This window comes from Barbus barbus, assembly GCF_936440315.1.
Source record: "Barbus barbus genome assembly, chromosome: 13".
NCBI lineage: Eukaryota > Metazoa > Chordata > Actinopteri > Cypriniformes > Cyprinidae > Barbus > Barbus barbus.
The window spans coordinates 13,491,337-13,615,011 of NC_136741.1; the positions used below are offsets into that span (position 1 = coordinate 13,491,337).

The 123,675-nt window shown below is 38.8% G+C and overlaps 4 protein-coding genes across 10 annotated transcripts; 1 reads left to right on the plus strand and 3 right to left on the minus strand.

Moving 5' to 3' along the window:
- Positions 1 to 40,025: 40,025 nt before the first annotated feature.
- Positions 40,026 to 55,166, minus strand: LOC306879436 (protein transport protein Sec16B-like). 7 transcript variants are annotated; one of them, XM_079432381.1, is made up of 25 exons: positions 54,980 to 55,037; positions 53,716 to 54,009; positions 52,723 to 52,823; positions 52,534 to 52,639; positions 52,324 to 52,414; positions 52,046 to 52,085; positions 51,664 to 51,809; positions 51,518 to 51,579; positions 51,264 to 51,402; positions 50,917 to 51,156; positions 50,173 to 50,270; positions 49,328 to 49,409; positions 48,140 to 48,257; positions 47,917 to 48,028; positions 47,727 to 47,832; positions 47,166 to 47,303; positions 46,966 to 47,073; positions 45,663 to 45,744; positions 45,125 to 45,466; positions 44,638 to 44,666; positions 44,408 to 44,506; positions 44,209 to 44,301; positions 43,544 to 43,643; positions 41,520 to 41,569; positions 40,755 to 41,443 (listed from the first exon to the last, which is right to left on the minus strand). In XM_079432381.1, exons 2-25 carry the CDS (start codon positions 53,973 to 53,975, stop codon positions 41,435 to 41,437), a joined length of 2,751 nt encoding a protein of 916 aa, XP_079288507.1. In that variant the 5' UTR covers positions 53,976 to 54,009; positions 54,980 to 55,037; the 3' UTR covers positions 40,755 to 41,434. The 7 variants fall into 7 exon arrangements, 5 of the variants coding, with proteins under 5 accessions (XP_079288507.1, XP_079288504.1, XP_079288508.1 ...); XM_079432378.1 differs by having other exon boundaries at positions 51,965 to 52,085; XM_079432382.1 differs by having other exon boundaries at positions 53,716 to 54,014; positions 54,980 to 55,029.
- A 2,252-nt stretch (positions 55,167 to 57,418) lies between these two features.
- Positions 57,419 to 59,743, plus strand: LOC306879075 (growth arrest and DNA damage-inducible protein GADD45 alpha-like). Its single transcript, XM_079431778.1, has 4 exons — positions 57,419 to 57,599; positions 57,939 to 58,040; positions 58,311 to 58,524; positions 58,983 to 59,743. The coding sequence occupies exons 1-4, from the start codon at positions 57,550 to 57,552 to the stop codon at positions 59,094 to 59,096; spliced, it is 480 nt and encodes a 159-aa protein (XP_079287904.1). The 5' UTR covers positions 57,419 to 57,549; the 3' UTR covers positions 59,097 to 59,743.
- A 3,708-nt stretch (positions 59,744 to 63,451) lies between these two features.
- LOC306879437 (guanine nucleotide-binding protein G(I)/G(S)/G(O) subunit gamma-12-like) lies at positions 63,452 to 116,966 on the minus strand. Its single transcript, XM_079432383.1, has 3 exons — positions 116,838 to 116,966; positions 69,190 to 69,302; positions 63,452 to 66,320 (listed from the first exon to the last, which is right to left on the minus strand). The coding sequence occupies exons 2-3, from the start codon at positions 69,280 to 69,282 to the stop codon at positions 66,195 to 66,197; spliced, it is 219 nt and encodes a 72-aa protein (XP_079288509.1). The 5' UTR covers positions 69,283 to 69,302; positions 116,838 to 116,966; the 3' UTR covers positions 63,452 to 66,194.
- A 480-nt stretch (positions 116,967 to 117,446) lies between these two features.
- On the minus strand, positions 117,447 to 120,500 carry LOC306879093 (protein Dr1-like). Its single transcript, XM_079431799.1, has 4 exons — positions 120,252 to 120,500; positions 119,799 to 120,166; positions 118,831 to 118,994; positions 117,447 to 118,679 (listed from the first exon to the last, which is right to left on the minus strand). Exons 2-4 carry the CDS (start codon positions 120,016 to 120,018, stop codon positions 118,533 to 118,535), a joined length of 531 nt encoding a protein of 176 aa, XP_079287925.1. The 5' UTR covers positions 120,019 to 120,166; positions 120,252 to 120,500; the 3' UTR covers positions 117,447 to 118,532.
- Between the last annotated feature and the right edge of the window lie 3,175 nt (positions 120,501 to 123,675).

Consider the following 123,675-nt stretch of genomic DNA (forward strand, 5'->3'; position numbering starts at 1 on the left):
ACGCTCTTTGTTTGCATGTGTCATTGTTTTCTAATAGAATAAATGAAACGGGACAAAGTTAATCTTGACAAACTATATATCATTCTGAGGGTCTAAGCCTCAAGCATCGATGACAGATCGCTGTTTTTCGATGGAAAGCTTATAAGGAATGAGTGGCACAAATTTGCTACATTTGTGTAAGCAGTACACATCCAAACACGCAGAGTAAAAAAGCCGTACGTACCTTTATCATTGTAATAACGAGCCACAAACGCGTCCACTGCTGAAATCCCAGTTTAGTTAGAGAGGTAAGGGTCCACAGAACAACATCCCAGCGAGCACTTTTAGTCCAGCGAAACAATAACGTTGTAATAAGGATGAATATTCCTTTGTTTACGTTTCATTTCTTCAGAGAGTTATTGTTCGCGTCAGTTATGGAATAAATTACGCTCAAAAACAGCGTCTTGGTGGTAAAAAAAACAACACGGTGTTGCAGCATACGGTTTTACAAACATAACGAGACCGTCCACGGAAAAAAAAGTCTCAGAAAAGCGGAATATAGATTATTTGAATTTGGCGCTCCCTCCTGCCGGCAGTGACGCTTCTGTGACGCAACTGTCATCTGAGCGGGGCGTAACTTAGCGATCTGCTTTATCCATAAATAACTGTTTTTTTTTCTTCTACATTTTTTATATGTGTGTGTGTGTATTGTGTGGGGAATGTGGCCGTGTCTGCATGATTATAATATGTATGGACGGACATCAGCGTGTTTATTACCGACTCTATGACAGCTATCATTGTGATTCATTGATCAGCTATTATTGATTATATGGCCCATCTGTTTGATTATCATCTGAATGGAAGCACATCAGCGTGTGTTTACTGACTCTATGACCATGTCTGGCAATATCACTTCATGTCTGGCAATCAGAATACTTCAGTATACATACTATATACAAAGCATTTTTTTTCTATTTTTTTTTTCCTTTTTTATTACTCAAATAATTATTTTTGTATTTTTTAGTGCTCAAATAAATCTGTCTATTATTTTATAATTGAAAAACTATGCAGGAACATGTATAATGACTAAAATAGCTTGTATAATTCTGCAATCCATTTGGTGGTTATTTAAACAGGGGGGTGGGAGGACTATAAATAGTTTCAGAAAAAATATTGCAGGAATCTCATTTTTCATGGTATCTTCTTCAAATTTGAAATATGCACTCATGAGACACATGGCTTTCGATCCATTACTTTTCTGGATTGCTCCAGGACTTATTTCATGTATTTGTATATGAAATAAAAAAACATTCTGTTATGCGTCGGTGGTTGTAGCAATAAAGCTCTCGACGAAGGAATGAAACAAAAAGGAATATTCTTTAATCAATGGCATCAACTCACATAAGACATTATTAACTTAAGATCCGACCAACATAAAGGCAAAACTGAGGACTTATAAAGGGGCTGGAACAAACGAGGAAACAAGGTAATTGAATCAAACACAGGTGATGAATATAACTAATTAACAAAACTAGGTCATGAACTAAAACAGGAAGAACCAAATAAGGAAAAAAGGAAACTAAACAAACAGTTCTGTTACAGATATCGCCCCCCTCCCGGAAGGTGCGTCCCGCACCGTAACAGTAACATCGGGGAGGGGGGGGTGGGCGTCCTGGAGGCTAGAGCAGGACCAGGCTGGGACAGGGAAGCCTCCAGGACGGATCAGGAGCCTTGGGAGACCATGGCAGGACTGGAGATTCGGGAGGCCATGGTGGATCTGGAGCCTTGGGAGGCCATGGCAGGACTGGAGATTCGGGAGGCCATGGTGGATCTGGAGCCTTGGGAGGCCATGGCGGGACTGGAGACTCGGGAGACCATGGCGGGACTGGAGACTCGGGAGACCATGGCGGGACTGGAGACTCGGGAGGCCATGGCGGATCAGGAGATTCGGCATGCCACGGCGGATCGGGGTCCTTGGGCGGCCACGGCGGATCGGGGTCCTTGGGCGGCCTTGGCGGATCGGGGTCCTTGGGCGGCCTTGGCGGATCGGGGTCCTTGGGCGGCCTTGGCGGATCGGGGTCCTTGGGCGGCCTTGGCGGATCGGGGTCCTTGGGCGGCCTTGGCGGATCGGGGTCCTTGGGCGGCCACGGCGGATCGGGGTCCTTGTGCGGCCACGGCGGATCGGGGTCCTCTGTGGCCTTGGCCCTTGGCCTGGCCACACAGACTGAGACTATATGGCCCCCCCCCAAAATTTCTTTGGGGAAGTTCCCCTCAGGCGGCCACATTGGAGGAGCGGGCGCTTGGGGGCGCTCTGGAGGAGCGGGCTTTTGAGGGCGCTCTGGAGGAGCGGGCGCTTGAGGGCGCTCTGGAGGAGCGGGCGCTTGAGGGCGCTCTGGAGGCGCGGAGCTGGACGGAACCAGCGGAGACGAAGGAGAGCTGGACGGGACCAGCGTAGATGCAGGAGGGCGTTCTGGCAGCGCGGACTCGTGAGGGTTCTCTAGCGGCGCAGACACTTGAGGGCGCTCTTGTAGCGCGAACACTTGAGGGCGCACGGGAGGCGCGAAGCTGGATAGAACCAGCGGAGACGAAGGAGTGCTGGATGGGACCAGCGGAGACGCAGGAGGGTGCTCTGGCAGCACGGACATTTGGGGGCGCTCTTGCAGCGCGGATTCAAAGGGGCGCTCTTGTAGCGCGGACCTTAGAGGGCGCTCTTGCAGCGCGGACATTAGAGGGCGCTCTTGCAGCGCGGACATTAGAGGGACCAGCGGGAACTCAGGTGGGCTGGACGGGACCAGCGGGAACTCAGGCGGGCTGGACGGGACCAGCGGGAACTCAGGCGGGCTGGACGGGACCAGCGGGAACTCAGGCGGGCTGGACGGGACCAGCGGGAACTCAGGCGGGCTGGACGGGACCAGCGGGAACTCAGGCGGGCTGGACGGGACCAGCGGGAACTCAGGCGGGCTGGACGGGACCAGCGGGAACTCAGGCGGGCTGGACGGGACCCTCTTACGAGGTGCAGGGATAGGAGGACACAGACGAGGAGCAGGCACTGGATGGCACTGGTGAGGAGCAGGCATCAGAGTGCGCTTGCGAGGAGCAGGCACTGGAGGGCACTGATGAGAATACATTGGCGAAAGAACGGGAGCCGAGAACTCCGGGGGAAGAGCCTCATCCATTAGCCCCCTGTCCTGAATCTGAGGCGTGGGCGGCGGAATTTTTCTCACCGTTGCTGGCGCAACGTTCATCGCCCTTTTCGGCGGTTTCCTCCTCGCCGCGGGCGGAACATTCATCGCCGTGCATGGTGGGATCCTCTTCGTCACGAACGGCGCAACGTACATCGCCCTTTGCGACGGTTTCCTCCTTGCCGCGGGCGGAACATTCATCGCCGTGCATGGCGGGATCCTCTTCGCCGCGGGCGGTGGACCTTTATGGTTGGGCAGGCGGGAGGAGTCGTTGGAGAGGTATGTGGAGGATCCTGGCGTGGGAAAAGCTGGGGAGACGCGGTGCTTTTCTGCTGGAGCGGGATGACGAGTTTGGGGAATTTCCTCGACTTCTTCGTCGATTCCATTAAGACAGAAAATTAGATTAATAAGCTCGATCAGGGGAAAACTACCTTTGGGAAGCTCGCAGCGAATGATCTCGTCATCCAACCCCAGCAGGAAATGTGCACCTAGAGCCGCGTCGCGCCAGCTCACCTGGTTGGCGAGCTCGAGGAAAACCTCCACATATCGCTCCAACCTCAGGCCGCCCTGCCGCAACCCATACAGCGCGACTTCAGCCGGAGTCATTTCGACGATCTGTTTAATCTTCTGTGTTGGTCCGATCTTCTGTTATGCGTCGGTGGTTGTAGCAATAAAGCTCTCGACGAAGGAATGAAACAAAAAGGAATATTCTTTAATCAATGGCATCAACTCACATAAGACATTATTAACTTAAGATCCGACCAACATAAAGGCAAAACTGAGGACTTATAAAGGGGCTGGAACAAACGAGGAAACAAGGTAATTGAATCAAACACAGGTGATGAATATAACTAATTAACAAAACTAGGTCATGAACTAAAACAGGAAGAACCAAATAAGGAAAAAAGGAAACTAAACAAACAGTTCTGTTACACATTCAGTGTGGAAAAATATTTTTCAAGGCACGTCAGTGCCTATAACTTTTTATCTTTTTGAGCATTATCAACTCTGGATGATAGATAGTAAAGCCCAGAGTCTCTTCTTTCCAAAGATACCTAATTTGTTTGTGTAAGCACACTTTGTCACAAACTGTTACCATTTTAATTTAGGTAGGTTATTTTCACCTGCGAGGCCCCAAATGGGGGTGAAGGTTAACAGGTTAAGGAAAGATGCCATCGAGGTGGGTCTTCCTTACGAAGAGAGTCCGGGTACTACAGCCGGTACTTCATAGTTCCAAGGAGGATGGAGGTTTGCGTCCCTTTTTTAGATCTGCATCAATTGAACCGCTCAGTCTGCAAGACTGAAGTTCAAGATGCTCAGGTATGTACTCAGATCAAGTCCGAGGACTGGTCTGATAGCAGGTAAGTATCTCAGATCAAGTCCGAGGACTGGTTTGACACGTAGATCTAAAAGACGCATACTTCCATGTCTCCGTCCTTCCCACTCACAGGAAGTTCCTGAGGTTTGCTTTTGGGGGCAAAAGCTTACCAATATCGGGTACTTCCCTTCGGCCTAGCACTCTCACCCCACACTTTTACGAGTGTGTGGGCGCCGCGTTAGCTACGGGGCGCCCGCATACTCAATTACATCGACCTTTGGTTGATTCTCGCTCTATCAGAGCGGAGGGCGGCTCAACATTGAGGTGTTGTTCTCGCTCACTTAAAAGTGATGGGGTTAAGACTGAACCCCAAGGAAAGTGTGCTTTCTCCATTACAGAGAACCACTTATCTGGGGGTGGTGGGGATTTGACCACGTTGCAGGCACGTATGTCTCCTGCTCGGATCGAGTCAATCCTCACGAAAGTCAGGAGGGTGAAAGAAGGCCAGTCACTCACTGTCAAGCAGTTTCAGATACTGCTGGGTCTGGTGGCAGCTGCGTCCAACGGGATACCTTTTGGCCTGCTGTACATGAGACCCCTACAGTGGTGGCTCAAGACCAAGGGGTTCTCCCCGAGGGGAAACCCGCTTCGTATGATCAAGGTCACGCGGCAGTGCCTACGTGCCTTGGACATGTGGAGACAACCTTGGTTCTTGTCCCAGGGCCTGGTGTTGGGAGCTCCTTGTCGCCGCGTATGCTAGCGACGGACGCATCCCTCACCGGTTGGGGAGCGGTCATGAGTGGCCACCCTGCCCACGGTCGGTGGAGGGGTCATCATCTCGCCTGGTACATCAACAGGCTCGAGATGCTGGCCGTGTTTCAGGCTCTGAAATACTTTCTCCCAGACCTAAGAGGTCGCCATGTGTTAGTTCGCACCGACAACACATCGGTGGTCTCTTATAGCAACCACCAAGGAGGTCTGCGGTTCGCACCCCTGTACAGGCTGGCGCACCAGATCCTTGTGTGGGCTAAAAGGCCGAGCTCTCCTGGTTGGTCGAGCTGGCATTGCTCCCCTCAACTTTGAGGGTCACCTTTGAGCATGCCGCTCCCTTCTGAGCGTCTGAGTTCCCTCTCATGCAGAGAGTTAAGTGCTCCGCTCTCCAGAGCTCTGCCTTGGCAGAGCTAGCATTGCTCCCCTCACTATGAGGTCACCTACGAGCATGCTGCTCCCTCCCGGCTCTCCTGTTGGTCGAGCTGGCACTGTTCCCCTCAACTTAGAGGGTCACCTTGAGCATGCCGCTCCCTTCTGAGCATCTGAGTTAGTATCTCAATGGGGAGCAGACACCCTGTCGAGGCAGGGGCTGTTATCCGGGGAATGAATGCTTCACACCGAGGTGGTGAAGCAGATCTAGAGAGTGTTTGGCCAGGCTCAGGTGGACCTCTTCGCTACTCAGGCAGCGCAATGTCCCCTCTGGTACTCTCTACGTCATCCAGCTCCGAGGGGCTGGATGCCGTGGCAGACGTGGCCGAGGCTTCGTCTTTATGCCTTTCCCCCGATTGCTCTGCTCCCCGGAGTTCTGGAGAGAGTGCGCCGGGACGGACACCGGCTGCTATTGGTAGCCCCGTTCTGGCCGGGCCGAGTATGGTTCTCGGACTTGATTTTCCTCCTCGACGGCTCCCCATGGGAGATTCCAGTCAGGAGGGATCTCCTCTCACAGGCAGAAGGCACCCTTGTGCACCCCTGCCCGGAGTTATGGAAGCTGTGGGTGTGGCCCCTGAGGGGGCACAGCTGATAGCTTCCGGTCTCTCAACCGAGGTTGTTGAGACCATTCTCCAGTCCAGAGCTCCCTCTACGAGGAAACTGTATGCCCTGAAGTGGAGACTCTTCACTTCATGGTGCGGAGATCGCCAGCTCGACCCAGTTAACTGCCCATTAGGTACAGTGCTGGAGTTCCTGCAGGCTCGACTCTCTGCAGGGTTAGCCCACTCCACCTTGAAGGTCTATGTGGCGGCAATTTCTGCTTACCACACCCCTCTTGGTGGATTGACAGTGGGCGCACAACCCCTAGTTACATGTTTCCTCCGTGGTGCACTGAGGCGGTGGATTGTGGATGCCATTCACATGGCTTATGAGTCTTCTGACCTCCCCGCGCCGATGGGAGTCAGGGCTCATTCCACTAGGAGTGTGGCGGCCTCCAAGGCCTTTCTCGCAGGTGTCCCTATTCAGGACATCTGCAACGCTGCGGGTTGGTCCACGCCTCTGACCTTCGTCAGATTCTTGGCCCGGACATGCGAGCCACTCCAGGTTCTTCCGTTCTCTTGCCCTATCTGTGCGCCTCTTTTGGACACACAGGGCAGGGGTGCGGAAGTCTGGAGCCGTTGGTATCTCGTTCCCCATAGCGTCGTTTGACGCAGCTCGAGTTCCTGAAGAGGAGCGTCTTGGGTTACTTATGTAACCCCAGTTCCTCGAGGGAACGAGACGCTGCGTCACAGGGCCACACTTCCGGCATCCCTGCCAGCGCTTGCTTCATTCTAGAAGCTGATGCCGGTTTCACCGCACGTGCTTTTATACCAGCTGGTCATTACGTCACCTCCCCCGTGACATCCCTTCCCATTTCTGGACAGATTTAATTGGTATTCAGAGCCGGTTACGCTGTAGGCGTTCCCCAAAGCGTCGTTTGACGCAGCGTCTCGTTCCCTCGAGGAACTGGGGTTACATAATTAACCCAAGACGTTTTCTTTTTGTGAATTTACAGATAAATATGGTTATATGCAAGTTCATGAAAGGCTTTTATTGTGTTATTTCTCATCAGTTATTTTCATATTATTTGGAAATTCTACAGTTAATATTACTCAACATTTGAAGTCATTTTCATTTTATCGGACCGTTTTTTTAAACATTTGTATTATTTAAAATGTATTTATTTATTCGTTAATTAATTCATTTATTTATTCATTATTGACAGAGAAACTGGCTTAATAAATGAATGCCAGAGATCGCTTTTCCTTTGATCTGAGTTTTTACACCGCAACGCCTAGTATGCTCGCACCACAAAATAACGTGGCGGCTAGAATGACCGTGTTTTTCAAAGTGGAGGCTGGCCTGACCGCAGTCTCTGCCAAAAGGTGGGCTATTTGCACTAAGACACTCCGTTTACATTATCAAATATCATTATCATTGACTTAGCCAGAATTAAAGCACTCTCAAAAACACCCATTAATCACTGAAGTTGCATACATTGTGAAATTAAGTCAAGTCAAGTCAAGTCTGCTTTATTGTCAATTCTTCCACATGTACATACATACATACAGAGAATTGAAATTGCGTTACTCTCAGACCCTTGGTGCATACAGTTAACATTTAAGACACTGACAGTAGACGTTCAAATATGGATAAATACAGTTTAAACATATGTATATACAACTATACAGATATACAAATGAGGACATTTGTAGAAAAATAAAGAAAGAGATAGATAAAGTGGCATAAGGCACATGGCAGATAGAGTGCAAACCAGTTAAATAAAACAAAACTGTGCAGATATATGTGTAGTGCAAGAAGAGCTTATCAGTCTGTTAAAGTGACAAAAGTCTTTTTATCAGACTATCCGAAGAGGTAGTTTGCAGTCAATGCTGGATGAGGTAGTGATCAGTCCAATGCTGCACAAGTGACAGGTACTGGTCACAGTTTTTAAGTGGGTGGGGGTGGTGGGTGAAAGGTCCTGGAGGGGGGGGGGGGGGTCGCAGTATCAGTGTTCAGTGTTGCATGGGGTAAATGCAACAGACTGTCCTTCAGTCTGCTGATCCTCACCTGGAGACTCCGCAGTCTCCTCCCTGATGGCAGCAGACTGAAGAAGCTGTGTGTCGGGTGGGTGGGATCGCCTGCAATGCGGAGAGCTTTGCGGGTGAGACGGGTGCTGTAAATGTCCTGGAAGGAGGGGAGAGAGACACCAACGATCTTCTCAGCTGCTCTCACTATGCGTTGAAGTGACTTGCGGCAGGATGCATTGCAAGCGCCATACCACACAGTGATGCAGCTAGTTAGGATGCTCTCGATGGTGCCTCTGTAGAAGGTGCACATGATGGGGGTCGGTGCTCTGGCTCTTCTCAATTTGCGGAGGAAGTAGAGACGCTGCTGTGCTTTCTTGGCCAGTGCTACAGTGTTGTTAGTCCAGGAGAGGTCCTCTGTGATGTGCACACCCAGGAACTTGGTCGCACAGTTGATAGTCAGAGGGGCATGCTGAGTGTGTACTCTCCTGAAGTCAACAGCAATCTCCTTCGTCTTCTCCACATTCAGAGAGAGATTGTTGTCACTGCACCACCCGGCCAGGTGGCTCACCTCGCTCCTGTAGTTTGTCTCAGCTCTGTTGCTAATGAGACCCACCACAGTCGTGTCATCTGCAAACTTAATGAAGAGGTTGGAGTTGTGTGACGGTGTGCAGTCGTGGGTCAGCAGAGTGAAGAGGAGGGGGCTCAGCACACATCCTTGGGGGGCCCCAGTGTGCAGTGTGATGGGGCTGGATGTGTTAATGCCGACCCGTACTGCCTGAGGTCTCCCGGTCAGGAAGTCCAACAGCCAGTTGCACAGAGAGGTGTTGAGCCCCAGCTGGACCAGTTTGTGAGTGAGCTGTTGAGGGATGATTGTGTTGAATGCTGAACTGAAGTCTATGAACAGCATCCTGACATATGTGTCTTTTTTGTCCAGATGTGTGAGCGCTGGGTGGAGGTTAGTGGCAATAGCATCATCGGTCGAGCGGTTGGACCTATATGCAAACTGGAAGGGGTCCAGGGAGGGGGGGAGGACAGACTTGATGTGGTGCATGACTAGCCGTTCGAAGCACTTCATGAGAATAGGAGTGAGTGCTATTGGACGGTAGTCATTGAAGCAGGATGGAGATGACTTCTTCGGGACTGGAATGATGGTGGTAGCTTTGAAGCATGTGGGGACAACGGCCTGATTTAGCGAGATGTTGAAGATGTCTGTGACGACATCAGTGAGTTCCACTGCAATTAATATCTTGCTTATATCGTACGCACTTCTGCAATTTGTTGTTTCAGATGAGAGAAATCGGCAGAGAGCAGAATTCATTCAGGGAGCGCACGCACTGAACAAAACAGCTGTTTCAGCGATGACTCATCTGAATGCCTCTTATTGGCCATTGTACTCATAAACTCAACAGAATCATGTGTGATTGGTTATAATGCGCAGTGCTGTAGAAAAACGCGGCTGTCTCTGGCTCCGTGCCAGCCAGCGATGTTGAGCAAACGCAGATTTTAATTTAGCAGCTGGCGATGTTCCGCACTGAACTAATCACACCGGTATGATCGTTTATTAAATATAAAAAATGTTATTCTGCTATTTTTTTGTCTTTTGGAAGCTGCATTCAAAATCTACTTGCCTCAAAAATCTGAGGGGGCACGGTTGAAATCGCGTTCTGGGAGTAGCGGTATTTTGGCTGGGCCCCCCTCTGGTCCAGTGCCCAGTAGGCCCGTGCGTTAATCCGTCCCTGACTCAAGATTAACATGAGATTGGGTGAAACAGTGTGTGTTAGGTCCCCTTTAAAGTACATATTGTATACATATATAATATATTAGTACATTTTGAGGGTACCACCCCACTGACAACAACATTTGTATTTTTTATTTTCAAACAGAGTAATGTTTTCATAGTGCTACCAAGCTACCATTTGCAAATTGTATTTTACCTATATTGTCTAACCACATAAAAATAAATATATGCGCACATAATGCTCATACGGGGAAGTCGTGGCCTAATGGTTAGAGAGTTGGACTCGTAATCCAAAGGTTGCGGGTTCGAGTCTCGGGCCGGCAGGGATTGTAGGTGGGGGGAGTGAATGTCCAGTGCTCTCTCCACCCTCAATACCACGACTGAGGTGCCCTTGATCAAGGCACCGAACCCCCAACTGCTCCCCGGGCGCCGCAGCATAAATGGCTGCCCACTGCTCCGGGTGTGTGTTCACGGTGTGTGTGTGTATTCACTGCTGTGTGTGTGCACGTTGGATGGGTTAAATGCAGAGCACGAATTCCGAGTATGGGTCACCATACTTGGCAGTATGTCACTTCACTTATACTTTTTGTCTATCTATCTAGTTAGCTATCTAGCTATCTATCTATCATACTTGTTGTCTATCTATCTATCTATATAATATAATATATATATCATCTAATGGAGTCTTAATTTGTTTTAGTAACTTAGTTAAAAAATAATCCAAACTCCAAAAATCCATTGAATAAACAAACAATATCTAGTAACTAGCTAAAATCCAATTGCAATGAATTGGATTGTATTTGGTATTATATTTAAGCAGATCTCAAAACTGAGACTTCACGAATTCGTGTGCCCATATATTCTTAGCATTAGTGGTAGATGGATTTGGCTTGATGTCTGCAATGGAGGGCTCAGAGAGACTATTCTACTCGAGCTCCGATAACCCCCTATAGACAGAAAGATAAATTAAATAAATATGCATAACGGAGGAGATGGGGAGGTGGAGGGATGCCAAAATAACTAACAACGGAAGTGGTAAGAGGCTGTTTTTATACTCGGATATTAATTTGAAAGATTAGATGGACGTACTCATCCCGAAATTATGTTAATAAATTAACTTATGTTTGAAAGCAAGTGCAATGGACAGTCTTCTGCTGTCACACACACTAACAAAACATGTCTGTGCAAACCTGTAATAATTAGAGTTTCACACAGCTTTTAAAGCCAGTGTGAGTAAAGCACATAAGTAAACAAAAGAAGTTCTATGTTTGAGTTCTTTATGTACCTTGTATAAGAACACAGGTAAGTTGAGCCTGAGGAGAGACCAATTAGACAGCTATGTGTCTACGTGAGAAAATTCAGACTGCGTGATGTGACTGGATTAAACATACAAAGGACAAAGGTCGTAAGAGAATTAACCATCTGTGATTTCAGTTATCATAGCTATTAGCCATTATGTTATACCAGAAGAAAAGTTTTCCAAAATAACAAGTTAACAAGATAAAATATGCAATGTTATTTCAAAATGTTTCCACATGAAATAACCCACTTCACTCAAATTGAAAAAAAAGAATAATAATAATAAAAAAATAATAAATAAATACATAAATAAAATTACTAAAATCTCTATGTTGAAATGTCAAACTGATGAAAATAGATTTTTAACAGTTTTATGCAAGCATAATGATTTTTGGTAACTGACTGATTACCCCCCCCCACACACACACACACACACACACACACCCCACACCCCTCCAAAAAAAAAATTTCCCACACATTCTTTCTCTCTCTCTCTCTCTCTCTCTCTCTCACACACACACACACACACACACACATTGAATCTGCAACTACGCAATTTCAACGTTCAGTACAGAGATTGTTTCCAAAAGGCTGTTACTGTATAAGGCAGAAATATCCAACATTCATCAGTTCTGCACACAGTGTCTGCATGGCTGACATCTTACGTTCACATCTTAATCAATAAAACTCTCAAGTAACCTCTGTCTTATCACAACGCTTGTCAGATCTGAGGCCTCTGCTTAATATAAAATCCAGGAAACGGCTACCAATTCCTAGAACACAAGTATCATAACTTAAGGAACAGAACCATTTTGGCACAAGTCCTGATCTTGCTTAAGAGCTGACATCAGATACAGTAGGTTCAAGATTCATCTCCATATGCCAATACAATGTCATTTTTGTAGAGTATACTCTGGCTTAATGTAATTTGGTTTCATATTCCTAGGTGACTGTAGGTTCCCTAACTGAAGAATCAACCATAAATAAAACATAAACTACAAAATATATACCAAACGTATGAAAGCACTGACTGCTGAGAGGACCAAGCATACACAAACATAAAGCATACAAGCATAAAGTAGCAACAACTAATGGTCAATCAGTATGTAATCTTTTTCCCTTTTTTTTTTTCATCTGGCGAAGCTTGTTACAAAGACAGATGCTAGCTAGTAAACCAACAGGCTCTTGCTGGCTAAGTGGTCTAGCCTAATGCAAACTTCCAGATCAGGGAGTTTGGGTGAGGTCAGATGTCTGTGGTTAGGCAGTTTGATACGGAGAAGTCAACATCTTAAACACAACTGATGGTCAACAATACTGGTCAGTGTCACAGAATTAAACTGTAATGAATATACAGTAAAAAAAAAAAAAAAAAAAAGACTAAGCAGGGATGGCTCGTTATCTCAAAATATCACCCTTATGTCATTTTAAAACTGCATGGCTTTTTGAAGAAATTTAAAACTTTGGAATAGCTTTGGATTCCATGGACTTCATCTCTATAAATGAATGAAGACGGTTTGGAAGAATGTAAGGGTGACTAAACAATGACAGGATTTTCCCTTTTGGAGTGAACTATCCTGTTAATTTCCACCATAAATTATGTTTAGGTTGGGTTGCACTATCTAAGCTAATTCCAAATGGCATAGTCAACTGACAACAAGATAAAACAAAGCGCTTTAGCCTACACATTTTGTCTGCAATGAACAAAAAAATAGCCTTACTAAAATTAAGCAGGCTATCACTGGTTGGGAGCAAAACTAAACTTAATTCTGTTGAGGTTTGTTTTAGCTAATAATAGTGTAAACGGCTGCATCTAACATGAGGTCAGATGTAACATCACAGTTTTACCACTTTGAATAAAGGCTAGGTAGGCTACAAGGATGTTGCTATCATACATAAATCAAATATTTTTCGTGTTTCACGGACCATTTTACATATTAAAATTTTGTAAAATAAATATTTCTGTTAATCTTTGTTTTCTAAACAGTTTGCATGTTTTCTCTGTTGTATAAATAAGATAATAGCGACCTCTGCTGGATACATGTGACATACCAGGTTTTTTACTCCATTGGGTTTGAATGTGAATTTCAAACAAAAGCCAGGACTGGAGTGTGTGGAAAGAGAACAGAATGTCCTCTTTATATGGAACAGGGCCTCCTCCTCCTCAGGACCAGAATATTTAGATGACCTTCAAAAACAAACAAACTTGACCTAAAAAAGCAGATACATGTAATTCTAAAGAATGCTTATTGGAAAAATAAAAGTTATCAGAAATGCAAAAACAAATACAGCACTAATGCTGTGTATATATATATATGTATATATATATATATATATATATATATATATATAATGTATATTTATGTATATTTATGTATGTATGTGTGTGTGTGTGTGTGTGCGTGTGTGTATATATATATATATATATATATATATATATATAGTATATGTGTGTGTGTCCCACACACACAGGGGTCCTGTAGCTAATAATACATAATGATTACAGAATTTGTCTGTTAATAAGGGTTTTTATTTAATGAAACATTAGCCTTATATTAAATTAACTATTTTGCTGGACATTGTAGTTGGCGGAGCAGCGGTGCTGTTTAGACGCTTCAGGACGCGCAGACGGGGGAAGCGAGCCAGCGCACTCTCTAGCGAAAATGGACGAACTCCTTCTGCTTTCCCGATTACACAAGGATTTGTGCGCCATTCCAGACAGCGCGCTTCATCTTCTGAACTTTCAGCTGATCAGAGCAGATCGCGACGCAGAATCAACGGGGAAATCGCATGGTGGTGGGATATGCTTCTACATCAATGAGAGGTGGTGTACAGACGTAACAGTGTTAAAGAAGATGTTCTGATCTGATCTAGAAATGCTCTTCATCAACTGCAAGCCGTTCTACTCGCCGCGGGAGTTCTGTTCGTTCATTCTCGGGAGTGTCTACATTCCTCCGCTAGCAAACGTGAGCTCAGCTTTACAGAAACTCACAGAACAACAACACTCAGACTCTGTTTTAATCATTCTTGGGGACTTTAATAAAGCAAATCTCTCCCGTGGACTGCCAATATACAGACAGCATGTTACATGTCCCACCAGAGACAGTAATATATTGGATCACTTTTACACAACAATAAAGAATGCATATTATTCTGTTCCATGGGCAGCTTTGGGGCTCTCTGATCACTGCCTGGTTCATCTTATACTAACCTACAGGCAGAAACTGAAATCTGCTAAACCTGTGGTAAAGACTGTAAAGAGATGGACCAACGAGACAGAGCGGGTTTTACAAGCCTGTCTCGACCTTACTGATTGAAGTGTTTTTGAGGCTGCTGCAAACTATCTGGACGAACTCACAGAGACAATGACAATGTGTACAACAATGACAAACCATGGTTCACTGCAAAACTCAGACAGCTCCGTCAGGCCAAAGAAGATGTTTACAGGAAGGGGGATAAAGTCTTGTATAAACAGGCCCAATACACACTGGAAAATGAGATCAGAGTAGCAAAGAGGATCTGAAAGAGATAACCAACTACAAGACACCATCCCTCAGCACTGTGGAGAATCAACAACAGGCAGACAATCTGAATGAGTTCTACTGCAGATTTGAAAAAACACCCCACACCCGCTCTGGACACCTCTCCACACTACCATTAACACCTCCAGCAGCCCCCCTTTCCCCCACACCTGCAATTCAGATCAGCGAAGACGAGGTGCGCCAGGTCTTCTGGAAGCAGAAAAGGGAAAAAGCACCAGGCCCAGACAGTGTCACACCGGCTGGCCCCCATCTTCACAAAGATCTTCAACAGATCACTGGAACTGTGCAAAGTCCCTTCATGCTTCAAATGCTCCACCATCATCCCCATCCCAAAGAAATCCATAATTACAGGACTAAATGACTACAGGCCTGTGGCTCTAATGTCTGTGGTCATGAAGTCATTTAAAAAACTGGTGCTGGCCCACCTGAAGGACATCACTGGACCCTCGCTGGATCCTCTTCAGTTTGCCTACAGAGCAAACAGGTCTGTGGACGATGCGGTCAACATGGGACTGCATTATGTTCTGCAACATCTAGACAGACCAGGGGCTTATGTGAGGATCCTGTTTGTGGACTTAAGCTCGGCCTTTAACACTATCATTCCAAACCTCCTCCTGCCCAAACTAACTCAGCTCTCCGTGCCCACCTCCGTCTGTCAGTGGATCAGCAGCTTCCTGACAGACAGGCAGCAGCTAGTAAAGCTGGGAAATACACATCCAACACCCGCACCATCAGCACTGGAGCTCCTCAAGGCTGCGTTCTCTCCCCACTGCTCTTCTCCCTCTACACCAACGACTGCACATCTAAAGACCCCTCGGTCAAGTTCCTAAAGTTTGCAGACGACACCACACTGATCAGCCTCATCCAGGACGGTGATGAGTCTGCTTACAGACAGGAGGTTAAGGAGCTGGCTGTCTGCTGCAGTCTTAATAACCTGGAGCTCAACACGCTCAAAACAGTGGAGATGATTGTGGACTTCAGGAGAAACCCCCCTGCTCTCCCCCCACTCACCATCATGAACAGCACTGTGACTGCAGTGGAGTCATTCAGGTTCCTGGGCACCACCATCACCCAGGATCTGAAGTGGGACAATCACATAGACTCCATTGTAAAAAAGGCCCAGCAGAGGTTGTACTTCCTTCGCCAGCTGAGGAAGTTCAACCTGCCACAGGAGCTGCTGAAACAGTTCTACTCTGCCATCATTGAACCCATCCTCTGCACTTCAATAACTGTCTGGTTCAGCTCAGCTACCAAATCTGACCACAGAAGACTACGGAGATTAGTCCGGACTGCTGAGCGAATCATTGGTACAACCCTCCCCACTCTCCAAGAACTGTACTTATCCAGAGTGAGCAAAAGGGCTGGTAAAATCACTCTGGACCCTTCACATCCAGCACACTCCCTCTTTGAACTGTTGCTGTCTGGTCAACGCTACAGAGCTCTGAGCTCCAGAACGACCAGACACAGAAACAGTTTCTTCCCTCAGGCAATCCATCTCATGAACACTTGACAATAATTATGGTACACACACAATTTATACACTTATTTAACTAACACACATACTTAATCTACATTTCAACTGCACATAATATACCTGTACATACAAAACTGTCTACTGTTATATGCCTGTACATACAATTGTCAATTTGTATATTGTTATTCCTTATTTACTTGTTCTTTTTAATTCTTCTTTTTATTATCTGTGTTTTTTGTTCTGTCACTGTCATTCTGTAGCTTCTGTCATGAAAACAAATTCCTCGTATGTGTAAACATACCTGATTCGGATTTTTCCTTGGGGCCTGAAATGTGGGAATTTTGGTCAGTATTGATAATTAAACAATATTTTGCTGAATGTGTTATTGTGCTGACACCTTGGCTGGTTTAGCCCTGTCATGGATAAATAATGATGATAATAAAATCGCCAATCGCCTTTTTTAACAGCTGATTCAATTAGAAACGAAACAAGTGTCCATCTGAATGGGCTGTTTAATCACTGGCTCACTCGATTAGATAAAACATTTATTCATTCAAGGAACGAAACACCGTGTTGCTATGCACTGTTTTTTAAAATTAATAGCACATTATTTTGTGCTCGCGCACATGTACTGATGTTCAGAAAAATGCATTGCTTGTGCAATGAATATAAGAACATTTCATTGCTTGAATTATAAGGGCATTCTAACTGCATTTTAATAGGCATTATCGCGCAGTGAATGCTTTTGGTTTTGGACTCTCAAGATGTTTTTGTTTGGTTTTTGCAAAGTCTGTGACTTATGTCAGCTCTGCTATCGTCTCACAATCCCTCACAGTCACACTTACAATACATTAACATATGTCAGGGGAATGTTTATAAATTGTAATCAAGGAAAAATCATACCTTTTCTGTTGTCTTCTATTTTAAGAACTTCAAAAGTTGCGCTTGAACCACTTTGCGCCAAAAAATTACGAAAACTTTCTTCCGCTTGAACCAATGGCTCGTCAGCGGCGTTGCACAAGCCTATGGCGGCAAAGCCCGCCAGAGCCTGACAGAAAGGGAGGGGCCATCTGGCTATATAAGCTGCTCCAGCGACCTGTGCAGATGCCAGCCTTGTCCCCTGCAGCCATCCAGTGAGTCTAAAATCAAATTTCTCTGAAAGAGCAAATTTCAAGCAACATTGTTGCAAATGTCGCACTGCGAGTGTGGCTCGCACAGGGAATTCTGCACGATGCAGAAGGGCGGTGAGCGCTTCGCCTGTGTAGGCAACGCCTTCACTGAGACAGAATGCTCACTCGAGTATGAGTCTAGCTCTTCTCCACTCGCTGGCCTTCTATTCACACAGAGACAGCATTTGACCACTGGATTTACAAAAATAATTTCAGGTTTAAGAAGGGTTTCAACATTGCATCAACTACTGATGAACACATTCATTTTTATTTGAATTATTACTCTGTAGGTTTTTTTTAACCATGTGTTATTGATTAATTCAAATGCACATATTCACATTATTTCTTAGTTACATGTAATGCAGGTATTACAGAACTTTTTGTCATCTATACCTTATTCACCGAATATATTTGCTTTAAGGTTTTAAAATAAATATTTCAATAATTATCACATTTGCATCTTCACGGTTTCTTTGATGTTGATTAATGATCACATGGCATGCAGGTAAATAAAAATATTTCATCTTTTTTAGTAATTGTTTTATTTAAAACAAAGACTATAGAAATACAAAGGCGTTCACTCCTATAGGCCTACTTATGAATGGAAGAAACTGCAATGCGCAATATGTAGGAATAGTCCCACCTTCTAAATGAAAGGGCCAAATTTCCCATAGAAACCTGACTAGACCAGCTAATGCACATGCACAGTATAAGCAGGTTATGATTCCGCATGCGCATTGGCTGATCTAGCCTGAAAAATAAGCTTTTTAAATGCTATTTTAGCATAAGAAACAACATTCATTGGGCCATTAATTTCAGATTTTTGTTGCTGATTTGACATATGTAATTTAATAGTGAGTTCAGCAAGCAGTTTTTGAGATTTCAGGATTCCCCCATTCATTAAGATTAAGAAGGCGTTGCAAATATGGCCGCCGAGTGAAGGTACTTTCCTAAAAAGGGAGTTTGTTTTAAAATTATTATTTTTTTTTTATGATTTAATTAATTGTCAGCTTTTCCTTAAACACACAACCCCCCTGCAGTTCCTTTACGAACCCTAGTTTGGGAAACCTTGATGTAATATAATGTTTCGTGCACTTTATGTTGTAAATTATAATGAATGGAACAAGTTTTCTTACTCTTTGCATTTTTTACATCATTATGGTACAAGATAATGCTATTTAAATCAATGTGATTAATGAGTTAAATCAAAAGTAATCTAAAAGTAATCTGATTATATTACCTAAAATGTGTAATGTAACGGATTACGTTACTGACTACAATTTTTGTCATGTAATCTGGAATCAGTAACGGATTTGTTTGATACAATTTGTAAGTAATCTACCCAGCTCTGCTGACGAGACACTGAGGCAAATCAATTTTTTTGCCAAAACAGCTGTATGCACATTTTGATATGTGGGCCAACAGGGCAAATAATGCCCAGTAAAATAATGACCATGGATGAATTTGGCTAAGTTTCCTGTTCAGTACCTAGGTTATTGTTGTGGCAGAAAGAAAAACATTGCCACACTTGCGCAGCGCATAACATGAGAAGGCAAAGCAAGCGAGCTTGCTCTGTCCACCCCACATCTAACTTTCTTTTCACTTTCACTTTTCAGCATATCATGATGGAGCTGATTCTGTGTCAACAGGGTAAATTATTGTCTTTCCGACTGTTAACAGAAATAAAGTAAGTTGAGTGTTTTCCATGTCAAAATGCCTATGCTACGGAGCAAGACAGGCCCAGGAAATTATGTAATGATATAGAGGAACTCAGTTTATAAAACAAAAAGATAAATTAATTAATAAATTGTTGAGAATAAATTTGAAATCATTTGGAAAATAATAAGGATGCAGATAACAGAGTAAAACCAAATTCTTTATTATATCATAGAGAATGGGTATTAGCCCTATACTCATTGTATTGACAGAACTGGATTTGTGAGACCTAAAAAAAAAAAGACAAAAAAAAGGGCCAGGACAGCCCTCAACCCACATGAAGTTTCCACAGGTCACACCAAAAAAAAAAAAACTGGCCAGATGAGCAAATGAACATGCTTGATATCACTAACAAAAACTGTGAAAGTTTCCATTTACAGGTTACAGCGGTTCTATCAGGGCCAAGGAATGGTTTGCACCACCATTAAGAACCAGTGAGTGTGCAGTAATGGTCTTGAGGGTCAAAGTGATACCTGGGTCCACATCTCTCGCCTTAAAATACGCCAACCAGCTTCAACAACCCCACGCAGCATGAAGTAAGGGATAAAGGGCGTGCTAGTAACGACCCTCTCTTGCCGACGAGGGAAAGCCCATTGCAACGACTCGCAAAGAGTCACCCTGGTGAAGATGGAATGATTGATGGGAGATGGCTAATAAGATGAGAAAAAAAACTTTGGAGCAGATGTGGGCACACAAATGGAAAAGGAAGTGGAAAAAAGAAGGAAACAGACATGCAGACAACTCAGGAGAAAGTGACAAGAAGAGACCAGTGACTCAAGATGACGTGCAAACTGATGACAACTCAAAAAGAGATAAGCAAGGAGGAATTTAAATGTTATGAGAAGAAGGGAAATATAGACGTAGGAAGATTTGAAGGGAACTGCAGCAAAATATGGAAAATACCATGATGTAAAAATGATTATTTAGTGATGAAAGAGGGCCCACCACCAATATTTGATTATATTAATATTGCATTGGTTGACATGGTGGATGTGTGAATTAGAATATGGCCTCTTGACAACATTACCAGAAAAATGGTCAGGATTATGTACTAGGGTTATGCTGACACATAAAATGAGTCACATCTCTCTAGAAAAGGAAACAATAACTGAAGAAAATACAACCAAAAGAGCAGATGAAAAAGACCCTGTAGTTTATATAAATTCAACTGGTCAACAAAAAGGCATTCCTAACCAATTTAATGCAAGAGATGAAGTTAAATCAGAGTTTGAATCGATATAAATTTAAACTATGAAAAAATTTAATTACAGAGTGGATTAATTACATAAAGTACAATCAGCAAAGATGTATTAATTACACTGAGGCCTTATCACTTCTAGGAGAGCAATTGGATGCAACAAGCAGAATGACAAGGCAAAGAGGCTGTGGGCCCTGCATCTCTGAGCTCTCAACGGAAATCAATAGATCTCCCCAAGAATGTCCTAAATACCATTTCGCAGGCTAGAGCCCCGTCTACGAGATGCCTCTACGCCTTTAAGTGGTCGGTTTTCTCCGCCTGGTGTGAGCCCCACGGCGAGGAAACAACAACATGTGACATATCAGTGATATTGTCCTAATTATAAGAGCTGCTGGATAAGGGTCACTCCCCTTCCACGCTCAAAGTCTATGTGGCAGCTATAGCAGCTTATCACGCTCCTATAGCCGGACAGTCGGTGGGCCGGAAGAACTTGGTTGTCCATTTCCTGAAGGGTTCTAGGAGGCTCCATCCTCCCCCCGAACCCTAACAGCCCCTACATGGGACCTGCCCACGGTCCTGAGAGCCCTCAAATGCTTCCCCTTTGAGCCACTACAATCTGCAAGCTTAAAAACGCCGTCGCTCAAGACCGCTCTGCTGCTGGTGTTAGCATCGGTGAAGCGAGTAGGTGACTTGCAGGCTCTCTCGATAAGCCCTGCCTGTCTTGAGTTTGGGCCTAACGACTCTAAGGTCGTCCTAAAGCCAAGACATGTTTATGTCCCTAAGGTGCTCTATACTCTGTTTAGGACCAAGGTTATTACTCTCTCTGCGCTTCCTCCTTCTGAGGAGGACCAGGACTTTTAACCTTCTCTGCCCGGTCAGGGCATTGAGAACTTACATCGAGCATTCCGCACCCTTTAGGCAATCGGAACAACTCTTTGTCTGCTTTGGCGGTCGCACCAAGGGGTCCCCAGTCACAAAGCAGAGGATTTCTCGATGGTTAGTTGATGCTATCACACTAGCATAATCCTCCCTGGGCCTCCAGAGCCCCATTGGAGTGAGAGCCCATTCCACGAGAGGCGTGGCCTCTTCCTGGGCGTGGTCTAGTGGTGTGTCCATGGCAGACATTTGTGCGGCGGCCGGCTGGGCCTCGCCGTCCACATTTACCAGGTCCTATAACTTGGATGTTCCGGGCTTGTAGGCTCGGGTTTATCTGCTTAAAATGGCACACGCCTATCTAAGCGGTCTATTCTCAGGCATAGCCTGATTCCTCAGAACGCTCTTGGCCCTATTGCTAGTGCTAAGGCTGTACTTATGACCGTTGGAATGATTATCCAGGCCCGGGCTGACCTCTACGAGTTCAGTTCTCATGCCTCCTACAGGATTCTTCCTGCTCATAATTGGTCCCTTTGAGTCTTTATTGCTTAAGGCCAGTTGTATCAGTCATTCCACTTCATGGAATGGTGGGACTGTATTTGTTCCCCATAGCGTCTAGCGATTACTTACGTAACCTCGGTTCCCTGAGATACGGGAATGAGTACTTCGTACCGTGCCATGCCATTCCGCTGCATGACTCAGGTCGTCGCTTCAGTCAAATTGGCCTGATTTCCTATGGCGAAACGCCCGCTTATATAGTCAGATGGCCCCGCCCTTTCTGGCGGGCTTTACCGCCATAGGCTTGTGCAGCTCCGCTAACGAGCCATTGGTTCGTTTTTATTGACTGCACGACCCAATGGCCATGCAGTCACACTGCGTGACTGAAAAAGTCTTCAGTCCACAGAGAAATAGGAGTTTTTCCCCATAGCATCTAGCGACGCAGTACTCGTTCCCGTATCTCAGGGAACCGAGGTTACGTAAGTAACTGAGTACATTTACTACATTTAAGCTATTTTTTTCAAAATTCATTTTTATATTGAACCAACATCATATCAAGTCAATGCTCTCAGTGATCAATAACACTGTCAGTCAAGCAGATAGACTGGCATAATAGTTCAGTTTAGTTGTTTATTCAACAACTGTTCCAAACCAATTTGTCAACAAAAATCAGTATCATGTACAGGGCCGGATTTAACTCATATCGGTACAGAGACATTAAAGGGTAGCACTTAAAAATAAGGTTCATTAGTTAACTAGTGAAGTTAACATGAACTAAGAATGAACAATACTTTTATTATCTGATCCAGCTCTTATATTTCTGATTTGAGCTTGAGCTTGAGAAATGCTTTGGAAAATGTAACATTCATTGATGCTACCATGCTACTTGATCAGAAAAAAAGAGCTGTAGTAAAATGTAAAACTACATTTTGTATTTAAACTAAAGTAGTTAAACTATTAGCGTCACTACTTGTAGCAACGCTACTGCCCAACACTGGTTCTAATTGGCCAATTGCCTTTATTTAGTTTGTGAATTATCGTAAGTAGAGAATTTTAACATGTTATTTGCATGATAGGTTTTACACAACACACATTATTAATCTAATGGGGAGGCTAAGGGTGGGATGATGGTTTTACTGAGGGGATGCTCTTCGTATATATGTATGTGTATATGTATAATACATATATATATTAGTGCTGTCAAATGATTAATAGCGATTAATTGCATCCAAAATAAAAAGCTTGTTCAGGTGTTTTTGTTTAGGGTTGAAGCAAAACTCTCCAGGACCTACGTTCGTCACCCCTAGTATATACAGTGCAGGGCTTGCAAAATTTCAAAATCCCTGGTAGCCCTTCGGGCAAGTACTCTTCAGATTTTGGTAGCCCGAAAATTAATTTAACTAGCCCAAATAAAATAAAGACCATAAATGTCAATCAAAAACATTTTCAATACACAAATATCAACGAATATCAAGGAAAGAGTTTTATTTTACTATTTACAAGGTATCTTCAGAATTCTTAAATATCTATTTAATGCAATTTGAAAAATTATGTCTTATACCATTTAACGTATTTAAAACTGTCTAAGGCCTTAAAAACTCTTCAATTTAGTTGTATCAAATTTAAGGACCCGTGGGAGCAATGTTCCCTCAATTTTTTTTTTTCTTGCTGAGCAAAACCTTTCTCTATTGGGCAGACATTTCGGGCACCTGAGCAAAAGCATTCTTTATACCAGACCTGTACAGCATGCACACAAATAAAGTGTGTAACTTTTAACTTTAATGTGCTATTTATATTTGATTTGACCCTTGATGTAACTAAATGACGTACATTTTAGGTTACCTGAGAACACATTTTTACTGAACAATACACTGCAGTTCAAAAGTTTGGATCAATAAAGTTTTTTAAAGAAGTTTCTTTTGCTCATCAAGGTTGTATCTATTTGATAAAAAATACTGAATATTATTTCACAAAATAATATTGCGAAATATTATTGCAATTTAAAATAAGTGTTTTCTATTTTAATATACTTTAAAATGTAATTAATTCATGTGAAGCAAAGCAGTATTTCAGTGTCACATGATCCTTTAGAAATTATTCTAATACGCTGATTTTTAATCAATGTTGGAAACAGTTGTACTGCTTTTTTATTTTTTTTTATACTGTATTTTTTGGGACCTCTGATATTTAAAAAAAAATAAAAAGTTAAAAAGAACAGCGTTTAGTCAAAATAGAGATTTTGTGTTACAATATAAACTATTCAAAAGTTTGGGGTCAGAATAGTTTTTCTTTCTTTTTTTAAAGATACTTTAAAAAGTTTAAAGAAAGTTAAATAAACTTTATTCAGCAAGGATGTGTAAAAATGGATAAAAAGATAGACTTCTACTGTTAGAAAATATATCTATTTTGAATAAATGCTGTTCTTTTAAACTTTTTATTAATCAAAGAATCAAAGAAAAAAGTAACACAGGTTCCCAAAAAATATTAAGCAGCACAACAGTTTCAACACTGATAATAAATCAGCGTATTAGAATGATTTCTGAAGGATCATGGGACACTGAAGACTGGAGTAATGATGCTGAAAATTCAGCTTTGATCACAGGAATAAATGCTATTTTAAAGTATAGGTATTAAAATAGGAAACCAATATTAGAAATTACAATAATATTTCACTATATAACTGTTTTTTTCTGTATTTTTTAAATGAATATAGCCTTTATGAGCAAAAGACTCAAAGTCAAAGACTCAAAAACAAGGTCAATTATTTATCAGGTTTATAATATAGAGCAGTATTGCATCCTTCTTATCTCCGAAGAGTCTTTAGTTCTATCATATTTATAAAATAAAGATACAGCTTTACGCTTCTCTCTGAAAACACCCTAGCTCCTGGAGGAATGTCGTGGGCGGAGCTAAAGAGTCATGAGCATTACGCACTGATTGCCATCAAAACACAAACTTTTGCATTCATATTCGAAGTCAGAGGGTGCTCTAATGCAGAAAGTCCAAAACTGACTTGTATAAATAATAACTTATGACGTGCCAGGAAATCCCTAATATGGATAAAGGCATCCAGCCACTGCTGTAGCCAAAGCTTTTTCTACTGTATCTAACATAATATATTATCAAAACAAACTATTTAAACTGATAGAATAGAATAGAAACTGAAGCAAAACTTAAGCTGAGATCTGTAATTTAAATATAAAAAAGCGTCAACATATGAATTCTTCTATAGCTGTCTAAACATCGTTATGAAGTACAGTTTGTACAATACTCTTGTGTGTGACTGTACATGTCTCAGAGTTTCTTTGCCCATTCTCCGCTATTTCCAGCACTTAGTCAAGCCACTCTTCTTTACTACATGAGGACGTTTTATATCACATGTCATTGCGTTTGTGTTTGTCTCTCGTGTTGAGCGCACTGCAACCATTGAAGTATTGAGTTTCTACAGCGACTCATTTGGTGCATATCGTTCTCTTTCTGTGAAACATGTAAACCGCATTCACCGGCTCTAAGCGATTTAAGCTAGCTCTAAACTAGCGATTTTGGGAGCCCTGCAGTGGCATGTTATTTTTTTATTATCCTGAGTAAGATATTTTACATAAAAGATGTTTACATATAGTCCACATGACAAAAAATAGCTGAAATTATTAAAATAACCCCATTCAAAAGTTTGGGAACCCTTGGCTCTTAATAGGTTACTGTGTGTGGTTACCTGGATGATCTACGACTGTTTTTTTTTTTCTTTCTGTTTTTTTCATTTTGAGATGGTTGTTCATGAGTCCCTGGTTTGTTCTGAACAGTTAAACTGAGCCTGTTCTTCAGAAAAATCCTCCAGCTCCTGCAGCTTCTTCAGATTTACAGCATCTTTTGCATATTTGAACCCTTTCCAGCATTGACTGTATGATTTTGAGATCCATCTTTTCACACTGAGGACAACTGAGGCACTCAAACACAACTATTAAAACAGGTTCAAACATTCACTGATGCTCCAGAAGGAAACATGATGCATTAAGAGCCGAGGGGTGAAAACTTTTGAACAGGATGAAGATTTTTTTTAAATATAATTTTTTTCATTTAGTACTGCCCTTTGGAAGCAACAGAAGATACTTGCATGTTTCCTGGAAGACAAATTATGTACAATTTACCTTGATCTTCAAATTCAAAAAGTTTCACTCAGGGAAACAAAACAAAAGTGGCACTCAAGAGGTTTTTGCATCTGAACTCTTCATATATATATGAAATTGTAATCTATTGTTCTCCTGCAAATTTGAATTGTTTTATACTTTCAAGCTTTACTTTAGAAACCCTGTAGATACAATCTCCTGTGATCTTCATGTATCTTGTGTTCTTTTCTATTAGTTTGTGCAGGCTTTTGGGAAAATACTTTAAAATATGTATTTGTTTTCTTTTGATCATACGGGACCTGAAGAATATTCCTGTGTAATTTAGTCCAGTAGATCAATGATGGTAAACACAGTCAAAATAGCTGCATGTATGTTTTAACGTTCAAATGCAAGTTATTACCAGTGACATGTCTCCATAACATCACTGTTGTTCCCTCAACAAAAAACACAAAATATTTTTTTTCTATTGGCTTTTGGATTATTGCAGAAAATAAGCTCTGTGAAAGTTTATGATTCTTACGTTTTGTTCATCGTGATATTTCTTATATACTTACAGTATATACTTTACACACTATAAATAAGTATAAATAATACGACTATAAATAATATAAGACTAAATGAACCACACCACTAAACATCACAAATCTTCTCATAACATAGTTTCTATAATAAATAAATACATACATACATAATTTGAATGAAACCTTCTGTTGAACACAAAATTATATTTTGAAATATTTTGAAGAATATGGGTAACCAAACAGTTGCTGGTCCACTTTGACTTCTAAAGTATAATACTTTGGAAAATTTACTTTGGAAGTCAATAAGGAACAGCAGTTGTTTGCTTCTTTTGTTTTTAACAATTCACACAAGTTTGGAACAACTTGAGGAGATGACATAATTTTTTTATTTTCAGGTGAACTATCCCTTTAAAAAATGTTTTCTTAAAGTCTCAGTTGATACAACACAGTGTTGGGAAGGTTACTTTGGAAATGCAATAGGTTACAGATTACAAGTTATCCTAATGTAATAAGTAGTGTAACTTTTCAATTACTTTATTAAAGTAATGTAACTGATTACTTTTCTAAATTTCAATTTCTGCAAATGCTCACAACACAAACAAATAAAGAAACGCACTGAAAATGCTCACAACACAACCAAATAAATGTTGTATTTGCAGTACGTTTCTTTATTTGGTTGTGTTGTGAGCATTTGCAGCACGTGCGTTGTAAAATTGACGAAGTTGTTTTCTTAATTTGCAGGTATTTTTTTTTTTTCTATTTGCAGCGCGTTGAGCTCTCTCGGCCACCGTACATACTACCTACCTACCAAAAGTTACAGACCTTCATGGCTGTAGTGTTACCTGATAGCAGGATACTTCATCCTGACACACGGCAAAAATCGTTGAAACAGTTTGAGGAATATCATGCATCCTCCAAATTCCTCAGATCTCAATAAAACTGAGCATGTGTAGGATGTACTTGACCAACAAATCCAAGCCATGGAGTCTCCACCAAACAACTTGCAGGACATGCTGTTAATGTCTTGGTGCCAGATACCAGAGGACAGGTTTAGAGGTCTTGTGGAGTACATGCCTCAGTTCATCAGAGCTGTTTTGGCAGCACAAGGGGGATCGACACGATATTAGCCAGGTGGTTTTAATGTTGTTACATTATCAGTGTAAATATGTGTGTGCGTGTGAACCTACTAAACAAAAACACTTGGGAACTTTCACTGGGAACTCTCGTGCTTTGAACTGCAGTTCACCTCATCGACCTTGTTGTTTCCACACTCAGAACCAGTCTAAATGTCTTTCTCAATGTCATTCTATTTATCTAGGTTCCCTTTCTATGCTGAAGTGTCGGAAGTTCAGCCGATCCCTCCCCATCATGTTTTTTTTTTCTTCTTCTTTTCTGCCAGTGACATTTCCACTGCCCTTTGTGCTATCCAGGATTTTAAACCTATGTTTTTAGATATACAATTTTTTTAAATATTAGTATTCATTAATAAACAAATGTTTAGTACTTAGCAGTCATGTGTCCTTAATATAATGATATTTTCAATTAGTATTTAAATAGATTATAAATATAAAACTAAATAATGTTGTCTTATATAATTTATGTAATGGGAATGTGCAAGACTGGCATGTTGCCATTTCTTCACGATGACATTTTAAAGTGGCTTGGTGGGTTAAATGCAATTAGCTGAAATAACTCTTACACTAATTGTTAATTTTCTGGAAAATCTGAATGTTTTTGGTTGGCCAGGCTCTATAATTGATAACAACTATCCCAGCCGTGCATATGCGCTCAGCTCAGCATGGGCGACAACAAATTGCAGCTGTTGTTGGAGCTTCTGGTTTTATATGGGCTGCTGAAAAGGCAAGTAAGCAAGTAGTTCAAGTATTATATTAACACGATGACATGCGTGTGCAACAAGTGCATTTAAAAAGGTTGTGTGTCATCGTAGGAGCTAAGGTTTCTGTCTGGCCACTATTAGCGTGCTAGCTTTTTCATACACTGCTGCAACTTGCTCAAGGATACAAGCTTGTGTAACATTTAATTATGAACCAGAAATGAACCCAATGCTAACCAACCTCATTCACCCATATTTGTGATCCATTATACTTTGCCATACAGTGTTGGGAAGGTTACTTTGGAAATTAATATAGTTTACAGATTGCAAGTTAGCCTATTTAAAATGTAATTAGTTTGACTATTTCAATTACTTTATTAAAGTAATCTAACTGATTACATTTGTTTAATTTTTGATTACTGATCAATTTTTGATTGAGATACTTTTCTAAATTTCTAATGTTTTCAACTGTTTTTAACTGATTTAAACTGGGCGGAGGTTAACCTTACAGTAGATCATAATTTAATTTTAAAGCACAGCAACCACAAAATTTAGAATTTAAGATCATTCTGAGGTAAAATACAGATCATAAAATCAATCAAATCATAAGAAATAGTTTAGCAGCTATGATACTGTTTTTAAAATCAAATTGTTGCATAGCTATGACAGGAAACACTGGCATCTAACAATCCTTTGGAAAAAAAACTACAAAAAACAGTTGATCTTAAAAAATACATGCATACATAAACCCAAATAGGAAATAAAACCGTTATCGAATAATAATGTATCATATTCTGTGTCCTAAACTCGTGAAACATTGTTGTCTCATATTTTTTATCTGGACAGACCAGGGACTTATGTGAGGATCCTGTTTGTGGACTTCAGCTCCGCTTTTAACACCATCATCACGGAAACCCTTCAGAATAAACTAACCCAGCTCTCCGTCCCCACCTCTGTCTATCAGTGGATCAACAGCTTCCTGACAGACAGACAGCAGTTAGTAAAGCTTGTTAAATTCCCATCCAGCACTCATACCATCAGCACTGGAGCTCCTCAGGGCTGTGTTCTCTCCCCGATGCCCTTCTCCCTCTACACCAACGACTGCACCTCTAAAGACCCCTCTGTCAAGCTCCTGAAGTTTGCAGACGACACCACACTGATCGGCCTCATCCAGGATGGTGACGAGTCTGCTTACAGACAGGAGGTTAAGGAGCTGGCTGTCTGGAGCAGTCTTAACAACCTGGAGCTTAACACGCTCAAAACTGTGGAGATGATCATGGACTTCAGGAGAAACCCCCCTGCTCTTCCCCACTAACCATCATGAACAGCACTGTGATTGCAGTGGAGTCATTCAGATTCCTGGGCACCACCATCGCCCAGGATCTGAAGTGGGACATTCACATAGACTCCATTGTCAGAAAGGCCCAGCAGAGGTTGTACTTTCTTCACCAACTGAGGAAGTTCAACCTGCCACAGGAGCTGCTGAAACAGTTCTACTCCGCCATCATTGAATCCGTCCTCTGAATTTCAATAACTGTCTGGTTCAGCTCAGCTACCAAATCTGACCTCAGAAGACTACGGAGGGTAGTCCGGACTGCTGAGCGAACCTGATGTGAATAGAGCCTCATCACCTCCACTGTTTAAATGCCGAGCGCGCCTCTCCTCGGGAGACTGGTCTCTTCCCCGTGCATGCACGCTGGTGTCCTCGTGGGTCCAGGAAGGGAGCGTCGAGAGCAGATGGAAAACCGCACACGAGACGGCTGACGGGCCAGGATGCCGGGCCGTTGAATCCCCCAGAAGTGCCGCGGACAGAAGGTGGACGAAACCGCTGAAAAGAAGCCGCTGCCACTCGCACCCCGGTCCCGAGAGGGGAGCACGTGCGTCCACCGGACTCCGCCCCTTACTTGGACCCTTCCTTTCCGAACACTGCCCTCCTTCACAAACCCCGCAGCACGACGAGGACACCAGACCCCCTGTTTATTTTGGACACTTTTACCCCCTTTTGGACACATTATTTTGTTTAATAAAAGCCTCTCCGAGGCCTGACACCACACCCACTGTGTCTGTCGCTTGCTCCTCCCGCCACCATACATACATACATACTTAAATATATACAGTGCCCTCCAAAAGTACTGGAACAGTAAAGACAAAATTACTCTGTTGGCTGTGGAGTCAAGACATTTACAAATATGATTAAAAGATGAATATGAGACAAAACTACAGAATGTCACATTTTATTATTGGGTGATTCAACACATAGATGTTTTACCAGCTAAGAAGTTCAGCACTTATAGAGTTTCATCCCTCTATCTGATGTGAGCATAAGTATTGGAACAGTTGCCTCACAGGTCTTTGTAAGTGATCAGCTGTGTCCTGTTGCATTAATTCTTCAGATATTAAATGCAGGGAATGTGTCGTATCAGTTATATACATTACTTCTGTATTCTGAATCTTGCATTCGATGATGACACACACAAACCAGGATGAAGATGAGGGAGCTGAGAGAAGAGAGAAAAGCAAGCAATTTGGATGCTAAAAGAAAAGAGGAAGTCAGTTATAGCTCTAGCAAAAACAAAGGGCATGGAGAAATCAAGAGTTTGGAAACCACCAGCAACCAACAACGACCTGATCGGCTGAGAATATAAAGAATATAAAGATGGCGCCGGTGAGATCGGCTGCCGTCACGACTGCTCCGACCAAACTTTGTCTTTTTTTGTTATTTTTTCGTATTGTTAACTATAAACATCGGTTTCTTTTTGTAAGATGGCCATTCTTACATACGACAGGGCCACTCTTATTTCTATTGGTGCACAATGCACTAACCTTTCGCCGATTTTGAACCCGGACCCATCCTGGCCAAGCGAGATCCTGAGGAGGAACAAAGGACCCGACCCGTACCGGCGTCCTCGAGGGAAACGAGCCGGCGTCAGGAACAGGCTGAGGGCTCGCGCACACCGCGCTCCCTTACCAAGTGTCCTGCTCGCCAATGTCCAGTCGCTGGATAACAAACTCGATGACCTCAGGGCAAGAGTCAGGTTCCAGAGGGACATTCGGGACTGCAGCCTTCTCTGCTTCACCGAGACATGGCTGAACCCAGCGGTACCAGACCACGCCATCCAGCCGGCCGAGTTCTTCTCGGTTTACCGCATGGACAGAACGCTGGACTCGGGGAAGACTAGGGGAGGTGGAGTATGTCTGATGGTGAACGAACACTGGTGTGACAGCGCGAGCATTGTTCCCCTCTCACGCTCCTGCACACCGAATCTTGAACTTCTGACCATCAAATGTCGCCCTTTTTATCTCCCTCGGGAATTTAGCTCGGTCATCGTCAGTGCCGTTTATATTCCACCTCAAGCGGACACGGACACTGCGATATGGGATTTACATGAAACACTACACCTTCACCAGACACAGCACCGGGACGCCGCATTCATTGTTTTGGGAGATTTCAATAGTGCCAACCTCAAGCGTGCACTGCCGAACTTCCATCAGCACATCAGCTGCCCCACCAGGGGCGAAAGGACATTAGATCACTGTTACACCCCATACAAGAACAGCTACAAGGCACAGTCACAACCACCGTTTGGGAAATCGGACCACGCCGCCATCTTCCTCATGCCTGTTTACAAACAGAGGCTGAAACAGGAAGCCCCGGTGCAGAGGGAGGTCCAACGCTGGACGGACCAATCGGTGGCCGCTCTGCAGGACGCGCTAGATGACGCAGACTGGGACATGTTCCGGCGCAGCTCTGATGACGTCAGCTTGTTTACGGAAGCGGTTGTGGGATTTATAGAGAAACTAATGGATGATACGGTGCAGAAAACCATCATCAGGACGTTTCCCAACCAGAAGCCGTGGGTGGATAAAACCATCCGCGACGCCCTGAGATCCCGCTCCGCTGCCTACAACACAGGGCTCATCACCGGGAACATGGATGATTACAAGGCTGCATCTTACAGCGTGCGCAGATCGGTGAAGGAGGCGAAGCAGCGCTACGGGAGGAAACTAGAGTCGCAATTCCAACATGGCGACTCTAGGAGCCTGTGGCAGGGACTTAGAACCATCACGGACTATAAAACACCACCCTCCAGATCGGGGAATGCGGACGCCTCTCTGGCTGACGAGCTGAACACTTTTTATGCTCGCTTCGAGGCTGCAGCTAATCACGCTAACGGCGCTAGCAGTGCTAACTGCATGCACGCTGAGGAAGCCGGTGAGGACAACGTATTCACCATCACGGAGCATGACGTGAGGAGGGCATTCAAGAGAGTGAACATCAGGAAGGCAGCAGGACCAGATGGCATCACAGGTCGGGTTCTGAAGGCCTGCGCTGACCAGCTAGCACCGGTGTTCACCGAGATCTTCAACCTCTCCCTGGAACAGTCCATAGTCCCCTCATGCTTTAAGCAGTCCACCATTGTTCCTGTCCCCAAGAAACCGCAGCCCACCTGCCTAAACGACTATCGCCCTGTAGCCCTCACATCAGTGGTGATGAAGTGCTTTGAGAGACTGGTCAGAGACTTCATCATTGCATCACTACCAGACACACTGGATCCACTACAGTTTGCATACAGACATAACCGCTCCACGGAGGATGCCATCTCACACCTCCTCCACACCACAACAAGTCACCTGGACTGCAGAAAAGGGAATTATGTAAAAATGCTGTTTGTGGACTACAGTTCAGCGTTTAACACCATAATTCCCTCCACACTCACCTCCAAGTTGGAGGTCCTTGGTCTCAGCACATCCTTGTGCCAATGGATCTCCAGCTTCCTGAAGGACAGACAGCAAGCCGTACGGATGGGTAAACACACCTCATCCTCCATCACCCTAAGCACCGGAGCCCCTCAAGGTTGTGTTCTGAGCCCCCTGCTGTACTCACTGTACACTTATGACTGTGTGGCCACTTCCAACTCCACCACCATCATTAAGTTTGCTGATGACACTGTTGTGTTGGGCCTGATCTCAGACAACGACGAGACGGCCTACATACAGGAGATTAAGAACCTGGAGAGTTGGTGCCAGGTGAATAGTCTACACCTGAACATCAGCAAAACTAAGGAGCTGATAGTGGACTTCAGTACGAAGCAGGAGCGGTCGTACCAGCCGATCACGATCAGCGGGACTCCAGTGGAGAGAGTGGACAGCTTCAGATACCTGGGTGTTCACATCACGCAGGACTTGACTTGGTCCTGTCATACCAGCACCCTGGTGAAGAAGGCCAGGCAGCGTCTGTACCATCTGAGACGCTTAAAGGACTTTAGACTTCCCTCTCGGGTGCTTAAGACTTTTTACACCTGCACCATCGAGAGCGTCCTGACGGGCAGCATCACTTCCTGGTTCGGGAACTGCACTATGCAGGACAGACGAGCCCTCCAGAGGGTGGTGCGTTCAGCGGAACGTACCATTCACACCGAGCTCCCTAACCTGCAGGACATCTACAGCAAGCGGTGCCTGACCAGGGCCAGGAAGATAGTGAAGGACCTCAGCCATCCCAACAATGGACTCTTTTCTCTGCTGCGTTCAGGGAGACGCTTCCGCTCCATGAAGGCGAACACAGAGAGAATGAGGAGGAGCTTCTTCCCGCAGGCCATTCGGAGTCTAAACCACTCTCCACTCTAATCACATCACCCCACACTTCCACTTTGCACATTTTTCAAGTACAATCTGCACTAATTTGTAGAAGGTTACGAAAGGATAAATGAGTGGGACTTACATACCATTTGTCTTTGTCTTTAGTATCCTTTTACTCACTTATACACTTTACTGCACTGCACAGCACAGCACACGGACACTTTATCACTGACATACACTTTACTTTTTATAGAATCTATATAGAATCATATTCTATTTTTTATTCTCATATCTATTTGTTATTTTATTTCATTGCTAGTTTATTCTGTATATATGTTTACTGTACTTTTTCTATTTGTATTTTTGTAAACTTGAGGTTTTTCTAATTTTGTTGGACAATTTGTTGGACAGTCGTACAATACATTTCACTACATGTCGTACTACGTATGTATATGTATGTGACAAATAAAATTTGAATTTGAATTTGAATTTGAGAAAACAACAGTAGTTGATGACAGACAAATCATAAAAGCTGTGAAAATGAATCCTAAAAGACGTGTCTGTAAAATCACCAACAACTTCCAGAAAGCTGGGGATGCTCTGACAATTTACTGTCCTCTGGAGACTTTGACACAGAATTACAGATGCTACACAGCAAGATGCAAACCTCTGAGCAGCACCAAAAATAGAAAGGCAAGATTAGAGTTTGCAAAAAAGCACAAAGCCAGAAGAGTTTTGGAACTGCGTTTATGGGCCGTTGAGACAAAGATGAACCTTTATCTAAGTGATGGGAAAGCAAAAATGTGGAGAAAAAAGGGAACTGCAATGATCCCAAGCATACAGCCTCATCTGTAAAGCATGGTGGAGGTGGTGTCGTGGCATGGGCATGCATGGCTGCCTCTGGAACAGGCCCTCTTATCTTTACTGATGACTTAATGTATGATGACAGTAGCGGAATGAATTTGGAAGGGTACAAAACCATCTTGCCTACCAATATTCAAGAAAATGCCACCAGATTCATTGGGAAGTGCTTCATATTGCATCAGGACAATGACCCAAAACACCCTGCCAGTTCAGTCAAGGAATTTATAAGGGCAAAGAAATGGAAAGTCTTAGATTGCCCAAGTCAATCTCCAGATTTAAATCCGATTGAACATGAATTGAAGAGCTGAAGAGGAGAGTAAAGGCAGAAACTCTAGCAATTTTGTCTTTACTGTTCCAATACTTATGGAGGGGACTGTATATACAGTCAGGTCCATAAATATTGGGACATCGACACAATTCTAACATTTTTGGCTCTATACACCACCACAATGGATTTCAAATGAAACGAGCAAGATGTGATTTAATTGCAGACTGTCAGCTTTAATTTGAGGGTATTTACATCCAAATCAGGTGAACGGTGTAGGAATTACAACAGTTTGCATATGTGCCTCCCACTTGTTAAGGGACCAAAAGTAATGGGACAATTGGCTTCTCAGCTGTTCCATGGCCAGGTGTGTGTTATTCCCTCATTATCCCAATTACAATGAGCAGATAAAAGGTCCAGAGTTCATTTTAAGTGTGCTATTTGCATTTGGAATCTGTTGCTGTCAACTGTCAAGATGAGATCCAAAGAGCTGTCACTATCAGTGAAGCAAGCCATTATTAGGCTGAAAAAACAAAACAAACCCATCAGAGAGATAGCAAAAACATTAGGCGTGGCCAAAACAACTGTTTGGAACATTCTTAAAAAGAAGGAACGCACCGGTGAGCTCAGCAACACCAAAAGACCCGGAAGACCACGGAAAACAACTGTGGTGGATGACCGAAGAATTCTTTCAAAGTCAACAATCAAGAGAAGACTTCACCAGAGTGAATACAGAGGGTTCACCACAAGATGTAAACCATTGGTGAGCCTCAAAAACAGGAAGGCCAGATTAGAGTTTGCCAAACGACATCTAAAAAAGCCTTCACAGTTCTGGAACAACATCCTATGGACAGATGAGACCAAGATCAACTTGTACCAGAGTGATGGGAAGAGAAGAGTATGGAGAAGGAAAGGAACTGCTCATGATCCTAAGCATACCACCTCATCAGTGAAGCATGGTGGTGGTAGTGTCATGGCGTGGGCATGTATGGCTGCCAGTGGAACTGGTTCTCTTGTATTTATTGATGATGTGACAGCTGACAAAAGCAGCAGGATGAATTCTGAAGTGTTTTGGGCAATCTTATCTGCTCATATTCAGTCAAATGCTTCAGAACTCACTGGACGGCGCTTCGCAGTGCAGATGGACAATGACCCAAAGCATACTGCAAAAGCAACCAAAGAGTTTTTGAAGGGAAAGAAGCGGACTGTTATGCAATGGCCAAGTCAATCACCTGACCTGAATCCGATTGAGCATGCATTTCACTTGCTGAAGACAAAACTAAAGGGCAAATGCCCCAAGAACAAGCAGGAACTGAAGACGGTTGCAGTAGAGGCCTGGCAGAGCATCACCAGGGATGAAACCCAGCGTCTGGTGATGTCTATGCGTTCCAGACTTCAGGCTGTAATTGACTGCAAAGGATTTGCAACCAAGTATTAAAAAGTAAAAGTTTGATTTATGATTATTATTCTGTCCCATTACTTTTGGTCTCTTAACAAGTGGGAGGCACATATGCAAACTGTTGCAATTCCTACACCGTTCACCTGATTTGGATGTAAATACCAAAAATTATATTACCTCAAATTAAAGCTGACAGTCTGCAGTTAAAGCACATCTTTTTCGGTTCATTTGAAATCCATTGTGGTGGTGTATAGAGCCAAAAATGTTAGAATTGTGTCGATGTCCCAATATTTATGGACCTGACTGTATATATACTGTGTATGTGTATATATATATATATATATATATATATATATATATATATAATATAATATATAATATAATATATATATATATATATATATATATATATATATATATATATATATATATTTAGAAAGGCTGCCAAAATGTCTGAGAACTTTTCTTTAAATGCTACCCAAAGCAATCCACCAAGTCCTGTTATTCTGTAGAGTAGGCCTCACTGTCAGGACACCCTGCCATCAGCATTTACACTGAGGGGTAGATTTAACCTTAGGCAGCAAGCAGCTGTCTTGTACTGGCTGATCTACTGTATGTTCTCTTCTTCCTCTCATATTTCCTCTGACACATTTTTATAATCTATATGTACTCCTGCTGGATGTGTATCAGGTTGTCAGTTATGTCTAACATAAGCAGGTTATTCCTGTTCTAAATTCTTTCACTCAATAAGTGAATTAGTAGAAATATTTAGATGCTAATTAAATTAATCAAGAATGTAGAACATTGACACATCTCCTCGGTCAGATAAAAACAACAATCATACATTTAAACTGAGAAAATGTGGTTAAAATATTGCTGAAGTGAAAATTGGTCTGTGAACAACAAACATAGCAACTGTTATTAGAGATACAGTATATAGGCTGGATGAGATGGCTCATTTACTTTTAAAATATAGGCTGTAAAAATATGATTAATAAGTGGAATGACTGCATCATAATTTTGCAACAGCCTACAAAACAAAAACAACAAAAGTAAATATAATGGCTGATCATAATTCTGGTAGGTTGTAATTGCGTCAACCTGCGTTTATGCAGTGCTCCCCAAGAAATATCCCATGTGTCTCACAGCTGGCATGAGTCCCTTTCCCGACAGCAAATGGTTTTGCTAAAGTGCTGACCACTGCCAAAAGATGCTGCACTCCCACATGTGAAGTAAGTCTAACTGCGCTCTGGCTCCTCCTATGGAATCTTAACCGTCTACCATGAAGAGGAAGTGGATTAATTGCACTCTTTGAAATCACCATTGGTGGACTTGGTGCTGCCAAGGTAAGACACTCTTTGCATGTGTGGGATGTTTTAATGATTCTTGAGAGGCCGTACTATGCACTATGACAGCTGAGAATAAAGTCTTTGCTGGCTCAAAGAGTGTGTAACTCTACCAAGAGGATCTACTGGAGGGTTTCCAGTTAGTATAATTTATGCTGGATATCTTAATAGCTTCATTATGCCATCAGTGCTCCCAAATTCAGGAGTTAATTCATTACCTAAAATAAAACAAACAAGGGACTCTAAGAAGTGATTGTATCTGATGTATAATGCAGTTTATGTAAGGATGGTTACCAGCATTGTAGGGAATTCGGTCTTCTTGATATCATTTATCCAAAACTATTGCTCTAAATAGGGTAACCAGAAATGTATTTTTATATGAAAGTAATTTAATTTGGTTATTTTATGTGAAAAGCATTAGTCTATACATTTCACACAATTTCTAAAATGTAGATGGTGTATTTTTCAAGATACTGTATATAAATCTGACAACTAAACTTATGATTTTTCTTTTTCAAGGATTGCAAACATAGATTACACAGACATTTGTTAATAAAGGTTGATGCACTAAATTCCACTCAAGAAATCTTCTACAATGGCCAAAACAAATGACCTGATGATTTCAACAGCTTTTACAGATAATGCCTACATTTCAAAACGAAGTCTTAGAAAGATTCTCATCAGCAAGAGGCATTATCTGCCTGTGAAGAGTAACATTACTGGCACCATGCAAACGAGTTTTCACCTACCCAGTGAAGAGGACATCAGTGCTTCTATTAGTTGCGATGAAAGAACAAACAAGAAAATACAAATCCAAGAGAATTCAAAAACTCAAGCTTCATGCCACCTTCCAAAGAAATGTTCTGAACAATCCTCTGGAAAGGAAAGAGAAGTGGATATAACTGAGGTGAAGGCTGAGCCTGGATCTGACCCCGAGCCTGGATCTGATTCCCGACTGAATCATGAGCACTTGAAAGCGACCAGCATCACCAGCGTGAAAGGGAAACAGGAGGTGAATATCACTGTGCCATGTGAACTGGCAGCGATTCCAAGAGATCAGCAGGGGACTGTGGGGGATGAATGTGAGGTTGAGGGAAACGGAGCGGACAGCCTGAGCTCTTCTCAGAAGCAGGTTTTAAAAAATCATTTTGTCCTTGCGGGCATGAAGAAGCGAGGAGTGGAGGGAGACACGGAAAACCGTCCGTACAAGTGCCCTTACTGCAGCTGGGCTTTCAAAAAGTCCAGCAACCTGTTGAGCCACATCAATACTCACCAAGGTCTTAAACCACATGTTTGTGACCTGTGTGGGAAGGCCTACTCGCACCAAGGTACTCTTCAGCAGCACAAGCGGCTACACACGGGCGAACGACCATACCAATGTCCATTTTGTGAGAAAAGCTACATTTGGTCCTCTGACTTCCGCAAACACATCCGAACACACACCGGAGAGAAGCCGTACATCTGTGAGGAATGTGGCAAGGATTTTGTGCGTTCCTCAGACCTGCGGAAGCACGAGCGCAATATGCACACCAATAACAAGCCGTTCCTCTGCAAACAGTGCGGCAAAACCTTCAACAAACCCCTGTCTCTTCTCCGTCATGAGCGCACGCATTTGAGTGAGAGGCCGTTTGTTTGCCCGGAGTGCGGGAAAGCATTTGCCTTGGCCAGTCGCATGACAGAGCACAGGAAAATCCACAGTGGCGCGCGTCCCTACACCTGCTCCATTTGCTCCAAAGCTTTCACCAAGTCCTCCAACCTCGCTGAACATCTCACAGTTCACAGCGGAGTGCGGCCACACAAGTGCTCAGAATGCGGGGTGGCGTTCGCCATGGCGTCCCGGTTAGTGCGACACCAGCGTATTCACACAGCTGTGCGCTCCTATCACTGCCAAATCTGCGATATGTCATTCGGACACCTTGCGGCACTCAGGAAGCATCAGAAGCAGCATGGTGATGGCACAATCTTTGTATGCGAGCAGTGCAGTAAATCTTTCCCCCAGGATTCCCTGCTTACAGAGCATATGCAAAGCCATGCTGACGCTGCGATTTGCATTACATAAACCTACCTATTTCGCACTGAAGCAACTGGAGGATAGAAAGTAAGCCTGGGTTATTCTATCTTTCTATCTATCTATTAGAATTCAGCCTTAATAACATAGTTATATTAAGACATATTCAACAACATAGTTATACCTACAATTTAAAAAACATTTGACTTGTACTTATTTTTTACTAGTGTTAACTGCAGGGAATTGTGGGGACCACTGAGGAAAGACTTCATGTGATTTCAAATAAATCACTGTGTATATTCCTAGTAAAAGAACACACTGTAAACACACTGGTGACCCATTCGTAAAAATGTTAATGGCAGCTGATGGCATCTTACAAACAAGGCAGATTTTGTGTGAAAAACAGAGGAAGTGATAAAGAATATTGTGAATTCTCTTAGAGGTGTCGGATGCACAGAGCTATTTAAAGTAACAAGATACGTTGATAAAGCTATATGATATTACTATTACCATGTGTTAGTGCTATATTTTGGTACTAAATGTATGCAGGAGGGGAAAATGTGTAATTGTCTTTTGAGGTTGCGGGGATGGGGCTGGTGGTACATGTTATATAATGAATTAAATTAATTATGAACTGTTACCTTTTCTTTTGGACTTAAAATAAATCACATGTTGTATAATTGTGAATATGTCATTACCATCATACATAAAAATGCATTTTTTTTTTCATTTAAAAAATGTCACATAGTCAGACTAAATAAAAGTATTTTTCAGGATTCATGTGTGAAATGTGGTGTTGGAAACATGAGAGGGTGTTGGAATAGTGACTCAATCATATTATTCCCTCTGTATGAATAGTGGACACAAGACCTAATTCCCCAGAGTTCCACACTTCTGCTAACATTTGCCCCTCTGTTGCCAAATCTGCACACTCATGGTAAAAGAAGAAGCATACATCTTGTCAAATTCCACTGTCCTGCTATGCAAGAGATGTTGGCTCATATTTCCATATTTTTAGTTGACTAATTATATTTTTACTTGTTAATCAAATACATTGGCATATACAAATACTATTGATTTTTATTAGATTTTTTTTTTACAACAAAATAATACATTTTGGTAGAGATATTGAATAAAACATCAATATCTCTTCCTCTGGAATAAATCAAGGCTGTGACCCAAAGGAACCACCTGTACAATTACAACATTTCCCACATCTTCACTACTTTCCGTCTCCATATCATAAACATTTGAATTGTCAAAAGTCACTTAAATTATTAAAATAATTTTGCATGTGGGGAGGTGGGATGAGGGATGGAAGTGTTACATGTTATACAATTTACTGACATTGCCAACTGTGGAGACATCTTAAGTTTGTGTTTCCATAGGTCACAGCACCTTTGCTCAGCACCCATTTCCATCAGGTCCCCGTTGCCAAGGGGAATGACACAAATCCCTAGAGTCAGCACAGGGAACTCTGCCTCAGCTGTTCAGTGTCTTCATTCAAAGAAGACTAGACACCAAACCCTTCACAGATTATTTCAAGGCCTCTATGTCCTCAGTGTATTTCTGTAACCACAGATGTTACTGTATATAGAGATACACAGGCCCCTCTGACCTCCTATAGTGGAACTGAAGGGATGTGCCTGAGGAATCCCTTGGTCATGTGAACACTAGTCACGAGGCTCAAAGTCCATCCCTGAGTTCCTCATTTGGTGATTATTCCTCAATTAAGAACCTTCATTAGGGACCCTATGAACAAAACAATTAACCTGAATATTTGCATGACAGTTGTGATAAATATATATGCATATATCAGGATTTCTACCTGTGAGATGGACCCTTGATTCTGACTCATTGTCCCAGACAATTTTTGTCCTGTAACAAAGAAAGAAAATGATGCTTACATTAAACTTGTTAAAAAAAAAAAAACCTCTTGTTTGAAGTTTAAAATATCTAATTTGTGCAAAAATACTGGCTAAAAAAAATACTAACGTCTACACCTACCCCAACCAGTGTTAATTTTGGCAGGCATTTTTGATTTAGTCTTAGTCTTTATCTTGAGACGAAAAAGCTTATAGACTTAGTCACATTTTAGTCATTTGAGTCTTTCATAGTTTTAGTCGACAAAAAGTCATTGCATTTTTGTCAACTTTTAGTCATTACTTTTAGTCAAACTGCAGTTACCAACATTTATTTTGGTAGCTATTTTTGGTAGCAGGGGTGGTGATGGCGCAGTGGATAAGACACATGCCTTTGGTGTGAGAGACCCGGGTTCGAATCCACTGTGAGACACCAGTGTGTCCCTGAGCAAGACACTTAAACCCTAGTTGCTCCAGAGGCGTGCGACCTCTGACATATATAGCAATTGTAAGTCGCTTTGGATAAAAGCGTCAGCTAAATGAATAAATGTAAATGTAAATGTATTTTATATGTAGTATTCAAACAAAATATATGTAGTCATCAATTCTTCTCTCTTTAGACCAAATCAATTAAGCTTAGTTATGAGAAATTTTAATCAAGGATTGAATTTGGAAAAACTGGTATTATTCAGATACAGTAGGTTTACTTAACAAGTATACATTTATTTAACATCTTTTGTTGGTTAACATTTATGACACAGATAATTAGGAATGCTGTCCATTTAAGACGGAAGGTATGCATGTAATAGCCTACTGACATACATTCAGGTTTCACCCACCTGTTTAAGCTCACTTAAACCATAACGGACTGTATTTCCGTGAGATACTCTACATGAGAGACATTTGGACTGCTGTGTGTGTATTTGAGCACTGAGAACTGATCGCGCGCTGTATGAGAACTGAAGAAGTGGAGCGTGCGCGAGAGAGAGCACTTCTATCAGCGCGTTTCCGCCTATCGCACCTTCACCCACTCCCTAACCCTTCGGGTGCTTCAGATCGCTAGTTCGCGTTTTGGTAGCCTATCCGTCCACTGCGGCTGCCATACTGAGACTAGATATGCAAACGCCCCTTATCCAATGACAGAGACGCACATTTTGAAAGGCAAGACAGTTAATTTAGCCTATAGGATGTATTTTGAATGTCCGGTAGTCCTCAAATAACATTTTAGTCCCGTCTCGTCTTGTTAACGAAGATGTGGCATAAATTTCGTCATAGTTTTTATCATCAGATATTAGTTTTAGCTCGTCAACGTCTCGTCTTAGTCACAGAAAAAAGGTTCGTTGACGAATATTTTTCGTCGTCGTCGACGAAATTAACACTGACCCCAACCCTAAACCTGCCCCTTACAATAATGAAAAAATTGTAATTATTGTTGTACAGTGTGACAAAAATTATTCTGTATTGATGTGCGCTTGCCCATACGTATCCCTTCTAGCCTTAACCCCAGAAATCAGAATTGTAAAATTCACTGTTTTCCATATTTCCACTTCAAGAACCCTAAGAAAAATTAATGAACTGTATGTTATATATTAAGTGAATAAACTGGTAAAAGGCTTAATTTTGAATAAATAAAAAATAAAAAATGATTTTTTTTTTAGTAATCCCGCAACTAAGCTATTTCACATAACAGATGTTCACATAGTCCACAAGACAAAATAACTACATTTTAAATTCACTAGTTCTAAAGTATACATACTCTTAATTATTTTGTATTTTCACCATACTAAATAAGAACTAACAAACTGCATTTTATTATCCCTCATTACTAATTCTCCAAGGGACGTATGATCAGGGTTGGAGGTTAAAATTGAAGTGCAGTGATTCAGGAAAAGTGTGATTCTGTCAGCTCACACTCATCCAGTGTAACCATCTCTAAGCTTCAAGTCAGTGATGCCAAAACCAGGCAGACGTACAAAATATCTTTACTCACCAGCGCTCCTAGAAAAAGGATTGATCCCACTGAGTTGAGGCTGTGATGCCTTTGGAATGGGTGGAGGAGGAGAAGGGAAGGGAGAGTTGGCTGTTGATTCCTAACAAGAAACAGACCAAAAAAAATTTCAGTGAAAAAAGGTGCATCATTAATACTTTCAGTATATAGTGCTCCCAAAAAGTATTTGAATACGTTTGCCATCCTTTAATGTCTGTAAAAACAATTTTGGTCGAAAACTTGCTTTGATATTTTTGCTGTATAATGTGGATAAGTAATCCAGTTGCTTTTTAGGACCACTGTATGGATGAACAAAATAAATGTATTTACAACTTGGAAAATTTATCAGGTTTAAGTCACTTTGATGAATGTAATGAGTATAAAAACGGATACTTATTCCATGCAAGATGAAATTAACTTGAATAGCTGACTTCTCCAAATAATTTCAATTATTGAAATACTGACCATAGTATATGGCACTTCAGAGATGCAATGGTTAATTTTAATACATAATTAACAAGAGTTTCAGTTTTTCCTCTTTTCTGTCACATGATTAGTGAATACAGTCATTTTATACAATAAGGAAGAACAACAGTTTATGACAAGTTCTGATTTAGATACAAACTTCCTTAGACTGTTATTTTATGATAGGAAATAAGAATGTATACCCTTGTGGTGGGTTTGGGTTCTGGGATTTGTTCTTTTGGGTCTTCTTTGGGCTTAGACTTGAACCAGCCACTGAACCATCCAGGATTGGAGGTCTGTTTAGAGATGAAATAATACAACAATAAAACAAAAATAAATAAAAACATAAAAATAAGTGTACAGAGGAAATCATGTAAATATTTGATATAATATACTTTATACCTTCGCTGATTGTGTGCTGGACTTTCTCTGGTTGTCCTCATTTGGAATTGTCCCGGACTGATTAACACTACCAACCATAGCGTTATTTTCAGCAGCACCCTGTGTGTTCATAGAGGTGATGGGTGTCATTTTTGGTGTTAAAATACTTCTTCCAACCTCTATTGAACATGCAGACAACTTCACTTCAAAGTTTTTTTCAAACTAAACTGAAATCTCCTCGTTTTTCTCACCATTATTGCATCAGCAGAAAAGTCACCACCTTAGAAAACAAAATTTAAAAGTTTAGTAGTAATAATAATAAATATTAATAATTAGTGTTGCAAATTAGTGTTTTCTGAAATCATTTTGATATGATTATTTGGTTCTCAAGAAACATTTTATATTATTATCACTGTTGAAAACGGCTGTGTTGATTATTTTTTTATTTTTGGGAAGTTTTTTGTGATTCCTTGATGAACAGAAAGTTCAAACAGCATTTTTAACAGAATTAATTGGAACATACTATAAAAAAAAAAAAAAAAACGTTTTTATTGTCACTTTTGATCAACTTAATGCCATTGCTGAATAAAGTAATCATTTAAAAAAAAATCAATCAATATTATTAACTCCAAACCTTGAACAGCAGTGTGCAGTATAAATACATTTATTTCAAGAAATCATTGAAGTGCAATATATAAATTGTATCATACTGATTGTGTCATCCATAGTCATCTTAACCTGTATTATTGTAGCTTCTTGGAAGTGAAGTGGAAGCAGCAGTGTAAAAGTTATAATTTTTACTGCTGCTGTCCAGATTAGAGTGGCTTTGGTTCACTGAAACTTGTGGAGGCCCAGACATTTCCATAGGGAAGACTGGGGGCAGTGTCATTGGCTGCTGGGTCGGGTAGAGTGGCACTGGGGCCACAGTCTTAGGAGCCTGTTCTTCAGAAGAGTAAGAGTGGCTCACTGGAGAGTAAGACTCCTGAAACCCGGCATCAGTGTGTGGTATCATGAATTGAGGTGGGTTTGAGGTTTCATTTTCAGTGCTAGTGTGGTTAACCGCATCTGTCTGGAAGCCTTCTGTACAGAGAAGCCAAGAGAGAAAACACATTTTTTTTTACTGCATACTGACAAACTGTTAACACTGTTCTCCTGCACATTAACAATGTTCTAAAATTACAGACACTGACAGATTTTCTGAGTTTTATTGCTACCTAGTGGCTCAGAGGAAGTTTCATGGGCACATAGTCAAAATGATCTGGCAAATGTTTTAAACCTGAACACGTGTTGCTCTCCTCATGACTCCAAGTAGTCTCCCCAACTGGTGACTGATATGTTTCTCTACAGTAGCTCCGCTCCTAATAAAATAAACATTTTACTAAGAGTGGAACCAGGGGAAAGGTCACAACATTGGTGATTAAGAAAAACAGCCTCTAAAGATGTGTAGGGCCCCATTTATACCTGGTAAAAAATCAGACATCCCACCTCTCCCAGAAGGTCCTATTGATAGCCTGTGATAGCTCCCTGATGCCTGCAAATTATATATAACGCCCTGTTTCTAAAGCATTAAAGTGCATTTTTTGGTGATTCAATTGCGAGTTGTCAGTCCAGATGCATTTACCATTTCCACCTGGTATACAAGTGTTTTAAAAGTGTCTCACTTGACCATTCCTGTTTGGAATTCATCACACTTTACATCTCCTTTGCAAGAGCTCTGAGTGCAGCGCATGAATACTAACCAAACCGGGTAATGCAATTTATGAGTGAGCAAAAGGAGAAGAGAGGACAGCTGTGACTTTGGTGATAATGTCATTTAAATTTAAATTAGCTGACTATCTGTTACGGAGATACTGTATTCATGTACTATGTCAGGGGTCACAAAGTTCGGTCCTGCAGGGCCAGTGTGCTGCAGAGTTTAGCTCCAACCCTAATCAAACACACCTGAAGCAGCTAATCAAGGTCGTACTAGGTATACTTGAAACTTCCAGGCAGGTGTGTTGAGGCAAGTTGGAGCTAAATTCTGCAGGACACCGGCCCTGAAGGATCAAGTTTGATGACCCCTGTACTATGTGATGAGGCATAAAATCTCCTGTTATATTATATGTGAACCTGGACCACAAAACCAGTCTTAAGCAGCATGGATATATTTGTAGCAATAGCCATGAGGCTACCTCCCTGAAATGAGTTTTTGCAGGGTGGGATGTCTGCTACATCCATATAGAATGATCATGTTTTAGTTATTAATCCAGCGATAAATGGGGTCCAAAACATTTTCACAGAAACCACGTATGGAGGAAAACAAACAAATGACACCGTTTTGCATTTGCAATATGGCTTCTAATGTGCCCCATACAATTGTGAAAGACAGCAGATTGTTTCCCTCAAGACCCCAAGATGGATGTCAATACCAGGTATAAAAAGGACCTGAAGGTGAGCAAGCACCGTGGGTAATTAAAAACGATAGTGTGGTCTGTACATTGAGTTCCATATGGATAGTATTAAGTCTTGCTATAAACAGTCCTGCTGATCTTAAAGTGGACTAATGACTATCATATATACTGTACAAACTTTGGGTTTACCAGCATGGCCTGGTGTCTGCAGCGAATCTGTGCCAGCCAGTCGGGATCCAGGAAAGGTTGACCTGTGTCACTGAGCTGTGCTTCAGTGAACTTCATTCTGTCAACCAACTGTGGCAGCAAACAAATCAGACAGATCACAAAACACTTTTCAATGCATGCACAGAAATGACAAAAGCACTGTATGTGCAGGTGTGTGTTACTTTAATAAGCTCTCCCTGCAGCACCACATGAGGTTCCTCGATTTTAAGCAGAGCTTTTGCCACCACCTCACAGTAGTGGAAAGCCTGAGAAACCAGACCACAGTCCAGCAACCAGCATGCATATAGGAACTTATACACCTACACAGAACACAACACAATAATAACTATGCAATAAATAAAACATTCAGTATGAACACACTGAACCATAGTAACATAGCAAAACACTAATTTGAAACAGTCATATAATCTAAATAATTTTAAAATTAAGTAGTGCTTATAACCAGTTAAAATACTGACCTATACAAATCTAACATAAACAGTCATAAATTAGGATATACGGAGAGGTCCAGAATTCTGAGGCCACACTGAACAATTTAAAACAAGGAAAATAAATAAAGAAGAAAATTTATAAATAAAATTCAATTAAATTTTGATCGAATGTGTAATGATGTTTTTTTTTATTATTATTAAATCAGAATATAAGCATTTTTCAATAGTGCCCTCAGACCTTCGGATCCCTGATTAGCTAAGATTCCTGTAGTTAATGTACAGTATGAATACCTGAAAAGCAGGAATGATAAATTCAGCATTTCCAAGCCTCTGGCAGTACTCAAAGAGTTCAGTACATCGAATGGCAGAGTTGTGACAGAACTTGGAAAACAGAACACTGCAATCAAAGAGTTAAAAGAAAGAGCTATATATTCAGGAACTCAGCCATTTAGATATCTTAGTGCTCACGCTGAATCTTCACCTTTGCTTGCTGCCCAGAAGCACAAGTCGTTCTGATCTGTTTGTATACCAGCCAAAGGGACATTGAGCAGTGAGGTAGCAGATCTGGGAGGCATACAGCATATCCCTTGAGGCTGAGAACATAAGATAACACGAGATCTACTTGAAGAATCTTTTGATATTAGCCAACATATGACAGAACATACAAGCAGATGGTTACTTCTAGAATTAGGACTAGACATTACCTAGGGTATCACCCATGGTGATGATGGACCTCTGATGTATAAAGGGGTCTCCTGTCTTATTGGACAGCAAAACAGCCAAGTGTGGTCGCCAGTCTCCCCACTTCTCACTACTCCATGACTGAAAAGTGGAATTAGAGAGCAAAATGACAGAACTTAGAAGAGAAAGCCAGAGGGGACGATTTAGAGGAAAAGAAGGGTTTTCACATGAGCTGTGATTAAAAGGAACAGTTCAAAATTCAAAATTCATTCAAAATTCTGTCATTACTAGCATCTCACTCTCACGTTTTTGCAAATCCTTATGCTGTTATTTTTTTCAATGAAACGTAAAAATGTGAAATTCTGAAGAAGAATTGCACAGCTCTTGGCAGTACATTTATCAGAATAACAAAATTACAATGGAATTACTACATTCCAAATACACTACTGTTCAAACGTTTCAGGTCAGTAAGATTTTTATTGTGTCTAAAAGTCTCTTATGCTCACCAAGGCTGCATTTATATGATCAAAAATACAGTAAAAATAGTAATATTGTAATTGTAAGATATTTTAAAATGTATTTCTGTGATGGCAAAGCTTTCACATGATTCTTCAGAAATCTTTTAATAAGCTGCTTTAGTGCTTAATGAATATTTCTTAATGTTGTGCTGCTTAATATTTTTGTAGATACCAAATTTTCTAATGAAAATAATTAGTTTGAAAAAAAAAATTCCAAAGAAGTCTTTACTTTCACTTTTGATCAGTTTAATGCATTCTTGCAGAAAAATAGTAATAATTTCTTTAAATATCTTACCGTCCCCAAACTTTTGAAACATAGTCTGATTTAAAGCCGTACCATAGCTTAGTGAAAAAGTTAACCTCAACTGAAGCTTGTATCTAGCCAGGGCTAATGCTGTAAACTAAAACTAAAATCATAATAATAATAATAATAAATAAATAAATAATGTGTTAATCAAAAATTATAATACAATTTCTCAATTTCTCACTGCGTCTAGCCAGAGTCCATATCAACAATCGGCATAATGAAATCACTACAAGCTGTTGTGTTTTATGAACTGTGTAAAAGTTCTTTACATTTCTTATTTGACACTCAACAGATAAAATAACAAAGAAAAAAAAAGGTTTAGGACAACATGAGAGCAATAAATTGCCTTTAATTACAGAACGTGAGCACAAAATGTTGTAGAATACCATGGAAACAGCTGGAATCCTCCCAGAGAGCAGCTGGAAGAGGGTTTGCAGAGGGTCACTAGGAGCCAGACTCCCTGTAAACCTGTCAAACACATACATAAAAAATGTAATCTGCTGTAACATAGACACATGTTTAGCTTGGCAAAAGAGTATACTGTGACACTTATGCACATAGCATGCATGCACAAACGGATTAGTCAGCAAGTTCATAACTTGCATATCAACAAACAAAAATGTCACCTCCTTCATTCAAAACGCAACACAAAAGGAGTGACATTTCCAAGAAATGAAACCAGCTAAAACATTACAGCCAAGTGCATGCAATCTTCCAGGCAAGTCCCACTCAGAAATTAAGCCTTATCCTTTTGCTGGTATCCTCATGAGGCATGTACTGTTTTCTGGGCTTACTATTTCACTATTGGGATTGCTACCAATGTAAAGGAGTCTTCTCCATGAGACCTTTTTCAAGGTACACCAGTGCTAATAATGAAACAGATATCAGACTGCCCAGAACTGGCAAGTGTCAGGAAGTATAAATATAACCTTGACCTATTTGTGGCTCTGCAACTGTCTTCACTCACTGTGCATTTGATCTGACCTCATACCAGGGTGTTTACAGAGTATAAAATGTGTAACTGCAATTAAAACGCATGCATAAACCAATCAAAGCACAGATTTTATAGAGACATGGCACTGTGACATGAACAGATGATTCAGGAATTCATGCTATTTGAAAACATGACAGACTGTGGCATTTATTGATGGAGAGTGGTTAAGGCTAAAATGCATGTGTTGATGTCCCTTTGGCAATGGCTGTGTCAGTAATCCTTTACAGTGCTACAAACCTGCTCAGCACTGTGTTGTAGGATCTGCTGTCCATTTTGCTGGCCAAAAATAAAGCATGACCCCAAAGACCACTCTCCATGGCTGACTCTAGCGCCTCCTGCAGGAAGGAAAGAAGTGGGGAGAAAAGATCAGACAATTGAGATCTAAAAAGATTGTTACAAGTGAGGCAAGGGACTGAACATCATTAAAAAGAATAAAAGAAAGAAATCAATAAATAAAAATTGTAATATTTTAAAAAGCTTTTAGCAAATTTAAGTTTAAGAAATAAATAGTTTTTTCAGCAAAGGTGCATTAAATTAATTAAAGTGACAGTACATTTTTAGAAAAATAAATCTCTTTAAAATAACTGCTGTTCTTTCTGGACAAAAAATAAAAAGGTTTCTTGAGCATCAAAACAACATTAGAATTAACGATCATGTGACACTGAGGACTGGAGTAATAATTGAAAAGAACCCTTGCCATCAGAGCAATAAATAAGTATATTGATGATGTTTCTTCACAGAGTTCACAGAATAAAATGCCCTCTATAAATGACGCCATTGGCTTTAAAAGGAGAAAAAAGAAGAGGGGGGAAAATGAAATAAGGAGAAGTCCTTCATTATGTCCTGCCCTAATCTCCATTTTCAGTAGAAATTATGACAACAAAGGAAGAAATGCATTGGTCTTTACTAGTCAAAAAAGCTCAGAAAAAGGTCAGCTTGAGAGACTCAAGGTAGAAAATACATTTCAATAAAAGCATTAACCTTCTTTCTGCCAGATAGCAATAGTTTTGTGTATCTCTTAAGGTTTTGCTCTGCAGCCTCTTTGTCAGTTGGTGGATATCCAGTCAGGAGGTCGGCAAAGTTGAGGGTCCCTTTTTCTGATATGGGTGTTTCACTCAGATCAATGAGAGTTTCTCCATCTCCATCACCAGAGATTGCATGCGCACCCAAAGAACTGGAGTCCCTCATCAGCAATTCTGCAACATCTGAACCCATGATTCTCTATAATATCAACGGTGTAAAAGGGGCACACAAACAAAATAGAAAAGAATGGTCTTAAAATACTTTAATGTAATGAGATGAGGGTAATAATGAGTAATGGAACTTACTCCATTCTGTCTGCACAGCAATATTAGTAGATGCCACAAGAGGGCAGCAGAAGTGGCATCTTCTAATTTCTCATCCTTCAGACATTTCTCTGACATTTGGAGAGCAAAATTAATGGCATCCACCTTATGCAAATCCTCCCTTCATGAAAAAAGAAGAAAAGCAGCAATATATATATATAAAACTTTTCAGACTGGATTAATGTCTTGCAAATATAAGTATTATTGTGAGAGAGGTATATTTTGGAATATTATACCTAGCCAGTGGTCCAGGAAAATCTCTCATATCCTGTTGTTCATGTGTATCACAGAGAATTACCTGAAATCATTAAAAGAGCATATTTGATCCAGCATAATACTTCATATTGTGCTTTAAAATGCATGTTTGTACCATGTCTGTTACCTCCAGACTGTGGAGTTCCACTTGAGCAGGCTCACCCTCAGAGGCAAGGGCTGGACTGACCCATACCAGCTGACCTGCAGGCCCAAAGCTCACTGCCACATGAGGGATGCAGAACTTCAGTGGAGCCACCTCCATGGGTACAGCATCTAAATCAAATGACCAAATAAATCACAGCCATTCTAACAACATCCACTGACCATTCAGATTCGAGGATTGCAAATAACTGCTGTAATAAAAGAAAATGAACAATTAACAAAAACACAAAAAATTTAATTTTAGCATTAAGAACCCTGTGACAAACCTGTGTGAGATATGAGCTCAGGTTCACTCTGTTCAGCTCCATTGATGTACTGGCTGAGCTCATAGCTGCTCGAGGACAGACCTGAAGCTTTAGAGTTGGCAAGAGCTCCACTATCATACACCTAGAGAAGGAATAACAAAACATCCTGAGGGATAATCAAAAAGAGCTGGAATATATATTCTACTGTTCAAAAGTTTAGGGTAATAATAAATAATGTGCCCTTGCTGAATAAAAGTATTAGTTTCTTTCAAAAAATGCTTACTGACCACAAAACTTTGAACAATATATTAAAGTTGACTTCTAAACATAAATGGCAAGATTACAATAAAGTCAATGAAAAGTCATTTCTGGAAACAAACCTCTCCAGCTCCATCTCCATTTTCCATACTTTCTCTGTGCTGTCTCTCTGAGACACCATGGTCATACTGACTGTCTGTTCTATGGCTATAGCTGTTAAATAAATGTGTAAGGTCACTTGATATGAAATGTACAAAATGATTAGATTTTTCTGAAACCATGTTTCAGGCATGACAGAGCATATAATGTATGAGTGTATGCCATTAACAGACCCCTGCTGATCTAAGTACGAAGCTCTTGCTGACTCCTGCTGCAGTCCTCTGCCCTGATACCCCTCTCCTCTGCCCTGATACCCCTCTGTTCTCCAGCCACCACCATCTACAAAACACCAATGGGCTTAAAGTAAGTTTGAATTTTGGTGAGAATTAAAAACTGTAGGCATGTGATTGAATATTTTGTACCTGGGGAGCTGTATTGTGGTCTGTGATAATCATGATAATCATAATACCCGTAGTCTTCTCTGTAGGGCCAGTAGCTGGACGCGGGGTAGTCATATTCCTGCCTTAACAGATATTAGAAGTTAGACCTGGGATTTTAGACTGTGCTTATTCATTGACAAATACTAACAAACAAGGTGCCCGTATATTCCAGTATATTAGTATTAAATACTGTTCAAAAGATTGCAGTCTCTTAAGTCTCTTAAACTCAACTTGACTGCATTTATTTGATCAAAAATACAGCAAAAAGTAATATTGTGAAATATTAAAGTTTAAAATAACACTTTTTATTTTAGTTTCTTTTATTTATTTCTATTTTAATTTAATATTGAAAATAGTTGAAAATATTGGTGCTTAATTTGTTGAAACTAATTCTTTATGGGATTATTTGATGAATAGAAAGCATTTACTTGAAAAAACTTTCTTTCTTTTTTTTGCTTCCTTGCTAATAAAATAAAAGTTAATTTCTTGGATAATCTTACTGAACGTAAACTTTTTAATGGAAGTGTATATTCAAAATAATACTAAATAGCTGTCTTAATCAGCATTTTTTCTTTATTTCGAGTTGGGTAAAAATTCAACATTATTATTTTTTTTTTTTTTCTTGCAACTTCATCTCACAATTTTTTTTCTCATTGCAGACTTTATCTCTCAGTTACCTTAGTATTATTTTTATTCTGTGAAATGACCTTAAAATCAAACAAATTATACTGATGTTATACCAATAACAAAGTGTATTGTGATTTATGCCAATGAACTGATTAGCCAGTTTTAAGGAAATTAAACAAAAAGTAATTAAGATATGTTCTCATAAAAAAAGTCTTAATATTTTATGCTATTTTGCTTCTCAAGTAGATTTATTTTGGATACATTTTAAAGGTTCAAGGACATTTTTGCATGTTTACAGGAAAACAAGGGATAAAATATTGATTAAGAAAACAATTTTTACTGATTTACCTGGAGTGAGGTCTGAAGTGTAATGGTTGGTTTGATGCATAAGCACTACTATATCCAGGAATATACTCTGGTTTAGGAGGAGGACTGGCCATGTAGCTTCCATAGCGAGGATCCACATGGGCCCACTGTCTTTCTCTCCCTCTCGGGTCTGTAGGTGGGTAGTAATACGGTGTTTGGTGGGAGGATCTGTAGTGGTCATCTCTGTTACTAGACTGGTACTGATAGCCTGGCGTATGCCAGCCTTGCCCTCTGGGCTCCATCACGAGACACAGCACCGGATAAACTTAAAGCAAACTGCACTTACACAGACAAAAGTCAGTTGTTAGTGAGAACAGAGGAAGATTTTGCCTGCTGTAAGTCAAATGTTATCAGTGAGAAGATACAGAGACAGTAAATCAAAACAACCTTTGTTTTCAGTCTGTCAGTATTTTTGTAGTAACTTTTGATATACTTAAAGACATCAGTATGATATTTAAAAAATCTGTCCCACTTTATACTAGGTTTTTTAAGTACTCTGTACTTAAGGAAATAAATAGTGGTAATGGTTCCTTTTAAGAGTGGTTAGGTCAGCTGTGTAATTATAGATGTATGTACAGAAATTATTTTTTTTTTTTTTTAAATACAAGTACAATGATAAAAACATGTTTCTACACAATTAGTGCTTGATCAAATTATGCATTGAAATCTTAGCACATAGTGGTTAATATAAAGTGGGTCCTAAAAACGTGGTGTGACTGTGATTCGCGCCAAATAAACTGTAAGTTTAATGTTTTTAACATAGTAAATAAACAGAAAATAGCATTAAAGAAACATTTCCACATAATCAACTTTCAAATAACTCACAGGTGTCTATTTGAGATGTTTTCCATACACACTGTGTCCTGTCATAGTTTCAAAGTGCACATGCCACATCATTTCAGAGCACAACACAAACAAAGCTGAACCATGAACCTGCTTTACTGTAGTATCAAAGTCTCTCCGTATGTTTCTTTGCCTTTCTACCTCTAAAAGGGATTGCAAAACTCAAAGAAGTCAAAATACACCTTATATTTGGTGAACCTCTTCATGGCTGTTCTAAACAGCTGTTGCCAGCCCTATACAACAGCTGGGACTGGACATCGGCTTTTTATATATTTTTTACTCTAAATACATAACTGAAGCCATACATTTATGTAAAAAAACACTTATACGCGTCTAAACATAAAAATTAGTTATTTTACCCATAAATAACGGTAAATATGAAGTAAATCAAAGCAGGACTTACAGTGTGTTTGCATACAGAGGTTTGACAGGCGTCCTGGGCTTTCTGAACTCACTCCCATATTTGGAAAAGTCAAAGTTGCCACGTCGAGCGGAATCTTCGCGCAGAGATGCTGGAGCTGCTCGGACACTCATCGGAGGAACACAGCCTTTACTCATGGGAGCAGATCGCGGCCATGTTATGAAGGGAACTGTGCAAGAAAAAATTAATGTGAACCTTTTCAAGCACTTCTTGGCGATTCTTAAGACATTTGATTTAGGCAAAAAAAAAAAAAAAAAGTGTGCAATTAATCTTTGTAAACTAATGCACATTACTTATCAGGCTTTAATCATTCATTTCAGTCAGCAAAATTATTACAGGCTAACTTACATCTAAAAAAATTAGAATATCGTGAAAAACATTTTTTTGTAACTTATTTTCAAAAAGTGAAACTTTTATACATATTTTACATTTATAACATGTAAAGCAAGACATTTCAAAAGTTTTTTGTTTTAATTTTGATGATTAGAGCTTACAGCTCATGAAAGTCAAAATCCAGTATCTCAAAATATTAGAATATTTATATTTGAGTTTCAATTAATGACCATCCCTACAGTATAAATTCCGGGTATCTCTTGTTCTTTGAAACCACTATAATGGGGAAGACTGCTGACTTGGCAATGGTCCAGAAGATAATCATTGACGGCCTCCAATAAGAGGGTAAGTCACAGAGGGTCATTACTGAAAGATGTGGCTGTTCACAGAGTGCTGTATCAAAGCATATTAAATGCAAAGTTGACTGGAAGGAAGAAATTGGATAGGAAAAGGTGCACAAGCAACAGGGATGACCGCAAGCTTGAGAATACTGTCAAGCAAAGCTGATTCAAACACTTGGGAGAGCTTCTCAAGGAGTGGACTGAAGTTGGAGTCAGTGCATCAAGAGTCACCACGCTCAGACGTCTTCAGGAAAAGGACTAACAAGCAACTTCTGAAACAGAAACAACGTCAGAAGCATCTTACCTGGGCTAAGGAGAAAAAGAACTGGACTGTTGCTCAGTGGTCCAAAGTCCTCTTTTCAGATCAATTTAAATTTTGCATTTCATTTGGAAATCAAGGTCTGGAGTCTGGAGGAAGAGTGGAGAGGCACAGAACCCAAGCTGCTTGAAGACCAGTTTGAAGTTTCCACAGTCAGTGATGATTTGGGGTGCCGTGACGTCTGCTGGTGTTGGTCCATTGTGTTTTATCAAGTCCAGAGTCAATACATCCGGCTAACAGGAGATTTTGGAGCACTTTATGCTTCCATCTGCTGACAAGCTTCATAGAGATGCTGATTTGCTTTTCCAGCAGGACTTTAGCACCTGCCCACAGTGCCAAAACCACTTCCAAGTGGTTTTCTGACCATGATATTACTGTGCTTGATTGGCCAGCCAACATGCCTGACCTGAACCCCATATGGAATCTATGGGATATTTTCAAGAGAAAGATGAGAAACAATACAGCAATCCAACAATACAGACGAGCTGAAGACTCAATGGTGCCTCAGCAGAGCCACTGGCTGATCACTTCCATGTCATTCCTCACTGATGCTGGAGTTTGTGCTAAAGGAGCCCTGACAAAGTGTTGAGTGCATAAATTAACACACTTTAAAGAACTTGAACTTTTCTGTTTACAAATCCTTTTTTTGATTGATCTTGAGATACTGATTTTTGACTTTCATGAGCTGTAAGCGCTAATCATCAAAATTAAAACAAAAAAACTTTTGAAATGTCTTACTTTACATGTAATGATTCTAAAATATATATGAAAGTTTCACTTTTTGAAATAAATTACAAAAAAATGAAGTTTTTCACGATATTCAATTTTTTTAGATGTACCTGTATGTCAGTGCAAAGTCTCTAAGTAATGTACCTTGTACGGTATTCTATTGCCATTCACTCCATTCTTTACGGTTCTCAATATTTGTGAAATTATTGTAAAATAATACCAATGCATTAGCTATAAATTATTTATAGTCAAGAGTTAAAGGTTATGTTACATAATCTAGTTTAGAACTTTATAAAGTGATCCATTGGCTAATGCTTTGAATTTTAAAAATACGAATGTAGTAATTAGCATTATTTAAAACTAGTTATGTACTTTAAAACTATGCAAACTTTCCATATTTATGTTTCAGTTTATTTTTCAATGAAGACTTCACTAATCCGCCACCAGATGTCACTTTCATTACGTTGATCACTCAAATTTAGTCGTTTAGAAAGATTATTGTTGGCCTGAAGCCAATTTTATTTTGTTATATTATGTGCAGTGTGCATTTCCTGTGATTGCCTACAAATTATGGTGCATGCAAAATATATTAAGATATTTTAAAAGTAACTTAACTTACGTGAGCTGTTGCTCTGCTTGTTGAATGCGCGAGCTGACCAATCAGAGACCGTATGTAAATGAGGTTGGAGTGAGTACTCTACTCTGTCTCATGACACGAGCGTCATAATCACTCCACTCAGCGCGAGCAGCATATCTGTGCTCCTGGACTGCACATGATTACATGTTAACGGAGAACAGTGCGCGACACATACTAAGGATATCCGTTTCTAATGTGCAATATGACTTTTGAAGAACCGTGTGGAGACAACGCAACGGAAAAGTATGTTTTCATGTAAAACTACCCGGTGTTACACATTTGTTTGAGCCGAGCATCACGCGTTTGTTATCTGTCCGTTGGAACATCACGAGCTTCACAAATCATTTCTCGAAATTTTAATACAGATTTCCTCTTTTTGACGTGTGCTTATAAGTGACTTTTACTCGAACGTTGCACATAGTCTCCAGTTCCTTGCTTAAAATGACATTGATTAAATGTCCTCTTCAGCTGCAAATCGCGTTCATGCAGAACGTCTCCCTACATTTTGTGCTTTAAGAGAATTGAATTTGGTAATTGTGTTTGTAAATGAAATCGAATGTGTGCTTTGTTTGTTTTTTTTAGAATGGACTCGGTTGAAAAGGCACTAGAAGAGGTCCTGACTGCTGCATTACCTCAGGGTTGCATCACTGTGGGAGTTTATGAGGCAGCGAAGTCACTTAACGTGTAAGTGGGCATTGCAGATCCCTCCTAAACTATAAATGGGTCATTCCACGTTATAAAAATGCGATAAATGCTAACCTTTCTTTTTTATGTTGCCATCATTAGTCTTAAGGTCATGACACTACAAAGTGACAAACACAAGTAGCTACTACTAACAAAACACAAGATAAATATTTGTAGAAGGGCAGATTCACAAACTGGACACTGGTTTTCATTATATCTTTTCATGTTTTTGCATATTTTTAAATGTACTTTCTTTTGTCATTTTTGCAGGGACCCAGACAACGTGGTTTTATGTCTGCTGGCCACAGATGAGGAGGATGTGAAAGATGTCGCCCTCCAGATTCATTTCACCTTGATTCAAGCGTTCTGCTGCGAGAATGACATCAATATCTTACGAGTGAACAACATGAGCCGTCTGGCAGAGATCCTGGAAGGTGTGAAACCGGGAGGAGAGTCGATGGACCTCCACTGCGTATTAGTCACCGTATGTGTCATTTCACTCTCCTAGTATCAGTTTATTGCTTGCACGCGAGCGCACGTATCAATCACAGCTGCACATTTGCAGAATTGTTCATGCATATTCAAGGAAGGTTTAGTAAAACTCTTTGAGGGCAGCACAACTGAAGTAGTTTAAAGTTCAGTGATCCATTAGAGTGTCTGTGATGTGGAATTCCAGCCGGTCTGGGGCTGCAGTAAACTGGCAGCTCTTCAGTGAGATCTAATAGCAGTGCTGAACTTCTGTGGCTGCCTTTAGTATTCGCAGAACTTCCTGTGCAGCGCTGGGACATTTCTGCAAACATGGTTTCCTGGAAGAAAAGCCCTGTGAAGTGACCATCTTTAACAAATTAGAGAGAGGCCCTTTGAAAACAAGTGCTTGTCTGATAACCAGCAGCTGTTAAAACCACTCTGTGCAATTTACAGTTTTTCTCTTTTCTCTCACAGAATCCACAGTCATCCACGTGGAAGTATCCAGCCCTCAGCAAACTGAATCGATTCTGCAGAGACAGTCGGGGATTGGACCAGTGGGTGCCGGTTATCAATTTGCCCAAACGATGAACGGAAGCTTTTACGGGCTCCTGCACTAGATTTGTGTTCTGCTTTGGATGAAGCCTAATGCCACTGAGAATGAGACATGAGGGGGATTAGCGAAATGCAATGGATGATATGTTTTCCAGCAAACCCAATGATCAGTAGTGTGGGTTTTTCATTTGTCCGGTTGGACAGGCAATTCATGCTTTCACCTCAGAACAGGAAGAATGACTCAGCACTGTGTTCGCAGTGCTGCCTGGGAGCGTCAATTTTGCCGGGAACTGTTCAGGAAACTGAATCACACATGCTGGATTAGAGTACTAAGAGTGAGCTGAGAGAATTGAGTGTGTTCAACTGGAATCTACTCAATGAAATGTGATCAGTCTGTTGGAGGTCAGATGGACTATTAAATGATGGGCATGACCCTTTTGCAGAGATACTGCAATTTAAAGAAGTAACTTATGTTAAAACTGTCCTGTATTATAATTATTTAAAAGGGAATATACTACAGTTTTTACTGATGTAGATAGAAATTAGTTCCTTGTTTTAATTAAACCATTCTGGAATATGTTCCGTATTTTAAACTGTTAATTTTAAACTTTTAATTTATTAATTGTATTTATATTGATGCGTTCATTGTCAGAAATGTAAAAATAAAATGTCTGACCCATGTGCATCAGTGTTTCTGTTGTCTGTGAAATGCATGTTTTATGCATATTCATGTATTTATTACATTCATGCATATGTTATAGTGTCTCAAAACACTATATGAAAACACTGCTCGATATATCGGTTATCGGCTGATATTACATCGTTTTTAAATCACGTGCAGTTTTTGGATATTTAATAGTAATCTCTTGTTGCTCGGATTTTTGCATTTAGATTAGCTTTGCAATCATCTAACATTTACTTAGCAAATCTTAAAATAAAAATTAATATTTTTGTACTGTACATTATGATGTTGTGATGCCTAAAACCACTTATAGCATTTGAAAATACTTCATTTATTCTTTTTTTTTTTCAGCTATCAGCTGTAAGTGTGGTAAAGTTCAAATATTATTGGGTTGTAGGAATTAGACAGATTTTTTTTTTGCAACTATTTATTTTGATAATATAACTGCACTGTATGCAAAATGTTTCACAAGGCAGGCACATTCTGAGGGCAGTTTTAAAGTGTCATTGGGCTTTGTTTAGTCAACAGCTTTCTTCATTTGTATTGCAAAAAAAAGCTATTTCCACAAGTAGGCGGGACAGAGAATTCCATTACGTTCACTACGGCAGCTGGGAGACGCATGACGTTGGGTCATCGTACACAAAACACAAGATAATCCGGGCCCTGACCAAGCCAGAAATAGAAACCGCGCTGAGAGAGTGAATCATACCTGACAGCATCAGCAGGGGTGGGGGACATGCTAAACGATGGCTGAGTTAAAACGTGGACAAAAAGGGAAAAAAAAGAGTGAGTCAAGTCCATTCAAAGCTGCAGCAGAAGAGCTGACAACTAAAAATAGCCTTCTGTTCCCTTTGCTCAGTTTACTGAGACAGGACAAAGAGAGAGAGGACTGGAAAGACCCTAATACACATTGAATACCACTGTAAACTGTTGTTTCATTTCAGGCTAAAGCTTTGCTGCTTTCCTCAAGCAGTTGATGCTGGAAAGCAGAATTCAGGCTTTTAGTAGAAACTGGATCATGCATTTCAAGCAGGAGTCCACTTATCCTCAACAGGTCAGGCTCACAAGGAGAGTTGAGAGATGCTCCCCATAAACTATGGATGCACAATATATGCATATAAATGTTTACATTTTTGGGATGTTCATTTGTGCATGCTTTGTCATGATTTAACTTGACAATTGATAATTGTTAATCTTTAAAAACATAAAATACTTTAATAACACTGTTAAATGTAATCTTTATCAAATCTCATAATTAATATACATTTTTTAAATATATTGTACTGCCCAAATCCGCTCTTTTTAAAAACCAAAACCAATTTTGTATATATATATATATACATACACACACACACACACATATATATATATATATATATATATATATATATATATATACACGTATGTATGTGTGTGTGTGTGTAATCAGTTAAACAGAACATTACAGATTTTAATATCTGCCATTTGTTTTGTGAGAAAAAATGTAAAAGTATTTTATTTTATTTTTTTATCTGACATTATTACTGATGACCATTCTTCTTTCTAAAGGTCACACATTTTGACATTTATTGAAAAACAAATTGCCAAATAGCATAATAATTCCAAATATAACAAATATGAAATAAAAACAAACCTACATAAAGTTTTATTCTCACACAGTACACTGTATTTCTTTTTCCAAAGTTGTAAATAAAACAAGGATTATTGGAGTTCTACAAGAAAATACAATTTCAAAAATTTTACATTTAATGGAACGTGTACTTACATTACTTCCTAATTATTTGTGAAATTTACTTGCAATTTAGTGAAAATTTCTATGTTTCAAAGTAAATATTGCACCAAATGTTTTCTCTGTCTATCTTTGGGTTCCCAGCAAGGTGATCATCATTTTTGGGAGTCCTTCCTTTGTTTTAAAATGTTGTATATGGAGGGAGGAGGGGAAAAAATACAATAGCTTTAGTTGAGAAATAAATTTTGAAGCTACACTGGGACCTTTACTAACTCCATACACTAGCTGTGGTTCAAAAGCTCAGTCAGAGAGCCAGACTGGGCCATTTTGGGAGGGGTATTTCTGTACTAAGCTGACTAGAAGTAAACAGAGCTGACATTATGTCCCTGCTGCAATGACCTCTGGAGTTTCTCCCGCCTGGCCTGCTATTAACCTCATCCTGCTAAATACAGGTTTGCAGGTAAGTGGAGTCACAGTGGTACTTTCTCTCCAAATGTGCCTACAGCTGGGAAACTCCAGCTTCACTGGGACCATGATTTTAGGTGGAAGTGAGACATTGGCTGTTCCCACGCATGCGGAATGCAAATGTTTCTGAAAGGACCCCAGCAGCAGCACCCCAGATCCAACCCAGAGAGCATGAAGGACAATTTAAAGGGATAGTTCACCCAAAAATGAAAACTCTTGTCATTAATTTCCTCTCATGTCATTCAAAACCCGTAAGACCTATATTCATCTTCAGAACACAAATTAAGAGCTTTCTGACCCTACATAGACAGCAACGGAACTGACATATTCAAGGCCCATAAAGGTAGTATAAGGACATTGTTAAAATAGTCCATGTTACATCAGTGGTTCAACTGTTATGAATGTTATGAAGCTACGAGAACGCAATTAAACAACAAAAAATGACTTTATTCAACAATTTCTTCTCTTCTGTCACTCTTCGCCACACGTTCAGTAGAGTACCATGACGCATGCGTGTGCATGGACACCTGTGTCCCGCAAAGCTCTGATATATACCTGAATAATAACAAATAAATAACAGGTGACGTCCTCAAAGGCTCCTTGTTTTCCTCATAAAGGATTACGGGGTTTATCCTGGAGCTTTTCCATTGAGCTGACAGGTAACTCTATCACTAAAAATGACACGACCACAAAGCCAGTTCATCAATCATAGACAAGACGCTCCGCTGATTGCATCGATGTAGGGCAGTTAATACAGCCTGACCTGTTTCTGAGTGTAGCAGGTATGAGAGGAGCTCTACTGGGATCATTGCATAACAACAGGGCTTTGACCTGGAGCCACAAATAAAACAATATCAGAGAAATTAGAGCAAGTGGGAATAGTGAGACCATGAACACCTGGCTGTTGAGGGAAAGCATGAGGCAGCCATTAAATACACATTATCCTCTCATGATAATGACACGAAAATAAACATACCATGCCAAAACACTCTCTCTCTCTCTCTCTCTCTATATAAAAAGACTTGTTGAACTAGATTTTTTGCAGTTATTATAATGCATCAACGCTGCATTTTAGTAATATTGCAAATTATTGTTATAATTTCAAATAGCTGTTTTATATTTCAATATATTTTAAAACATCATTTATTCCTGTAAGCGTAAAGCTGAATTTCCAGCATCCACAAGATTCTTTATAAATCATTCGAATATGCTTATTTAGCACACTTAAGAAGCATTCTGTTTACTGTAAACAAAGTTATCTTTATGGAAAGTGTGATGCAATATTTTTCTCAGGATTTTCTGATTAACTAAAAGTTCAAAAGAACAGCATTTATTTGAAATACATTTTTTTTGCTAACACTTTCCATATGGTTTTATAAGTAGTTCACTTCTTTAGCATGGATTAACAATGAACAATACTTCTATGGCATTTCTTAATATTATACTTCCTCTTGTAAATAAATAAATGTAAATGTTAGACTGGACTCACCAGAGAACAAAAAAGACAACAAAACTGAGAATAAATCTATATTTAGTTGGAAAAAGACAACATCTACAACCCAGTACATTGGGACCCAGCTCTGGAATTTCAACACAAAGGAAGGTGGACAATTCACTCAAATACAGTGACACTGAATGCTCTTCATATTAAACATTTTTTTTAAAGGCAAAAACAGATAAGGCGGCAGACTGAAGAGCTTGTGCATGTCATACAGTATTTTCAATACAAAAGCACCTTCAGAAATGACCACAGCATCAAGAAAAACACAACAGCCCAATTAACAACAGGCCACTGAGAGAACCCAACAGTACTGTTGGGAAACATAGGAAACGGTCACTTTAAAAGCATCACACAACAAGAAAGCAAGGTTGAAATTGCCATTCAAAGCATACGATTGTCCAAACGAGATTAAAATTGTGGTTGAGCAAAATCTTAATGCATGTTCAAGTTCAGTAGAATGATGCACAGGCATAGATATATCCAGCCTGAGGCATGAGACAGATGTGTAATGATGAAGACACAGTGAAGATGTCCGTAAGATCGCAGCGCTGCTGGTTCACAGTATTTTAACTCTGGCTGTCGTCTCGGGACAGGAGAGCGGCGGTGAACGAGTCAGAGCAGGAATACTTCATTAAGGCTGGTTCAGCTGGTCTGGTGAAGTTGTTTTCTGCCAGCTGTGTCATGAAGGCATTACACATTCACTTTCACTAAAAGCATGGCAATTCACAAGAGTATTACGAAAAAGGTACAGGAGCTGTAAACATGGAATGATGTCAAAATGCATGATTATAACAGTCAAAAATACTACAATCAGAGAAATCATCATGTGCTCAGTGCAGAAAAATCATATGCGACCCTACGTGAGTTTCTATTGCTGGTTAGATCCCAGAATGAGATGGCACAATGGCATTTAGTCATAAAAAAGAGACAATGATTATGAATCAAAACAATCAAAAGAAACGTGTACATTAACATAAGGCATCTCGTAAATAATCATTAAAGGGTTTACAGAAAACATCTTCTGATGCACGAGCTTGGACACATCAGTGTTGCTGAAGAATGGAGAAATGGGTAAAACAAACACATTTTGGTAACACTTTGCAATAATATAAAATGTAAAGGTTAAAAGTATCATGAACTAATTATGAATAATATTTTTTAAAGTGCAACCTATAATGGCTAGTTTAATGTTCATTTCTACATACACTACAATTCAAAAGTTTGGGTTTGTCAAGATTTACTTAGTATTACTTTATTTGTGTCTGTTTTTAATATGATGTTACTGAAAAGAATTAAAGAAATAATGTTATTTTGAACTTTCTCTTTGTTCGACAAAGTTTCTAAAATTAAGTAGATAATAAGAAATGTTTCTTGAGCACCAAATTAGCATATTCAGCAATGATTTCTGGAGGATCATGTGACATTGAAGCCTGGCATATCGCTACTGAAAAATCTGTTTTGCTGCAGCAAGAATAAATGACATTTTAAAAGATATGAAATTAGAAAAAGTTGTTTTGAATTGTAATAATATTTCAACAATATTGTATTTTATTTATTAAATAAATGCAACCTTGGTATGAAAAATGTTTTACTATCACTTTTGATCAACTTGCTTAACAGAAATATAAATTTTATCTTAATATACAAAAACAATCTTACTGACCCCAAACTTTTGAATGGTAATGTATACTAATACATTTTTAACATTTGTTTTAACAAGTTGCATTAATTAACTTTGAATTATTAGCTATGAATTATTAATTAACAATGAAAAATTGTACAGCACATTTATAAATTCATATTAATTTATATTAATAAATGCTGTTAAAATGATTTTCATTGCTAGTTCATGATTCCTAACATTAATGTTAACAAATTCAACATTATTGTAAAGTGTTTCCCAAATTTTGTTTCACTAATTACAATAATAATAATAAAAAAAATAGTATAGGAAATAAAGAACACTTCCATACAAATGCATGAACGCATCACCTTGTATTACTCTTAAAATGCTGATCTGAACGTTTTGGCAGTGGTTGAACTTTTGAAACACAGTTCACCTGGTTTACTGCGAGAAAATAAAAAGGGCACAGTCTAGCGTGTAGTGATTTGATAGGAGGGATTAGCTTTGTATAACTCCATTGTTCAGACAGTGAGTTAATGAGGGAGGGCCAGAGCAGCATTGCGTCAATGGGACACCTCCAAAAGACACCTGTTTCCTCCTCCACTGTGCACAAGCACCTTTCACACATATGTGATGCTGACATTTCACCCCTCACATCAACCCCCCACACCTCTCTGAGACTGGACGCCTTTAAAAGCATCAGATGGGGTCAAAGCAGCACTGATGAGGCTCTGCTTATCTGCAGGTATATATATAACAGAGCGCAGTCATTAAAAATGATCGTTTCCCGTGCTTCGTGATACTGAGAGCCACCCACTCTGACCTCACCCTTTATTTGCATCAGTGGACACTATCACAAAGCAAACAACTCATCTGCGCTGTGCCCTAAAGCAAAAAAAGAATTCTTGGGTTGGTTTTGTCTATGCACCACAAATGATTTGTTTACTAGGAGCTTTGACTCTCCGTTTCACAGACAACAGGAACATTTCTAGTGTGGAAACAATAAAATAAAATCTTGGGGTTTAGCTCATTTTAAGGCGAACAGTGAATGAATGTTTGAAGATCATATTCTTTCTATTAAAATACAAATAAAAGGAAACATCAAAACATACAGCAAGAGTTCAAGAATCCCACTACAATATAGTGCATAGCTTTTTGTCTTTAAAAGGGTTTTCCGAAGCTGGGATACCCATAAGTAGAGGATCATACTTGGCATGTTCATTGCAGTAATGCATGAGGTCTGCAGAAGCTTTAGACACCTGCACAGAAGACATACAATATGAAAAACAATTGTTAAATTTGTATGATTTATAAATTAACAATTTATTAATCATTTTTTTTTTTTTTACTTTTTTGCTATGGAATGAATGGCAATAGCTCTCCATCCAAAGTTGTGAATTTAACTTTAAAGGAAATTAGAATACTGTATAAAACATTTGTGAATAAAGCACCATTTCCATTTCATCTGTTTCCATCATCACTTTCTGCAATACTGGCAAAGTATCAGTAAATAAAACGAAAGTTTCTGCAACTGGGGAAGCCTGTGGCTCTTTTTTCTTACATAGTACTGTAAATGATTTCCAGCAGATGAAATGCAATCATCATGTGACACACAGCAGCCACAACAACACTTATGTTTTATTTATTTTTTCCTTTTTATTCGAAAAAAACTCATTAACTATATCATGAAATATCTTGATTCTCACCTTTATAGATATATAGATGTTAGTTGATCTAGTGGGCGACAAAGTAACCTAATAATGTATTCTATTAAATATGGGTGTCATGCCGTAACATATCTTAATACGACTGACTTTATATTTAATGTGAATTTAACATTGAAAGTTAATGTGAATAAAAACATTGTAAGTTAGGCTACTAATCATAACACTTTCAGTGTACAGAAAGAGAGCAAAGAACATTTTCACTGACAGTCTAGAGTTCAAGCACTCTCAAAAACTCCCATTAAAATCACTGAAGCTGTTTACACTGTGAAATTAATATCTTACTAACATATTCGTACACACATTTGCACTTTATTGTTTCTGACGAGAGAATTCGCCAGAAAGAGGTATTCAGTCAGCGAGCAAGTGAAGAAAACACCAGCATTTCAGCGATGACTCATCTGAACACCTCTGATTGGTCCATTCATAAGCTCAACAGCATCGTGTGTGATTGCTTATAATGCGCAGTGCTGTAAAAATGCGTCTGTCTCTGGCTCAGCACCAGCCAGCGAATGCAGATTTGAATTTAGCAGCTGATGATATGATGCACTGAACGATCTAATCACGCCGATGTGATTGTATTAAATATAGAAAATATTAATCGGCTGTTTTTTTTGTCTTTTGGAAGCTGCGTTCAAAATCCACTTGGCTCAAAAATCTGAGGGGTCACGTGCCACCCTCACTTTGAATGGACATGAGGCCTCTGGCACCTTATGACAGCTGTACCTTTTATAGTTAGCAGAACAGATAGCAGAACATTGGAACATAACAATCTAAAATTGCTCTAAAATCACTAAATTAAAATGAGAGAATGCGCTTTAGAAACAGTTTAGAGAGGAAAAATCATTCTACATATAAAATATTGGTCACAGATTATTGGTCACTTTCTAAACAATAAAGGTATAGCGCATCCACTAGTAACTATAAATTATAAATATAGTTTTTTTTACCGATGCAAATATGTTAGAAACAATGCATCGTGATACAAATGCCAACTTGTACCCGATGCACACTTTTTTTTAATCGATGTATCGCATTGTTAACTTTTACGCAGATGCACCGAGCGAGTTTTATACTCTGAAGTTTTGAGTTTTATATCATTCAAAGGGATATACCAAAATATGCATAAAAATATGTGGATGGATACAGCTAACAAATAAAAAAATAAAATTATTAAGACTTTTCAAAAGACTTTATTTTGCATTTCGCAGAAGAAGCTCATACAGATTTGTGTAATTAGTGTAAAACTAAATTAACTATTAATTTGTCATCAACGTGGTAGTTCATTAAAAAATGAAAAATCTGTCAATTCTATGATTTACTCTTCTGCAAAACACAAAAGGAGAATATTTCCACTGTTTCTGTCAATGCAGTGAAGTATGAACCTCATCACTGAGCATAAGCCTATCAGCGGTCTACAGCCCAATTTACAAGTTTATCAGTCGGTCTGAGGAACTGTAGACATGGGCTTTTCACCCAAAGCATTCTTGAATCCTACCAGCACATATTTTTAAATAGTTTGTCTGTCTGTTGCTGCTCCATATTTATGATTCTGTTTAAAGATCAAAAGTCTAAGGCATGACGATGTACTAAAGACTAAAAAGTTTTTAGTTAGTATTTTTTAAAAGTCTTGCATACATACGACATTGTCAAAATGATCCCTGTTCACACGGATCTGCGAAAATAACAAAACAGCTCAGGCCAGTAATTGGTGAAGTCACTTTGTAAAGAAACACTGCACACCTGCATAACTGAACAGGTAATAAGCATTTCCCAAATTTGTGACAATAAATGATATTGTTTTCAGTCTTGCACTTTGAAAACCATTTTCAAAAACGTGCGTTTTCAGACCTGTTTCCTGTCTCTAGTTTAAATGGTGTTGTGTAAATCTAGTGCAGCCAGTAGTGGCAGTTGAAGCTGCGCAGACTACAGATTGGCATACAGATGGCACTTCAAGGTGGGTAGGGAGGCTCTTCTCATTCTAGCTTAAAAAAGGCCATATGGGGATTTTCTGGGGATACATTTGCTATGTGTTAAAAAGATAAAATTCTCTAACATATTAAACTGACAGCCCTAGAAATAACACAAACAGAAACACAGGAATTTACATTAAGTAAAAAAATTATAAATATCCTATAATTTAGCTTCTGCAAGCCACCCATTTTCTATATATACTGCTCTGCACACTCATTTTCTCAACTAAATTCATGAAGTGCCACTTTAGTATGCCATTTCAACTGTCTTGACGTGTGCTAGGCATTTATTACCTATTTTTCCTTCTCAATCGACTTTCATTTGGGATCATGAGAAACATACTTTTATAAGTGGCATTTAAACATTGAATCCATGAAGTAGTAGTATTTGACACTAATACCATGGTTAATGAAAAGAACATTACATTTACCTTTATTCTTTCTATGTTAGCTTCTATCCGTAGCTGTTGAACAATCCTTCTGGCCTGGGCTATATTATTAGAGCTTTGCATCTTAGACGACATCTTCGATTATCTTCACAGACCTGAAAACAAATTAAAAGTTGATTTTGACATGCTTTATAAGCAGCTTGCAGAAGATCAAAGTTACACATCATTTAGGTCCCATAATTCATTTACTACATACAACAGAATTATCTTACAAAGCATGCAAAAAAACACATAGTGAGACAGCAAAAGCTCTCTGAGGAGGTACACAGTGCCCCTTTGACTCCTGCAGAGGTTGGGGGTGTTAAATGCGTCAGGCCCCCAATGAGGGGCTTTTCACTGGGTCTGCTTTACGACTGCAGCAGGGGGAACTAAAGCAAGCTATGTGTGTTTGAACAGATGATCACATTCTGCCAGCGGTTCAGTCTCTGTAGCTACTGTCTGTTCCTGCAGAGCATGCTTTCCGCAAACGATCGTCACCGGTTACTCTGCCAACTCATCTTACACAATGAACACATGTGCACAAGAGAGACCGAGTCAGCAGTGCAGTCGCTCAAGCAGAAGGAGTTGTGAAATGTAAACGGTTTAAAAAAAATAAAAAAAAAGGAAATGGGAGTCAAACGGGTGGTCTCTCATCAACCAGGAGATAAAAAGAGGACGGTTAGCCTTCTAACTTCCTAACTTTAGTGCTAATGAAATAAAGCAATGATGACACATGACATTTCATTTCAGTAGTAGATACCAAAACCAGTGAAATAGCACAGCAAAATTAATATGCTAATAAACACATAAGAAATACAGATATAATTTAAATTAAATATATCACTTAATATTATAAATATAAAATATAGAATTAAACATATACAAAGTAATATATATTAAAATAAATAATAATATACATACATTAAAACAATTGTATGTAGACTTGATGTATTTCATTTAGGTAACTTTTTTTATTGTTAATATTCAAGAAAACGGTCAGGTAGACTCGAGTCACATTTATTCATATAGCACTTTATACAATTCAGATTGGTTCACAGAAAAAAAACAGGAAAATATCAGTGTTGTAAACTGTCAATAAATATAAAGTGACTTCAGTTTCAACTAAAACAGCTCTATTGAAGACAATTGCCAATATTGAGGTCATTTCGATGTTGATTCGGTTCAATGGCTATGTTATAAAGTTCATAAATTACAAAACAAATTCTATTCAGGTTTAAAGCAGCCATTATTAAAATCAAATGAATTCAACAATGATTAAATTGTGTTGAATAACTGTCAATGTTGCAAAAGTTCCTTAAAGAACAATGAAACATCTCCAAAGACAGCTCTACTAAAAAAGTAATAATGTCATTATCCAAATCAGTAATAAAGAAAATAAAAGTTTCAGTATATTGTTTTCTCTTTTTATGGTCAATACAATTGTTTCATTTATATTGATTGATAATGAAACAACCCTGCTGAAAAATAGAAACCATCACAGAAATGCCACTACAAATACCATTACAAACATTACAAACCATCAACTTTCAACCATTAAAATCATTAAAAAATGGTTTTCTGTACTGAAGTGTGTTTTGGGACATATTCCATTAGGAATTAGTGGTTTTAATAAGCCACCAATAGAAGGCAACCAATTACCAATAGAGACCAACAGGCACCATTACAGTTTCAATCCCATTATAGTCAGTAAAACCATTACAAATTCTGTGATGGATTCTATTGTTTATTTTTTTTCAGCACGGTTTAGCAACACAACAGATTCTTGATTCTTGTTTCGCTGTTCATGTCTGATGTAGACAAGGTGTAAGTGTCAGCTTTAACAGCATGGTAAATGTTTAACAGGGTGGCTTCCATATTGCTACATGTTCAGCTGCATAATCTGTAGCACAACAAACCCTGATATCCTACTTCCTGAGAAGCCCAGACATAGCTTTATCAAGAACTGAGAGGAAGAGTGTACGGCTGTCTCCTGTTCCAATGGCACAGGGCTGGTATCTCTACACGGAGGTCCGTGTTTGGGGTGACCTTATCTGGCCGCACACCAGACATACTTAGAAGGGGTTAAGAGGTTTGGATAACAACTAGTTGTTAATGCAGAGACATTATTAGTGTGAGACAGAGGCCATAGTTGCTCCCACAAGCTCTGAGGTCGAGGGGCCATTCATACATTACGGTCCAGAGAACAAACTGCTTAGCTGCAGCTTAACAAGCGTAGGCAAAACATGACACCTCTGATGACAGCAGTTTACTAACTATTACATACCGGACAATAAAGCATCCAAGGTTGCTAATTTTATTTTAGTCAAGAATTGATCAAATCAACAGTTTGAATCCATGTCTTTTGCTTAAAGGCAGGAAATGGCAAAACTGAATAACAATACATGTGTTTATATGCAGTTATAATTGAGCATATATTGTGTGCATCTCTATCGAGGTATAAAATACAATTAATTGAAGGAATAAAAATTGAAGAATTAAATACACAATGCTGGTAACTATGATTAGCATTGTGATTTTGTTTTTTTTTAAGTATGTATTGTTTAATTATTTTGTATTAATATTTAATCTGATATTTTCTCTGAAAGTTATATAAAAATAACTTTTTATATAAATATTAAAATTATTTTTTATTTTTCTTTATGCTAGTATGTTAAGAAAAAAGATAAATATTTATTAAAAACCCAACAAGATGAGCAAACCAAGGTCAAGTTCAAGTTGAGCTTTATTGTCATTCTGCTACATGTGTGGGCATATAGTGGAACGAAATGTCGTGTCTCGCACGGTGCTACATACTAGTTAAACAAAAGATAAACATACAACAATGCAAGTATAAGACAAAAAAAAGAGCATCTGACTATTTGTCAGTCTGTGTCTCGTGTTCCCCCGCCTCTCGTGTCCACATTTGGCCTTTCTGTCCCTGTCCTCGTTCCCTGCTCATTAGTTAATTAGTCCCTAGCCCTGTGTGTAATTGCCCCGCACCTATTTCTGTACTTCCTCGTTGATTTCTCCATGTTTATAAGCCCTGTGTTTCCCTGCCCCTGTGTCCGGTATTGTATGTCATGTTCGTCAATCCTCCAAGCTCCATGGTCTGCGTAGTTGGAATTGCAAATAAAACTCTGTTTGGAATTCTCCGTGTCTCCTCGCTCCTATGTCCCGAGAGGGAACGTGACACTATTCATATACTATAAATACTATAACTACTATACCTAGTTGCCTAGACATACACAAACTGAGACTGTACAAGAACGTTACATATATACTGTACATGAAATTGTGCAAAAAGATAGAAATAAAAATAAAAATTGTATATATATTTCGTACATTAAATTGTTGTGGAGATTAAAGAGAGATTTTGTGGGAAGCAGCGCATAGTGCAAAAAGATTTGTAGTGCAATGCTCAAGTAAACATTATTTTGTAATGCAATGCTCAAGTAAACATTTTTTTATTGAGTCTTTGTAGCAGGGAGTGTTTAAAGAAAGTGTCTAGTGTGCATATAGTGGGATGAGTCCGTTACTACAGGTGGTTTGTATAGCCCACTCACCTGTGTGTAGCACACTCAGAATTGCACTTAGGAAAAGTTGTCAACTGTATTAATGAGTTGGGTGAGTGGGGGGTCAGAGGGGGACAGGGAGATTGGAGTTAAGAGCCTTTCAAAACACTCAAGGACACCTTACAAATAATAATATACATATAATAAATGAAAAGAAAATGCATAATAAAACACAAAACTACATCAATCAGAAAAAGCTAATCTGTTTCATTTACTTAGATTAATACAAAAATTCCTACTTTTTTAATGTTATGAAAGAGTCTGATTTAATCTGAAATCGTACGAGTCTCAGTAGAGCAAATGCAAAAGACAATGTCATTTGTCCAAGGACAGATTGTGTTCAGTTGCTCTCAGTAAAGGTTGAGTAAGAATGCAGCTCTGTGAAAGGGCACAGTGTTCCTGTGAGGTAATGGTTCATTCGCTCAGAGTGGCTCTGAGGGACAACGAGTCAATTTTCTGCAGACACAGCATAGAGAGCACAACCGTGACACAGACAGACACGGCTCAAGAGATGTGCCAATCAAACTCCCCTAACTACTCGCTCACTCGTGACCACTGACCCCTCAGGCCGATTGTTGTGCCCATCAACTCACACCAGCCAAGCAGAGGTTCACGTGTAGAGACAGAGTCAAGATGTATTGCCAAAAAGTAGTATACTTCAAGTATATTTTAAGCATACTTTATGTAGTAAGTATACAAATATCAGTGTACTTTCAATACTCCTTGGGACTAAATTGGCCTACTTTCTAGTATATAAAAGTATACTTTTAAGTATACTTTAAGTATAACAGTAGTACAATTTGAGTACACAACTAGTTTACATCAATGTTTTTAGCTTGTTCTGCAATTATAGGGAACTTAAAGGTATACTGATAGTTTACTAATGAAAAACTTGTAGTAGCATTTTTAGTACACTTTGAAGTATAGTCTCAGTAAACTACTAGCTTTTTAAACACTTGAATGTGGGTAAGTTTCTTAATAAAAAATAAAGACATTTTGAACAAAAAGCTGAAAAAATATATGAATTGGATTCAGAATGATAATCAAATAGACGGAGTCAATCAACACCCCAAAGCTTGAGTCATTATTACCTCTTCATTGGTGCCATTTTATTCCATAATGTTTTAACACCGTTTTGATGCTGTTTTATGTCAGATGATGGTGTTAGATTACACGTGGAAACATCTCTTGTTTCAGTTTCTTCTTCACTCGTGTTCTTTTGGAAATTCTGTAAAGAAGATGTGTACTAGAGCCCCCTACCGTATAACAATGAAAATACGGATTCTAGGAGCACATATATTTAGATTTTCTAAGTATAAGTCAAGTAGGCTATACTTAAATGTCATTTTAAGTATATTTCTGAGAAGTACATAAAAAGTAGACAAAGTATACTTTCCTATTTTTAGTTTAAAAGAAGTATACTAATAGCGCACTTGAATAAACTTCTTTTTCGTAAGGTTGACAATGTGATTAACCCTCAAAACCAGCACCCAGCGAGCCTTAGAGCCCACATCCATTTCATTAACCCACTCCCTCCTCTCCTTGCAGTATAAATGATTAAAGATGTGTATGAATGTATAAATAGCAAAGCAACAGGAAGAGGGGGCGTCTGTGAGCCTGGACTCAGAGGAGAAAGGGTTTGCTAATAACTGCATATCCGGACCCACAGGATTTCATTCATCCCTCTCACGTTCGTCCTGATAAAACCATTCATTTGCTCTAGAATTTGTCCTTTCTGTGCGTCACACACTGACACAAGTCAGTGTGTGACGTTTCTGCCACTAAAGTGCTCTTAGCATTTGCCCTCTGCTGTCTACGCAACACTGACTTTGAATCATCCCGCAGGTTAACCGCTGGCTTAAATGCGGAGAGGACACAGGATGCCGGCCTGTACAGCTGGCCACTGAAGAGGACACTCGAGGTGCACTGAACTGTGCCGGACGACTCATCTGGACGTCTCGACTGTAATTACAGCTTTAGAGAGAGAGACCCAACAGTTATGCACACTCTAAAAGCTCAGGCGGACGCCGCAGCATTCAGTCTTTTGTTACATCTCTCTTACCTCTGCCCTCGCTGTGACCCTGCCCCCAAAAACAACTGTGACGCTTCAATAGTGAAGGCCTGTTAATTCACACTAACAAATGTTTGGCATGAAAATTCGGATTTCCGTGTGCAAACAGTATGTTCAAAACAATGCGAAAAAAACGGTAGCTGATAGAGCTGTGCAATTAATCAAAATACAGTTTCGATATCGATTTTGGCTTCCAACAATTATGAAAATACAATAATCGAGATAAAAAGATCCCTATTCACTCCTCCATAAAAGCCCAAACTTCAAGTGCCAATCAGTAAAACCATGTAACATGACTTTCGCAAAATGGGACATGCTTGATTTATTCATGTTTAGATTCATTTGTGTTCTGTGAATGCGCTCCATCACAGAACAGAACAGACACAAAGTGAACTTTTAGCTTAAAAAGTCAAATACATGCAAAAATGTGTCACTTGATGATTATTCATGTAAACTATCCTCAGTTAGGTCTTAAGTGAACATAAACCGTTAAGAATGAAAATATGTGTGTGACAGTAGCCTATATACTGGATCCGTGCAGCTCTTAAAGCAACAATAGGTAATATTCCTTCAGCCATCTGTGTGCCTAATATTAATCAAACATCAAATTACAAAGAGAAAATTACTCACTGCCATTGACTGAATGATTTTTGTAGCTTTAATAAGAGGTTTAACAAGTTTAATTCTTACAGTGAAGACTATGCTTTTTTATTTTACGTTATATTTGTTTATTCAATTTCTGTAGTAGGCTGTTAACTGAATACTTTAGACTAAAAAACTTAAAGCACTGTTTGTTTCATTTGTATCTTTTTTTCTATTGTATTTAACTTTAGGCTTTTGTACGGAGCCCCGCACATGACATGCAGGAAAAAAATAGTAGGCTAAATCGTGTGCACGATTTGTTAATTCGTTCCCTCGATTTATAAATTGTGCACACGATTTATAAATCGAGGGAACAAATTAGTAAATCGTGCGCACGATTTAGCAAATCGAGGGAACGAATTAGCAAATCGAGTGCACGATTTAGCAAATTGATGGAACGAATTAGCAAATCGAGGGTAAGAATTAGTAAATCGTCCGCACAATTAAGCAAATCGAGGGAACAAAATAGTAATCGTGTGCACGTTTTAGTAAATCGTGCGCACAATTTATTATATTTTTCTTGCATGTCATGTGCAGGGCTCCATACTTTTGTTTTTATTGTATTACTGACTATTTATTTTTCAATCATTTTTGAGGGCTTTTTTTTTTACTTACGTTCTGCTGTGGTATCGAGAATTGTGAAATTTTGCTGGTATGTAAAATGTAGATGTCATAGCAACCTTATTTACAGAAAATGTATATTATATATATACATATACATCATATATCTTTAAATTAATCACTCATATAAAGTTTTGGTCATATGACCCACTCATAATAGTGCTAAATAATTAATTAGCTTGGGAAGCAACATCTTCTTGTAGTGAGAAGTGCTTATCAACAAAAAATAAGACTTTATTCATTTTTTTATTATAAAATTATTATTATTATTATTATATAGCCATAGTAATATATAATTACAAAATGTACCCATAATTGTGGAGCTCTACAAAATTCGGCAAACCTGGATTTTTTTAAATCACAATTTTTTTTCAGAATCGATGATATGCATGGTATGCAAATGTTTCTGCCAGTCTAAACAGATGCATTAACAGCCGTTCCAAAAAAAGACTGAACGAAATAAGGTGTTGCATTGGATAGCTGGTGTTCATCTAATGACGGAGGTCAGGAGGGGTTGGCTGGATGTTTGTATGTCTTGCAAACGTGTAGAAAGAGTGTGAGAGAGGGCGAGTGAGATGACAGAAAGAGAAGGGACTGTAACTGGCTTTGAAGTGTGTGACTCGAGCTGAATCACTAACAAACAACAAGAAGGAGAAACTAAGTAAGACCACCAAAAGGCAGAGTACAGACCACCTTGAGGCACAGAGCAATCCTGCTGCTGAGTGAGCTGCCCACTGGGCCACCCACACACCTCTGCAGACGGGCCCGCGCCTCCCTCCTGCTCTGGCACTGCCGTTGCCTGCTGGATCTCAGCCAGGACCAGGCAGCTCCAGTCATCGGCCCAGCCTCTGATGTAGCACTCCAGGAATAACAGAGCACTGGCATTCTGAGACCACCACAGCGGTGACACAGAGAGCGGGAAATGACTTTCAAAACTATTTTACAAATTATAAATTACGTTTTTTACATTTTCTGAAGAACAAGCGTGTCACTGCAATGCATTGGATAGTAAGGGTTGATATGTTGTTAGCATTATGGGAGGTTGCAACGGCCTTGTTAGGTGGTTGCTAACCGGCTTGGGTAAAAAACAACAACAAAAACACCTGAAGTCTCAAAAAAAAATGCTTGGGTCCCTCCCTCAATATAAATGTTTGTTACAATCCAAAAGCATTTAGAAAAGTAATAGTATCTGTTCTCAACAAGCTGCACGATTTAAGGTATGTTGCAGACATACAATGGGACAAATGTACAAGTCTAGCTACTACACTGAAGTAGCTTACTGAATCGACATTAAATGGACAGTTCATCCAAAAATTCAACTCTATCATCATTTACTCACCCTCATGTCTTTTTAAAAAAATAAGACTTTTGTTCATCTCCAGAAAACAAATTAAAACATCTTTAGTATTCTCTATCGTATTTTTCTATCCATTGAAAGTGTACAGCCAAAACTTTCAAGCTTTAAAAAGTTAAAAAGTGAAAGTGACGTGACATACGGCCAAGCGTGATGACCCCTACTCAGAATTCGTGCTCTGCATTTAACCCATCCAACGTGCACACACACAGCAGTGAACACACAAACACCGTGAACACACACCCGGAGCAGTGGGCAGCCATATATGCTGCAGCGCCCGGGGAGCAGTTGGGGGTTCGGTGCCTTGCTCAAGGGCACCTCAGTCGTGGTATTGAGGGTGGAGAGAGCGCTGGATACTCACTCCCCCCACCTACAATCCCCGCCGGCCCGAGACTCAAACCTTTAGATTACGAGTCTGACTCTCTAACCATTAGGCCACGACTTCCCTTATTAAATAAAGACTTCTTTAATAAAGACATCATAAATATAAACTTTATGTCCACATTTTGATGAAAAGATCTAATTTAGGCTTTAATTCACATATATCAACACACATTCAGCATGATGTGCTCTAAAAAATTGTAAATGGACAATTAAACTTGCTTGCTTAATGTGTGAGAACCAATGAGCACGGTTTAGCTTCTGCTTACCATATTGGATTGTCAGTTTTTTTGTCTCCTTTTTGCAAGTTTTGGTAATATAAAAACATTAAAATGTTATTTCTGTATTTTATTAGAAAATGATTATATAATTAATTAAGTGAAGTGACATTCAGCCAAGTATGGTGACCCATACTCGGAATTCGTGCTCTGCATTTAACCCATCCAACGTGCACACACACAGCAGTGAACACACACACACACCGTGAACACACACCCGGAGCAGTGGGCAGCCATTTTATGCTGCAGCGCCCGGGGAGCAGTTGGGGGTTCGGTGCCTTGCTCAAGGGCACCTCAGTCGTGGTATTGAGGGTGGAGAGAGCGCTGGACATTCACTCCCCCCACCTACAATTTCTGCCGGCTGGAGACTCGAACCCGCAACCTTCGGATTACAAGTCCGACTCTCTAACCATTAGGCCACGACTTCCCCCCATATAATGTTCACTATTTACAGTGGGAAAATGTTATTGCACAAAAATATATATATTGATAGACAGAGAGAGATGAGAGAAGGGTGAATAAACACTAGAATGAGCAATAGTAATAACGATACTTGCCTTATTAAATACTGCTAATAACTACCCCCACTGACTTAAGGCATGAAAAAAAAAAAAAAATGCATTTCTCAGTACTACTATGTACTCTATGTACTCTAGAGCATTTGTTGGTATGTACACTACAGTACACCTTTCACATTAACGTTATTCATTTTCACAGACTGCACTAGGAGTTTTTTTTTATATATACAAGGCTTGAGGAGAAATATATTTACAGCTGCATTTCCAATGCTCAGACAGGAATTTGTCAGTTGGTCGTACCTCACATGAGAGCCCTTGACCACAGTGACAGACCAAGTCTGACTGGACCACCATCGCTGGGACAGAATCCAGCAAGTATGCACATTAAGTCTTCAGCATTCTGAACATAATGTCTTAAGATGTACATGAATCGAGCACTGTGTTCCTTAATGACTGGGTGGCGGCCTGGGTTACAAAGTTCTAAGAAGAACAAGCTATTTTTTATTCCCCTGTCCCACAGTGTTCTTTTGCCAGGTCTATTATCTCTCCTTCACACGGCCTGATTGCTAAGCGACGATTGTGGCAAAAATTGTGCCTTGTGCTGCTGTAACACAATAAGGCTTTTGAGTCCTGGATGCACAGTGCACAGAAAGGACAATGAAGACTGTGCTATCAGAGAACCGACGCACTCCAGCTTGTAAAGTGGGAGATAGCTTACGGTTAGACAGCAAAACATGGTAGGACGAGGTAACCAGTTTAACAGCACCCTCATGGGAGCTAATCTCCGAGAGCCTGATATTATCAGACAGACAGACTGAAGCCATGAAGCATGGGGAAGAAGGGAGACAGCCTCTCTCACAGTGACGTAGGGCTTTGGGAAGAGAAAGAGGGGGTGAGGAGTGTTGACAGAGGTGTTTACGTGCATGTGTTTGTTTAAATGGAAAGATGGGAGTCACAAAAAAGATTCCCACCCACATAAAATTGCTGAACACTTCAGCGCTGACTGTGAAGGTAATTCTATAGATTAGAGCACATTAAGATACTTGATCATGACAGACAAAAGATGACAGATTGTGTGAATGCCTCAGAGGTGTTCTGGTATAGGCACTAAGCAGAGGTTGTTTAATTTAAAGTGTGTACTCGGGACATTTAGTCAGTGAGTCACAGCTTGTGAGTTTCTCCCATGTTTCCAGAGTGTCCCGGACTGAGGCAATGAAGAGGTGAAAAGTCAATGCACACCTACATCCCTGACAGAAAGACTCCAACAGCCACCACCATGTCTAATTCAGACAGTATTAATTTTTCTCTTCTTCCTTCTGGCTATGGCTACATTCACACTGTTAGTGTTTAGAAATTCCCTTTACCTTGAAGTGTGTGTTTCGTAATGTCATGTTTACACAGAATAAAAATCTCATAGCATTATTAATGCAACTATAGAGCAAATGCAGCGTAAATGCACTCATGCCACCTCTGAACTGCATTAAACAGTCTGTGACTACAGTACATCTATGTCACTGTTTGTTTGTTTTTCACATTTGCTGGCACAGAAATTTTAGTATCTGATGTGAGCATACCAGACAGTGCTGGAATGAGTAAAAGTGCAGCGGTAAAATGCATTTGATCTCTCAGTCCCCAAATGCACAGACATCAGATCTCTCTCCTCACACATTCTTCAAGCTGGCCCGCACACCGTTTTGCCCAATGCAACGTGGATGGGCCAGGTGAGAGACTTCAGAGACTCTGACTTCACTTTCAAGTATATGAGCATCTCGCCACATCTGCACGACAGGACGAGAGCCAAAGGAGAGACTCACCATCAAATGCATTGGAGAGGAAGGATGTTTGCATTTGGGAAGGGTGGCCCTTCTGAGGTATGGTGGGACAGGAAATGGTTCGGCACAGTAGGGAGAGTTCAGTCAGGAACAACCAGATGCAACATCAATGAACGAACCCACCATCTGCTTCTATTAATATACTAGTATGGCACAAAGAGAGATGGGTGGGGGAGAGAATGTAGACCTGCAGTAGAAGTATGTTTGCTTTTAGACCTTGGCTATTGATTGAGACAATCTGGCATGAAATTCTGGTTAAATGGCTTGAGGGTGTGCGTGCACCTTGAAGTAACCTCAACTGGACTTTTGTAGCATTTTTTCCCCTTAAGTCCACTTGTACTTGTAAGTTTGAGCCAAAAGATTTGAACAGCCACAAAAGGCCGCCCACTCAACCAAACTTTTGAGTGTTCTGAGCATTTTGAGAAAACGCACTTGATTCAAACTTTTCTATGTTGTGCCAAAACACATTATGTTTTGCGAATCATAACGAATCATAACGTTGATCTCATTGATTCGTTATGAGTCTCATTTTCATCTCCTTTCCAATCACTTCCTTTCCCACTTGTAAGCAGCGTAACGGCTTCATTCATTCAGTCTTACTTGTGCACTGAACTCGCTGTTCCACAAAAGTGATGTAGAGTGTGACAAAATAGGATGGGAAGGTCTAGACAAAACCTGAGCATAAGTTGCCATAGGAGACGCCTTTAAAAGGCATGTTAAGACCAGGTGTAAATGCAAAGATGTCACAGCTGACCATTTATGATTAGAGCACTAAAAACATCTTAATACCAAGTGGAAACAGGTCCATTAAGGTATATACACCAAATGGGACAGCAAAAAAACATCCAGGAACACACAACTGCTGAAACTGACTCAAAGTTTATTTGTGCTCTTTTGTGGCATCAGCAGCTTTTATCATTACTGCCACTGTGTTAAGTGCACTGACAAAGAGACAAACATTTTAAATCACTTGACATCTTTAGAGCTGCTGGTGGCCTGTCCCCTTTTCTTCACCCTAATGTCATGTTATGTATAAGTGCATCTTTAAGGAGATGAAAGAGGACGGGTGAGTCATTCAAAGGCCATCTTTTATGACAGTGTGCACGCTCACCTTCGTTGAAAGCCTGTATGAACAGATCACAGCTTTTGTTTGGGTCTTAGGTGTTTTATCGTGGAGTGGAGTTTGATAGGGGCTCTGTGTGTGGTGAGAAAGTAGAAAGGCTTTCTTCTGTCGCTGTACAAACAAAATGTGCACTATGAAGCATTGACTCACCTTTATAAACCTGATAACACATACCAGACATGAAGACGAGCAGTCTGTCTGGACCCTATCTGTTCTTCAACGATGCACAACAGACACTTTCATTTTTTAAAGTCATTTCACAGTTCATGCTATCAAAGCGGATCCTTATATTCTGTGATCTCTGCCTACAGACAATAAGGAAGCTGTGGTTGCATGTGTGCTTCAGTATTAAAAATACGAGAAGGATTGCATCAAGATTACCAGAAATGACAGTAGCGCATATAAGTTTCCAGTTCCTCAAAATTTCAAATACCCATTGACCTGGTGAGAAAATGTTGCATTGGTGAACTCTGATTGTGAGGCCTACATTTATCTTATGGAAGTAGAAGAATCTCTGAATCCCAGCCAAGTACGCCACTGCTGAGTAACAACGCTCAAGCATGTATGCAAGTATGAAAAAAATGCAAAGCTAAAACAAATAAAAATCACTACATAGAAATTGAAAAAAAAAAATTGTGTGGATTCTTATTCAAACTTTACTAGATTTTGACCACGAAAATTTGCAGAATAATGGTAAATGTGACAATACATGTCAAACAAAGCTGTTGTATGACTTAGAATACACATATTGAATGGACTACTTTTGTGTTCATTTCTTAACATAAGAAACATCATGTTACTCTTTATTTAACAAGACTATTGTTTGAGCTCTTTATGAGCTCAGCAGCTCCTGTCCCTGCTAACTTTGATTGTATGGAAAGAGAAAAGTATTTTGTGTTGCATGAAAGAAAGGTCTGGATTGACAAGAGAGTAAGTAAGTGATGACAGTATTTTATATTTTGGTCAACAATACCTTTAATTTGAGCTTCAAAACAAAACCACATCACTACTGTCATTTACTAGATAGTTGCGTGAAGACTGGAAGAGCCATTGAGTATCTGGAGTATTTCCTGTTAAGCTGCTCAACTCTGCTTTTCCTGCTGCGCAACAGTACAGACGCACAACTTGCACCCATCATTCGTGCAATGCTCCAAGTGAGCAGGAGGGGATGTCATCGTTTCTCAGCGGAGTAAATGTGAGGGACAGAGTAACAGAGGCTCCACGCAGGAAAGCTACAACAGGAAAAGCGTGTATCTTACGCTCGAGTGGAGCGGTTTGGCCACAGTACCCTCCCCAGTGTCAACAGAGGAGGGGCTGATGCTGACAAGAGCTCAATCCCATTTTTTCCTTTCACACACCATTTCCTGGAGCCCTGAGCTCTGGTTTAGACTATTTTTGTGCTGCTCGAGCAAACACATTTAGGTCCTGCCAACGAATCCATTCCAAGTCTAGGGTCCAGGCCAGACTGAGCTCATTTCACAAGAATCTAGTTTCAAACTCATGGTTCCTCACATTAACATATACTGTGACCTCAAAAAGTATTTAGACACATAAGCCACATTTAAAACATATAAATGCAATAGTAAATGAGATCAATCAAACTAAATCTGCTAAATAAGTTTTGAGCCGATGACAAATGGTTGTATTTGCATTGGATTAAAAAAAAAAACTTAATTTTCTTGAAAATGGTATGATGACCATAAAATGTCATGTAATGTAAACAGCAAATAAAAATTTAAACTTTTTTCCTTGAACCTTACACATGGAAGAGTATCTTCATCAGTCATAATTCTTACGTTTTTGAAATATACATGGTAATAAGCATTTTTAATAAATATCATTACGATTTTTGATAGGTTGTGTAACACGACATTTTACAACCTGAACTAACCTTGACATAAAAAGCTCAAATTATCTGATATTTGATTGACCTTGTGACAAAGTTCATTAGCGGTCTTCACTGTAATATAATTTCTTGTTTTCTTTTTTCTGTATGTTGGCTGCATCACATATCACAAAATTTGTCAAATATTAAAAGAAACTGCTTAACTCTCTTATTAAAAGACTTTTTCAAGAATTTTATACTTTTAATGTTTTTATGATTTTTGTCTATTTATCATATCAGGACAAATTTGCCACCAATTTATGCATGTCTTTCTATAAAATAAATGCCACTTGCTGTTATCTAATGCAATTAGTGATAGTTTCTATGAATGGGCTTTAAAGTGTCTTAAAACATCAAATGCTCGAAGGCCAGTTAGAAACAAAAGTGCATACGTTTCCGTCCGACTTTGCATGTAAACTTTATTTACTCTCTGTATCTCTATGCAAACACCTAAATCTCTCCACAAACAGTCACAGTAAAAGAGCAAAGCAAGGATTTGTATGAGTGTGCAGGCAATATGTGCATACGTACAAAAGCACAATAGCTCATAACGTAAGCGAAAGCAGCACAGGATAAAGAAATTGCTATAGATGTGAGAACAGTAAAGCTTTGGGTGTGTTCCTGAAACTGACCCATCAAGGATGCACGGCAAGGTTGTTTAGTCACCTTTTACCTTCTTTCCATTTAAAACATCTCTGTTGTGTTAAGAATAGCAGCTTACATTCATGACAAAGACACACAGAGTAACAGATGCGCACAGCCAATTGCTGTGAGATTTAGCTACAACGCAACACATACTTACTAATTTGTGCATGCTGCAAAGAAGTATGAATATTCTGTGCCAAACTGAGTTGAAAAAAGGAAACATGCATCAGTCTGCTTAGTAGCTTCAATCTGTACGTCAGTGACTTGTATGCTAAGACGTCACATTCGTCTCCAGTTTGCTAAGAACATAAAAATGAAAGACATTATGTATTATAGCAAAGTTATATTTAAATCTCCTAAAATCACCCTTACTTACCTCAACTTTGATCTATTTTAATCAATCCATCCATATGCACAAATATATTCCTACAACTATTTGCTGTTTCTTAAGAACTGTTATGACAAGCAAATATTTCAGATATAGATATTTCAGTGGAACTGACAGCAGGCATGAGACATACTGCACAAAAAGGACAGTGATAGCATGAGGCAGGAATGTGAGGTGCAGTTGCACACACACACATACGCTGATTTTTACAGTAGAAGAGTACATTCTTATCTCTTAAACATAGTGTCACATGTACACTGTGAGGTTATATGCTCTTGTTATCTTTTAGATGGCGACAGTCTTTTACACACCCGTAAGGAAAGAAAAAAGAAAAAATCGCAAATGTTTAGTATCTTCAATATCTCAATCGGTACTTCTAGACAACAATGACGTTATATGGGGGACAAATAAGGAATTTTGCAAGTCTCCTATGGTAAACAACTATATTAATCTCACGTGTGTCCTCTAGAGTTTATGAAAATTCAACAGTATAAAAAACTCATATTTGCCAAGATATTCTAACAATTCTCAATGATTTCTTCTAAAACTAGAAGAGTGAACTATGCTATAGAGCATTAATTTTTTCTTTCTTTTACAGCTTTGTAATTGTACTGAGTAATTGTCTTTTTTTCTTCTTTTTTTTCTCTAAAGGACAATGTGATAATTAAATATTATTGAGAATGTCATTATGCATTACTCAACAATAAGTATTTTCTTCCACTGTGATTCTAATATTTCAACTGGCCCCACCACATACAGACATATTTTAATTTAACTGTAAAAACAGTTGGAAAAAGTTCAAACGCAAGCTATAAATTCATACAACAGCACACTTTTGGAAAGCAATGGCATATGGTGATTTGTTTCAGAACTTTCTAAATGATGCTTCCAGGACTATTGTCAATCTTGCCTCATATGTGTGAGATGATGTCCTTTCTGACATTTAAAACAGCAGAATACACAGCAACAATATTCAATATACCACAAATGACTAAATGTTTAAGTTTGCAAGGCACATGACCATTGAATGCAATGACTATGCAAAACTGCCATGATAAAATGAAAATTCTGTTAACTGGTCCAAAACGCTCTCACGCTTGGCCCGGGCCATTCTTATCATTGAGTGCTGCATTATATCTCTTGACTTCTGAGCAATATATTTTCTTCTGGTTATGACTTCCACACTATCTGACACAAGCAAACTTTCCGTGCAGTAATAACCAAAGATCAATCTCCTTAATATGCGCTAACAATTAGGTGTTATCTGCACTGTTTACATATTACTGCATGTGGACACAAGGAAACGAGTGTAAGTACAGAAACACACCTCTACTAGGGCCCTAACAATAGACATTTCAAGGGACAGTTTTCCCCTCTCATTATTTGATATTCTTGATGCAGTTCTGCTGCACTCCATTAAAACTGCTGTCTTGTGTTGCTAGAACGATAAAAAGTTTAAAAGGTCAAATTATTAGGGTGGTCTGCTTCAGCGGTTAAAATATATATAATAAATATATATAATGTTAAAATATTTGAGGTGGCCAATCCAATCAAACAAAGCGAGCTTTACTGTCTTTTTAATGTTTTTAATATATTAATATTCTATAGTAATAAGAGTATGAGACAAGAAGTAGCTAAACATTTAGTATTTGACACACTTTGCAACAAAAATGTTAAACAACTGACAGTAATACTTAGTGATGCAAAGTAGTTTTTTGTCAAATTTTGCATCTGAATTTTGAACTGAAAATAGACTTTTTCATTCATTCATGTTTCATGTAGAGTACTCTGTTTCCTATTTCAGTGTGATGAGACAAGAAACATTAACAGGACATTAAGTAACAACAAATATCTGTGGGAAACTTGCACAACTAAACTAAATCACCATGTACTGCATTTCTGAGACATTTCAATGTGACTCAGTGAGGAAAGTCCCTGATGCAGGTGAAAACTGCCTCTTTTGTTTTTGTGGAGGGAAAGAGAGAGAAAAACATAAGGATGACCTCATCGTGGCATAACTTAACAATGATGTGTGTTCACAAGCATAAAGCTCTTGCCTAAATGACTGCACACTGTCCCTATGGGCCAGAAACTGAGAGAGAGGACAAAGAGTGTGTACAAGGAAGAGATGTGTGTATGTGTGTGTGTGCCAGGTTCAGGCTGACCTCAGTGGGTAGGAAGAGGTAAGACAGGGAAATCAAGCTGGATTCTCGAACACTTCAACGACTGATGAGAAAGCACCTGACCAAAGAACACATTCCTGCATAGTTAGTCACCTCCTCAGTGCAAAGAACACACACACTCACACAAACACTTGCATATGTAAGCTTGCATACTGTATGATAAAATCTAATGCACATGAACTTGCATTGTAGATGTACTTTTACTTTTACTATTTACTGTTATATAAATCATCACATGCACCCTAACAGCAAGGAAGTTATTAAATGTTGCACTCATTTTTGAAAACGTCTTACAAAAATATTTAGTTAATATGTATATGAACTAATAATGTTCATATGTAACAAAATAGAGTGCAAATGAAAGTCTGTACAGTCATTTGAATTTAAACAACATTTGTCTTACATCAAATTTAGGTTTTTAAGTCCTATATGCAATGCATATTTTTATATCAATAACATTAATGGTATCACTAGAAAATTGAGTAGTCCCTTACATTACATACAAATAATGTGATTGCAGTAACATGTTCAAAGGAGGACATGTGTCTGTTCCTGAACATTCTACCCCTTACCAGATAACAATTTGATTTGGTAATTATGGCCACAAACTGTTTTGCTTCACTTTCAAATTGTGAAAAAGTGTTGTTGTTTTTTTTTACTGTATATTTTAATCATTGTGTTTTACACAATGTTGCACACAAAATGTATAGCATATATTATACAGACCTATATTTGCAAACTGTTTACAAACTGTTGCACAATATCGGATTTATATTAGAAATACTAAAGAAATAATAGACAGATTACTCAATTATCAAAATAGCTGTTAGATGCAACTCAGAATGTGCAATTATTAAAACTCTGTCTAATACCGATAACCAGGTAATTATGTTTATATATGTGTTTATGGCTGATAACCGATAACCGATCTTTCCGATATTCATTTTGAGATTTTGCTAGAGATTACATGAAAATGTCCAGTCAGGGTTATAACCGATATACAGTATAGTAATAAAATATTGTGCAACCCTAATTATATTGACTTTTTGCATATAAGGAGATCAATGGGCAAGAGGGAGAATATCTGATTAATTGAGGAATTAATAAAAAGAAGAAGCCCTAAACAATTAAAATCTACTTGGCCAAAATGGCTGTTTGACCAAAAAACTGAAAAACTTTAAATCAAAAAGCAAAACACTAAATCAAAAGCAAATAGGTAACACTTTACAATAAGGTCTCATTTGTTAACATTAGTTAATGCATTATCCAACTATGAACCAACAATGAGCAATATATTTTTACACCACTTATTAATCTTTGTTAATGTGAATTAATAAAACACAATTATTCATTGTCCATGTTAGTTCACAGTGCATTAACTAATGCTAACCGATACAACTGATCCTAGTCAACTAGGAATAATAAATGCTGTAGAAGTATTGTTCATTGTTAGTTAATGTAGTTAGCTAATGTTAACATATGGAATCTTACTATAAAGTGTCACAAATATATAAATATACAGAGATATAGTTATCAAAAATCAGAAGCCTGAAGAATATATATTATTGTTTTTCACACATGCAATGCTCTACACCCTGCGTGAATCTCTGGCCTCTGTGCACAGCTGCAATCTTGAGAAGGGGCCTCAGTGCAGAGAATTCAGAGCCAATGCTTAACTGGAAGCTGGGCATTAGTTCAGTTCAGTTCAGTTCCTCCCTTGATTCTTAAAAGTGCCAGCACTGTTTCTAGCGAAGTGAAATTGAAAGATTTCTCTGAACAGGTGGAAAAGGATAAGCCTACCTAAAAAAAAACAGCGCCTGCAGGGCCAAGGACAAGAGGGGAGCTGCTTGTGGTGTTGTTGAGCAATAACATGTCTGTTAAAAAAAAGGAAAAGCAATGAAGATATTTCAGAGAAACGGTTGTCTATAAAAAGGATGCGATTGTCTTATGGTTAGGCTGAGCAAATGGAAATATAACTGAACTGAAAAACCTGAATCTGTTAAAATGCAGTGCAGCAGGGTCAAATGCTTGAATCAGAGCCCTGTGCATTAAAATCAAATGCAAATTATCAAGTCACACAACAATCTTGTTCTGTACTCACACTCGTCCTTCACTACTCAATCTCTTTCCATGAGATTCATGCACATGGGGTCGTCTGCCTTGCTCTGGTGGGAGGACAGGACAAGGTAGGAGTGCGTGTTTGTAAATGTGTGTGACCGACCACGGGTCGTGCTGTGGTCTGGAGGCCGTTCTCTTGACCTGCAGGTGGAATGTGTACAATCTTAGTGGGGGGCCAGCGGTAAAACGACCCTTAGAGAGACAGAATGGAGTCAGACGGTTCATGGGAAGGTCCCTCCTCTCTCTCTTGCTCATTTTTAATTTTCCAACCTCCCAAGGAGGAAGTGAGGAAGAACTGAAAACCTTGGGAAAAAATCCCCCCATAAACAATGCAAGGAGCCTTTTCAATCAGTCCGCGGTAGTTTAGAAAGCACAAACTGGCACGGTTGATCTCAAGAATTATTTTCTCAGCTCTACAATCTCATGGACACAACCTCTAATATAACAGTAGTGTCCATGCAGCCTTATACATCAATGACTAAAGGTTTTTTTGTCAATAACAAAAGCTACAAGACAATAGAATTCAGCAGCATTTGCGGTGTAATATGTTAATTATCACAAAAAGTAATACTTACAATGATTACAATGACAACCATTCACATCTTCTGGCTAAACTAAGGAAAAATTTTAAAACTTTAAAAGAAATTGGCCCCATTTACCTACAACGCTTCACTGTAATCTACAGCATGTTGCCATGTACATGATGTGCGGCAAATGTTTTTATTTTATTTTTAGATTTAATTTTTTATTTTATTTCATAAGACATGCAAACATACTGTATGTTTTTCCATTACTTTAAATGGATAGTTCACACAGATCCTCATTTACTCATCCTCAACTTGTTCCAAATCTGTATGTTTCTTTATTCTGTTGAGCACAAAAGAAGATATTTTGAATAATGTTGGCAACCAAACAGTTTACAGTAGCCATTGACTACCATAGTATGGAATACTAAAGATACGATAAACACGTCTTCTATCTAGGTAAATACTGACATCTTCCAGAGTGTTTAATATGTTTAAATATGGACTTGCATGACTCCTTGACATGTTACCCACGAATGTCAAGCTAAAAAGGACCCACTAACTTCCATAGTACGGAAACAAATACTATGGAAGTAAATGGGTTCCATCAACTTTATGGTTACCAACATTCTTCAAAATATCTTCTTTTGTGCTCAACAGAAGACAGAAATTCATACAGGTTTTGAACAACATGAGGGTGAGTAAATAATGAGAGAATTTTCCTTTTTGAACCTAATCAAATTAATTTAACCAGTTTAAACTTCAGTTTAAGCTATATACAAGATTTGAATAAATTTTTTTGTCTGATTAATATGAATTGAGTTGAAATGACTTGATTATAATGACTTGATTAATTTGATTATATTTAAAAGTTTAACGCAGCAACAGAACTCTTTCAGAAGTTTTTGATGTAGATGTAGGTGGAATAGAAGTTGAAGTAGGTGTAAATATCGATCATTTAATATGTTGAATTAGTTTTATTTGTGTTTTAGTTAAGGATAATAATCCTGATCACAGCCAAAATACATGGCAATGAATTAATAAATCATGGGAGCAAATTCTTAATTTTATATCTATTTTTTATCTTCATGCATGTGTGGGGTTTCACAGTAACCCAGATTTTTGTGGTTATCAACTGTTTGTCACAAATGCTTTTATTTGCGCTAACTTGTACCCAGAATATTCCTTTAACTGCATTTCGAATGAAGCAGAATAAGTGATGTGCCACTCACCTGCTCTGAGACTGTATATCATGTGCACTCATAAATATTAATAAGGCTGATAAGATAAGGATTTCAATGGCAGATATGATTCATATAAACACTGAGGCAGTTCTAAGAAACGTTGTGTGTATAAAATGAACTCATCCAACCCAAAGGGACACACGTATATATACAGTAAGACAATACATTACAAGTACACAAATAGCACAAGCATCTGAACCATGTCAACTGTAAGTTGCTCTAAGCTGTTGCTCTAAGTTGCTCTGAGTTAGAACAACAGTTACTCTAAGTTGCTCTAAGCTGTTTAATACAGAGAGGTATGAACACACACAGACACACAATACTATTGAGACACTTGAACCAGAGCTAATTCGTTCACAGATCTCCCTCATGGCTGAATCTGTCGGATGTCTTGTGCAGTCATGGTCTCCTAACAGCAGTCAGATTTGTTTAACAGTTATAGCTCTGATAAGATTGTCGGAATCCTGTGTTGTTGTGTAGCCTTCTGCAGCTTTCTCCTACGGGAAAAGGGCCAATCCAGATCTTACAGTCACTAATTGACTAGCAGGAGACAGGAAGTGCTCTTTATGAGTGTATTGTTGTCCACCCTCAGAGTCAAAATCAGGGTTTGGACATGACTTTTTTGTCCATTTCAGAAGCGTGTGGTAAGACTATCTGGGGAGTATCAGAGCGCTGTGTGTGGGTTACCTGGTCCTTGTCACACTGGCCTATTTCACCTCCTTTAACTGGGTCATCTCAGATCACATTCCTGGATCTCAGGCTTTCCTTCTCACATTGACAATGCACGTCATTCGTGGGATCAAGTCCAGACATGCGTGTTATCCATTACTGTGTATTTAATTTGCCTGTTAGTATGATGCAGAATGTTAAACTTTATCTCAGCTGTACCTATACTATGAAACTTTATTGAAATTTTTATGCATTATCTTCCATGGATCAGAAAATCTCCAAACTGGTATGGGGCTGTAGAGACGTTATTATTATGTATTCCAACATGTGTCTCGATGGCAAAATGTGTGCTCATCAGGATTTTAAAAAACTCTAAAAAAGCTGAAGCTGGGGTTAAAGAAATAAACATCGCTCTGTTTGTTTGTGGCAGTTTAGTGTTACATTTTTAGCGTACTTTACTTATCTGAATGATTGCCTATATGATTTTCATCTGAGGGATAAAAAAAAGAATACGCATCAACCAATATAGATTTTTTTGATGGCCAATCCTGATATCTTGGAGAGCTAGCTGATGGCTAATATAAAGACAATATATATGATCTCACACAGATTTCATTTGAAGATACTAAACAAAATATGCTGCTATAAACTGCATATTTATTTTACATAATATTTACTAAATTATGAAGAATTTGAAAATGAATCAACATGTAAAATGATTTGAAAAAGTAAAATCCTATGATTATCCTGTAATCATATTATTCTATTTTTCACAATTAAAGAAATTGTAAAAAAAAAATAAAAAGTAAGTTTAAATTCACTCAATAACCTTGTAATTCTGTATGCACTGTGAATCATATTTTGACAAATAAACACCAGGTAACAATTTACAGTACATACTACAACTAATTTTACATACGGCACACAATGAACCTCAAACTGTATATATAGACCAGCATACTTTGTTACTTACAGCAGAACGAGAATTAACTTATGTTTTTTATTTATTTTACAATCGCACACTTCATAGAATCTAACAGCTGAAAATTTGCAAGGTTTGAGGAATTAAATATTGATTCACATTCATTTGCTGAATGCCAGCAGCATATGAGAAAATATTATAGTGTTTGCCTTTCTTTTACTAATTAGACAGAACTGTTAAACGGGGAAGTCGTGGCCTAATGGTTAGAGAGTCGGACTCGTAATCCAAAGGTTGCGGGTTCGAGTCTCGGGCCGGCAGGGATTGTAGGTGGGGGAGTGAATGTCCAGCGCTCTCTCCACCCTCAATACCACGACTGAGGTGCCCTTGAGCAAGGCACCGAACCCCCAACTGCTCCCCGGGCGCCGCAGCACAAATGGCTGCCCACTGCTCCGGGTGTGTGTTCACGGTGTGTGTGTATTCACTGCTGTGTGTGTGCACGTTGGATGGGTTAAATGCAAAGCACGAATTCTGAGTATGGGTCACCATACTTGGCAGTGTCACTTCATTTCACTAAACAAAGACAGTAAACTAATGAAGACTGTGAGTGTCTGCGTCAGGTGGTTTTGTTCTCAATGCTGTTAAAATAAAAGTCTCGCTTATGGCACTTTTTGGCCAAACAGAAGAAACTTGTCAGTAGATGCCGGTATAATATATATATATGTGTATGTAATCTGGAATCATTTCCAGCAACCTTGCCTTCAGCAGGACATGAACCAATATATTTAGTGATGATCAGAGGGCAGCGGCATGTGACCAAACCCTTTGTGGCCTCACAGGAAAAATGACTGAAATTCTGTTTGCAGTCTGCCTTTCATGGCGTTTTTTTTTGTCCTCTTTTTTTTGTTTTGTTTTTGAGGTTCATTTGAACTCATGTCTCTTGGCAGACAAAGGAAAAGGAAATATTTGCCTGGCCATAAATAAGTAGAGTTTAATTGCAGCGGCAGTGGCTGTCGGTGGCCAGAGATTATTCATGTGTTGGAAAGTAGAGGGAGGCAGCTTTGCCAGTCCTCTCACCCCCACAGTTTAACGAGTATTAATATTCCAGTTTCAGTACAAGATAAACTCTCTTTTTCAGCTTTTATCATTTCTTATATATTTGCACACTTAACATTCCATTGTTATTTTTGTGTTATCAGGGATTAATTAAATCGAACATTAAAATGAAAAATCTAAAACTGAAACAGTAGTATATCTTACCAAATCATGATTATCAAATGAAAGACTATTATTTAACTGAAGAGTTATATAATCTGTTGTGGTACATGTTTCAGAGTACTTATTTATACACATGCAGCTTAAAATATTACATTGCCTGAGCAGCTCGGTTCACAGTAAATGCCGCTTCTCTGCAAGCGCTGCATTTAACGGGCATTTACAATTTTTGCTGTATTGGCTTTATTTATATTGACATTTGCATGGACATAAAGCCAATACAGTATTTTTGCAAATTTTGAGCAATTTTGGAAATATTTGTATTGTGTCACTTTATATAATGCAAATGGTTAGCTTAACTGGACTTGAACCACTTTAAATTAGGGGTCTTTTGAAGTATTTTCCCATCACTGCTGAGAATACATGTGTCTGTGCATGTGGGTGTAATGTGCTGTTGCATGTGCAGTTGTGTATGTTTAGTCTGTGTGCATCACAGGCAGTTTAGACACTGTGTTTCCTGTAGGATAAACCTTGTCTCCCAACATGCACATCAAGAACAGACATTCGGACACAGACATCCGGCAGTTACTGGGTTTCAAACGCAAGGATGTTTCTCTTCATTAAAAAGCAGCTAATAATAGTCTATATGTGCAGGGAACCTAATTAGTGCAACATGGACACAATTTAACTAAAATGAGGGAACAAAATAGTAAATCGTAGCCACAAATGAACTAAAATGGGGAAACACATTAGTGGCCACAAATTAATAAACCATGAGAACCTCTTAATTTATAACCACCCCATTATGTTTTTTTTTTTCTTCTGCATTCCATGTCTTTACATTTATAATTAAACTGAACTTATTTTTTGGTATTGAATGAAATATATATAAACAGCATTCCTCTACCGTCTTGTGAACAATGCATTCTGAAACTGCCTTCTCCACTAAGACTAAATATAACACTGACTTGCAATGTATTTTTAAAATCAACTCATTATTATCTATTTGGACCAGCCTTCACATAAGGAATGCATATGATGCCTTAAAATGCTGCCTAGGCAGCTCACCAGGTTTTAGAACAGAGCTATTATGTGCACAAGCGGATATGACTGTTCCAGGCAGCAGACACACAGGTAAGTCATGTCTTCTATTTTCTGTGATACTCTGTTCCTTTGTTTTTCACTGGCTCTCCTAATAGGGCTTCTCCCTATTTCCCCTAAATGAGGTCATGAGCAGGAACCTGCTCTGCAAGTCACAAGATGCAGCTGGCAAGACTATTCCACGGTGGCATAAACCAACAGACGATTAGACACATTTGTTTCTCTGTCACGGATGACACTGTACATTGCTTCAATTGTTTTTTATACTGAGCTTATGATATTTTCTGTTCCCTTAACCTAATGAAAGTAAATGTTTTGCATTTTTAGATTTTCAGTTCAAGTCAAATCAAACTTTAATGCATATTTTGGTAACACTTTATTTTAAGGTGTCCACAATACAGAGTAATCACCTAGTTAAATACTTAGTAGTAGCCGTTACTTACATGAAAAAACATGTAACTAAGTTATGGAACAGCCTGTACTTACAGTTTGTAATTATGTAGATGTAATAGGCAGCTACTGTTACACATCTACTCATGTAACCAAAAGATTGTAACATGTGTTGCAGACTTTATACAACGTGATTATAAATGTAATTACACAGGCATAAGCTACTTAAAATTAAGTGTATTAAGATTGTATCAAGTGTACTTCATGTGTATCTATACTGTACACCTTATCCAGCTGCACCTTAGTTTGATTTCACCCACCAGTACACAGCTTAAATGCATGTAATACCTTTCTAATTACATTGAAATGACAGAATATTACACAGGCATAAGCTACTTAAAATAAAGTGAATCAAGATTGCACTTAAGTGTACTAGTAGCTGTGTAACAGACTCAGCCTGTTACATAGTGTAATAGTAGCTGCATACTACATCTAGATAATTACAAACTGTAATTACAGGCTATTCCATAACTTAGTTAAACTTAAAATAAAGCATGCCCATATTTTTACTCTGACTGTGAATGCAAAATTGTTTGTCTTGCACTTCCTCTAAAACAATGTTCCTTTTCCGCTGTTTTCAGGGAAGCTGCAAAGGGTGCTATCAATTAAGTTATAAATGTCAAATCTCATTGTCCACCCACCATGTTGCCATCAAATTGTCCAAAACATTTAATATTTGTTTTCAGTAAACACTTTTTTCCTATACCTTCACACACATTTTCATCTATCAAATGTGTGAGATCTATGCAAACAAGTGAGAGAATTCTTAAAAAAAAAAAATTCAATAAAGCTATTGCATGTAAAAATGCAGTGGAGTTTTTGTATTCATTGCTATATATGTATGTTTATATGTATCAAGACATAATTAATTAATGCAAGCCCACCAGCCAATACATTTGTATTTTGTACATTTATTAAACTGTTTTCTATCTGGTACTACTGGCTCATCCTCACAGTGCAGCTGATTTAAGGTTTTGTTATTCTTGTGGTACATTTTGTCTCCACAGTGTAGGCAAAACATGACCCTCACACACACATACAGGAACAAGGAACTTCATATTCTGTTAACAAGCAACTACAAAGTTATCTGTGGTCAGCACCCGCACTAACAGACAGAGAGAACAACAAATCCTAAATGAAGCAATTCCACACCATTTTCCTGTGGGGCACACTACTACACACATGATCAAAAAGACCAGTCCTACAAAGACAAGTAGCATCACTTCCTGCCAGGCCACACCTGTCTGCGCTTTGGGCCGGTTTGCGGGATATCGAGTAAGTGTGTCTGTGTGGAAGATGTGGGAGAGTGTGAGTCTATGTGCTTGTGAAGGGGGAGCTAAAAGAATGGCGGACGGAACTCAACCACGTTCATATAATGCAATGCCCATATATGTGCAGGTGTTTGCGAAACAGGAAGGTAGAGATGCCTTGAATGGGACGGGCCTATAATAAAGAAATCATGAGGTAATATAGGCCAAACGTGTAATTTCTCACTTTGACATAGTGTTATTTCAATTTTATTTATATACTATTGTAGTATCAAATTTTTTTCAGATTTTCAGTTTTTATTTTAATTTGTTTATTTACTTTTTTTTTGCAATTTTCTGTGACTGTGTTATTTTGATTCTTTTTTAATATGTGACCCTGGACCACAAAACCAGTTATAAGGGTAAATTTTTTAAAAATTGGGATTTATACATCATCTGAAAGCTGAACAAACAACCTTTCTATTTATATATGGTTTGTTAGGACAATATTTGGCCGAGATAGGCTACACTTTTTGAAAATCTGGAATCTGAGGGTGCAAAAAAATTAATTAAATTAAATTAAAAGTCCTTAGCAATGCATATTACTAATCAAAAATTAAGTTCTGATATATTTACGGTAGGAAATTTACAAAATATCTTCATGGAACATGATCTTGGCATAAATGAAATATCGATAATTTTGACCTATACAATGTATTTTTGGCTATTGCTACAAATATGCCTGTGCAACTTATGACTGGTTTTATGGTCCAGGGTCACATATATATATGTATAGTTTCATTTTTTTATTTTATATTTAATTTTAGTTAGAGTTTTGTTAATTTTGTAAACTTTAAAGAACTTTTAGGAAAAAAATGAATAAATACATATGTATTATACATTTTTATTTTTTTGCAGATTTATTTAAATTAATAACACTGTTCACATCTCACTTGTGGGTATTTCATACGTTCCTAGAAGACAAAAACATTAACTTGTGCAAACGCATATTGATGCATGTATCTCCTGCAGGAACACAAATGCATTCCTAACCACACATTCTGCTTAAAAACTTCCACAGGATACCAGCGTTGCTTCCACATCTCTTGAACATACAACATTTCCCAAAGACTAACTCGCATTCACATCCGCTGTGCCTATTAGATATAGCATATCATTAATGCAAGCCCACCAGCCAAGAGCGCACACGGTTATGAGCTCTGAGAGAGCAAGCCATCGATCCACACAAAAGAAAGACTGAAACCAAAACCGGCTGCTCTTGTTGTCCTGCAAGAAGAAGGAATTTTTCCCACACTTCCTCCAGCAGGGGTGAAAACAGCCTTTCTCAGCCAAGAAGAGCCTCCCTTCTCTAAAGCAGCTCAATATGACACTCCATCACAGATTGTATTACACTTTATGCATTCCAGCCCGCTCTCTATTTAAACATTTAACAAATACACTTTTATTCACGTGAACTACAAGCAACTATAAGCACACCTGGCCTGCCTTGGGTTTATTATTACAATGCTAGGCTAGTTTTGACAGTGAAACTTCAGATTTTCACAAAGAATTTTGTTTTCTAAGGAGTGGATACCACAACAGGGCCTTCACTCTGAAAACACTTTAGTCCTCTGTGAGAAGTGGAGGAGAAGAGATGAAGGAGCAATTAGCATAATCATTCCAGCTTGCAAATAGTCTAATATAATAGCACACAATGGTAGGATTCAATTAGATAATATACAGAACTATACTATATACACGCTGGACCTGGTGCACAGCAATTAAAGAACCCAGTCGAAACTCGGTGTTCTCTGTTGAAGGAATATATTTAACTCTTTTACAGCTCTGTGACTCCCCCTAGTGGAGAAAGTGGCTTCCATGTATCAGTAAAATAAGATAATATTATCCACCAATCGTAGCTGTGGACTTCCAAAAGTAATCATATGATAAGAAACTGTGTCCCAGGTCTTATCATTAGAATGGTGGACCTTTAAAGTTGTTCATGGGAGGAATTTTTGTTAACACTTTAATTAAGGACCAATTCATACTATAAACTAGTTGCTAAAGAGCATGCATTTTACTAGCATATTATATAAAAATATTATATATTATATAAATATTATATAAAAGAAGTGATTAAAACAATTCTTGTAAATGTTTTGCTTTCTAGTAAGCTGACAGTGCATTTATTCTGTCTGCTTTTAAACTAATATTATGCATAGAACTGAAAAGAAAATTTTAATTCAAAATGTAATTAATTGTATAGTGCTTTTCACAATATATATACTTCTTAAACGAATACAAAATAATAATAATAAAAAAAATTCATAATTTTTGACCAGCCTTTAGAATTTTTTTTGTAAATGTTAACTTATTTTAGACTATGTTCCGATGGACGGACAGACAGACAGATATAGACAAGCAAATACAAAATACAAGCATTTTTCTATATACTTATATCCACATGTGAAGTTACTTAGAAGGAGCTTGATAATATTACTGTATTAGTGTAATTGCATGCATTGCTGTCTTTATCCCGCTAGGAATCAGTGTTCCCCAGCGGGAGATTTTATCACTATCCACATATCAGGAGCAAAAGTCATGCGTGTGTGTAAGTGTATGCAGGGGCGGAGCCAGGGGGTGCCACGGCCACCCCTGATCTAAGCTTGGCCACCCCTTTGGCCACCCTGCTCAAAACTGCAGTTTTTGTCCCCTTTTTCTTGACAAGAAATGCATTTATTAAGACGCGGAACAGGTGTATTTTTTTGCATCCACATCAAACGGGAGACTTTTCAGACGCGCACTTCAGCTTTGCCTCAGCGCCAGACGCGAGTCAAATGAGCGCAGAAAAGGTACACCTGCCAAATGAGCTTCAGTAGAACAATGAGATGCTGTAAGGCTAAATGTCAGTAAAACAAACGTTCCTGTCCTGTCAGCCGTCACTGTGCTCACGGCGCACGCTCTGATCGCGTCATCATAAATAAGCGCACAAGAAACTATGAGCATACAACGTAGTTCTGTCGTCAGTTAAGTCATGAAATTACCAAAAAGGTGATTAAAGCTGCAAACTGTGCATGCATGTATGTATGCATCACATCTCAGAACGTCTCTCAAATGCATACTAAAATATAGGCTATCATGCTCCAGATCACAATAAGGCGCAAGCTGATATGTATTTTACTTTGTAATTTAATGCACAAGTAAATGTGAGCACAGTGCACTTATAATAGAAAATATGTGCTATTTTTTCATTAATTTTAAAAGTACAAACGAAAATGAAACCATTTAAATGCATAAAATAACTCGTTTTACATTCTGGCATTTATGTGCTGTTGTCTTCCGGCCTTTTTCACATTCTTATCACTAACTGCATGTCTCATCCATGAGTAAGCTATGTTAGAGAACAAGTTTTTTGGGGTTTTGAGAACCAGCACCAAACTGACAGAGCAATAAATTACAATTAAGTAGAAATTAATTGTGTTCAGCTGTGTTTTAGGCACTAAAATAGTTTATAGTCAACCACATTTTTATATTGAAATAATGAAGATTTCTATGCCACCCCAGGCTGGTTGCTGGCCCCTCCCTGGCCACCCCTATGAAAACATCCTGGCTCCGCCACTGAGTGTATGAAACATTTAGTTGTTTTTGTTTTCATTAATTTAGCAAGGATGTATTCAATTGATCAAAAGGAACAGTGAAGACATTTATAATGTTACAAAAGATTTTTATTTCAAATAAATGTTGTTCTTTTACACTTCATCAAAGAATCTTGAAAAAAAATTATTGCAGTTTCCACAAAAAATATTCATTATAAAGAAGCATATTAGAATGTAAAAATGTTAATGACCCCAAACCTTTGAACAGTATAGTATATGTATAACCATTAATATTATTATGAACTGTGTGCTCATTGAAAGATTGAAGACGAATGATTCTAAAGGTTTAATAGAATAAACAAACATAGACAAGGAGAAGAGAATTCTTGGGCAACTGTTGGGCAATTTATCAACTGTGCAGGTGATAAAAGCAGATTTTTAGCTACTTTTAACATCCCATTTGGATTGTGAATGTAAATTGAGTTCTAACAAAATAAGTATTCCAGGAGGATATAACACTCAGAAAAAGAAGGAAACACTGATTGGTCAGATTGGTTATCCGAATGGACATTATCAGCATGAGGATCTGACCACATAGTGAAACCAGTTTAGCCCCTAAGGCTTGCCATTCGTCAACCAGCAGATGCTGGTCGACAGAAGCGTGACAAAACCTGAGAAACACATTCTTGGAAAACCCCTATGGTCTTTATTTCCTCCAATGTTTCTACAGAGGCTGATTTTCATATTTGGCATGATTTCAATCGCCATGAAAATCAGCGATGGCTAAAGGCACATGAAATCTCCAGCCTCTCTACACCTTTTCTGGTCATGATGTCTGTGGATATATTTCATCCTCAAAAAGACACAATGTAAAAAAAAAAAATCATCTGTAAAATCATTCATATGTGTATGAGTGCATATGACTACCCAATCACATTAGAGCTTGCCAGAGTGTTTTACAGGTTTTTTTAGCTATGCATCAGAGATGAGAATAAGACTAACAGTATACTAAACTTGATTATTGTGGACATAAAGCAACTGTATCAGTATGAGATGTTAAATTTATTACAGTCTCTTGTAAGCAGCTGAAGGGGTCAATTTAGGCAGTTAAGGCATCAGCTTCCCAGATGTATCCTTATAAGGGCTGTTACAGCGGACAAGCTGATCTCTGACAAATACAGACATTGTTTGTACGGTTCTGAAAAACGTTTTTTAAAGAAAAAAATTGATGTGATATAACCATAAAATAAAAAGTAATAGCATATTTTCCTTGCACACTGAATGATGGCGATTGAACATATCAATCATTATTTTAAATTATAAAGGCTATATATATAATTTTTATTTATTTATTTTACTTTCAAAATTCAAAACATGTTTAACATAAAAATGTTTTCAAATCATTACACATTTTTGAATAATTAATAGATCTGGGCAAAAACAAAAATAATAAAAAAAAAAACGTCACAGAGCCAGTTAAATATGAGATCTTCGCAGAAGACCTCTATAATCCTTTCGCAGCCAAAACGCACACAGTGAGACATAGCAAGCTAGTAATAGCCAAGTCTGAATGCTGGCAGTAGACAGACTAATTGTAGCAAGTACTACAACAACATCATAAAACTGAGAGTGCGGCTCTACAGAGAAACTTTAGACAAGGGCTGCGGCCAAATCTGGGTTTATAGATCACTAGGCAACAAAGCAGGAAGCTCGTCATAGACACAGGAGGTGGGGGGACAGAAAGCACTCCAGATGAAACGGCTTATTAAACAAGAAGTCATAAAGTAGAGGCAAAGTCCAAATACTATGTCTCACTGCTGATTTAATGTGAGTATAAATCACAATCATGCTTTTTTTGTCATCTTAAAATCTTTTCTAATTCATTCGGGGCTCGATTTCCCTTCATGTGTCTACAATTTGAGTAATCTAGTTGTCACAACACAACCCCGAGACAGAAGATAAGGCCTTGTGGACAGTGAGAACTGAGGTCATTAACAGAGTCACGCTTACACAAAACATCAACCCAGATTCTGCAGTTTCGAGGAAAGTCATGGCACGTCAGCACCACCCAATCATTCAAACATAAGTATAGAATTGATTAGGCATAATGGAGTTACTGTCGTATCTCTGTTTCCTTCAAAGCACATCCACAAAACTCTCATTCTACCACACCTCAATCATCTACTTAATCATATTTGGCTCAAAGACAAAACATGCTTGTCTACACCCAAACATCATGGCGTGTGCTGTTTTGGTTTAGGTGCTGAACCTGTTTTGTTTCTTTATTACCTACTGTGTTGTACAGTTTCTAGGCAACCGGTTACTTCCCTAGCCAGTGAGTTTGTACAGGGTTCTCCTTTTTCTTCCTTTTCATGAAGGCAATAACATGACCATGGCATTCATCTGAGGCCACCTAATTAACCAGCTCTTGCCGAGTGACCCTGTGCATCATTATATGAGTGATTTCTGCTGTCCATTTACCTCCCGGTCAATAAGCTTCCCACAAGTCACAAATGACATCTCAGATGACACGAACATCTGGTGAAATAAATACTGTTTAGCCACAATGCATTGTGAAAGATATATGGAGTTAAATCAACTGGGGTTCATTGGGTAATTAGCATTTGTACACATGACTGCTAAATGACCTAAACGGATAATTCACCCAAAAATGAAAATTCTGTCATTAATTACTCACCCTCATGTCGTTCCAAACCTGTAACCTGTAACCTGTTCATCTTCGGAACACAAATGAAGATATTTTCGATGAAATCCAACAGCTTTCTGACCCTCCATAGACAGCAATGTAACTGAAATGTTCCCAGGCCTAGAAAAGCAGTAAGGACATCGTCAAAATAGTCCATGTGACTCAACCATAATTTTATGAAGCTACGAGAATACTTTTTGTGCGCAAAGAAAACAGTAACTTCATAAAATTACAGTTGAACCACTGATGTCACATGGACTATTTACTGATGCCCTTACTGCATTTCTGGACCTGGGAACAAAATATCTTAAATAAAAAGAAAATCTTAAAGCAGTGGCTATTTACACTAAGTGAAAATAGCATATTTTCTTAGCGATATATGCAATTTACACTAAGTGTACCATCTTCTACGCCACTGAAACTGATGTTTTAGTAGTGTCTTTTGTAGTGTTGACTATCAATCACACGCTGGTAGGCGGAGTTAGTGTAAATAGCCTCTGCCAACAAGGCAGGCTATTTGCACTTAGTGTAAATAGACACTCCGAAAATCTTAATTTGTGTTCCAAAGATGAACAAAGGTCGACATGAGGGTGAGAAATTATGGACAGATTTTTTCATTTTCCATGGTTACGCGGAGGAGAAGAATTATTGAGTAAAGTCTTTATTTTTGTAATCTTTGTGCACCAAAATATTCTCATAGCTTTGTAAAATTGTGGTTGAACTGCTGATGTCACATGGACTATATTGATGATGTCCTTTCTGGGCCTGAAAACATTTCAGTTACATTGCTGTCTACAGAGGGTCAGAAATCTCTAGGATTATATCAAAAATATCTTAATTTGTGTTCCAAAGATAAGCAAAGGTCTTATGGTTTTGGAATGACGTGGGTGAGTAATTAATGACAGAAATTGTATTTTTGGGAGTACAAGCCTTTTAAGCAATCATTGCCATGAGGTCAATACAATTATCAATACAATGACGTCCACTTAGATAAATATGGAGGCAAGGCAAGAAAGCTGCATTTAGAAAATGCTTTGAAGTTTAGCCACAAATTGCTATAGGGAGTTGGACCTTTTAAATAGGTGTGATACAATAAGTGCTTTGCAGGGCGACTCAACCAGGCTGAGTACAGCAAAGCCTTCTGGGATATTAATGAAATGAAGTCAATGAGTAAAGTAAAGTGCTCTCAGATGGTTAGACTATTGAGTTCTACTTTGAATCCCCTGAGCCAATGTGCACTGGTGTAGTGGGGACCAGATCATGTGGGGTTTGCTGGGATTTCATTCAGAAGGACAGTTCCACTGAGATGAATAAGCTTTTAATCAGAATTGGTTGGTGGCAGAAGAGCTACACCCAAGCCCACTGAAAATGTGCTTGGGGTATGATTAATGTGGGATCCGGTAGAATTTGCAATAGTTATGAAAACAATTCTGCCTGATTTACAGAACTGAACCACCGTAAATGACATGTATCAGACCGTCTGGACTGAGGCCCAAAGACAAGAAGAGTGACAATATCTTAATGTTTCTGTAGAAATGGTCTTTGGTGAACAGCTCATATTCTCTGTATCTTTTGCAATAAATCCATTGCGAAAAGATGCAAGTGTATGTTCTATTTAGGTAGTAAACCCAAAGGAAAAATAATTTAGTAAAAAGACAAACAAATTTTTTCTAAATAATTTGTTATTTAGTCTATAGAAATGCCTATATATTGTTGATTTGACTATACTTAATTTAAAATCAAATTTTAGAATTATGCCTGAAGGTATCAATTTTACACCTGAACTTTATGCTAGCATAATTTGTGACTTAGCCTTATGTGTCCCTCTGTAAATAATGATTGTGTCCCAAATAAGATGCAGTAAATTATCTATTTGCATGAGCCAAGCGTAACTATATATTTACACCTTTCCTAAACACCTTGAGCTCATCATGAGTCACAACCACTTCCAGTGAATGTGAGATGGCTGCACACAGAACTTGTGGCAACCTAAACTTCACTGCTCACTCAGCACATAAGGAAACAAGATGGGCAAGTGAGTAAAGACTAGTAATCTTTTACAACCCACACATCACACATGACAAAATATTGGTAATTTCAAGACATTTTAAACTCCAGATAAATCATAAATATATTGTTGTTACAGAGTTTTACAGAATTTTCTTGTGTTATTGAAACAAAGTTTTTGGGTGGAACATATCGAAGGTCTCATCCAACTCCTCATCCAAGGTCTCATCAAACTTTCACCAAAAGAGGAGCCCCTTAAATGTGTGTGTTTTTTTTTTTATGTTTAAGCCTTTATTTTGGGCAAGTTTCACTACTTTTGCATATTATATTATTAGACAGTTACACAGACTTTTGCATATTATAATCTGGAACTTGGATGTGGGAAATAATTACATTAGATCCAAAAGATAGTTTTAGCAACATAGCGCAGATGCTACAGAACACAGTTAGCTGACTAGCTGTATAAAATTGTGTGCTACGTTAACATATTACTTCACAGGCATTACTGGCTTGTACTTTTACATCCATAAAATCACACAGCTTCAGTGTGACATCGATAACAAAAAGTATAATTTAATAGATATTGTTAATAATAATTGTTCATATTAAAATATGTATGAACTTAATACGACCTAGACTATTTATGTAGCAAAAATCCTGTAATTTTAATAAATATTACATGGAATTTATTAAAAATTGTTGCTGCTCCAATTAAGCTCTCTTTAAGCTCTTCCACATTGAACGTCTATGTAAATACTTCATAAACAGACTTTAAATATTAACTGATGGTTGTCACTTTAATTTAAGTTAATCGGTTTTCTATGGATTCTGTCAACTCACATCTACAGACTGGTTCTTATCTTTGGCAACTAGCTTTAACTTCTCCAGACTGTAAATGTGTGGAAAAACGGGGCAAAAACTGTGTAGTGTATTCCAGCCTTAAGAGACTATAGATAAGTTGATATCCATTTAAAAAGAGGTTTCATAATGAGGCTAGTTTCTGTGTTCATCCCAATGAATTAAATGTTTTATTGGTTTGTTTTATTTGACTTTTGAATGTGTTACTTAGCTGAAAGTGGACTAGTCTAGATGTTACAATGTGCTTTAATGACACTTCACTATGAATATATAACTGATCGACTTGAGTGCCTTGTTGCTTGATTTAAGTGTCCTGCTTTTTTGTGATTGACCTTCAAAAATATATATTTTTACAATTATTCTTTAAAAGTTTTCCTTAAAATAAACACAATTTTTTAATAAAACATGATGTGAGTTTAATGGGAACAGGGGTGTGCATAAAGGGTACAGAAATGTACCCATTAAGCAAAGCCAGACTTTTTTAATTTAATGATGTATATCTTAATTGAAATGCTTTTCTCATTTAAAATAAGATTAAATATTTTTGTGTGAGAGATTGTTTTATTTTGACATAACTTTTTGTACTGAAACCAATATCTTGTGCACTAAAAATGTCTCAATATAGAATTTGGTGAGCTTAATAGGTACGTTTACCCTAGTTTTGTCACAGCCATCAACCATGATTTGCTACATCTGCTGGTTTTAGGTGGACGTTCTCTAGAAAGCATTTAATTGGACAAAAATCTGTGGTGCAGGATGAGTCATCAATATTTTTGCTCCATTTTCCCAGAGGACAAAGACTGTCCATTTTAACTAGAATTTTGTTCATGTTTAGGAGTAGGGGTGTGTGATATCTATGATAATATCCTAATTGTTTTCGTTTCGTTTGGATCCGCATTTATAGACAATTTAAACTCTATTGGTGTTAAACAACACGTGTCAGGACCTACTCATTGTCAAAATCATACTCTAGATTTAATACTGTCAATTCATGGAATTGATGTCAGTGGCGTTGAAATTTTGCGATGATATCTCAGATCATTGTCTAGTTTTGTGTATCTTCCATAGGCCTATAGCTAAAGCTGTAAAGCCAACTCCTTGTTACAAATATTGTAGAACCATCACTTCTACCACAAAAGACTATATAAATAATCTTTCTGATTTATCTCAATTCCTCAGCATATCCAATAGCTCAGAACAACTTGATGATGTAACAGAAACTATTGACTCACTTTTCTAGCACTTTAGATACGGTGCTCCTTTACGCTTAAGAAAGATTAAGGAAAAGAGTCCCAACACTGTGGTATAATGAGCACACTCGGGCCCTAAAGAGAGCAGCCCGGAAAATGGAGCAGCTGGAGAAAAACAAAATTAGAAGTATTTCGTATTGCTTGGCGGGAAAGTACCCTATCATACAGAAAAAGCATTAAAAACTGCTAGATCGACTTACTTTACCTCTCTTTTAGAAAAAAACAAACACAACCCCAAGTATTTATTTAATACAGTGGCTAAATTAACAAAAAATATCACATCAGCAGGTGCAGACATTACCCAGCAGCACAGTAGACTTTATGAACTACTTTACTTCCAAGATCGAAATTATTAGAGATAAAATTGTAACCATGCAGCTGTCAGCCACAGTATTGCATCATATAGTGTACTATAGATCCCCTGAGGAACAATTCCACTCATTCTCTTCTATTGGAAATGAAGAATTGTATAAACTTGTTAAATCATCTAAACCAACAACCAGTATTTTAGACCCTGTTCCATCTAAGCTCCTAAAAGCGGTGCTTCTAGAAGTATGGCTGTTATTAAGCCTCTCATTAAAAAAACACAACTTGACCACAAATAATTAATTAATTACAGACCGATCTCATATCTCCCATTTCTGTCAAAGATATTAGAAAAGGTAGTATCATCACAACTATGTTCCTTCTTAGAGAAAAATTATATATGTGAGGATTTCCAGTCAGGTTTTAGATCATATCATAGTACTGAGACTGCTCTCATTAGAGTTACAAACGACCTGCTTTTATCATCTGATCATGGTTGTATCTCTCTATTAGTGCTACTGGATCTTAGCGCCGCGTTTGACACTATCGACCACAACATTCTTTTAAATAGACTAGAAAATTATGTTGGCATTAGAGGAAGTGCACTGGCATGGTTCAAATCATACTTATCTGACCGCCATCAATTTGTGGCAGTAAATGAAGAGGTATCATACCAATCACAAGTGCAGTTAGGGCTGGGTATCGTTCAAAAATTTTCGATACCGGTACCGGATACCAGTTTTATGAAATCAGTTTTAATAAGATTACATTATCTCAAAAAACTATTTTTTAATGTTGATATTTATACAGACTCAAAGCCTCATCTCCTGAGCCACTGCACAAAGGAACAAAATATATCCAACACAATAAATAAATAATTTTAATAAAGTTCAAATTGTTTTCAGTTTACACATCTGTTAGGCTACGTTTACATTAGTGCGTGTTCATTTTAAAACACATCATCACTTCTAGGTTGTTGTTTTCTTTCACCACATGTTTTATTGTTTTAAATTCTGGTGTAGTATGTCTAATTATTTGAATGCATAAAAACTACTTAGTTTATTTAAATTTATTCTTAAAATAGCCTAATGAAAGGTTTTATTTTTCCTCAGAAATTCTGTGTTCTGTATCTGGTTTTCAAATGAAGACATAAAACATTAGTTTAATTTCTTTAAATTATTTAAAATCAAAGTTTATTTATTTTGGCAAACAAAGGGGGTTTTCTGTTCAAATTAAAAAATGGAATAACTGTTGTGTGATAATTAAAATAATAATAATAATAATAAAGTTTTAATAATTTTAATAGTAGCCTAGTATTAGCAGTATGTACTGTCTGCTGAACAATATTAATATATTTCTGCCGCAGTGTCTTCCAAGTTAATACGAACTTTTATTTTGACGGGTTTCCGGGAATACCTTTACAGTTCTGTGTATATATGATATTACATTAGTTTTACTCGAATCAAACGGTAAAATGCTCATTAATTGACTCTCACAGACGTTCTGGAGATGTTGTTCATGTGTTTATGTCCTCATTTAGAGAGGCGGCAGACGCTGAAATCACCGCGAGCGTCACGCGAGCTTCAGTCTGTGTGTAGTAAACAAACCGCGCGATACGCTCTCGCGGAGGTCAAACACTGATCTATCAGCGCCGCGCCGCTTCTAGTCAAACACACCTAGTGCTGCAGGATTATTGGCTCACTGACGGTGATGAGATTAACCCCTTAGGTATCGAAATTTGGTACCGAACGACAAGACGTTTTTCGATACTCGGTGGTATCGAGGCAATTCGGTCGGTGCCTAAAAAGTATCGAACTGGATACCCAGCCCTAAGTGCAGTATGGAGTACCTCAAGGCTCAGTACTTGGCCCCTTACTTTTCACACTTTACATGTTACCCTTGGGAGATATCATTAGGAAACATGGTGCTAGCTTTCACTGTTATGCTGATGGTACCCAGCTCTATATTTCTTCGTGACCTGATGAAACTTACCAATTTGCAAAACTAACGGAATGTATAGTTGATATCAAAAACTGCATGACTAGCAATTTCTTACTGCTAAATTCCGAAAAAACAGAGGTGTTATTGGACCAAAAACTTTTGCATGTAATAACCTAGATCACTGTCTAATACTTGATGGCTGCTCTGTAAATTCTTCGTCATCAGATATGATTGAACCTAGGCTTACTTTTTGATAGCAATCTTTCCGTCGAAAAACATGTTTCTAGCATTTGTAAAACTGCATTTTTCCATCTTAAAAATATATCTACATTACGACCTCAATGTCAATGTCAATGTCAAATGTAGAAACATTAATTCATGCGTTCATGACCTCGAGGCTAGATTATTGTAATGCTTTATTGGGTGGTTGCTCTGCATGTTTAAAACCCCTTAACTGGAGATTGTTTTCTTATTTAGCACCCAAACTCTGGAACAATTTACCTAACACTGTTTGGGAAGCAGACACACTCTGTCAGTTTAAATCTAGATTACAGACCCATCTCTTTAACCTGGTTTACACGTAATACACTATCGCATTTCTATAATTCAAATCCGTTAAAGGATAGTTAGGCAGCATTATTAGGTCAACCGGAACCGGGAACACTTTCCAAAACACCTGATGTACTTGTTACATTGTTAGAAGAATGGCATCTACGCTAATATTAGTCTGTTTCTTTCTTATTCCGAGGTCACCGTAGCCACCCAGATCCAGACTGTATCCAGATCAGATGGTGGATCAGCACCTAGAGATGACCTCTATACAGCCAGGACACCTAGATGAGCCCCAGCGACTGATCCCCAGTCAAGACCCTGTCTCCAAGACGGCCATCGGGACAAGACCACAGGAACCAGATGAGTCCTTTGCACAATCTGACTCTGCTTTATCCTAGATTTAAACTACTGATTTTGTCTGGCCAGAGGAGAATGACACCATTTCGACAAACTATTTCCCGTCTAAATACTGTAAAGCTGATATAAAGCCACCCAGCTTTATCAAGCCGATGTAAAGCTGCTTTGACACAATTTGCATTGTTAAAAGCGCTATACAAATAATATTGACTTGACTTGACTACTTATAGTTGGCGCTAAAGCCCTGCGCGGGACTGTTTTCTTAAACCCGCCCACTCCTGCGGAATTTCTGATCAGGACCGCCCGCTCCCGCAACCTGCGTGTTCCACTCCCGCCCGCGCCCGCAATGTTTGCACTCCCGCCCGCTTCCGCGGACTTTCTCTCAGAGCTTGTGAAAATGTCGGCTACATAAATACTCAAATATTCGTTCAACTTAATATCCAGAATAGCAGGCTTTAAACATGATTGCGTTTAAATAAGATGAACTAATGCTAAACCAGCACCACATGTGACAAAAACTTTGGGTATTTTTAATTAGCGTTATAAAACATTAACCGTTAAAACAAAAGCACAAATAGCAGCATCTCGGTTTTTAAAAGTAGCCTACTGCTTGATACACAAGCACCAAACGATTTACTAAACAAACAGTTTAAAGGTCATTGCACACCCAGTCTGAAATTTTCGCACGTTAAAAAATAAATACGACCTGACATTGTCAATCACGTTTACACAATGCCTTCGAAACTTTCGTCTGTCATAAAAACATTTGCATCAGGTTTGATTTCTGCGTTTTCGCATCCGTAGCATGCATTTAGATAGAACGAGGAATACGGGGGAAAAAATAGAATCATGCACACAAAAATTTTGGACTCAGTGTGCAATGACCAACTGTTAACAAACAGTTTAAGTAAGCTAAATAAGCCAAAGCAAAGTATTAAATAACTTTAACTTAAGTACATGGAACTTAGAAAATAGGTGTGCCGTCTCAGGGCAGAGGTGCCAGATTTATGTCCTTGTGCACGCAACTTAAGTTTAACTCTTTCCCATTTTTTTCAGTGACAATTGAGAATTGTTTCCAGATGACTTGCCTTGCCTTGCTTTGCTTTTGTCAAGTAAATAGCCGCTTTAATTTTCTTCTCAATTTAATGTGTTGCCTCCTTTTCTATTACACACCTAATCTCACCGTTCCATGCGGGTCTCCCGCGAAATTTTCTGACCGCCCACAGGCAAAGGTAAAACCGCCCGCTCCCGCGAGATTTGCGTTGGATCCTGCGGGTCCCGCGGGAGCCCAAACCCAATGCAGCCCTCTAGTTGGCGCTGTACATTAAACTGCTATAATAATACAAAAAATGAGACACTTGACCTCTAAAGGTCAATAACTTCAAAACAAAGAAACAAGTCAGCCATAACACACCACTACAAATCAATCTATGGAAAAAGTAATAACTCTGGAGTTGCTGTGATCAACAGAGCAAGGCTGCTTAATGATGAGAATAACAGCTGCTTAGAGATCAAACCAAGTCTCCACAGGCCAGTGGAATGTGTCACATCCTAGTACAGGGTGTGTGTCTAAAAGAGAAAGAAATTGTTTCTTTCATGTCTGTCATAACACATTTATTGCCTTGTGTGGCTTAATCATACATTGATAAAAGAAAGATGACCATAAATATATGCTGAAACTGAGATTCAGTGCTAACGGGCTAAAATAAGCACTTAACTTTCAATGACAGCTCTACTTTGGGGCAAAAATTTGGCCTTTGTAGTGTTCATGCTAACATAACATTATTTCAGTGAAGAAGCATTGGGAGGACACAGGCGATGATATCAGGAATCACATATTATAACTATGTGTTTTTGAACAGTAAGAATTTGAATGTTTTTTTTTGAAAGTCTCTTCTGCTCACAAAGCCTGCATTTATTTGATCCAAAGTAATCAAGTCAAGTCACCTTTATTTATATAGTGCTTTTAACAATGTAAATTGTGTCAAAGCAACTGCACAATATCAAAAAAAGGAAAATAGTGTGTCAATAATGTAAAATGAAAAGATTAAAAAAAAGATTTTCAGTTAAAGGCATTTCATTATTGAATTCAGTGATGTCATCATCCAGCTCAGTTCAGTTTAAATAGTGTCTTTGCAATCAGGTCGACGATATCGCTGGAAACAAAGTGTCTCCAACTAAGCAAGCCAGAGGCGACAGCGGCAAAGAACCAGAACTCCATCTGTGATAGAATGGAGGAAAACACCTTGGGAGAAACCAGGCTCAGTCGAGGGGCCAGTTCTCCTCCGGCCAAACGAACCAGCAGTTCAATTCCAGCTGCAGCAAAGTCAGATTGTAAGGGCTCAAATGGTTCCAGTGGTCTTTCCCGATGGCTGTCTAAGTGGCGGGGTCCTCACTGGGGATCTGTCTCTCATCTGGCGCTCAGTACAGCAAAAACTGTAAAATTTGTAAATATTTTATTTTCTATTTAAAATAGGCTGTTTTCTATTTGAATATATTTTAAAGTGTAATTTATTCCTGTGATTTCAAAGCTGAATTTTTAGCATCTTTAACTCAGTCACATGATCCTTCAGAAATCATTCTAATATTTGCTGCTCAAAAAACATTTATTATTATTATTATGTTGAAAACAACTGAGTAGAATTTTTTCAGGTTTCTTTTATCAATTAAATGTATATTTTGTAACATTATAAATGACTTTATCATCACCCCCCCCCCCCCCCCCCCCCAAAAAAAATACTGACTCCAAGCTTTTGAATGGTATAGTGTTACAAAAGCTTTTTAATTAAGATAAATGCTGATCTTTCTATTCATCAAAGAATCCTGATTTTTGTTTTTTTTACTGTTTTAAATATTATTATTATTAATAATAAAATGTTTCCTGAACAATAAATCAGCATATGAATGAATGAATGATGCATTTATATAGCACTTTTATTGTGTATCGCCATACAGCCAAAGCGCTTTACAATCATGTGGGGGGGTCTCTCCTCAACCACCACCAGTGTGCAGCATCCACTTGGATGATGCGATGGCAGCCACAGCACAACGGCGCGAGTACACTCACCACACACCAGCTACAGGTGGAGAGGAGAGAGTGATAGAGCCAATCAAGTGGATGGGGATTACTAGGAGGCCATGATTGATAAGGACCAGTGGAGGGAATTTGGCCAGGACCCCTACTCTTTATGAGAAGTGCCATGGGATTTTTAGTGACCACAGAGAGTCAGGACCTCGGTTTAACCTCTCATCAGAAAGACGGTGCTTTTTACAGTATACTGTCCCCATCACTATACTGGGGAGTTAGGACCCACACAGACCACAGGGTGAGCACCCCCTGCTGGCCTAACTAACACCTCTTCCAACAGCAACCTGGTTTTCCCAGGAGGCCTCCCATCCAGGTACTGACCAGGCTCAACCCTGCTTAGCTTCAGTGGGCAACCAAGCCAAGTCTTGGGCTGGAGGGTGATATGGCTGTGTCATATTAGAATGATTTCAGAAGGATCACTTGACACTGAGGACTGGAGTAATGATGCTGAATATTCAGATTTGATCACAGGAATAAATTACATTTTAAAACATATTCAAATAGAAAGCAGTTATTTTAAATAGTAAAAATATTTCACAATATTACTGCTTTTGCTGTATTTTGGATCAAATAAATGCAGGCTTGGTGAACAGAACAGAATTCTTTAAAAAACAATAAAAATCTTACTGTTCAAAAACTTTTGACTGGTAGTGTACATTAAGTCTGATGACAAGGAATTAAAAGCTTTAAAAGCTTGAAGCTTGAAGGTTTTTTTGTCAGAAAGACAGATGGACAAATTAAATCTCAGACAGACCATAGACTGCACATTAGACCACTTAGTAGGGATGAGCGAGTACAGCATTATCTGTATCTGTTAACCATATGAATTATTTGTATCTGTATCTGTACTCGGACTGGGCGGGGCCTAACTCGGAAGTGGGCGGGATTTAACCTGGAAGTGGGTCGGGTTGTCTTGAAATGGGCGGGGCTTTAACCGGTATGTAAAAAAAAAAAAAAAAATCTCCGACAGACAGAATGCGACTCGCGTCATCCTGCAAAGTTTTAAATCTGAAAGTGCACCGTGTATAAAGTTATTGTCTATCAAAAGAAAGTCGACTCAGAATCATTAAAAAGAGTCATTTTTAAAACGAATCCCAAGCCGTTTCATGTTGACATCAATAATTTGCACACCATCTGTCCTAATTAATACTCTAATTAGAATCAATGTATCCCAAATCGTAGTACATTGAAATAACAAAGGTATATTCCGAAGGTACCTGAAAGGTTATTTTTGGTGGAAATTCAAATCATTGCACACTCTAACAGCTAATACTGCCAGTGCTCACAACCCAGTTGCAAAAAACTAAACTCAGTTTAAAAAAACTACAAAAATGGCAGATATGCGAGGCCGACAGTAAAGTAGAGAAAGGGATTTGAGTAATTAATCAAAATTTAACCTGATAAAAAAAAGTTTCATGTTATCCGCAGTATATTGCAACAACACTGTGAACTTTAAAAAGACATGTTTAGTAATTAACTTTAAAATGCATCATTGTGCAAACACATGAGGAGAGCTCTAGGAATGAAAGACCTACGACTAGAAGATCAATGTTTCGCTTCAATTCTGTCCAATGCAGTATGAAATTAAACAATATGTGGATGATGTTAACTGTGACAAGATGAGTGACAGGACGGTTTAAATGGTGATAGGATGCACAGAGTGATCCATTAAAGATGTAATTATGATGAAATAGTGTGTCCCAAACCTACTATTCAGTTACTAGGGCTAGTATACTACTATTAGGGCATAGTATAAATAGCGAATTGGGACACACCACGTTTTGTTTACAGCTAACATGTCGCTAGCATGTTTTAGTATGCTAATACTACAAATTAGCATACTAAATGCACAATTAATTAAAATAAAACAAAAACATCTTATCCAATCATGTTTATCAAATCAAGGGCTGCATATATTACAGAAGTTGTGCTATGTGTTTCAGAGTGACAAGCAACACTGTGTTTTCTGTCTGTGTTTTCATACATAGGGTGTTTATCTATCTATCTATATATCTATCAAACACTCTCTCTATAATTTTACAATATAAATGCAAACAATATAAATAAATATCTTACTAAAAAAAGATAACTTACATGTCATGTGACTATAATAACCAACATCAGAAAACCTTGGAAATGTGTTGTTAAATTATTGAAATATTTAACTTAAAATCTCAGGGAACACTTCAAGTAAATATTTTACGCCTATGGGGTTCTGCGGACAAAGAAGACTGAGAACCCCTGATCTACTCAGAGGGACAGAAAGGGATGTAAAAAACAGAAACCTCATTCAGTCAATCCACAAGATGACAACTTTTAATTTATTGATATTGGTTGATATTGAATATATATTGGCCAAATGAAAACACAAATCTCTAAAAACATGAATAATTTTATAAAAATGTTAAAGGTAATCTTTAGCAAATCCCAAAATGAATATCCATTGCAGAGCAATCAGATTACGTAAAGAGGAAAAGCCAATGGCTAACCTTGCAACTTGCGTGGACCTGAAGCTGGACAAAACTGGTTAACTCCCCCCATTCCTCACATGAATCTGGCCTGATAGCATGTAGTATTCAGACAGAAATTATCTAACTTATATAAACTTTAAGAATCAATACTCTTTATGTTTTCACACTGCAGATTTCCTATATGAAATAAAGTTAAAATGTTATGACATGAAAATCTGTATTATATATAAAAAAAGAATACAATATTAACAACATGCAGAAAAAGGTGATCGCCATTAAAGGTGATGTGATAACTGTAAGACGTTTAGGCTTACTTATTAAAAAAATAATAATAATAATTAAAAAAAAATTAAAAATAACGTAGTGTCTCTGTGGTGCCGTTTAAAAGTCTTTTTAGACTTAGTTCACCCAAAAATGAAAAGTTTGTAATTTACTCAACCTCACATTATTCTAAACCTGTACTGTATACACAAATCAGAGTTGTCTTGGACCCCAGTGACTTTCATTGTATGGACGAAAACAGTTCTTCCACAGAAGACAGGAAGTATTAAGGTTTGGAAAGACATAAGGGTGAGTAAATAATGTACCAAAAAAGGGGGGAGGGGGGTGAACTAGGCTATACCTATTTTCATGAGCTATAGGATAAATCCTAGCAGAAAGGCCAATAAGTGGATTATGCATGGAAAGCTTGTAAAGACTTAAGACCTACTGCTGACAAGACAGGATCAACAGCCTAAAAACATCCACACAGCCATTGTTTCAAATGGTAAGTAAATACAATATTATATTAATATCTTGTAGCAAACGTTCACAAAATAAATAATATATAATAATGCCACTGACAGAACAGACTCCCACAGATTTCCACACCATTTCATTATTATTATTTTTTTTCTTTTTATGAGAACCCCCAGAATACCCAAGTAATTCAAGTCTAACCTGAAATGCACTGCCTGCATTTAACAGATCAATGTGCAAAGTCCTTTACAGCAAGTTTACATGTCTGGTTCATGTCAGTCAGAATGAATGAGTTTGTTCTGGCTTTCTTCTGGATGACCTGAACTATGCTCTTGAATATCTCACACCTTGATTTGTTATTGCAGAACACTGATGATCATTTTTTCACAAGCATAAAGAACAGAGGAAAAGTAACGTCAGTAGCTCCCATACAGGAATAATTTCTTCATATTACCAGATATAATCTTTATAAAGGTGACAACTAATAAAACATCTCAGCTGAGCTTAAACTGACAAAAACATATCGTAAACAATGTAGCTGGAAACACATCCAAGGCAAATAAATAAATGTACCATAAATCTTAACAGCCATGGTAATGATTTTCTTGAACATGGGCTTCTGCTTACAGCAACTATTAAACACGAGACAGATAATATTGACTAAAGCCAGATCAAAACAATATCGTACACAAATCAGCCGTGCAACAGTGTTTATAAACATTTACACGATTATTAACAGAATATAACAGAGCAGTGCACCTTTAAACATATTGTATACATGCTGTCAGTTTGACACTTACCGTATCTCGGCTGGGTTTAAAAAACGGGAATAGAAGAACAAGCCTTGTGTAATACTGGCAAAACAGACCGATGGCTATTCTTCACAAGTGCATAAAGTTCGCCTGTAATAACTGTCACCTCATAAACTTATTGTTATTCTTGACTTGAATGCTCTGCAAAACTGTCTCTATTTATCTGATACAGCCGAACTCTGAAACCGATCGACCTTTCACTTCTGTACGCGTTAATAAGGCGGAATGGTGGGAACGGTGGAGGACTGGAGCGCAAACTCACAGCAGGAATTTATGATCTCTACTATGGCAGAGGGAGAGCTTATGAATATTAATTAGGCCATACAGACGTTGCCTGGCAACCTTAGGGCAGCGTCCAGTCACGTTAATATTCATGAGCACACGATTCAGCAAATCACTCTTGGCTACTGGGAGAACGTCAGATTGCGTCATTAATATTAATGTTTCAAACCTTTGCCGTGAGCGCCATCTGTCGACGGACCCTAATATAACCTCCACCCTGTTCAAAGAATACAGGTCACTATCTCTATTTTCAGTTATATAAACGTTTATATTTTGTGCATTGTTGCCGCCATTTTAAAAAAAAAACTGAAAATTACCATCAAGAACACTTTATTCAAATGTTTTAATTAAAATATTTTAATTAAACTAAACAGAACACAGGTTGTCTATAAAACAGGTCGACTTTATTGCTTAGAGAATACAGCTTTTGCAAAGGCATGTGAATACGCTTCTCAACTACACCTTACCAGTCGTCACAAGATATGAATTAACCACACATTCACAACTCCACTTTTACACATTGCACCTGGAAAAAATCTGCTATCAAAACATTGTACAAAGTGAGAGTTACAGAGCACTCTGTGCGGGATGCACCAAAGCACTCACGTCATACAGAGAGCAAATACCATGAGAAGATTTCTGAAGCCTATCTGGTGACTGAATTTCCATAGTTTTTCCATCTTTGGTACTATGAGACAGATTTTATTCTGCACATGTAAATCTTTTCCTTGGAATACTGTTCTGAACACAGGGCAGGTAAAAGCCTATCTACACAATCTTTATCACTTGAACTAAAAAGAACCAAAAAGCAACATCCTACATTACAAATCACATTCTCTGATCTCACTCAGCAGAACAAAGAGAAATACAGAAGCGGGGATGAACGGCTGTAAAAATCACTTTGCAAAAAACGTTCCCCAAATGTGTCTCTTTAAGCTATTTTACAAAGACAAATATAAGAGAAATACGCAAATCACCTAAAACAGGATGCGATTCAAAACACTGGCTCCTGAAGTTAACCAACGACAATTAACATGGTGCGCCTCATGTCACAGTCACATCACATGACTTATCCTTCCCACACACACGGTGAGACCTATGGCAACTGCCTTCAATTAAATCAGGAACAAATGAGAAAAAAAAGCTAATAATTCTAGTTAACAAGTGAATCGAGGCAACATAGCAACAAATCACAGGAGAACACCCATGATTGCTCCTAAACCGTCAGTATGAATTTATACTGGTGATCTGAGATTTAAAAGTTTATATAGAAGAAAACACTGCAGAGGTCCCTCTCTGCTAAGGTTACAGAGAACAGAGTGTGTGTGGGAGTCCTAACATGTCTGTAAATATATATATTTGTCAATCTATCTGTGTTCTTCGGTGAAAGCCTGCTGGGATTCACATGTCGTCCTCTTCATCTTCATCCTGGGAAGATCCGGCCTGCTGAGAGGAACTGGCAGAAGCCGCCGCTAGCTGTGCCTGCTGGGCGGCCTGCTGCATCTGTAACCACTCCTGCTGCGCCAACTCAGCCTGCTGCTGCCGTGCCTGTAAGACAGCAGAACTTCTCAGAAGAGCCACTTGAAATCACAGCGTTCTCATGCAGTTACACAAATACAAGGCATAAAATGGAAAGCCAAAGAGCGCTGATTTCATCCTTTTCATGAATATTTCAACATGCTATTGAAGCTCTTTTTACCTTGGCAAATAATTCCTGTTGTTGACGGAGAAGTTCTTCCTCAGGTATGCCAAGGTTCTCTAGTCGAGAGCTGGCCTTCCTTCGTTTAAGTGCTACAGTTTTACACTCTTGCAGAACATCTTTTACTTCTGCTATGTATGACCCAAAACCTAGACTTTCAAGTGCTGAGGACAAAAATAAGCAAATAAATAAATTCACTGTTACATATATCTGTTGGAAATCAAATGTACAACCAGTAAACCAAAAAATCATCACCTTCATACTTTAAATATATATCATGACTGTAATACAATCTTGTCTATCCATATCTGTGCAAATCCAAATTGAAAGCCAAAATACTGAATTAATCTTTAGATTAACCTGATTAAGTCTGCATATTAATACAATCCAAGACCTTGTAAGATCTAAAAGGCTGCAGGTTCAACCCCACAAAGGGACAACAAGCCAATCACCATTGTGGATTTGATGAACATATTTAAAGGGATAGCTCATACTGCATACCCTCATGTCCCCCAGACCATCTTCAGCAAGTCTTCAAGACTGAAAATTGGCCAAAACCCCTTTAAAATCAGTCAAATGACTAAGCCTGACCAGGGGCAAACATAGTCAAACTAGTTCTTAAGACAAAGTCTTAACTTATTGGCTATGTTTATGCAACTGGCCACAGAGTGGAAGAACAGCTAAGACCAGCAGAGCAGTTTAGGCTGGTTTTTCATCATGAATTGTATGGAAAATGAGCCGATGACAGTGAACTGTGACTGTGTACATCAGAAGCAGCAAGCAAGAAATACAGGTTTTGGAATGATATGAAAATGAATAAATAGAAGAATGTTAATTCTTGAGTGAACTAGCCTTTAACTCAATCTTACTACGCAACTTTGAATAAAATCCTCCATCACGTATCCAAATGGATTAATGAGCTGTTAGTGACCTCACAGTCATCAAGAAGTGGCATCCTTATTCCTCACCGTTTATAACATGCTCTGGGGATATAGTCTTCTTCTCTGATTTATTGCAGATCTCGTTGGCCTCTGATGAGACGAGGTGAATGAACTCTGTGCAGCAGTTCACCACCAGCTCTCTGGCATCGTTCGCTACTCGCACATTGGGAAGAGTTTCTTTAATCATTTTATTGATCGCCGCCCTCGGGATCGTCAGATCATCGTCGTTGCCCGATGAAGAGGCCATGAAGGATGAGCTGCCCGGACGTTTTGAAGGGAATCGAAAGCAGGCGAGGAAGTTCAATGGGTTTTTAATGAAACAACACCCACAGCGGCGGCTTTGTGTGGAGATTCAAATGGTATGGTCGGCTTTCTTATAGCAGATCACTAAAACACTGCCAGAGAGAAAGCATACTTTTGAATTCAAATTCAGGGAAAGAGTGCGAGACACAAGGAAGGCAGGATGAGAGGAGTCGGTACCTTTCGGTTGATCAGTTCACGCTGACTCTCCACAGCCACACATCAGAGCTGCTTCTGTGCGCGTTTATAATCATGATTCAACTCCGATCATTCATTCTCAAGCTGCCTGGATAAACTAACAGACGCCGCGCGCGTTCGGCTAAAGCCCGGGTGGAATTTTTGGAGCATTCGAAGCTCTTAATTCATTACTTCACCCACTCGGTTAGCGATCTACGAAATGAACCCCACAATGCAACACTTCCGGATATCCGGTGATTCTTCTGCTTGTTATTGTTTCGTGGGGTTGCTCGACACTGCCGCCTACTGTACGAAACGGAAATTACGAAATTTGATCTCGAGACACTCTATACACCCACAGCAACTCGAAATCTTTCAAACATTAAACATAGTATTGTGTATACCCCTGATATTTTGTACTTAAAAAAGTACAAAACTGAAATTGCAAGCACAAGATTAGGGAAAGTGGCGTAATAGACTTTAGCAGTTCCTTGAACCTTGTGTTTGTTATGGTTTTATTTTCTTCCTTCTTCCTTATGTTATGCTTAATTATGTGTTACAATGATATTATATTATAATTGTCACACACAGACAACAGGTGATGCACTCCAAATTCAAGTTTATCTCATGGTTTAGGTTGCTATTTACATAATCCTCCTTGTAATCCAAATTGGATTAGATCACCCTGATACACTCATTTAGATGACCAAATCCAGATTATCTGTGCTCTGGACTAATTATCCCAACGTAGGCTACTAAGTAAAGAACAACGGGTGGAACATTTTTCAACAGCCAGACCCCTCATCTAACCCACAACAAATCAATAAAACAAACAAATATACATCACAAATACATTGTGTATATTTTGAGCACATATTCTTAATTTTAATTTTTGTAGCGCAGTTTTCTTTGGTTTGCAGTAGTTTGGTCAGAGAGTGATTTGTTACACTGCCAGACAAATTTGTACTTCTGCTCTTTGAGTTTCTCATTTAAGAAGTGACTTATAGGCATCATCATCATCATCGTTTAGCAAAGAATGAGCCCCGGTGGCAATGACTAATGACTCTTCTGTCAAGAAGGCAATTTAGGTGATTTCAACCCCAATTTCTTTCTGTTATTCATTTTTCGACCCTTAATAGAGTTAAAAGTAGAAGCATAAAGGCATAAATCCCTCCCCCCTGTGAGTTTCTCTAACATTGGATCCACCACTCTATAGTGAACATGGTAGTCTACCGGGCTTGAGCATGATTGATTCAATTGAACATAAGCCAAAGCACATCAGCTAATTGATGTTTAATTGGTGTGTGTTTAAAAAAAAAACACTTACACTGCCATACTGGCTGCATCAGGATGGCAATCCAGCGTAAAACCTTTGCCAAATGGCTGTGTGGATAATTCCGCTCTGGCAACTCCCATGGGAGCAGCCAAAGGTGAGAGAGAGAGAGAGAGAGAGAGAGAGAGAGAGAGAGATTGTTCAACCTTTCTTAAAATACTTACAGAGAGGCTCTGACATGTCAGGTATTGTTCTTCGCCACCACTATTTTGGTAGGAGCGGATACCATTAAAGGGTGTGTGTTGAGCACACAAAACCACTGGAGCAATACACCAGGAACTGTGCACTCGATTTTGCTTTGGCAATACTGATATTAAGAAAAATGCAGAACTTGTCAGGCCAAAACTTCAACCTGAAAGAGTGAACCCGAAGGAGTCACAGTCTGCCTATGGAACAACAATGTCTCATTGCTCTTCTAAAAGCACAAAGTGAACTCTGGTGAAAGCTGTGTCAATTGCATTGGCCAGTCTGGTCAATTTGTCTAATTTCCAAAGGATGTCCAGATTTCCCAGACCAAGTATGAGGTTTATTCTTTTTTACTATTGCTCAATACTATTCAACTGTCCATGATGCACATATCCTGAGGGAGAGTGCTCTATAGAGTTCCAGTCTGATCAGTAATTGAATTGTTTGGGGGTTTTTTGGATCAAAAGTAAAGGTCAAATTTTTGAACAACACCTACAGACAATTAAACCATGATTGGATGACTGGATTTAATTCAATATCTGACTACTTTTTTTCAGTTTCTTTTGAACAACCCACGTTCAAGAATTGTTCTAAATTGACACCTGAAAATCCGATCAGTTTACCTTTGAACAACTGGGCCAATAAGATCATTTCTGTTATTTGAAGACTATGACAATTGTGAAATGCAATGACCATTTGAGAGAACTGGCCACAAGGCATTGCTATAACAAGAGATTTAAAATGTTTGTGTAGAATGCAGAAGCTTTATTTAACCCCCCCCCCCCCCCCTCCACTAAATCCTCAAAGTGCTTGTAATTTAATGGCAACATGATGTTTGCATTTTTGTCCTTTTCCTTATACTTGCCTGACACGTGCATTTTCTCTATAGGTCTTCAACTGTTCATGTTCTTCCAACAGTTGGTAAAAGAATATATCAGTTTTATTCATGACATACATAGATTAATTGGATATAATCCAAAAATTAAGAATATAATCTCTTCCCTCATGTCCCAACTCTTCATCTTTTTTTTTTTTCATATCAAGGGATTTATCCAGATTAAGTTTTGCTTGGTCCTATATATAAGGATAACCTAAAGTCTAAGTAGATGAGAAGACTTCAAGATGACCAAAAGAAAGGGAGAAAAGATTAGATGAACAATTTATTCAGATGTCTTCAACTGATGGATATAAATCAATTAGCACAGTAACAGCAGAACTATTATGAAAATTTTGCTAACTTTTAGCTACAGTGGGGCAAATGAGTATTTGATACACTGCCGATGTTTCAAGTTTCCCCACTTACAAAGAATGGAGAGATCTGTCATTTTCATCGTAGGTACACCTAAAAATAAAAATCCAGAAAATCACATTGTATGATTTTTGAATAATTAACTTCCATTTTATTGCATGAAATAAGTATTTGATACAATAGAAAAATAGAACTTATAATATTTGGTACAGAAACCTTTGTTTACAGTTACAGAGGTCAGACGTTTCCTGTAGTTCTTGACCAGGTTTGCACACACTGCAGCAGGGATTTTGGCCCACTCCTCTATACAGGTCTTCTCCAGATCTTTCAGGTTTTGGGGCTGTCACTGGGCAACACGGAGTTTCAGCTCCCTCCATAGATTTTCTATTGGGTTCAGGTCTGGAGACTGGCTAGGCCACTCCAGGACCTTGAAATGCTTCTTACGGAGCCACTCCTTAGTTGCCCTTGCTGTGCGTTTGGGGTCATTCGACCCATCTTCAATGCTCTTTCTGAGGGAAGGAGGTTGTTCCCCAAAATCTTGCGATACATGGCCCCATCCAGCCTCCCCTCAATATGGTGCAGTCGTCCTGTCCCCTTTGCAGAAAAGCACCCCCAAAGCATGATGTTTCCACCCCCATGCTTCACAGTTGGGATGGTGT

Bases quoted from the DNA above. Each gene is read 5' to 3' on its own strand.
- LOC306879436 (XM_079432378.1), bottom strand. From the start codon at position 53,975: ATGGAGCCCAGAGGGCAAGGCTGGCATACGCCAGGCTATCAGTACCAG. The intron at 52,086-52,323 runs GTTTGTTTCCAG...TTCCTTCTCTAG, and splicing joins ATGGAGATGGAGCTGGAGAG to GTGTATGATAGTGGAGCTCT. The intron at 47,304-47,726 runs GTATTCATACTG...TGTTCTGTGTAG, and splicing joins TTATCATTCCTGCTTTTCAG to GTGTATAAGTTCCTATATGC.
- LOC306879075 (XM_079431778.1), top strand. From the start codon at position 57,550: ATGTGCAATATGACTTTTGAAGAACCGTGTGGAGACAACGCAACGGAA. The intron at 57,600-57,938 runs GTATGTTTTCAT...TGTTTTTTTTAG, and splicing joins GGAGACAACGCAACGGAAAA to AATGGACTCGGTTGAAAAGG. The intron at 58,525-58,982 runs GTATGTGTCATT...TTTCTCTCACAG, and splicing joins TCCACTGCGTATTAGTCACC to AATCCACAGTCATCCACGTG.
- LOC306879437 (XM_079432383.1), bottom strand. From the start codon at position 69,282: ATGTCGTCTAAGATGCAAAGCTCTAATAATATAGCCCAGGCCAGAAGG. The intron at 66,321-69,189 runs GTAAATGTAATG...TCTTCTGTGCAG, and splicing joins CTAACATAGAAAGAATAAAG to GTGTCTAAAGCTTCTGCAGA.
- LOC306879093 (XM_079431799.1), bottom strand. From the start codon at position 120,018: ATGGCCTCTTCATCGGGCAACGACGATGATCTGACGATCCCGAGGGCG. The intron at 118,995-119,798 runs GTGAGGAATAAG...TTTTGTCCTCAG, and splicing joins CCCAGAGCATGTTATAAACG to CACTTGAAAGTCTAGGTTTT. The intron at 118,680-118,830 runs GTAAAAAGAGCT...GCTGTCTTACAG, and splicing joins AACAGGAATTATTTGCCAAG to GCACGGCAGCAGCAGGCTGA.